This window comes from Protomyctophum parallelum (assembly GCF_964188405.1).
Source record: "Protomyctophum parallelum genome assembly, chromosome: 10".
Taxonomy (NCBI): domain Eukaryota; kingdom Metazoa; phylum Chordata; class Actinopteri; order Myctophiformes; family Myctophidae; genus Protomyctophum; species Protomyctophum parallelum.
In genome coordinates, this window is record NC_139704.1 from 46082139 (window position 1) to 46226317 (window position 144179).

General features: G+C 42.0%; 8 protein-coding genes, 1 long non-coding RNA gene and 2 pseudogenes across 12 annotated transcripts in view; 2 read left to right on the forward strand and 9 right to left on the reverse strand.

Annotated features, from left to right (window-relative positions):
• The window catches only part of LOC310865854 (uncharacterized protein), a gene marked incomplete at both ends in the record, with an annotated part of 9009 nt that extends 8104 nt beyond the window's left edge, over positions 1-905 (reverse strand). Inside the window, one exon of the mRNA XM_083775063.1 lies at positions 1-905. This exon is cut by the window's left edge and continues 745 nt beyond it. Coding sequence (XP_083631189.1) covers positions 1-905 — 905 coding nt within the window.
• A 3978-nt stretch (positions 906-4883) lies between these two features.
• LOC310865855 (uncharacterized protein) lies at positions 4884-12564 on the reverse strand (the record flags this gene model as incomplete). Its single annotated transcript, XM_083775064.1, has 2 exons — positions 4884-6542; positions 10927-12564. 2 exons carry the CDS (start codon positions 12562-12564, stop codon positions 4884-4886), a joined length of 3297 nt encoding a protein of 1098 aa, XP_083631190.1.
• A 6639-nt stretch (positions 12565-19203) lies between these two features.
• Positions 19204-29967, reverse strand: LOC310865856 (uncharacterized protein; the record flags this gene model as incomplete). The annotated part of the gene is given in 5 exon segments (XM_083775065.1): positions 19204-20242; positions 20244-20277; positions 20280-20847; positions 21784-21976; positions 28316-29967. Coding segments are annotated over 5 exon segments (3486 nt in total).
• Positions 29968-35032: 5065 nt separating this feature from the next.
• On the reverse strand, positions 35033-36665 carry LOC310865931 (zinc finger protein RFP-like; annotated as a pseudogene). Its single transcript has one exon. The product of its transcript is annotated as a zinc finger protein RFP-like (transcript).
• Positions 36666-40293: 3628 nt separating this feature from the next.
• On the reverse strand, positions 40294-41932 carry LOC310865857 (zinc finger protein RFP-like; annotated as a pseudogene). The gene has a single exon. The product of its transcript is annotated as a zinc finger protein RFP-like (transcript).
• Positions 41933-46876: 4944 nt separating this feature from the next.
• On the reverse strand, positions 46877-57888 carry LOC310865858 (uncharacterized protein; the record flags this gene model as incomplete). The annotated part of the gene is made up of 2 exons (XM_083775066.1): positions 46877-48535; positions 56251-57888. 2 exons carry the CDS (start codon positions 57886-57888, stop codon positions 46877-46879), a joined length of 3297 nt encoding a protein of 1098 aa, XP_083631192.1.
• On the reverse strand, positions 54572-71252 carry LOC310865932 (lysophosphatidylserine lipase ABHD12-like). Of its 2 annotated transcripts, XM_083775131.1 has the most exons (14): positions 71083-71252; positions 70171-70286; positions 69969-70074; positions 68708-68827; positions 68121-68151; positions 67975-68020; positions 65742-65871; positions 63934-63971; positions 63700-63785; positions 63527-63600; positions 63354-63432; positions 62759-62880; positions 60770-61137; positions 54572-54635 (listed from the first exon to the last, which is right to left on the reverse strand). In XM_083775131.1, the coding sequence occupies exons 1-13, from the start codon at positions 71169-71171 to the stop codon at positions 61116-61118; spliced, it is 1059 nt and encodes a 352-aa protein (XP_083631257.1). In that variant the 5' UTR covers positions 71172-71252; the 3' UTR covers positions 54572-54635; positions 60770-61115. The 2 variants fall into 2 exon arrangements, with proteins under 2 accessions (XP_083631257.1, XP_083631258.1); XM_083775132.1 differs by lacking the exon at positions 70171-70286 and having other exon boundaries at positions 71083-71174.
• A 2254-nt stretch (positions 71253-73506) lies between these two features.
• On the reverse strand, positions 73507-89928 carry mocos (molybdenum cofactor sulfurase; the record flags this gene model as incomplete). Its single annotated transcript, XM_083775387.1, has 15 exons — positions 73507-73959; positions 74718-74822; positions 77214-77355; positions 78793-78883; positions 83032-83156; positions 84702-84789; positions 84910-85072; positions 85246-85632; positions 86339-86451; positions 86584-86787; positions 86928-87004; positions 87144-87797; positions 89169-89235; positions 89630-89719; positions 89817-89928. 15 exons carry the CDS (start codon positions 89926-89928, stop codon positions 73858-73860), a joined length of 2520 nt encoding a protein of 839 aa, XP_083631513.1. The 3' UTR covers positions 73507-73857.
• fignl1 (fidgetin-like 1) overlaps positions 82011-144179 on the reverse strand; it is a 189583-nt gene continuing 127414 nt past the window's right edge. The window contains exon 2 of the mRNA XM_083775388.1: positions 82011-82084. The gene's annotated coding sequence lies outside the window, so the exon portion shown is untranslated. The remainder of the gene's footprint in view (positions 82085-144179) is intronic.
• On the forward strand, positions 92342-96951 carry LOC310866083. The gene is made up of 3 exons (XR_014569877.1): positions 92342-92411; positions 93919-94041; positions 96911-96951. It is a non-coding gene; the product is annotated as an uncharacterized lncRNA (long non-coding RNA).
• LOC310865155 (poly(rC)-binding protein 3) lies at positions 98617-109219 on the forward strand (the record flags this gene model as incomplete). Its single annotated transcript, XM_083774167.1, has 12 exons — positions 98617-98697; positions 99955-99978; positions 100105-100137; positions 100602-100718; positions 100925-101056; positions 101746-101874; positions 102418-102507; positions 104769-104810; positions 105309-105387; positions 107712-107764; positions 108217-108386; positions 108841-109219. The coding sequence occupies exons 1-12, from the start codon at positions 98620-98622 to the stop codon at positions 109217-109219; spliced, it is 1326 nt and encodes a 441-aa protein (XP_083630293.1). The 5' UTR covers positions 98617-98619.

Genomic DNA, 144179 nt, shown 5'->3' on the forward strand with positions numbered 1-144179 from the left:
TGGTCTTCAGTGAGCGAGAGCTGCTTCAGCTCAGAGCTTCTCTTCTTTAACTCAGAGATTTCCTGTTGCAGATCTTTAATGAAGCCTTCAGCCCGTTTCTCTGTTGTTTTCTGCTTCTCTTCAATCCCATCAATGAGCTCAGCCTGGCTTCTCTCAATACAGCTGATCAGAGCAGTGAAGACCTGCACACTGTCTGCTATCTCTCTGTCTGCATCTTTCTTACTGAGATCTACTGAGTGTTGGACCTCCTGAACCTTCAGTTGTCTCTCCTGGATCATCTGCTGAACCTCAGCCTCTGTCTGTCCCAGCTCAGCCTTCTTTCCTTCATATGCCTCTTTCATAAACACAATCTGATGTAACTTGTGGTCTGACTGAGTGCAGAACTGACAAACACAGGTGTGGTCAGTCTTACAGAACAGCTCCAGAGGTTTGTCATGTTTCTTACACATATAGTCTTCCAGGTTCTTCACAGGGTCGATTAGTGTGTGTCGTTTTAATCCTAAGACTCTGTGATGAGGCTCCAGGTGAGTCTCACAGTAGGAGGTCAGACACATCAGGCAGGACTTCACGGCCTTTAGCTTGTTCTCAGTACAGATGTCACAGGAGACGTCATCTGGTTCAGCAGGTTTTGGGGTTGCGGTTGAAGTTTTCTTCAGCTGCTTTGACTTCCTAAACTGATCAGCCATCTCGGAGAAAACTTTATTAACGGAGAACGCTGGTCTCTTGTAGAAGGTTTCTTTGCATAGCGGACACTGACACACATCCTTAGTGTCCCAGTAACGTGTGATGCAGGCGTTGCAGTAGTTGTGTCCACATGGAGTGCTGATCGGATCAGTGAACACATCCAGACAGATAGAACACAGGAACTGCTCTTCAGACAGGAGGCTGCTGCCGGCACACGCCATCTCTACACGCTGGAAATAAAAAGTGAAAGAAATGTAGTTCTTGAATGAAACAGTTCAATGGTTATAATAACTCGATCTGATGTTTCTTTTGGAACAGTTGACAGTCAGGTACATATTTACACATAGGCAGACAGGCACATGCCTGTGTGATGATAGGCATGTGCCTATGATAGTACATTTACTCAAGTACTGTACCTTTCTGTACTTTACTTGAGTATTTCGAATTTCCAATACTTTTAATTCTACTCCACTAAGGATCAAAATATTATACTTTACTTCATTATTTGTAGATTTATCATTACAAAACATACATTAAATACATTAAGCCATATATATATTTCTTCCATTTGAAAATAGATGATCTACTAGCTCACAATAGGTTGCGATGCGACACATTGCGAGTTTGATATCTGCCATTTTCAAAAGATCTTTTTATACATTTGAATACTTGAAATGGGACATTCTGTATAAATGAGTTTTGGTACTTTAAGTATATTCTGATGCCAAAACTTTTGTACTTTTACTCAAGTAAATTTTGTGTTTATGCACTGTCAAATAAGTCTAGGCCTACATCTATTCTAAGGTAGCATATACCTGTATAGACATTATTATCCTGCTCATTACTGTGCGGAAATATACATAAATCTTTGTGTTTTCTTGTATATTCTTGTAAATCAAATCCCCAAAGATTATTAATATTAGATTTACAATTAACAGTTCTATAGTAATTGCATTAAAGTACAAGACTGACAATAATACATTAGTATTCCTGATAAACATTTTCATGCTCCTTAATTTAAAAACAATGTCAAACTGGAAGGCAATAAAATAAAACACACAATCAAGTCTTTGTACTAACAAAGAAAAGATTTCAACAGTCAGATATACAATAGGAGCGACAGTAATCAATGGCTTGATTTGAACTGGCAGGTGAATCTGTAAATTAACCTTCCATAATTATACACCTTTATTGTCTTAAATGAAAACCTTTTAGTGAAGCTGAGGTTTAGTCTAATCTGTGTGATTGACAGGAGAGATTATCAGAGGAGCAGAGTTTATACCACCATATTTAAAATGGTATAAATGAGGTGAAGAACAAACAGTTGCTGTTCCACAGCCTTTCTGACTTGCTCTTGGACGCACACAGGTTGGAGGGTTGCAGGAGGTGGTAGAAGGTGGAGCTTTATGTTTGGGAGACAGGCAGCAGTGGTTTGGTGATCTGGGCTTTGGGAAATGAGTGCAGCTGGCCACTTATATAGCCTCCCACACCTGTGCGTGGCCAGGGAACAACCTGCCATTCAATCAGGCCTGATTGGATTGATAAGCCTCTCCATGAGCCTTTTGACACTGGGACTGAAGAAAGGATACAGTCTCTCAGTGAAGGAGCAGCCAGTGAAAGAGTAGAGGTGAACTCTGGACTCCACATCATAAAAGGAGACCAGACCCTCCTCATAATCCACAAACACTCCCACTTTCTGGAGCTCCTCTCTTACAGGGAGGAGGACAGGAGGGTCAGCAGCAGCCATGCACAACTCAATACAAAGTTTGTATTGAGTTGTGCTTGAACTGTACTGTAATTCTGCAAACTGTTAATAAATACTTCAATCAATCAATCAAGCTATAAGTACAAAGGTCTTCAAAAAAGGCATCAAAATATACTCACAGCCACAGTAGACTACCAGCAAACCCTATAGCTGCAGAATGTCTATTGGATTGTAATTATTAATGCATTGATATTTTGTTATGTGCTTGTGCTATATAATATGTATGTGCTGCACTGCAGCACATACATATTATATGGAATCACTAAGTAAAGCAAAAGTACCTCGAAAGTACGGTAAAATTCCACCTGTTTAAGTTAACATTTGTATGCTCAGTTACATAATTATGTAATATTACGTTGCAGTAGATTATTAGATTATGATCTATTGCACAAAAAAAAGGCCTGTTGTCTTCAATTTACTTTATACAACATTATGTCATCAAGTTGACTCGATGATGAAAAGCAATATGGATGTATTTTTGTTTTTGTAAAGTTGTCAATTTGTGTCAATGTAGGACATTGTTTATTAGGCCTACTGATGCAATAACGTGATTCGTGAAAATCAAGTTATTGCAATAGATTTGAAGGCCTTTTGATAAGGCTCTAGTGAATGAATACATTATTTTCTTTCTTTCTTTTTTGGTAACGAAATGTTACATTTATTAGGACAGGAGATTGTGTCAACTTTTGTAGGCCCATTATATCAATCTAGGCATATTACTGTTAAACATATCTGTGTGTCCTGAACCATGAGAATGAACAGGATAAATTATGTACAACAATTCAACTTATTTCATGTTCAACAGAAGAGAAAAGGTTTTCAGCTGAGAAAGACATTTCTTTATTTACCAGACATGAAGCAGAATGCACAATGTCAAAGAGTGGCCACCAGGGGTCAGATAATACTGTCTATCAGTGCCTAAAGCCCATGGAGGACGTTCCAACATTTACATAACTTTACTGAATATCTAAATCTTGTTCATATCAATACACTATTTTAAAAATTGCTTCCTCAAAAAAACAACTAACAATTGTATGTTTGTTAGGCACAATAAAAATAAAACAATACATGGGGGACTAAATTAATTTCGCTTCTATATGCCACCAAAATGTGGAACGCCCTACCAACAGTCATCAAGACATGCGAATCCCTTGACTCCTTCAAAACTGCACTAAAAAGGGCACCTACGGACGGCTGCAATTCGAAACTGGCCCCCGTAAAATCTGAATCCCCCCCCCCTTTTCCCCCTCACTGTATATGTTTCTTTTCCCCTTTTACCTCCTCTATGATGATTTCCCGTTTTGACTATAGTTGTGTATATTCACACGTCTCTTAATGTTTTGATGAATTGAAAATGGTGGGCCCTATTGTAAACAAGTGTAATGCTTTATGGTGTCGTCCACTCACAGTTAACAGTTTTTGTATTTGGTTGTACTTGAAATGTACTGTAATTCTGCAAACTGTTAAATATTTCAATCAATCAATCAAAATTGTGTACTATGATAGAACTCCATGTGTGATCATTGTTACTGTACATGTGCAGATAAAAAATCACACCTGTGTGAAGTGAGGGGCACTCTTATCATCGTACATCATCCTGACGTAAAATAGACACATATTATGCCCATTTGCTCATACTATGACGTAAAATTCTCCATTCATCGTCAATGGGAATTTAATGTTTGTGTGGACATAATGGACACTAAGCCAATTTGCTCAGACACATATGTAAATTGTCCATTCAATGTCAATGGGAATTTGTGTAGAACGAAAATACCGATTTGCTCAGACACATAGATTCTCAGTTTGTTGTCAATGGGAATTTAATGTTTGTAAATCTACACTAATAGCTGAATATAGGAGGGACTAGCACCCCTAATACTAGGGTAAGCATATCGGCCAACTACAAAATGAGTGAAATTCAATTGGTGCACAGACTGCTATACAATGGCTCATGTATTTTTTCATTTAATCTTTAATTGAAAACACATCCACATAAACAATTATTAACATCAACATCATTACATATTTTTAATTAACAATTCTGTAGTAATTGCTTTAATGTACAAGACTAACAATGAAACATTGCATTTCCTGATTAAGAATTAATTCACATTAATGAAAATATTGGGTTTACCTTAAACTTGAACGCAATCACATGAAACATAAACCAAGTCATTGTACGAAGAAAGGAATATAGATGTCAGACAGAATACAATTTAAACTAAATATTTTGATACTCAAATACTCAATTTAATATTAATCTCTGGCTGTACTTCAGACAATCATGTAAAAATCATGTCTGTTTATGCAGTAGAATATGAACAACTCTTAAATGGCATGATTTGAACCAACAGTTGACTAAAACTGTGAATCAACCGTCCATATACATTTTCTAAATAAAAACTAACCTGTTCATGTTAAACTGAGATTTTTAATCAATTTGACTGACAGGAGAGATGATCAGAGGAGCAGAGTTTGAACCATCATAATTCAAACTGGGACTGAAGAATGGATAGAGTCTCTCAGTGAAGGAGCAGCCAATGAAAGAGTAGAGATGAACTCTGGACTCCACATCATAAAAGGAGACCAGACCCTCCTCATAATCCACAAACACTCCCACTTTCTGGAGCTTCTCTCTTACAGGGAGGAGGACAGTAGGGCCAGCAGCAGCTATGTACTTATTTCCATTCCTCAACACTACAGACCAGTAACCGTTGTTGGGGCTCAGTGCGATTGGTCCCTTCCTGTTGATGGACTCTCTGGCCACTCCTAAATCCCAGTCAGTCTTCCCTTTAACCTGAACCTCATAGTAAAACCTTCCTGAGGAGAAGCTTTGTTTTCCTAAGACACAGGGACATTGAGAGAATCTCTCTTTGTTGTCTGGGAGATTCTTCTCCACGTCTCCATGACTCACTTGTTTTCCATCCTCAGACAGGATGAATTTGCAGTGTGCTGTATCAGGGTCCAGAGTCACATCCACAGCATATTGCTGGACCCTCCTCAGCTCAGCATCACGCAGCTCCTTCTCTATCTCTTGACTGAGTGTCTTCTCCAGCTGAGCTACAGCTGTCTTCACTGTCCCCAGGTGTGGAGACTGATGGACGTTGACCGTTGTCCAGTCCTTGGTGGGTCTCCATCCAGTGTTGATGGAAGTGAAGTTCTGGAGGAGGTGGAGGTGGTCTTCAGTGAGTGAGAGCTGCTTCAGCTCAGAGCTTCTCTTCTTTAACTCAGTGATTTCCTGTTGCAGATCTTTAATGAAGCCTTCAGCCTGTTTCTCTGTTGTTTTCTGCTTCTCTTCAATCCCACCAATGAGCTCAACCTGGCTTCTCTCAATACAGCTGATCAGAGCAGTGAAGACCTGCACACTTCCTGCTATCTCTCTGTCAGCATCTTTCTTACTGAGATCTACTGAGTGTTGGACCTCCTGGACCTTCAGTTGTCTCTCCTGGATCATCTGCTGAACTTCAGCCTCTGTCTGTCCCAGCTCAGCCTTCTTTCCTTCATATGCCTCTTTCATAGACACAATCTGATGTGACTTGTGCTCTAACTGAGTGCAGAACTGACAAACACACGTGTGGTCGGTCTTACAGAACATCTCCAAAGGTCTGTCATGTTTCTTACACATATAGTCCTCCAGGTTCTTCACAGGGTCGATTAGTGTGTGTCGTTTTAATGCTGGGACTGTGCGATGACGCTCCAGGTGAGTCTCACAGTAGGAGGTCAGACACATCAGGCAGGACTTCACGGCCTTGAGCTTGTTCTCAGTACAGACGTCACAGGAGACGTCATCTGGTTCAGCAGGTTCTGGGGTTGTGGTTGAAGTTTCCTTCAGCTGCTTTGACTTCCTGAACTGATCAGCCATCTCAGAGAGGACTTTATTAACAGAGAACGCTGGTCTCTTGTAGAAGGTTTCTTTGCATAGCGGACACTGACACACATCCTTAGTGTCCCAGTAACGTGTGATGCAGGCGTTGCAGTAGTTGTGTCCACATGGAGTGGTGATCGGATCAGTGAACACATCCAGACAGATAGAACACAGGAACTGCTCTTCAGACAGGAGGCTGCTGCTGGAACACGCCATCTCTACACGCTGGAAATAAAAAGTGAAAGAAATGTAGTTCTTGAATGAAACTGTTCAATGGTTATAATAACTGGATCTGATGTTTCTTTTGGAACAGTTGTTGACAGTCAGGTACATATTTACACATAGGCAGACAGGCACATGCCTGTGTGATGATAGGCATGTGCCTATGTTAGTACATTTACTTAACTACATTTACTCAAGTACTGTACCTTGCTGTACTTGAGTATTTCTAATTCTACTCCACTACGGATCAAAATATTATACTTTTACTTTATTATTTGTAGATTTATCATTACAAAACATACATTAAGCATACATTACATGCATTAAGCCCTATATATATTTCGTCCATTTGAAAATAGATGATCTACTAGCTCACAATAGGTTGCGATGCGACACATTGTGAGTTTGTATATCTGCTATTTTCAAAAGATCTTTTTATACATTTGAATACTTGAAATGGGACATTCTGTATAAATGAGTTTTGGTACTTTAGGTATATTTTGATGCCAAAACTTTTGTACTTTTACTCAAGTAAATTTTGTGTTCATGCACTGTCAAATAAGTCTAGGCCTACATCTATTCTAAGGTAGCATATACCTGTATAGACATATTATCCTGCTCATTACTGTGCGGAAATATACATAAAACTTTGTGTTTTCTTGTACATTCTCGTAAATCAAATCCCCAAAGATCATTAATATTAGATTTACAATTAACAGTTCTATAGTAATTGCATTAAAGTACAAGACTGACAATAATACATTAGTATTCCTGATATTTTCCTGAATTTAAAAACAATGTCAAACTGTAAGGCAATACAAATTATAAAACACACAATCAAGTTTGTACCAACAAAGAAATGAAGAAAAGATTTCAACAGTCAGATATAGAATAGGAGCGACAGTAATCAATGGCTTGATTTGAACTGGCAGGTGAATCTGTAAATTAACCTTCCATAATTATACACCTTTATTGTCTTAAATGAAAACCTTTTAGTGAAGCTGAGGTTTAGTCTAATCTGTGTGATTGACAGGAGAGATTATCAGAGGAGCAGAGTTTATACCACCATATTTCAAATGGTGGTATAAATGAGGTGAAGAACAAACAGTTGCTGTTCCTTTCTGACTTACGTTTGCTCTTGGACGCACACAGGTTGGAGGGTTGCAGGAGGTGGTAGAAGGTGGAGCTTTATGTTTGGGAGACAGGCAGCAGTGGTTTGGTGATCTGGGCTTTGGGAAATGAGTGCAGCTAGGCCACTTATATAGCCTCCCACACCTGTGCGTGGCCAGGGAACAACCTGCCATTCAATCAGGCCTGATTGGATTGATGAGCCTCTCCATGAGCCTTTTGACACTGGGACTGAAGAAAGGATACAGTCTCTCAGTGAAGGAGCAGCCAGTGAAAGAGTAGAGATGAACTCTGGACTCCACATCATAAAAGGAGACCAGACCCTCCTCATAATCCACAAACACTCCCACTTTCTGGAGCTCCTCTCTTACAGGGAGGAGGACAGGAGGGTCAGCAGCCATGCACAACTCAATACAAAGTTAGTATTGAGTTGTGCTTGAACTGTAATTCTGCAAACTGTTAATAAATACTTCAATCAATCAATCAAGCTATAAGTACAAAGGTCTTCAAAAAAGGCATCAAAATATACTCACAGACACAGTAGCCTATACCAGCAAACCCTATAGCTGCAGAATGTCTATTGGATTGTAATTATTAATGCATTGATATTTTGTTATGTGCTTGTGCTATATAATATGTATGTGCTGCACTGCAGCACATACATATTATATGGAATCACTAAGTAAAGCAAAATTACCTCGAAAGTACGGTAAAATTCCACCTGTTTAAGTTAACATTTGTACGCTCAGTTACATAATTATGTAATATTACGTTGCAGTAGATTATTACATTATGATCTATTGCACTAAAAAGGCCTGTTGTCTTCAATTTACTTTATACAACATTATGTCATCAAGTTGACTTGATGATGAAAAGCAATATGGATGTATTTTTGTTTTTGTAAAGTTGTCAATTTGTGTCAATGTAGGACATTGTTTATTAGGCCTACTGATGCAATAACGTGATTCGTGAAAATCAAGTTATTGCAATAGATTTGAAGGCCTTTTGATAAGGCTCTAGTGAATGAATACATTATTTTCTTTCTTTCTTTTTTGGTAACGAAATGTTACATTTATTAGGACAGGAGATTGTGTCAACTTTTGTAGGCCCATTATATCAATCTAGGCATATTACTGTTAAACATATCTGTGTGTCCTGAACCATGAGAATGAACAGGAGAAATGATGTACAACAATTCAACTTATTTCATGTTCAACAGAAGAGAAAAGGTTTTCAGCTGAGAAAGACATTTCTTTATTTACCAGACATGAAGCAGAATGCACAATGTCAAAGAGTGGCCACCAGGGGTCAGATAATACTGTCTATCAGTGCCTAAAGCCCATGGAGGACTTTGCAACATTTACATAACTTTACTGAATATCTAAATCTTGTTCATATCAATACACTATTTTAAGAATTGCTTCCTCAAAAACTTCTTCAAACTAACAATTGTATGTTTGTTAGGCACAATAAAAATAAAACAATACATGGGGGACTAAATTAATTTCGCTTCTATATGCCACCAAAATGTGGAACGCCCTACCAACAGTCATCAAGACATGCAAATCCCTTGACTCCTTCAAAACTGCACTAAAAAGAGCACCTACGGACGGCTGCAATTCGAAACTGGCCCCCGTAAAATCTGAATCCCCCCCCCCCTTTTCCCCCTCACTGTATGTTTCTTTTCCCCTTTTACCTCCTCTATGATGATTTCCCGTTTTGACTATATAGTTGTGTATATTCACACGTCTCTTAATGTTTTGATGAATTGAAAATGGTGGGCCCTATTGTAAACAAGTGTAATGCTTTATGGTGTCGTCCACTCACAACTAACAGTTTTTGTATTTGGTTGTACTTGAAATGTACTGTAATTCTGCAAACTGTTAATAAATCAATCAAATTAATCGATCAAAAAACATGGGTCTTTTGGCTACCATTTGGTTCATTCTCAGGGGGTTTTAGGCATTGGTTGCTCCCAGAAACTCCCAAAGTAGAGTAGCCGTTAAGACTGTAAACATCCTATCCTACGTTGTGGGAAAGTATCATATTTATTTGAAGCAATATTACATTGTAGCCTACAAATGCACTGTTACAAGTGAAATACGTATTAAAATGTTTTAAGTGTCTATTTGTACTAGAGACTTTGTCTCTAAATGTTTTTGATGAATTGAACAAGGTGGACCCCAAGTGTAATGCTTTATTGGGTCGTCCACTCACAGTTAACAGTCTTTGCATTGAGTTGTGCTTGAAATGTAGGCCTACTGTAATTCTGCAAACTGTTAATACATATTTCAATCAATCAATATTGTGTACTATGATAGAACTCCATGTGTGATCATTGTTACTGTACATGTGCAGATAAAAATCACACCTGTGTGAAATGAGGGGCTCTCTTATCATCGTACATCATTATGATGTAAAATAGACACTAGGCCTATTTGCTCATACTATGACGGAAAATTCTCCATTCATTGTCAATGGGAATTTAATGTTTGTGTGGACAGACACTAAGCCGATTTGCTCACGTAAAATTGTCCGTTCATTGTCAATGGGAATTAAATGTTATTCTCCTACTTTGTGTAGGACAAAAATAGACACTAAGCCAATTTGCTCAGACACATGATGTAAATTGTCCATTCAATGTTAATGGGAATTTAATGTTTGTAAATCTACACTAATAGCTGAATATAGGAGGGACTAGCGCCCCTCAAAAATACTAGGGTAAGCATATCGGCCAACTACAAAATGAGTGAAATTAAATTGGTGCACAGACTGCATACAAATGTAGGCTACATTATTACAATGGCTCATGTATTTTTTCCTTCTATCTTTAATTGATAACACATCCACATAAATTATCATCATCATTACATATTTTTAATTAACAACAGTACAAGACTGACAATGAAACATTGCATTTCCTGATAAAGAATTAATTCACATTAATGAAAATATTGGGTTTACCTTAAACTTGAACGCAATCACATGAAACATAAACCAAGTCATTGTACGAAGAAAGGAATATAGATGTCTCAGACAGAATACATTTTAAACTAAATATTTTGATACTCAATTTAATATTAATCTCTGGCTGTACTTCAGACAATCATGTAAAATCATGTCCGTTTATGCAGTAGAATATGAACAACTCTTAAATGGCATGATTTGAACCAACAGTTGACTAAAACTGTGAATCAACCGTCCATATACATTTTCTAAAAAACCTGTTCATGTTAAACTGAGATTTTTAATCAGTTTGACTGACCGGAGAGATAATCAGAGGAGCAGAGTTTATACCACAAACATTCAAACTGGGACTGAAGTATGGATAGAGTCTCTCAGTGAAGGAGCAGCCAGTGAAAGAGTAGAGGTGAACTCTGGACTCCACATCATAAAAGGAGACCAGACCCTCCTCATAATCCACAAACACTCCCACTTTCTGGAGCTTCTCTCTTACAGGGAGGACGACATCAGGGTCAGCAGCAGCCCTGTACTCAAATCCATTCCCCAACCATATAGACCAGTAACCGTTTTTGGGGCTCAGTGTGATTGGTCCCTTCCTGTCGATGGACTCTCTGGCCACTCCTAAAAACCACCCCGTCTTCCCTTTAACCTGAACCTCATAGTAAAACCTTCCTGAGGAGAAGCTTGGTTTTCCTAAGACAGAGGCACATGAAGAGAATCTCTCTTTGTTGTCTGGGAGATTCTTCTTCACGTCGCCAAGACTCACTCGTTTTCCATCCTCAGACAGGATGACCCAGGGGTTTGCTGTATCAGGGTCCAGAGTTACATCCACAGCATATTGCTGGATCCTCCTCAGCCCAGCATCATGCAGCTCCTTCTCTATCTCTTCACTGAGTGTCTTCTGCAGCTGAGCCACAGCTGTCTTCACAGTCCCCAGGTGTGGAGACTGATTTATATTGACCTTTGTCCAGTCCTTGGTGGGTCTCCACCCAGTGTTGATGGAACTGAAGTTCTGGAGGAGGTGGAGGTGGTCTTCAGTGAGTGAGAGCTGCTTCAGCTCAGAGCTTCTCTTCTTTAACTCAGTGATTTCCTGTTGCAGATCTTTAATGAAGCCTTCAGCCTGTTTCTCTGTTGTTTTCTGCTTCTCCTCAATCCCATCAATGAGCTCAGCCTGGCTTCTCTCAATGCAGCTGATCAGAGCAGTGAAGACCTGCACACTGCCTGCTATCTCTCTGTCTGCGTCTTTCTGGCTGAGATCTACTGAGTGTTTGACCTCCTGGACCTTCAGTTGTCTCTCCTGGATCATCTGCTGAACTTCAGCCTCTATCTCTGCCAGCTCAGCCTTCTTTCCTTCATATGCCTCTTTCATAGACACAATCTGATGTAACTTGTGGTCTAACTGAGTGCAGAACTGACAAACACACGTGTGGTCGGTCTTACAGAACATCTCCAAAGGTCTGTCATGTTTCTTACACATATAGTCCTCCAGGTTCTTCACAGGGTCGATTAGTGTGTGTCGTTTTAATCCTAAGACTCTGTGATGAGGCTCCAGGTGAGTCTCACAGTAGGAGGTCAGACACATCAGGCAGGACTTCACGGCCTTGAGCTTGTTCTCAGTACAGACGTCACAGGAGACGTCATCTGGTTCAGCAGGTTCTGGGGTTGTGGTTGAAGTTTTCTTCAGCTGCTTTGACTTCCTGAACTGATCAGCCATCTCGGAGAGGACTTTATTAACAGAGAACGCTGGTCTCTTGTAGAAAGTTTCTTTGCATAGCGGACACTGACACACATCCTTAGTGTCCCAGTAACGTGTGATGCAGGCGTTGCAGTAGTTGTGTCCACATGGAGTGGTGATCGGATCAGTGAACACATCCAGACAGATAGAACACAGGAACTGCTCTTCAGACAGGAGGCTGCTGCCGGCACACGCCATCTCTACACGCTGGAAATAAAAAGTGAAAGAAATGTAGTTCTTGAATGAAACAGTTCAATAGTTATAATAACTCGATCTGATGTTTCTTTTGGAACAGTTGACAGTCAGGTACATATTTACACATAGGCAGACAGGCACATGCCTGTGTGATGATAGGCATGTGCCTATGATAGTACATTTACTTAACTACATTTACTCAAGTACTGTACCTTGCTGTACTTTACTTGAGTATTTCCAATTCAATACTTTTAATTCTACTCCACGACACTACTACACTAAGGATCAAAATATTATACTTTTACTTCCTTATTTGTAGATTTATCATTACAAAACATACATTAAGCATACATTAAGCCCTATATATTTTTTTTGTCCATTTGAAAATAGATGATCTACTTGCTCACAATAATTTGCGATGCAACACATTGTGTGTTTGTATATCTGCTATTTTCAAAAGATCTTTTTAAATACTTGAAATTCTGTATAAATGAGTTTTGGTAGGCCTACTTCAAGTAGATTTTGATGCCAATACTTGTGTACAGGACTTTCTACATGGTAGTATTGATACTCTTACAATTTACAATGTAGGCATTTAGCAGACTCTTAATCCAGAGAGATTTACATTAAGCAAGAACAAAAAGCATGGCAATACATCACATATGTAAAACAAATGAATCATACATAAGCTAAGAACGTAACAGTGGATTTATATATGCATGTATAGGCCTACTTTATAGTGCTGTCTTTATGAGTCTACATAAAATGCTATCTTAAGTTACATAAGTTGGGCCTTTGCATATGCCTGTAAATTTGTGCTACGGGCCATGATGGAGTCTGAAGAGGTGGGTTTTCACTTTTCAGACTACGGCGGAAGATTGGAAGAACCCTGCTCTCACGGGCGGGGTTACTCTTTGGTTACATTATTGAAACCTGTGATTTATACTGAGGATATCAAAGAATAGTAGAAGATCATGTATGGATATATACATTCTCTGTCAATTAATGATATTGTAGCTGTCCCAGCAATGGGTATTTTGTAATATTCTATTTTATTGCTTACCTTTCTGAAAATGTATAATATGTGAACATTATATGTATGTTTATTTGGGTACATATTGTATTTGTATGCTGTGTGTGGTGCCCATGGTCTTTCATTACTGTTCATTATGACCTAGAAGGGCATGCAGGAGCAGAGCCCTGTGATTAGAGTGAGGCAGCATTGATTGCACCTGTGTGAGCTGAACTCAGAACAAGCCGAGTCTCAGTGGTGCAAGGAGCTCTTCCCACGTCTAAAAAGAGTGTCCTTAAATAAAGAATATAAGAGAAGATAACATAGCTCTCCTAAAATAATCTGCAGAAGGCGCACACGGTATGTTACATGTTGTTGTTTTCTTTGTTTGTAAACAGCGTTGTAATTCTGTCGTTTAATTGTTTGTGTACATCTCATTGTGTTTGTTTACATATAATACGGACATCATGATTGACTGACAACAAGGACATTCATATTTCATGTTTCATTGTGTTTAAAAGGATATCGTTGTGTTTTGTGTTGCAGTTTTTCACGTTGTCTTGGGGAAATAAACAACCTTGAGATATCAGTTGGAGCGTTTGTTATTCTGCTGGATAGGAGCGGATATATATATATATATATATATATATATATATAAATATATATATATATTGTATTAAGTCATATATAGTTTGTTGTAGGCTACTCACCTGTCTAAGTATTTCTGTGAAAGATCCGTCTGAAGGTGTCAGTGTGGTAGAGAGAGTGCAGTGAGCTGTCTGCCACCCAGCTTCTGTCAGCGCTGTACTTTCAGTTTACATTTACTGAGAAACTTCCTTGTTGCAGTTAAAGGGACACTTCACCCTTTTTGCAAAAATAATATATGTTAATGACGTTTAGCAGATTTAGAACACTTTCCTGGGGGATAGATCCTTTATGTGTGTAATATGTGGTTTTAGGTATTTTAGATTTGAGCAGTGAGCAGATCCACTCTGCTCTCCACTACTTCCCTCTCCCAAATCTCTCCTCATCCTATCCTCGTTAATTTCTATGAAAGTTAGTAAATCAAGACTTGTGTGGTATGACTGTACTGATAGAACTCTGTGTGATCATTGTTACTGTACATGTGCAGATAAAAATCACACCCATGTGAAGTGAGGGGCACTCTTATCATCGTACATCATCATGACATACAATAGACACTATGCCTATTTGCTATGACGTAAAATTCTCCATTCATGTCAATGATGGGAATGTAATGTTTGTGTGGACAAAATAGACACTCTAAAGTGTAGAAATAACAACATGGTCACATAATCGGTTCCATGAGTTGTAAAGTTTTATGAATGGATTAATTAACTCTTAAAGCATTTTCTTGTACAGTCTCGTAAATCAAATCCCCAAAGATCATTAATATTAGATTTGCAATTAACAGTTCTATAGTAATTGCATTAAAGTGCAAGACTGACAATAATACATTAGTATTCCTGATAAACATTATTCATGCTCTTTAATTTAAAAACAATGTCAAACTGGAAGGCAATACAATAAAACACACAATCACACAACAACAAAGAAATGAACAGTATAGAATAGGAGCGACATTAATCAATGGCTTGATTTGAACTGGCAGGTGAATCTGTAAATTAACCTTCCATAATTATACACCTTTATTGTCTTAAATGAAAACCTTTTAGTGAAGCTGAGGTTTAGTCTAATCTGTGTGATTGACAGGAGAGATTATCAGAGGAGCAGAGTTTATACCACCATATTTCAAATGGTGGTATAAATGAGGTGAAGAACAAACAGTTGCTGTTCCACAGCCTTTCTGACTTACGTTTGCTCTTGGACGCACACAGGTTGGAGGGTTGCAGGAGGTGGTAGAAGGTGGAGCTTTATGTTTGGGAGACAGGCAGCAGTGGTTTGGTGATCTGGGCTTTGGGAAATGAGTGCAGCTAGGCCACTTATATAGCCTCCCACACCTGTGCGTGGCCAGGGAACAACCTGCCATTCAATCAGGCCTGATTGGATTGATGAGCCTCTCCATGAGCCTTTTGACACTGGGACTGAAGAAAGGATACAGTCTCTCAGTGAAGGAGCAGCCAGTGAAAGAGTAGAGGTGAACTCTGGACTCCACATCATAAAAGGAGACCAGACCCTCCTCATAATCCACAAACACTCCCACTTTCTGGAGCTCCTCTCTTACAGGGATGAGGACAGGAGGGTCAGCATCAGCCATGCATAACTCAATACAAAGTTTGTATTGAGTTGTGCTTGAACTGTACTGTAATTCTGCAAAGTTCAAAGGTCTTCAAAAAAGGCATCAAAATATACTCACAGCCACTGCAGTAGCCTACCAGCAAACCCTATAGCTGCAGAATGTCTATTGGATTGTAATTATGTGCTTGTGCTATGCAGCACATACCTGTTTAAGTTAACATTTGTGCGCTCAGTTACATAATTATGTAATATTACGTTGCAGTAGATTATTACATTATGATCTATTGCACTAAACAAAGGGCCTGTTGTCTTCAATTTACTTTATACAACATTATGTCATCAAGTTAACTTGATGATGAAAAGCAATATGGATGTATTTTTGTTTTTGTAAAGTTGTCAATTTGTGTCAATGTAGGACATTGTTTATTAGGCCTACTGATGCAATAACGTGATTCGTGAAAATCAAGTTATTGCAATAGATTTGAAGGCCTTTTGATAAGGCTCTAGTGAATGAATACATTATTTTCTTTCTTTTTTTGGTAACGAAAATGTTACATTTATTAGGACAGGAGATTGTGTCAACTTTTGTAGGCCCATTATATCAATCTAGGCATATTACTGTTAAACATATCTGTGTGTCCTGAACCATGAGAATGAACAGGAGAAATGATGTACAACAATTCAACTTATTTCATGTTCAACAGAAGAGAAAAGGTTTTCAGCTGAGAAAGACATTTCTTTATTTACCAGACATGAAGCAGAATGCACAATGTCAAAGAGTGGCCACCAGGGGTCAGATAATACTGTCTATCAGTGCCTAAAGCCCATGGAGGACGTTCCAACGTTTACATAACTTTACTGAATATCTAAATCTTCTTCATATCAATACACTATTTTAAGAATTGCTTCCTCAAAAACTTCTTCAAACTAACAATTGTATGTTTGTTAGGCACAATAAAAATAAAACAATACATGGGGGACTAAATTAATTTCGCTTCTATATGCCACCAAAATGTGGAACGCCCTACCAACAGTCATCAAGACATGCACATTTTGTAAACAAGTGTAATGCTTTATGGTGTCGTCCACTCACAGTTAAAAGTCTTTGTATTGAGTTGTAGGCCTACTTGAAATGTACTGTAATTCTGCAAACTGTTAATAAATCAATCAAATTAATCGATCAAAAAACATGGGTCTTTTGGCTACCATTTGGTTCATTCTCAGGGGGTTTTAGGCATTGATTGCTCCCACAAACTCCCAAAGTAGAGTAGCCGTTAAGACTGTAAACATCCTATCCTACGTCGTGGAAAAGTATAATCATATTTATTTGAAGCAATATTACAGTGTAGCCTACAAATGCACTGTTACAAGTGAAATACGTATTAAAATGTTTTAAGTGTCTATTTGTATACGTCTCTAAATGATGAATGATGAATTGAACAAGGTGGACCCTCTTGTAAACAAGTGTAATGCTTTATTGGGTCGTCCACTCACAGTTAACAGTCTTTGTATTGAGTTGTGCTTGAAATGTACTGCAATTCTGCAAACTGTTAATAAATATTTCTATCAATCAATCAAAATGGTTTACTATGATGTGTGATCATTGTTACTGTACATGTGCAGATAAAAATCACACCTGTGTGAAGTGAGGGGCACTCTTATCATCGTACATCATGACGTAAAATAGACACTATTATGCCTATTTGCTCATACTATGACGTAAAATTCTCCATTCATTGTCAATGGGAATTTAATGTTTGTGTGGACATAATGGACACTAAGGCCCAATCCCAATTCGTTTTTTAACCCTACCCCTCAGCCCTTGCCCCTTCCCCTTGTCCCTACATAATGAGTGTCAAGGGGTAGGGAGATAAATCATCCCCCTAGGAATTGGAACGTCCCTAAATATTGAACGTCCCTTGTAGATATTGATATACAACCTGTTCTCAGAAAATAGCTGATCTGCAAGCTCACTACAGGCCAGTGGTCCCCAAACCTTGATGGCATTTCTGTCTCTAGGACCCCCAATTTATATTGTAATATCAATGTTAATTAACTCTGAGAGTGTACAAACTATCATTTAGCCCATAACCCACTTTGTGTATATTCACACGTCTCTTAATGTTTTGATGAATTGAAAATGGTGGGCCCTATTGTAAACAAGTGTAATGCTTTATGGTGTCGTCCACTCACAGTTAACATTTTTTGTATTTGGTTGTACTTGAAATGTACTGTAATTCTGCAAACTGTTAAATATTTCAATCAATCAAAATTGTGTACTATGATAGAACTCCATGTGTGATCATTGTTACTCTACATGTGCAGATAAAAATCACACCTGTGTGAAGTGAGGGGCACTCTTATCATCGTACATCATCCTGACGTAAAATAGACACATATTATGCCTATTTGCTCATACTATGACGTAAAATTCTCCATTCATTGTCAATGGGAATTTAATGTTTGTGTGGACATTATGGACACTAAGTCAATTTGCTCAGACACATATGTAAATTGTCCATTTAATGTCAATGGGAATTTGTGTAGGACGAAAATACCGATTTGCTCAGACACATAGATTCTCAGTTTGTTGTCAATGGGAATTTAATGTTTGTAAATCTACACTAATAGCTGAATATAGGAGGGACTAGCGCCCCTAAAAATACTAGGGTAAGCATATCGGCCAACTACAAAATGAGTGAAATTCAATTGGTGCACAGACTGCTATACAATATAGGCTACATTATTACAATGGCTCATGCATTTTTTCATTTTTATCTTTAATTGATAACACATCCACATAAACAATTATTAACATCAACATCATTACATATTTTTAATTAACAATTCTGTAGTAATTGCTTTAATGTACAAGACTAACAATGAAACATTGCATTTCCTGATTAAGAATTAATTCACATTAACATTTTGTGGCATCTTTGGTCTCGGGGGGGGGGAGGGGTGGGTGGGATTGTATGTTTTTGTGTTCCTTGCTTTTGCTGTTATGTGTTGTTTTATATGTGTTTTGTTTTCTTTAAGTCATTCGTGTTGTTAACGTGTATTATTGTGATTTGTCTTCAAATAAAAAACTTTGATAACAAAAAAAAAAAAAAAATCACATTAATGAAAATATTGGGTTTACCTTAAACTTGAACGCAATCACATGAAACAAACTAAGTCATTGTACGAAGAAAGGAATATAGATGTCACAGACATACATTTTAAACTAAATATTTACCATATTCATCTCTGGCTGTACTTCAGACAATCATGTAAAAATCATGTCTGTTTATGCAGTAGAATGTGAACAACTCTTAAATGGCATGATTTGAACCAACAGTTGACTAAAACAGTGAATCAACCGTCCATATACATTTTAAAACTAACCTGTTCATGTTAAAGTGAGATTTTTAATCAGTGTGACTGACAGGAGAGATGATCATAGGAGCTGAGTTTTTACCATCATAATTCAAACAGGGATTGAAGTATGGATAGAGTCTCTCAGTGAAGGAGCAGCCACTGAAAGAGTAGAGGTGAACTCTGGACTCCACATCATAAAAGGAGACAAGACCCTCCTCATAATCCACAAACACTCCCACTTTCTGGAGCTTCTCTCTTACAGGGATGAGGACAGCAGAGTCAGCATTAGCCCAGTACTTATTTCCATTCCTCAACAATATAGACCAGTAACCGTTGTTGGGGCTAAGTGTGATTGGTCCCTTCCTGTTGATGGACTCTCTGGCCACTCCTAAAGCCCACGCTGTCTTCCCTTTAACCTGAACCTCATAGTAAAACCTTCCTGAGGAGAAGCTTTGTTTTCCTAAGACACAGGCACATAGAGAGAATCTCTCTTTGTTGTCTGGGAGATCCTTCTCCACTTCTCCATCACTCACTTGTTTTCCATCCTCAGACAGGATGAGGTAGCAGTGTGCTGTATCAGGGTCCAGAGTTACATCCACAGCATATTGCTGGACCCTCCTCAGCTCAGCATCACGCAGCTCCTTCTCTATCTCTTTACTGAGTGTCTTCTCCAGCTGAGCCACAGCTGTCTTCACTGTCCCCAGGTGTGGAGACTGATTTATATTGACCTTTGTCCAGTCCTTGGTGGGTCTCCACCCAGTGTTGATGGATGTGAAGTTCTGGAGGAGGTGGAGGTGGTCTTCAGTGAGTGAAAGCTGCTTCAGCTCAGAGCTTCTCTTCTTTAACTCAGAGATTTCCTGTTGCAGATCTTTAATGAAGCCTTCAGCCTGTTTCTCTGTTGTTTTCTGCTTCTCTTCAATCCCACCAATGAACTCAGCCTGGCTTCTCTCAATACAGCTGATCAGAGCAGTGAAGACCTGCACACTTCCTGCTATCTCTCTCTCTGCATCTTTCTTACTGAGATCTACTGAGTGTTGGACCTCCTGGATCTTCAGTTGTCTCTCCTGGATCATCTGCTGAACCTCAGCCTGTCTGTCCCAGCTCAGCCTTCTTTCCTTCATAGACACAATCTGATGTGACTTGTGCTCTAACTGAGTGCAGAACTGACAAACACAGGTGTGGTCGGTCTTACAGAACATCTCCAAAGGTCTGTCATGTTTCTTACACATATAGTCCTCCAGGTTCTTCACGGGGTCGATTAGTGTGTGTCGTTTTAATGCTGGGACTGTGCGATGACGCTCCAGGTGAGTCTCACAGTAGGAGGTCAGACACATCAGGCAGGACTTCACGGCCTTGAGCTTGTTCTCAGTACAGACGTCACAGGAGACGTCATCTGGTTCAGCAGGTTCTGGGGTTGTGGTTGAAGTTTTCTTCATCTGCTTTGACTTCCTGAACTGATCGGCCATCTCGGAGAGGACTTTATTAACGGAGAACGCTGGTCTCTTGTAGAAGGTTTCTTTGCATAGCGGACACTGACACACATCCTTAGTGTCCCAGTAACGTGTGATGCAGGCGTTGCAGTAGTTGTGTCCACATGGAGTGGTGATCGGATCAGTGAACACATCCAGACAGATAGAACACAGGAACTGCTCTTCAGACAGGAGGCTGCTGCCGGCACACGCCATCTCTACACACTGGAAATAAAAAGTGAAAGAAATGTAGTTATTGAATGAAACAGTTCAATGGTTATAATAACTGGATCTGATGTTTCTTTTGGAACAGTTGTTGACAGTCAGGTACATATTTACACATAGGCAGACAGGCACATGCCTGTGTGATGATAGGCATGTGCCTATGATAGTACATTTACTTAACTACATTTACTCAAGTACTGTACCTTTCTGTACTTTACTTGAGTATTTCCAATTTTCAATACTTTTAATTCTACTCCACTACACTACTACACTAAGGATCAAAATATTATACTTTTACTTGATTATTTTTAGATTTATCATTAAAAAAACATACATTAAGCCCTATATACATTTTGTCCATTTGAAAATAGATGATCTACTTGCTCACAATAGGTTGCGATGCGACACATTGTGAGTTTGTATATCTGCTATTTTCAAAAGATCTTTTTGAATACTTGAAATGGGACATTCTGTATAAATTAGTTTTGGTAGGCCTACTTTAAGTAGATTTTGATGCCAATACTTTTGTACTTTTACTCAAGTAAATGTTGTGTACAGGACTTTCTACATGGTAGTATTGATACTCTTACAATTTACAATGTAGGCATTTAGCAGACACTCTTAATCCAGAGAGATTTACATTAAGCAAGAACAAAAAGCATGGCAATACATCACATATGTAAAAAAAAGTAGTTATCATGAACCATACATAAGCTAAGAACGTAACAGTGGAATATCTATGAAACTATATGCATGTATAGGCCTACTTTATAGTGCTGTCTACATAAAATGCTATGAGTGTACATAAAATGCTATCTTAAATTACATAAATTGGGCCTTTGCATATGCCTGTAAATTTGTGCTACGGGCCATGATGGAGTCTGAAGAGGTGGGTTTTCAGACTACAGCGGCAGATTGGAAGAACCCCGCTCTCACTGGCGGGGTTACTAGTACTACGAATAGATAGAGATATCCACGCTTTGGGGGCGAGCTATCCACGGCTTTGGGGCGAGCCGTCTTCACTTTCCAAAATTCCGGGGCGACCGTACTTCTCTTTTCGCGGGGGCGAATTGGAAAAGAGGCGAGCGTACCCGTTACCAGTACGAATAGTGCCTCAGGCCCATTCTGGCTTTAACACGGGCGGAACTGTTGACAGGTACATTATTGAAACTGAGGATATCAAAGAATAGTATAAGATCATGTATGGATATATACATTCTCTGTCAATGAATGATACATATTGTAGCTGTCCCAACAATGGGTATTTTGTAATATTCTATTTTATTGCTTACCTTTCTGAAAATGTATAATATGTGAACATATGTATGTTTATTTGGGTACATATTGTATTTGCATGCTGATGGATAAATTTAAATAGGATCCATCTTTTAATAATGATAGGTTTGAAAGGACTGTATAATTTAGAAAACATTGTAAATCTATAACTTCAAATAACTCAGCATGATTACCAATTAAATACCGTGCTGTATTTACCTTGAAAATGAGTGAATAGCCCTTTAAATGACCATCACTGTACCAAAAATTGAAACATACCTTAAAAAATGATTTGGAGGCAGGATGAGAGCTCGGAGAGAGCTTAAAGTTTAACAAACGGAGAGAGCTTAAAGTTTAACAATTATTTTAGTCGGTATAAAGTCAATTTACATAGAGAATGTGCTACATGGTTCAGAATATTATTTACATCAATATAATTTAGAATAATCAATTGTTGATTCCAAAAAGAACCCGAAGCTAAACTCCGGAACTGAACTGAACTGAACTGAACTGAACTTCACAGCATTTGTTCCAGGCTAAATACTGTAGATCACGTCAGATTTGTTGATAAAGTTCATTGGCTGGAGATGTTTCATGTCCGCAATGTCAGATGACAAAACCAGTGTTGGCGCTCCCTCATTAGTCCAACGCCTAGATGATGAGGATGGCGCTCATGTCCTCTGTCCCGCACATGGATGCCCATTGAAGCCTGGAGAGCGGCAGCGCCTAGGCAGGCGTTGCCAGGCAACCTGTAGATAACTTCTTTCCCTGCCAAGTTACTAGGCCAAGGTCAAACTAGACTGATAACACAGCAGCTGCATATCAAATTAAAAACAGCGCCTACAGTATTGAAAGTTTTGTGGCTGAAGGCAGACCCCATGGAGACTGAATAAGGAGTCACACGATTTTAAATGGGACAGATGAAAACATATTTTTTTTTTTTTTTTTTTTTTGCGGCTTACGCCTTTTATTGATTTTTTAAGGGACAGATAGTAGGCTGACAGGAAACGGGAGAGAGATGGGGGGATGACATGCGGTAAAGGCCGTGTCGGGTCCGGGAGTCGAACCCGCGGCACACCGCGACTGGATCACCAGTCCGGTGCCCAGACCGTTACGCTACGGCCTGGGCCGATGAAAACATATTTTGACCAATATGAATGACATGACATTATAGATGATAAGGAGAACAACAGGCAGTAGGTTAAGAGTAATATGATGAATAAGGACAATATTAATGATCCGGCCTGGCTCATAGTTCAGAAGAATAGGAGAATATGAGACATTGACCACTGGACATTAGTTTGTAAACACAGATAAGACCCTTTTTATCTATCACATGCTGTGTGTGGTGCCTGGTCCTTTATTGCTGTTCATTATGACCTAGCATGCAGGAGCAGAGCCCTGTGATTAGAGTGAGGCAGCATTGATTGCACCTGTGTGAGCTGAACTCCTAAAATAATCTGCAGAAGGTGCACACGGTATGTTACATGTTGTTTTCTTTGTAAACAGTGTTGTTTAATTGTTTGTGTACATCTCATTGTGTTTGTTTATATATAATACGGACATCATGATTGACTGACAACAAGGACATTCATATTTCATGTTTCATTGTGTTTAAAAGGATATCGTTGTGTTTTGTGTTGCAGTTTTTCACGTTGTCTTGGGGAAATAAACAACACTTCAGGGACACTTCACCCTTTTTGCAAAAATAATATATGTTAATGACGTTTAGCAGATTTAGAACACTTTCCTGGGGGATAGATCCTTTATGTGTGTAATATGTGGTTTTAGGTATTTTAGATTTGAGCAGTGAGCAGATCCACTCCTCTCCCAAATCTCTCCTCATCCATTTCTATGAAAGTTAGTAAATCAAGACTTGTGTGGTATGACTGTACTGATAGAACTCCGTGTGATCATTGTTACTGTACATGTGCAGATAAAAATCACACCTGTGTGAAGTGAGGGGTGCTCTTGATTGATTTGAACTGGCAGGTGAATCAGTAAATTAACCTTCCATATACACCTTTATTGTCTTAAATGAAAACCTTTTAGTGAAGCTGAGGTTTAGTCTAATCTGTGTGATTGACAGGAGAGATTATCAGAGGAGCAGAGTTTATACCACCATATTTCAAATGGTGGTATAAATGAGGTGAAGAACAAACAGTTGCTGTTCCACAGCCTTTCTGACTTACGTTTGCTCTTGGACGCACACAGGTTGGAGGGTTGCAGGAGGTGGTAGAAGGTGGAGGTTTATGTTTGGGAGACAGGCAGCAGTGGTTTGGTGATCTGGGCTTTGGGAAATGAGTGCAGCTAGGCCACTTATATAGCCTCCCACACCTGTGCGTGGCCAGGGAACAACCTGCCATTCAATCAGGCCTGATTGGATTGATGAGCCTCTCCATGAGCCTTTTGACACTGGGACTGAAGAAAGGATACAGTCTCTCAGTGAAGGAGCAGCCAGTGAAAGAGTAGAGGTGAACTCTGGACTCCACATCATAAAAGGAGACCAGACCCTCCTCATAATCCACAAACACTCCCACTTTCTGGAGCTCCTCTCTTACAGGGAGGAGGACAGGAGGGTCAGCATCAGCCATGCACAACTCAATACAAAGTTTGTATTGAGTTATAAGTACAAAGGTCTTCAAAAAAGGCATCAAAATATACTCACAGCTACAGTAGCCTACCAGCAAACCCTATAGCTGCAGAATGTCTATTGGATTGTAATTATTAATCCATTGATATTTTGTTATGTGCTTGTGCTATATAATATGTATGTGCTGCACTGCAGCACATACATACTGTATGGAATCACTATGTAAAGCAAAAGTACCTTGAATGTACGGTCAAATTCCACCTGTTTAAGTTAACATTTGTACGCTCAGTTACATAATTATGTAATATTACGTTGCAGTAGATTATTACATTATGATCTATTGCACTAAAAAGGCCTGTTGTCTGTTGTCTTGTTGTCTTTTTGTTTTTGTAAAGTTGTCAATTTGTGTCAATGTAGGACATCGTTTATTAGGCCTACTGATGCAATAACGTGATTCGTGAAAATCAAGTTATTGCAATAGATTTGAAGGCCTTTTGATAAGGCTCTAGTGAATGAATACATTATTTTCTTTCTTTCTTTTTTGGTCACGAAATGTTACATTTATTAGGACAGGAGATTGTGTCAACTTTTGTAGGCCCATTATATCTAGGCATATTACCGTTAAACATATCTGTGTGTCCTGAACCATGAGAATGAACAGGATAAATTATGTACAACAATTCAACTTATTTCATGTTCAACAGAAGAGAAAAGGTTTTCAGCTGAGAAAGACATTTCTTTATTTACCAGACATGAAGCAGAATGCACAATGTCAAAGAGTGGCCACCAGGGGTCAGATAATACTGTCTATCAGTGCCTAAAGCCCATGGAGGACGTTGCAACATTTACATAACTTTACTGAATATCTAAATCTTGTTCATATCAATACACTATTTTAAGAATTGCTTCCTCAAAAACTTCTTCAAACTAACAATTGTATGTTTGTTAGGCACAATAAAAATAAAACAATACATGGGGGACTAAATTAATTTTGCTTCTATATGCCACCAAAATGTGGAACGCCCTACCAACAGTCATGAAGACATGCACATTTTGTAAACAAGTGTAATGCTTTATGGTGTCGTCCACTCACAGTTAACAGTCTTTGTATTGAGTTGTAGGCCTACTTGAAATGTACTGTAATTCTGCAAACTGTTAATAAATCAATCAAATTAATCGATCAACGGGCCCAGGCCGTAGCGTAACGGTCTGGGCACCGGACTGGTAATCCAGTCGCAGTGTGCCGCGGGTTCGACTCCCGGACCCGACACGGCCTTTACTGCATGTCATCCCCCCATCTCTCTCCCGTTTCCTGTCAGCCTACTGTCTGTCCCTTCAAAAATCAATAAAAGGCGTAAGCAAAAAAATATCTTAAAAAAAAATAATAATAATAATCGATCAAAAAACATGGGTCTTTTGGCTACCATTTGGTTCATTCTCAGGGGGTTTTAGGCATTGATTGCTCCCAGAAACTCCCAAAGTAGAGTAGCCGTTAAGACTGTAAACATCCTATCCTACGTCGTGGAAAAGTATAATCATATTTATTTGAAGCATTATTACATTGTAGCCTACAAATGCACTGTTACAAGTGAAATACGTATTAAAATGTTTTAAGTGTCTATTTGTACGTCTCTAAATGTTTTTGATGAATTGAACAAGGTGGACCCTATTGTAAACAAGTGTAATGCTTTATTGGGTCGTCCACTCACAGTTAACAGTCTTTGTATTGAGTTGTGCTTGAAATGTACTGCAATTCTGCAAACTGTTAATAAATATTTCTATCAATCAATCAAAATTGTTTACTATGATGTGTGATCATTGTTACTGTACATCTGCAGATAAAAATCACACCTGTGTGAAGTGAGGGGCACTCTTATCATCGTACATCATGACGTAAAATAGACACTATTATGCCTATTTGCTCATACTATGACGTAAAATTCTCCATTCATTGTCAATGTTTGTGTGGACATAATGGACACTAAGGCCCAATCCCAATTCGTTTTTTAACCCTACCCCTCAGCCCTTGCCCCTTCCCCTTGTCCCTACATAATGAGTGTCAAGGGGTAGGGAGATAAATCATCCCCCTAGGAATTGGAATGTCCCTAAATATTGAACGTCCCTTGTAGATATTGATATACAACCTGTTCTCAGAAATTAGCTGATCTGCAAGCTCACTACAGGCCAGTGGTCCCCAAACTTTGATGGCATTTCTGTCTCTAGGACCCCCAATTTATATTGTAATATCAATGTTAATTAACTCTGAGAGTGTACAAACTATCATTTAGCCCATAACCCACTTTGTGTATATTCACACGTCTCTTAATTTTTTGATGAATTGAAAATGGTGGGCCCTATTGTAAACAAGTGTAATGCTTTATGGTGTCGTCCACTCACAGTTAACAGTTTTTGTATTTGGTTGTACTTGAAATGTACTGTAATTCTGCATACTGTTAAATATTTCAATCAATCAAAATTGTGTACTATGATAGAACTCCATGTGTGATCATTGTTACTGTACATGAGTAGATAAAAATCACACCTGTGTGAAGTGAGGGGCACTCTTATCATCGTACATCATCCTGACGTAAAATAGACACTATTATGCCTATTTGCTCATACTATGACGTAAAATTCTCCATTCATTGTCAATGGGAATTTAATGTTTGTGTGGACATAATGGACACTAAGCCAATTTGCTCAGACACATATGATGTAAATTGTCCATTCAATGTCAATGGGAATTTGTGTAGGACGAAAATACCGATTTGCTCAGGCACATAGATTCTCAGTTTGTTGTCAATGGGAATTTAATGTTTGTAAATCTACACTAATAGCTGAATATAGGAGGGACTAGCACCCCTAAAAATACTAGGGTAAGCATATCGGCCAACTACAAAATGAGTGAAATTCAATTGGTGCACAGACTGCTATACAATATAGGCTACATTATTACAATGGCTCATGTATTTTTTCATTTTATCTTTAATTGATAACACATCCACATCATTACATATTTTTAATTAACAATTCTGTAGTAATTGCTTTAATGTACAAGACTAACAATGAAACATTGCATTTCCTGATTAAGAATTAATTCACATTAACATTTTGTGGCATCTTTGGTCTTGGGGGGGAGGGGTGGGTGGGATTGTTTGTTTTTGTGTTCCTTGCTTTTGCTGTTATGTGTTGTTTTATTTTCTTTAAGTCATTCATGTTGTTAACGTGTATTATTGTGATTTGTCTTAAAATAAAAAACATTTGATAACAAAAAAAAAGAATTAACTCACATTAATGAAAATATTGGGTTTACCTTAAACTTGAACGCAATCACATGAAACAAACTAAGTCATTGTATGAAGAAAGGAATATAGATGTCACAGACAGAATACATTTTAAACTAAATATTTTTATACTCAAATACTCAATTTATCATATTCATCTCTGGCTGTACTTCAGACAATCATGTAAAAATCATGTCTGTTTATGCAGTAGAATATGAACAACTCTTAAATGGCATGATTTGAACCAACAGTTGACTAAAACGGTGAATCAACCGTCCATATACATTTTAAAACTAACCTGTTAAACTGAGATTTTTAATCAGTGTGACTGACAGGAGAGATGATCAGAGGAGCTGAGTTTTTACCATCATAATTCAAACAGGGACAGAAGTATGGATAGAGTCTCTCAGTGAAGGAGCAGCCACTGAAAGAGTAGAGGTGAACTCTAGACTCCACATCATAAAAGGAGACCAGACCCTCCTCATAATCCACAAACACTCCCACTTTCTGGAGCTTCTCTCTCACAGGGAGGAGGACAGAAGGGTCAGCAACAGCCTCGTACTTATTTCCATTCATCATCAACCCTATAGACCAGTAACCGTTGTTGGGGGTCAGTGTGGTTGGTCCCTTCCTGTTGATGGACTCTCTGGCCACTCCTAAAAACCACGCTGTCTTCCCTTTAACCTGAACCTCATAGTAAAACCTCCCTGAGGAGAAGCTTTGTTTTCCTAAGACAGATAAATAACGGGAGAATCTCTCTTTGTTGTCTGGGAGATCCTTCTCCACGTCTCCATGACTCACTTGTTTTCCATCCTCAGACAGGATGAGGTTGCAGTGTGCTGTATCAGGGTCCAGAGTCACATCCACAGCATATTTCTGGACCCTCCTCAGCTCAGCATCACGCAGCTCCTTCTCTATCTCTTTACTGAGTGTCTTCTCCAGCTGAGCCACAGCTGTCTTCACTGTCCCCAGGTGTGGAGACTGATGGACGTTGACCTTTGTCCAGTCCTTGGTGGGTCTCCACCCAGTGTTGATGGATGTGAAGTTCTGGAGGAGGTGGAGGTGGTCTTCAGTGAGTGAAAGCTGCTTCAGCTCAGAGCTTCTCTTCTTTAACTCAGAGATTTCCTGTTGCAGATCTTTAATGAAGCCTTCAGCCTGTTTCTCTGTTGTTTTCTGCTTCTCTTCAATCCCACCAATGAGCTCAGCCTGGCCTCTCTCAATACAGCTGATCAGAGCAGTGAAGACCTGCACACTTCCTGCTATCTCTCTGTCTGCATCTTTCTTACTGAGATCTACTGAGTGTTGGACCTCCTGGACCTTCAGTTGTCTCTCCTGGATCATCTGCTGAACTTCAGCCTCTGTCTCTCCCAGCTCAGCCTTCTTTCCTTCATATGCCTCTTTCATAGACACAATCTGATGTAACTTGTGGTCTGACTGAGTGCAGAACTGACAAACACACGTGTGGTCGGTCTTACAGAACATCTCCAGAGGTTTGTCATGTTTCTTACACATATAGTCTTCCAGGTTCTTCACAGGGTCGATTAGTGTGTGTCGTTTTAATCCTAAGACTCTGTGATGAGGCTCCAGGTGAGTCTCACAGTAGGAGGTCAGACACATCAGGCAGGACTTCACGGCCTTAAGCTTGTTCTCAGTACAGACGTCACAGGAGACGTCATCTGGTTCAGCAGGTTCTGGGGTTGTGGTTGAAGTTTTCTTCAGCTGCTTTGACTTCCTGAACTGATCAGCCATCTCGGAGAGGACTTTATTAACGGAGAACGCTGGTCTCTTGTAGAAGGTTTCTTTGCATAGTGGACACTGACACACATCCTTAGTGTCCCAGTAACGTGTGATGCAGGCGTTGCAGTAGTTGTGTCCACATGGAGTGCTGATCGGATCAGTGAACACATCCAGACAGATAGAACACAGGAACTGCTCTTCAGACAGGAGGCTGCTGCCGGCACACGCCATCTCTACACACTGGAAATAAAAAGTGAAAGAAATGTAGTTCTTGAATGAAACAGTTCAATGGTTATAATAACTCGATCTGATGTTTCTTTTGGAACAGTTGTTGACAGTCAGGTACATATTTACACATAGGCAGACGGGCACATGCCTGTGTGATGATAGGCATGTGCCTATGATAGTACATTTACTTAACTACATTTACTCAAGTACTGTACCTTTCTGTACTTTACTTGAGTATTTCCAATACTTTAAATTCTACTCCACTACTACACTACGGATCAAAATATTATACTTTTACTTCATTATTTGTAGATTTATCATTACAAAACATACAAAATAGATGATCTACTAGCTCACAATAGGTTGCGATGCGACACATTGTGAGTTTGTATATCTGCTATTTTCAAAAGATCTTTTTATACATTTGAATACTTGAAATGGGACATTCTGTATAAATGAGTTTTGGTACTTAAGTATATTTTGATGCCAAAACATTTGTACTTTTACTCAAGTAAATGTTGTGTTTATGCACTGTCAAATAGGTATAGGCCTACATCTATTCTAAGGTACCATATACCTGTATAGACATTATTATCCTGCTCATTACTGTGCGGAAATATACATAAATCTTCGTGTTTTCTTGTATATTCTCGTAAATCAAATCCCCAAAGATCATTAATATTAGATTTACAATTAACAGTTCTATAGTAATTGCTTTAAAGTACAAGACTGACAATAATACATTAGTATTCCTGATAAACATTATTCATGCTCTTTAATTTAAAAACAATGTCAAACTGGAAGGCAATACAATAAAACACACAATCAAGTCTTTGTACTAACAAAGAAAAGATTTCAACAGTCAGATATAGAATAGGAGCGACAGTAATCAATGACTTGATTTGAACTGGCAGGTGAATCTGTAAATTAACCTTCCATAATTATACACCTTTATTGTCTTAAATGAAAACCTTTTAGTGAAGCTGAGGTTTAGTCTAATCTGTGTGATTGACAGGAGAGATTATCAGAGGAGCAGAGTTTATACCACCATATTTCAAATGGTGGTATAAATGAGGTGAAGAACAAACAGTTGCTGTTCCACAGCCTTTCTGACTTACGTTTGCTCTTGGACGCACACAGGTTGGAGGGTTGCAGGAGGTGGTAGAAGGTGGAGCTTTATGTTTGGGAGACAGGCAGCAGTGGTTTGGTGATCTGGGCTTTGGGAAATGAGTGCAGCTAGGCCACTTATATAGCCTCCCACACCTGTGCGTGGCCAGGGAACAACCTGCCATTCAATCAGGCCTGATTGGATTGATGAGCCTCTCCATGAGCCTTTTGACACTGGGACTGAAGAAAGGATACAGTCTCTCAGTGAAGGAGCAGCCAGTGAAAGAGTAGAGATGAACTCTGGTCTCCACATCATAAAAGGAGACCAGACCCTCCTCATAATCCACAAACACTCCCACTTTCTGGAGCTTCTCTCTTACAGGGAGGAGGACAGGAGGGTCAGCAGCAGCCATGCACAACTCAATACAAAGTTTGTATTGAGTTGTGCTTGAACTGTACTGTAATTCTGCAAACTGTTAATAAATACTTCAATCAATCAATCAAGCTATAAGTACAAAGGTCTTCAAAAAAGGCATCAAAATATACTCACAGCCACAGTAGCCTACCAGCAAACCCTATAGCTGCAGAATGTCTATATTGGATTGTAATTATTAATGCATTGATATTTTGGCACATACATACTGTATGGAATCACTATGTAAAGCAAAAGTAAAATTCCACCTGTTTAAGTTAACATTTGTACGCTCAGTTACATAATTATGTAATATTACGTTGCAGTAGATTATTAGATTATGATCTATTGCACAAAAAAAAAGGCCTGTTGTCTTCAATTTACTTTATACAACATGTCATCAAGTTGACTTGATGATGAAAAGCAATATGGATGTATTTTTGTTTTTGTAAAGTTGTCCATTTGTGTCAATGTAGGACATCGTTTATTAGGCCTACTGATGCATTAACATGATTCGTGAAAATCAAGTTATTGCAATAGATTTGAAGGCCTTTTGATACGGCTCTAGTGAATGAATACATTAATTTCTTTCTTTCTTTTTTGGTAACGAAATGTTACATTTATTAGGACAGGAGATTGTGTCAACTTTTGTAGGCCCATTATATCTAGGCATATTACTGTTAAACATATCTGTGTGTCCTGAACCATGAGAATGAACAGGAGAAATTATGTACAACAATTCAACTTATTTCATGTTCAACAGAAGAGAAAAGGTTTTCAGCTGAGAAAGACATTTCTTTATTTACCAGACATGAAGCAGAATGCACAATGTCAAAGAGTGGCCACCAGGGGTCAGATAATACTGTCTATCAGTGCCTAAAGCCCATGGAGGACGTTCCAACATTTACATAACTTTACTGAATATCTAAATCTTCTTCATATCAATACACTATTTAAAAAATTGCTTCCTCAAAAACTTCTTCAAACTAACAATTGTATGTTTGTTAGGCACAATAAAAATAAAACAATACATGGGGGACTAAATTAATTTCGCTTCTATATGCCACCAAAATGTGGAACGCCCTACCAACAGTCATCAAGACATGAGAATCCCTTGACTCCTTCAAAACTGCACTAAAAAGGGCACCTACGGACGGCTGCAATTCGAAACTGGCCCCCGTAAAATCTGAATTCCCCCCCCCCCCCCTTTTCCCCCTCACTGTATATGTTTCTTTTCCCCTTTTACCTCCTCTATGATGATTTCCCGTTTTGACTATATAGTTGTGTATATTCACACGTCTCTTAATGATTTGATGAATTGAAAATGGTGGGCCCTATTGTAAACAAGTGTAATGCTTTATGGTGTCGTCCACTCACAGTTAACAGTTTTTGTATTTGGTTGTACTTGAAATGTACTGTAATTCTTAAAACTGTTAATAAATCAATCAAATTAATCAATCAAAAAACATGGGTCTTTTTGGCTACCATTTGGTTCATTCTCAGGGGGTTTTAGGCATTGATTGCTCCCAGAAACTCCCAAAGTAGAGTAGCCGTTAAGACTGTAAACATCCTATCCTACGTTGTGGAAAAGTATAATCATATTTATTTGAAGCAATATTACATTGTAGCCTACAAATGCACTGTTACAAGTGAAATATGTATTAAAATGTTTTAAGTGTCTATTTGTACTAGAGACTTTGTCTCTAAATGTTTTGGATGAATTGAACAAGGTGGACCCCAAGTGTAATGCTTTATTGGGTCGTCCACTCACAGTTAACAGTCTTTACAATTTACAATTACAATTTAGGCATTTAGCAGACGCTCTTAATCCAGAGCGATTTACAATAATCAAGAACAAAAGCATGGGAATACATCACAAAAGCATTTATCATAAAACATACGTAAGCTAAGAAAGTAACAGTGGAATATCTATATTATGAGACTATACATATAAACTATATATATATATATATACACTACTATGCTATACATAATGTACTATGGCGTGCTATGACTATATACAATGCAATTATAGTGCCGTCTACATAACATGCTATAAGTCTGTATCAGATGCTATCTAAGTCTACAGAAAATAATGCTATCTAAGGGGGTAGGGTAAGTGCTATGGGCCATGGAGTCTGAAAAGGTGGGTTTTCAGACTACGGCGGAAGATTGGGAGTGATGCTGCAGTTCTGACTGCAATGGGTTTTGGAGCCAGAAGGGAGAAGAATTTGGGACGTGTGGAGCGTTGTCCCGGCGTTTTTAATGAGGGTACTTCCAGCTTCCCTGCGTTGGCTGATCTGAGTGCGCGGGAGGGTTTGTAGGGTTCAATCATACTTGCAAGATATGGGGGAGCCATACCTTTGGTTGCCTTGAATGCCAGCATCAGAGTTTTGTATTCTGTGCAGGCAGCGACCGGGAGCCAGTGGAGGGAGCGGAGCAGGGGGGAGACATGTGAGAATTTTGGCTGGTTGAAGACCAAGCGAGCTGCGGCATTTTGGATCAGCTGGAGAGGCTTAAGTGCACATGCTGGTAGGCCAGTAAGGAGGGAGTTACAATAGTCGAGTTTTGACAAGACTGTTGTCTGGATTAGGAGCTGGGCTGATTCCTGGGTGAGGAATGGTCTAATTCGTCGTATATTATAGAGTGTGAACCTACAGGATCGAGTGACAGCCGTGATGTGAGCTTTGAACGAGAGCTGACTGTCCAGGACAACACCGAGGTTTGTATTGAGTTGTGCTTGAAATGTACTGTAATTCTGCAAACTGTTAATAAATATTTCAATCAATCAATATTGTGTACTATGATAGAACTCCATGTGTGATCATTGTTACTGTACATGTGCAGATAAAAATCACACCTGTGTGAAGTGAGGGGCGCTCTAAGCCAATTTGCTCAGACACGTGATGTAAATTGTCCATTCAATGTTAATGGGAATTTAATGTTCGTAAATCTACACTAATAGCTGAATATAGGAGGGACTAGCGCCCCTCAAAAATACTAGGGTAAGCATATCGGCCAACTACAAAATGAGTGAAATTCAATTGGTGCACAGACTGCTATACAATATAGGCTACATTACAATGGCTCATGTATTTTTTCATTTTATCTTTAATTGATAACACATCCACATAAACAATTATCAACATCATTACATATTTTTAATTAACAATTCTGTAGTAATTGCTTTAATGTACAAGACTAACAATGAAACATTGCATTTCCTGATTAAGAATTAATTCACATTAATGAAAATATTGGGTTTACCTTAAACTTGAACACAATCACATGAAACACAAGTCATTGTACGAAGAAAGGAATATAGATGTCTCACAGACAGAATACATTTTTTAAACTAAATATTTTGATACTCAATTTAATATTAATCTCTGGCTGTACTTCAGACAATCATGTAAAATCATGTCTGTTTATGCAGTAGAATATGAACAACTCTTAAATGGCATGATTTGAACCAACAGTTGACTAAAACTGTGAATCAACCGTCCATATACATTTTAAAACTAACCTGTTCATGTTAAAGTGAGATTTTTAATCAGTGTGACTGACAGGAGAGATGATCAGAGGAGCAGAGTTTTTACCATCATCATGTAGTCCAGTATCGAAGTATGGATAGTCTCTCAGTGAAGGAGCAGCCACTGAAAGAGTAGAGATGAACTCTGGACTCCACATCATAAAAGGAGACCAGACCCTCCTCATAATCCACAAACACTCCCACTTTCTGGATCTTCTCTCTCACAGGGAGGACAGTAGGGTCAGCAGCAGCCCAGTACTTATTTCCATTCCTCAACACTATAGACCAGTAACCGTTGTTGGGGCTCAGTGTGATTGGTCCCTTCCTGTTGATGGACTCTCTGGCCACTCCTAAACCCCACTCAGTCTTCCCTTTAACCTGAACCTCATAGTAAAACCTTCCTGAGGAGAAGCTTTGTTTTCCTAAGACAGAGGCACATGAAGAGAATCTCTCTTTGTTGTCTGGGAGATTCTTCTCCACGTCTCCATCACTCACTTGTTTTCCATCCTCAGACAGGATGAGGTCGCAGTGTGCTGTATCAGGGTCCAGAGTTACATCCACAGCATATTGCTGGACCCTCCTCAGCTCAGCATCACGCAGCTCCTTCTCTATCTCTTTACTGAGTGTCTTCTTCAGCTGAGCCACAGCTGTCTTCACTGTCCCCAGGTGTGGAGACTGATGGACCTTGACCTTTGTCCAGTCCTTGGTGGGTCTCCACCCAGTGTTGATGGATGTGAAGTTCTGGAGGAGGTCTTCAGTGAGTGAGAGTTGCTTCAGCTCAGAGCTTCTCTTCTTTAACTCAGATATTTCCTGTTGCAGATCTTTAATGAAGCCTTCAGCCTGTTTCTCTGTCGTTTTCTGCTTCTCTTCAATCCCACCAATGAGCTCAGCCTGGCTTCTCTCAATACAGCTGATCAGAGCAGTGAAGACCTGCACACTGTCTGCCATCTCTCTGTCTGCATCTTTCTTACTGAGATCTACTGAGTGTTGGACCTCCTGGACCTTCAGTTGTCTCTCCTGGATCATCTGCTGAACTTCAGCCTCTGTCTGTCCCAGCTCAGCCTTCTTTCCTTCATATGCCTCTTTCATAGACACAATCTGATGTAACTTGTGGTCTGACTGAGTGAACTGACAAACACAGGTGTGGTCGGTCTTACAGAACATCTCCAAAGGTCTGTCATGTTTCTGACACATATAGTCCTCCAGGTTCTTCACAGGGTCGATTAGTGTGTGTCGTTTTAATGCTGGGACTGTGCGATGACGCTCCAGGTGAGTCTCACAGTAGGAGGTCAGACACATCAGGCAGGACTTCACGGCCTTGAGCTTGTTCTCAGTACAGACGTCACAGGAGACGTCATCTGGTTCAGCAGGTTCTGGGGTTGTGGTTGAAGTTTTCTTCAGCTGCTTTGACTTCCTGAACTGATCAGCCATCTCGGAGAGGACTTTATTAACGGAGAACGCTGGTCTCTTGTAGAAGGTTTCTTTGCATAGCGGACACTGACACACATCCTTAGTGTCCCAGTAACGTGTGATGCAGGCGTTGCAGTAGTTGTGTCCACATGGAGTTGTGATCGGATCAGTGAACACATCCAGACAGATAGAACACAGGAACTGCTCTTCAGACAGGAGGCTGCTGCCGGCACACGCCATCTCTACACACTGGAAATAAAAAGTGAAAGAAATGTAGTTCTTGAATTAAACGGTTCAATGGTTATAATAACTCGATCTGATGTTTCTTTTGGAACAGTTGTTGACAGTCAGGTACATATTTACACATAGGCAGACAGGCACATGCCTGTGTGATGATAGGCATGTGCCTATGATAGTACATTTACTTAACTACATTTACTCAAGTACTGTACCTTTCTGTACTTTACTTGAGTATTTCCAATACTTTTAATTCTACTCCACTACTACATTACGGATCAAAATATTATACTTTTACTTCGTTATTTTTAGATCTATCATTACAAAACATACATTAAGCATACATTACATGCATTAAGCCCTATATATATTTCGTCCATTTGAAAATAGATGATCTACTAGCTCACAATAGGTTGCGATGCGACGCATTGTGAGTTTGTATATCTGCCATTTTCAAAAGATCTTTTTATACATTTGAATACTTGAAATGGGACATTCTGTATAAATGAGTTTTGGTACATTAGGTATATTTTGATGCCAAAACTTTTGTACTTTTACTAGTAAGTAAATGTTGTGTTTATGCACTGTCAAATAGGTCTAGGCCTACATCTATTCTAAGGTAGCATATACCTGTATAGACATATTATCCTGCTCATTACTGTGCGGAAATATACATAAATCTTCGTGTTTTCTTGTACATTCTCGTAAATCAAATCCCCAAAGATCATTAATATTAGATTTACAATTAACAGTTCTATAGTAATTGCATTAAAGTACAAGACTGACAATACATTAGTATTCCTGATAAACATTATTCATGCTCCTTAATTTAAAAACAATGTCAAACTGGAAGGCAATAAAATAAAACACACAATCAAGTCGTTGTACTATTAACAAAGAAATGAAGAAAAGATTTCAACAGTCAGATATAGAATAGGAGCGACAGTAATCAATGACTTGATTTGAACTGGCAGGTGAATCTGTAAATTAACCTTCCATAATTATACACCTTTATTGTCTTAAATGAAAACCTTTTAGTGAAGCTGAGGTTTAGTCTAATCTGTGTGATTGACAGGAGAGATTATCAGAGGAGCAGAGTTTATACCACCATATTTCAAATGGTGGTATAAATGAGGTGAAGAACAAACAGTTGCTGTTCCACAGCCTTTCTGACTTACGTTTGCTCTTGGACGCACACAGGTTGGAGGGTTGCAGGAGGTGGTAGAAGGTGGCGGTTTATGTTTGGGAGACAGGCAGCAGTGGTTTGGTGATCTGGGCTTTGGGAAATGAGTGCAGCTAGGCCACTTATATAGCCTCCCACACCTGTGCGTGGCCAGGGAACAACCTGCCATTCAATCAGGCCTGATTGGATTGATGAGCCTCTCCATGAGCCTTTTGACACTAGGACTGAAGAAAGGATAGAGTCTCTCAGTGAAGGAGCAGCCAGTGAAAGAGTAGAGATGAACTCTGGACTCCACATCATAAAAGGAGACCAGACCCTCCTCATAATCCACAAACACTCCCACTTTCTGGAGCTCCTCTCTTACAGGGAGGAGGACAGGAGGGTCAAGAAAGCTATAAGTACAATGGTCTTCAAAAAAGGCATCAAAATATACTCACAGCCACAGTAGCCTACCAGCAAACCCTATAGCTGCAGAATGTCTATTGGATTGTAATTATTAATGCATTGATATTTTGTTATGTGCTTGTGCTATATAATATGTATGTGCTGCACTGCAGCACATACATACTGTATGGAATCACTATGTAAAGCAAAAGTACCTCAAAAGTACGGTAAAATTCCACCTGTTTAAGTTAACATTTGTACGCTCAGTTACATAATTATGTAATATTACGTTGCAGTAGATTATTACATTATGATCTATTGCACTAAAAAAAGGCCTGTTGTCTTCAATTTACTTTATACAACATTATGTCATCAAGTTGACTTGATGATGAAAAGCAATATGGATGTATTTTTGTTTTTGTAAAGTTGTCAATTTGTGTCAGTGTAGGACATTGTTTATTAGGCCTACTGATGCAATAACGTGATTCGTGAAAATCAAGTTATTGCAATAGATTTGAAGGCCTTTTGATAAGGCTCTAGTGAATGAATTAATACATTTTCTTTCTTTCTTTTTTGGTAACGAAATGTTACATTTATTAGGACAGGAGATTGTGTCAACTTTTGTAGGCCCATTATATCAATCTAGGCATATTACTGTTAAACATATCTGTGTGTCCTGAACCATGAGGATGAACAGGAGAAATTATGTACAACAATTCAACTTATTTCATGTTCAACAGAAGAGAAAAGGTTTTCAGCTGAGAATAGACATTTCTTTATTTACCAGACATGAAGCAGAATGCACAATGTCAAAGAGTGGCCACCAGGGGTCAGATAATACTGTCTACCAGTGCCTAAAGCCCATGGAGGACGTTCCAACATTTACATAACTTTACTGAATATCTAAATCTTGTTCATATCAATACACTATTTAAAAAATTGCTTCCTCAAAAACTTCTTCAAACTAACAATTGTATGTTTGTTAGGCACAATAAAAATAAAACAATACATGGGGGACTAAATTAATTTTGCTTCTATATGCCACCAAAATGTGGAACGCCCTACCAACAGTCATGAAGACATGCACATTTTGTAAACAAGTGTAATGCTTTATGGTGTCGTCCACACAGTTAAAAGTCTTTGTATTGAGTTGTAGGCCTACTTGAAATGTACTGTAATTCTGCAAACTGTTAATAAATATTTCAATCAATCAAAATGGTTTACTATGATGTGTGATCATTGTTACTGTACATGTGCAGATAAAAATCACACCTGTGTGAAGTGAGGGGCACTCTTATCGTACATCATGACGTAAAATAGCAACAACTACAAAATGAGTGAAATTCAATTGGTGCACAGACTGCTATACAATATAGGCTACATTATTACAATGGCTCATGTATTTTTTCATTTTATCTTTAATTGATAACACATCCACATAAACAATTATTAACATCAACATCATTACATATTTTTAATTAACAATTCTGTAGTAATTGCTTTAATGTACAAGACTAACAATGAAATATTGCATTTCCTGATTAAGAATTAATTCACATTAACATTTTGTGGCATCTTTGGTCTCGGGGGGGAGGGGTGGGTGGGATTGTTTGTTTTTGTGTTCCTTGCTTTTGCTGTTATGTGTTGTTTTATATGTGTTTTGTTTTCTTTAAGTCATTCATGTTGTTAACGTGTATTATTGTGATTTGTCTTAAAATAAAAAACATTTGATAACAAAAAAAAAAGAATTAATTCACATTAATGAAAATATTGGGTTTACCTTAAACTTGAACGCAATCACATGAAACAAACTAAGTCATTGTACGAAGAAAGGAATATAGATGTCACAGACAGAATACATTTTAAACTAAATATTTTGATACTCAATTTATCATATTCATCTCTGGCTGTACTTCAGACAATCATGTAAAAATCATGTCTGTTTATGCAGTAGAATATGAACAACTCTTAAATGGCATGATTTGAACCAACAGTTGACTAAAACGGTGAATCAACCGTCCATATACATTTTAAAACTAACCTGTTCATGTTAAAATGAGATTTTTAATCAGTGTGACTGACAGGAGAGATGATCAGAGGAGCTGAGTTTTTACCATCATAATTCAAACTGGGACTGAAGTATGGACAGAGTCTCTCAGTGAAGGAGCAGCCACTGAAAGAGTAGAGGTGAACTCTGGACTCCACATCATAAAAGGAGACCAGACCCTCCTCATAATCCACAAACACTCCCACTTTCTGGAGCTTCTCTCTTACAAGGAGGAGGACAGCAGGGCCAGCACCAGCCCTGTACTCATTTCCATTCTTCAACTCTATAGACCAGTAACCGTTGTTGGGGCTAAGTGTGAGTGGTCCCTTCCTGTTGATGGACTCTCTGGCCACTCCTAAATCCCACCATGTCTTCCCTTTAACCTGAACCTCAAAGTAAAACCTTCCTGAGGAGAAGCTTTGTTTTCCTAAGACACTGAGACATTGAGAGAATCTCTCTTTGTTGTCTGGGAGATTCTTCTTCACGGCTCCATAACTCACTTGTTTTCCATCCTCAGACAGGATGAGTTTGCAGTGTGCTGTATCAGGGTCCAGAGTTACATCCACAGCATATTGCTGGACCCAGCTCAGCATCATGCAGCTCCTTCTCTATCTCTTGACTGAGTGTCTTCTCCAGCTGAGCCACAGCTGTCTTCACTGTCCCCAGGTGTGGAGACTGATGGACCTTGACCTTTGTCCAGTCCTTGGTGGGTCTCCACCCAGTGTTGATGGATGTGAAGTTCTGGAGGAGGTGGACGTGGTCTTCAGTGAGTGAGAGCTGCTTCAGCTCAGAGATCCTCTTCTTCAACTCAGAGATTTCCTGTTGCAGATCTTTAATGAAGCCTTCAGCCTGTTTCTCTGTTGTTTTCTGCTTCTCTGCAATCCCACAAATGAGCTCAGCCTGGCTTCGCTCAATACAGCTGATCAGAGCAGTGAAGACCTGCACACTGCCTGCCATCTCTCTGTCTGCATCTTTCTTACTGAGATCTACTGAGTGTTGGACCTCCTGGACCTTCAGTTGTCTCTCTTGGATCATCTGCTGAACTTCAGCCTCTGTCTCTCCCAGCTCAGCCTTCTTTCCTTCATATGCCTCTTTCATAGACACAATCTGATGTAACTTGTGCTCTAACTGAGTGCAGAACTGACAAACACATGTGTGGTCGGTCTTACAGAACATCTCCAAAGGTCGGTCATGTTTCTCACACATATAGGCCTCCAGGTTCTTCACGGGGTCGATTAGTGTGTGTCGTTTTAATGCTGGGACTGTGCGATGACGCTCCAGGTGAGTCTCACAGTAGGAGGTCAGACATATCAGGCAGGACTTCACGGCCTTGAGCTTGTTCTCAGTACAGATGTCACAGGAGACGTCATCTGGTTCAGCAGGTTCTGGGGTTGTGGTTTTCTTCAGCTGCTTTGACTTCCTGAACTGATCGGCCATCTCGGAGAGGACTTTATTAACGGAGAACGCTGGTCTCTTGTAGAAGGTTTCTTTGCATAGCGGACACTGACACACATCCTTAGTGTCCCAGTAACCTGTGATGCAGGCGTTGCAGTAGTTGTGTCCACATGGAGTGCTGATTGGATCAGTGAACACATCCAGACAGATAGAACACAGGAACTGCTCTTCAGACAGGAGGCTGCTGCCGGCACACGCCATCTCTACACGCTGGAAATAAAAAGTGAAAGAAATGTAGTTCTTGAATGAAACAGTTCAATGGTTATAATAACTCGATCTGATGTTTCTTTTGGAACAGTTGTTGACAGTCAGGTACATATTTACACATAGGCAGACAGGCACATGCCTGTGTGATGATAGGCATGTGCCTATGATAGTACATTTACTTAACTACATTTACTCAAGTACTGTACCTTTCTGTACTTTACTTGAGTATTTCGAATTTCCAATACTTTTAATTCTACTCTACTACACTACTACACTAAGGATCAAAATATTATACTTTTACTTCATTATTTGTAGATTTATCATTACAAAACATACATTAAGCATACATTAAGCCCTATATATATTTCGTCCATTTGAAAATAGATGATCTACTAGCTCACAATAGGTTGCGATGCAACACATTGTGAGTTTGTATATCTGCTATTTTCAAAAGGTATTTTTATACATTTGAATACTTGAAATGGGACAGTCTGTATAAATGAGTTTTGGTACTTTAAGTATATTTTGATGCCAATACTTTTACTCAAGTAAATGTTGTGTACAAGACTTTCTACATGGTAGTATTGATACTCTTACAATTTACAATGTAGGCATTTAGCAGACGCTCTTAATCCAGAGAGATTTACATTAAGCAAGAACAAAAAGCATGGCAATACATCACATACATAAAAAAAGTAATTCATGAATCATACATAAGCTAAGAACGTAACAGTGGAATATCTATGAAACTATATGCATGTATAGCCTGGCCTACTTTATAGTGCTGTCTTTATGAGTGTACATAAAATGCTATCTTAAATTACATAAGTTGGGCCTTTGCATATGCCTGTAAATGTGTGCTTCGGGCCATGATGGAGTCTGAAGAGGTGGGTTTTCACTTTTCAGACTACGGCGGAAGATTGGAAGAACCCTGCTCTCACGGGCGGGGTTACTCTTTGGTTAGCCTCGATACCCAGGCTTTTATTTCGTCTGCGCGAAAGATGAAAGCCTGGAAAAAGCCGTGGGCTGAACCAGTCTAAAAGTGGGAGTCAACCCTTCCGGGTGGGCGTCGCTCTAAATTATGTGACGTAGCGCTGCACTAGGGGGGAGAGGAGGGGCCGGGGGTGACGGACAGATCGATGAGATCCAATCAGGGTGCGCGCATTTCTGAGGCGCGACCCGCCCCTCTAGACCAGAAATGTCTCTGCTTAGGTCAGGCTACTCTTTGGTTACATTATTGAAACCTGTGATTTATACTGAGGATAATCAAAGAATAGTATAAGATCATGTATGGATATATATACATTCTCTGTCAATTAATGATATTGTAGCTGTCCCAGCAATGGGCATTTTGTAATATTCTATTTTATTGCTTACCTTTCTGAAAATGTATAATATGTGAACATTATATGTATGTTTATTTGGGTACATATTGTATTTGCATGCTGTGTGTGGTGCCTGGTCCTTTATTGCTGTTCATTATGACCTGGAAGGGCATGCAGGAGCAGAGCCCTGTGATTAGACTGAGGCAGCATTGATTGCACCTGTGTGAGCTGAACTCAGAACAAGCTGGGTTTCAGTGGTGCAAGGAGCTCTTCCCACGTCTAAAAAGAGTGTCCTTAAATAAAGAACATAAGAGAAGATAACGTAGCTCTCCTAAAATAATCTGCAGAAGGCGCACACGGTATGTTACATGTTGTTGTTTTCTTTGTTTGTAAACAGTGTTGTAATTCTGTCGTTTAATTGTTTGTGTACATCTCATTGCAGTGTTTGTTTATATATAATACGGACATCATGATTGACTGACAACAAGGACTTTCATATTTCATGTTTCATTGTGTTTAAAAGGATATCGTGTTTTGTGTTGCAGTTTTTCATGTTGTCTTGGGGAAATAAACAACCTTGAGATATCAGTTGGAGCGTTTGTTATTCTGCTGGATAGGAGCGGTTATATATATATATATTGTATTAAGTCATATAGTTTGTTGTAGGCTACTCACCTGTCTAAGTATTTCTGTGAAAGATCCGTCGACTGAAGGTGTGGTAGAGAGAGTGCAGTGAGCTGTCTAACACCCAGCTTCTGTCAGCGCTGTACTTTCAGTTTAGATTTACTGAGAAACTTCCTTGTTGCAGTTAAAGGGACACTTCACCCTTTTTGCAAAAATATTATATGTTACGTTTAGCAGATTTAGAACACTTTCCTGGGGGATAGATCTTTTATGTGTGTAATATGTGGTTTTAGGTATTTTAGATTTGAGCAGTGAGCAGATCCACTCCTTCCCTCTCCCAAATCTCTCCTCATCCTCTCCTCGTTAATTTCTATGAAAGTTAGTAAATCAAGACTTTGACTGTACTATGATAGAACTCCATGTCTGATAATTGTTACTGTAAATGTGCACATAAAAATCACACCCGTGTGAAGTGAGGGGCGCTCTTATCATAGTACATCATCATGACATAAAATAGACACTATGCCCATTTGCTTTTTGCTTTTTTGTCAATGATGGGAATTTATTGTTTGTGTGGACAAAATACACTCTAAAGTGTACATACAAATAACAACATGGACACATAATTGGTTCCAGTTGTAAAGTTTTATGAATGGATTAACTAAGCATTTTCTTGTACATTCTCGTAAATCAAATCCCCAAAGATCATTAATATTAGATTTACAATTAACAGTTCTATAGTAATTGCATTAAAGTGCAAGACTGACAATACATTAGTATTCCTGATAAACATTATTGATGCTCTTTAATTTAAAAACAATGTCAAACTGGAAGGCAATAAAATAAAACACACAATCAAGTCTTTGTACCAACAAAGAAAAGATTTCAACAGTCAGATATACAATAGGAGCGACAGTAATCAATGGCTTGATTTGAACTGGCAGGTGAATCTGTAAATTAACCTTCCATAATTATACACCTTTATTGTCTTAAATGAAAACCTTTTAGTGAAGCTGAGGTTTAGTCTAATCTGTGTGATTGACAGGAGAGATTATCAGAGGAGCAGAGTTTATACCACCATATTTCAAATGGGATAAATGAGGTGAAGAACAAACAGTTGTACAACAATTCAACTTATTTCATGTTCAACAGAAGAGAAAAGGTTTTCAGCTGAGAAAGACATTTCTTTATTTACCAGACATGAAGCAGAATGCACAATGTCAAAGAGTGGCCACCAGGGGTCAGATAATACTGTCTATCAGTGCCTAAAGCCCATGGAGGACGTTCCAACATTTACATAACTTTACTGAATATCTAAATCTTGTTCATATCAATACACTATTTAAAAAATTGCTTCCTCAAAAACTTCTTCAAACTAACAATTGTATGTTTGTTAGGCACAATAAAAATAAAAAAATACATGGGGGACTAAATTAATTTCGCTTCTATATGCCACCAAAATGTGGAACGCCCTACCAACAGTCATCAAGACATGCGAATCCCTTGACTCCTTCAAAACTGCACTAAAAAGGGCACCTACGGACGGCTGCAATTCGAAACTGGCCCCCGTAAAATCTGAATCCCCCCCCCCCCTTTTCCCCCTCACTGTATATGTTTCTTTTCCCCTTTTACCTCCTCTATGATGATTTCCCGTTTTGACTATATAGTTGTGTATATTCACACGTCTCTTAATGTTTTGATGAATTGAAAATGGTGGGCCCTATTGTAAACAAGTGTAATGCATTTTATGGTGTCGTCCACTCACAGTTAACAGTTTTTGTATTTGGTTGTACTTGAAATGTACTGTAATTCTGCAAACTGTTAAATATTTCAATCAAAATTGTGTACTATGATAGAACTCCATGTGTGATCATTGTTACTGTACATGTGCAGATAAAAATCACACCTGTGTGAAGTGAGGGGCACTCTTATCATCGTACATCATCCTGACGTAAAATACACATTATGCCTATTTGCTCATACTATGACGTAAAATTCTCCATTCATCGTCAATGGGAATTTAATGTTTGTGTGGACATAATGGACACTAAGCCAATTTGCTCAGACACATATGATGTAAATTGTCCATTCAATGTCAATGGGAATTTGTGTAGGACGAAAATACCGATTTGCTCAGAGACATAAATTCTCAGTTTGTTGTCAATGGGAATTTAATGTTTGTAAATCTACACTAATAGCTGAATATAGGAGGGACTAGCACCCCTAAAAATACTAGGGTAAGCATATCGGCCAACTACAAAATGAGTGAAATTCAATTGGTGCACAGACTGCTATACAATATAGGCTACATTATTACAATGGCTCATGTATTTTTTCATTTTATCTTTAATTGATAACACATCCACATAAACAATTATCAACATCATTACATATTTTTAATTAACAATTCTGTAGTAATTGCTTTAATGTACAAGACTAACAATGAAACATTGCATTTCCTGATTAAGAATTAATTCACATTAACATTTTGTGGCATCTTTGGTCTCGGGGGGGGGGGGGGGGGGGGGGTGGGTGGGATTGTTTGTTTTTGTGTTCCTTGCTTTTGCTGTTATGTGTTGTTTTATATGTGTTTTGTTTTCTTTAAGTCATTCATGTTAACGTGTATTATTGTGATTTGTCTTAAAATAAAAAACATTTGATAACAAAAAAAAAGAATTAATTCACATTAATGAAAATATTGGGTTTACCTTAAACTTGAACGCAATCACATGAAACAAACTAAGTCATTGTACGAAGAAAGGAATATAGATGTCAGACATACATTTTAAACTAAATATTTTTATACTCAAATACTCAATTTATCATATTCATCTCTGGCTGTACTTCAGACAATCATGTAAAAATCATGTCTGTTTATGCAGTAGAATGTGAACAACTCTTAAATGGCATGATTTGAACCAACAGTTGACTAAAACGGTGAATCAACCGTCCATATACATTTTAAAACTAACCTGTTAAACTGAGATTTTTAATCAGTGTGACTGACAGGAGAGATGATCAGAGGAGCTGAGTTTTTACCACCAACATTCAAACTGGGACTGAAGTATGGATAGAGTCTCTCAGTGAAGGAGCAGCCAGTGAAAGAGTAGAGGTGAACTCTGGACTCCACATCATAAAAGGAGACCAGACCCTCCTCATAATCCACAAACACTCCCACTTTCTGGAGCTTCTCTCTCACAGGGAGGAGGACAGAAGTGCCAGCAGCAGCCTTGTACTTATTTCCATTCATCAACCCTATAGACCAGTAACCGTTGTTGGGGGTCACTGTGGTTTGTCCCTTCCTGTTGATGGACTCTCTGGCCACTCCTAACCACCAGTCAGTCTTCCCTTTAACCTGAACCTCATAGTAAAACCTCCCTGAGGAGAAGCTTTGTTTTCCTAAGACAGAGACACTACGGGAGAATCTCTCTTTGTTGTCTGGGAGATTCTTCTTCACGTCTCCATCACTCACTTGTTTTCCATCCTCAGACAGGATGAGGTCGCAGTGTGCTGTATCAGGGTCCAGAGTTACATCCACAGCATATTGCTGGACCCTCCTCAGCTCAGCATCACGCAGCTCCTTCTCTATCTCTTTACTGAGTGTCTTCTCCAGCTGAGCCACAGCTGTCTTCACTGTCCCCAGGTGTGGAGACTGATTTATATTGACCTTTGTCCAGTCCTTGGTGGGTCTCCACCCAGTGTTGATGGATGTGAAGTTCTGGAGGAGGTGGAGGTGGTCTTCAGTGAGTGAAAGCTGCTTCAGCTCAGAGCTTCTCTTCTTTAACTCAGTGATTTCCTGTTGCAGATCTTTAATGAAGCCTTCAGCCTGTTTCTCTGTTGTTTTCTGCTTCTCTTCAATCCCACCAATGAACTCAGCCTGGCTTCTCTCAATACAGCTGATCAGAGCAGTGAAGATCTGCACACTTCCTGCTATCTCTCTGTCTGCATCTTTCTTACTGAGATCTACTGAGTGTTGGACCTCCTGGACCTTCAGTTGTCTCTCCTGGATCATCTGCTGAACTTCAGCCTCTGTCTGTCCCAGCTCAGCCTTCTTTCCTTCATATGCCTCTTTCATAGACACAATCTGATGTAACTTGTGGTCTGACTGAGTGCAGAACTGACAAACACACGTGTGGTCGGTCTTACAGAACATCTCCAGAGGTCTGTCATGTTTCTTACACATATAGTCTTCCAGGTTCTTCACAGGGTCGATTAGTGTGTGTCGTTTTAATGCTGGGACTGTGCGATGACGCTCCAGGTGAGTCTCACAGTAGGAGGTCAGACACACCAGGCAGGACTTCACGGCCTTGAGCTTGTTCTCAGTACAGACGTCACAGGAGACGTCATCTGGTTCAGCAGGTTCTGGGGTTGTGGTTGAAGTTTTCTTCAGCTGCTTTGACTTCCTGAACTGATCGGCCATCTCGGAGAGGACTTTATTAACGGAGAACGCTGGTTTCTTGTAGAAGGTTTCTTTGCATAGCGGACACTGACACACATCCTTAGTGTCCCAGTAACGTGTGATGCAGGCGTTGCAGTAGTTGTGTCCACATGGAGTGGTGATCGGATCAGTGAACACATCCAGACAGATAGAACACAGGAACTGCTCTTCAGACAGGAGGCTGCTGCCGGCACACGCCATCTCTACACACTGGAAATAAAAAGTGAAAGAAATGTAGTTCTTGAATGAAACGGTTCAATGGTTATAATAACTCGATCTGATGTTTCTTTTGGAACAGTTGTTGACAGTCAGGTACATATTTACACATAGGCAGACAGGCACATGCCTGTGTGATGATAGGCATGTGCCTATGATAGTACATTTACTCAAGTACTGTACCTTGCTGTACTTTACATGAGTATTTCCAATACTTTAAATTCTACTCTACTACTACACTACGGATCAAAATATTATACTTTTACTTCATTATTTGTAGATTTATCATTACAAAACATACATTAAGCATACATTAAGCCCTATATATATTTTGTCCATTTGAAAATAGATCTACTTGCTCACAATAGTTTGCGATGCAACACATTGTGTGTTTGTATATCTGCTATTTTCAAAAGATCTTTTTAAATACTTGAAATTCTCTATACATGAGTTTTGGTAGGCCTACTTTAAGTAGATTTTGATGCCAATACTTTTGTACTTTTATTCAAGTAAATGTTGTGTACAGGACTTTCTACATGGTAGTATTGATACTACAATTTACAATGTAGGCATTTAGCAGACACTCTTAATCCAGAGAGATTTACATTAAGAAAGAACAAAAAGCATGGCAATACATCACATATGTAAAACAAATGAATCATACATAAGCTAATAATGTAACAGTGGAATATCTATGAAACTATATGCATGTATAGCCTGGCCTACTTTATAGTGCTGTCTTTATGAGTCTACATAAAATGCTATCTTAAGTTACATAAATTGGGCCTTTGCATATGCCTGGGTCTGAAGAGGTGGGTTTTCACTTTTCAGACTACGGCGGAAGACTGGAAGAACCCTGCTCTCACAGGCGGGGTTACTCTTTGGTTACATTATTGAAACCTGTGATTTATACTGAGGATAATCAAAGAATAGTATAAGATCATGTATGGATATATATACATTCTCTGTCAATTAACACTACGAAGTCTGAAAAAATTTCACTACTACTCAGTCGGCTGAACGGTCAAGGGGACCGTGTTTTTGGTGCGATTTGATTGGCCACTCTCTCCCCCACACGTCCCTCTCCAGCTGGAGAAGACATTGTTCAAGCCTGCATCCCATTTCCAACGAATTAAATCATAATATGTTTCTTAACACATGTTTTCACTCCTAAAATGTATAAAACTAATAATAGGCCTACATGTGAAAAATATATATTTTAACGTTGCCCGTTAGTACTATATTGCAACATGCCTTTTGTTGTTCTTTTTTTTCCTTCCAAAAGAGCAAAGATCACTTGTCTTTTCTTGTGTGTTATCGATGTAATTAATATATGTGACCCCACGCGATGTACAGACTGCTTGACTAGGCATGTAAACATGACATAATTGTATTAATGTTTAAGTGTAATGATGTTATTGACCGGATTGTCCGTAGTCCTCCAGCCGTTAGCTTACAGTTGCTAATATTATAAGCTAACAACATTACTAAAGCCAATGTATTGCATTAAATGCGGCCTGTCCGCGGTAAATTACTTATACAAGTGAGTCGCGTTATATCTACCTAAATTACCAGCCAAAGTACATTCCAAATAAACAATTATTAGCCACGTTATGTTGTTATATCAGTTTAATTAATAAAAACATCGTTCAGAATACGGCCGTTAGCACTGTGAATTCAACATCCGGTGAGGAGAGGATACGGATCGTGTATGTGTTGTGTATGGAAATCAGCGCATACGGATGTACCGGATGTAAGCCTTGCACACTAAATGCACACTAAATAGCCTTGCTAAATAGCCTTGCACACTAAATAGAAAGCCTGCAGCCTGGTGATACAAAAAATAAACTCCACACGTGAAATGCCACTGCATGTTGAGGAGAAACCCCAGCTCAGCTGCTGTTTATAACATCGAGCAGTTATTGAATTCATGAACATTTACATGCTTCCCTGAGAGGGAGAGAGAGAGAGAGAAAAAGGAAAGTTCCACGGATCTGGTCGCTTGCAGAAAAGTTTACAGATAAAGAAGGAGCTGAACTATTTTGACTGACAAAGAGCTGGCGATATTTAGCCTATATGCCAGAATAGGCTGTGGCTGTGCTGTGAAACAAATTCATCCACAGCAGCAGGCCTACATACGTTCCACGTCGCTTGCAGAAAGAACTGTTCTTTTGACTGACAAAACATTTAGCGGTTCGGGAGGTCTATCTGGTTGGAATTATTCCAAACACTTTTTATTTTGTATCGCGCATCGGCAAGCGTTCTCGCTTCATGGAAAGTAAATGTCGGGTCGAGTCTAACCGAGCATTCAATAATAATAATAATAGTAACAATGATAATCATTGTATTCATATTCCTATTATCTTATCAAAATAATAAACAAATTCCAAGTTAATTAACCATCCAAACGTATATGATTTAATTCGTTGGACATGGAATGCAGGCTTGAACAACAACATCTCCAGCTGTCTGTTTGTGTGCTCTTTTTTTTTCTCCACCTTTTTTCTTTAGATCATAACTCGCTCATTTTTTGCTCATTTAAAAAAATTCAAAATACCATGTAAACTATGGAATTGGGGCTTTCATTTGGTATATAAGGCGCTATATAAGGCGCTCTCTACGAAACGATATCAAGTGAAAAGGAAATGTCGGGGAATCACCATTAACGTCACCATTATCAAGCAGCGCAAACAAAAGACGAGAGGGGGAGAAAGGGTGACGGCGGTCGATTGGGCCGATTATAGTCAGACTGAGTAAGAGATATATGCCTAAAATCATATTTACAAAACGTTTCAAATGGAAAAAAAAACAGAGATGATTTCAATCGAATATTTAGACAAAGTCATGCAAGGGGAACTTTCTCTGGACTCCATGGGCTAAGAAAATAAACGTTGAAATCTCAAATTCGGTCAGAACGGCTGCTCTTAATGATATTGTAGCTGTCCCAGCAATGGGCATTTTGTAATATTCTATTTTATTGCTTACCTTTCTGAAAATGTATAATATGTGAACATTATATGTATGTTTATTTGGGTACATATTGTATTTGCATGCTGTGTGTGGTGCCTGGTCCTTTATTGCTGTTCATTATGACCTGGAAGGGCATGCAGGAGCAGAGCCCTGTGATTAGAGTGAGGCAGCATTGATTGCACCTGTGTGAGCTGAACTCAGTCAGAACAAGCTGGGTTTCAGTGGTTCAAGGAGCTCTTCCCACGTCTAAAAAGAGTGTCCTTAAATAAAGAACATAAGAGAAGATAACGTAGCTCTCCTAAAATAATCTGCAGAAGGCGCACACGGTATGTTACATGTTGTTGTTTTATTTGTTTGTAAACAGTGTTGTAATTCTGTCGTTTAATTGTTTGTGTACATCTCATTGCAGTGTTTGTTTATATATAATACGGACATCATGATTGACTGACAACAAGGACTTTCATATTTCATGTTTCATTGTGTTTAAAAGGATATCGTGTTTTGTGTTGCAGTTTTTCATGTTGTCTTGGGGAAATAAACAACCTTGAGATATCAGTTGGAGCGTTTGTTATTCTGCTGGATAGGAGCGGTTATATATATATTGTATTAAGTCATATAGTTTGTTGTAGGCTACTCACCTGTCTAAGTATTTCTGTGAAAGATCCGTCGACTGAAGGTGTGGTAGAAAGAGTGCAGTGAGCTGTCTGCCACCCAGCTTCTGTCAGTGCTGTACTTTCAGTTTAGATTTACTGAGAAACTTCCTTGTTGCAGTTAAAGGGACACTTCACCCTTTTTGCAAAAATATTATATGTTACGTTTAGCAGATTTAGAACACTTTCCTGGGGGATAGAGCTTTTATGTGTGTAATATGTGGTTTTAGGTATTTTAGATTTGAGCAGTGAGCAGATCCACTCCTTCCCTCTCCCAAATCTCTCCTCATCCTCTCCTCATTAATTTCTATGAAAGTTAGTAAATCAAGACTTTGACTGTACTATGATAGAACTCCATGTCTGATAATTGTTACTGTAAATGTGCACATAAAAATCACACCCGTGTGAAGTGAGGGGCGCTCTTATCATAGTACATCATCATGACATAAAATAGACACTATGCCCATTTGCTTTTTTGTCAATGATGGGAATTTATTGTTTGTGTGGACAAAATACACTCTAAAGTGTACATACAAATAACAACATGGACACATAATTGGTTCCAGTTGTAAAGTTTTATGAATGGATTAACTAAGCATTTTCTTGTACATTCTCGTAAATCAAATCCCCAAAGATCATTAATATTAGATTTACAATTAACAGTTCTATAGTAATTGCATTAAAGTGCAAGACTGACAATACATTAGTATTCCTGATAAACATTATTGATGCTCTTTAATTTAAAAACAATGTCAAACTGGAAGGCAATACAATAAAACACACAATCAAGTCTTTGTACCAACAAAGAAATGAAGAAAAGATTTCAACAGTCAGATATAGAATAGGAGCGACAGTAATCAATGACTTGATTTGAACTGGCAGGTGAATCTGTAAATTAACCTTCCATAATTATACACCTTTATTGTCTTAAATGAAAACCTTTTAGTGAAGCTGAGGTTTAGTCTAATCTGTGTGATTGACAGGAGAGATTATCAGAGGAGCAGAGTTTATACCACCATATTTCAAATGGTGGTATAAATGAGGTGAAGAACAAACAGTTGCTGTTCCACAGCCTTTCTGACTTACGTTTGCTCTTGGACGCACACAGGTTGGAGGGTTGCAGGAGGTGGTAGAAGGTGGAGCTTTATGTTTGGGAGACAGGCAGCAGTGGTTTGGTGATCTGGGCTTTGGGAAATGAGTGCAGCTAGGCCACTTATATAGCCTCCCACACCTGTGCGTGGCCAGGGAACAACCTGCCATTCAATCAGGCCTGATTGGATTGATGAGCCTCTCCATGAGCCTTTTGACACTGGGACTGAAGAAAGGATACAGTCTCTCAGTGAAGGAGCAGCCAGTGAAAGAGTAGAGGTGAACTCTGGACTCCACATCATAAAAGGAGACCAGACCCTCCTCATAATCCACAAACACTCCCACTTTCTGGAGCTCCTCTCTTACAGGGAGGAGGACAGGAGGGTCAGCAGCAGCCATGCACAACTCAATACAAAGTTTGTATTGAGTTGTGCTTGAACTGTACTGTAATTCTGCAAACTGTTAATAAATACTTCAATCAATTACATCAAGTACAAAGGTCTTCAAAAAAGGCATCAAAATATACTCACAGCCACAGTAGCCTACCAGCAAACCCTATAGCTGCAGAATGTCTATTGGATTGTAATTATTAATGCATTGATATTTTGTTATGTGCTTGTGCTATATAATATGTATGTGCTGCACTGCAGCACATAACAATGGAATCACTAAGTAAAGCAAAAGTAAAATTCCACCTGTTTAAGTTAACATTTGTACGTTCAGTTACATAATTAATTAATTATGTAATATTACGTTGCAGTAGATTATTACATTATGATCTATTGCACAAAAAAAAGGCCTGTTGTCTTCAATTTACTTTATACAACATTATGTCATCAAGTTGACTCGATGATGAAAAGCAATATGGATGTATTTTTGTTTTTGTAAAGTTGTCAATTTGTGTCAATGTAGGACATCGTTTATTAGGCCTACTGATGCAATAACGTCATTCGTGAAAATCAAGTTATTGCAATAGATTTGAAGGCCTTTTGATAAGGCTCTAGTGAATGAATACATTATTTTCATTCTTTCTTTTTTGGTAACGAAATGTTACATTTATTAGGACAGGAGATTGTGTCAACCTTTGTAGGCCCATTATATCTAGGCATATTACTGTTAAACATATCTGTGTGTCCTGAACCATGAGAATGAACAGGAGAAATTATGTACAACAATTCAACTTATTTCATGTTCAACAGAAGAGAAAAGGTTTTCAGCTGAGAAAGACATTTCTTTATTTACCAGACATGAAGCAGAATGCACAATGTCAAAGAGTGGCCACCAGGGGTCAGATAATACTGTCTATCAGTGCCTAAAGCCCATGGAGGACGTTCCAACATTTACATAACTTTACTGAATATCTAAATCTTGTTCATATCAATACACTATTTAAAAAATTGCTTCCTCACAAACTTCTTCAAACTAACAATTGTATGTTTGTTAGGCACAATAAAAATAAAACAATACATGGGGGACTAAATTAATTTCGCTTCTATATGCCACCAAAATGTGGAACGCCCTACCAACAGTCATCAAGACATGCAAATCAAGCCACGTCATCCGACTGCCAGGAGTGTGTGTGGCGTCCGGACTACAGTACAGTACAGCGGCGTCTCGAGCTCACCTTTTTACGGAAACTTGATCATCTTGCGAAGTGAAATGAGCCTATATTAGTTGCCAGTGATGGCAGATGGCATCCAGAAAAAAGTACAGCATACAATGTGAAACAATGGATTGGTTTAATTCATTCATTCTCAGTTTTACAAATTCATTAATTATCAGTTTTATAAATAAATGAATTCGTTAATTGGTAAAACTGAGAGTGTGACAGTGTAGGCCCTATTGTAAACAAGTGTAATGCTTTATGGTGTCGTCCACTCACAGTTAACAGTCTTTGCATTGAGTTGTACTTGAAATGTACTGTAATTCTGCAAACTGTAAATAAATCAATCAAAAAACATGGGTCTGAAGTGAAATACGTATTAAAATGTTTTAAGTGTCTATTTGTATGTCTCTAAATGTTTTTGATGAATTGAACAAGGTGGACCCTATTGTAAACAAGTGTAATGCTTTATTGGGTCGTCCACTCACAGTTAACAGTCTTTGTATTGAGTTGTGCTTGAAATGTACTGTAATTCTGCAAACTGTTAAATATTTCAATCAATAAAAATTGTGTACTATGATAGAACTCCATGTGTGATCATTGTTACTGTACATGTGCAGATAAAAATCACACCTGTGTGAAGTGAGGGGCACTCTTATTATCTTACATCATCATGACGTAAAATAGACACTTTTATGCCTATTTGCTCAGACACCATGACGTAAAATTCTCCATACATTGTCAATGGGAATTTAATGTTTGTAAATCTACACTAATAGCTGAATATATATATATATAGCAAAAATACTAGGGTAAGCATATCTTCCAAATCAAAATCAAAACTCAGCCAAACTACAAAATGAGTGAAATTCAATTGGTGCACAGAATGCTATACAATAATATTTTTCCATTCTATCTTTAATTGATAACACATCCACATAAACAATTATTAACATCAACATCATTACATATTTGTAATTAATTCTGTAGTAATTGCTTTAATGTACAAGACTAACAATGAAACATTGCATTTCCTGATTAAGAATTAATTCGCATTAATGAAAATATTGAGTTTACCTTAAACTTGAACGCAATCACATGAAACATAAACCAAGTCATTGTACGAAGAAAGGAATATAGATGTCTCACAGACAGAATAAATGTTACACTAAATAATCATCAATATTTGATACTCAAATACTCAATTTAATATTAATCTCTGGCTGTACTTCAGACAATCATGTACAAAATAAAAATCATGTCTGTTTATGCAGTAGAATATGAACAACTATTAAATGGCATGATTTGAACGAACAGTTGACTAAAACTGAATCAACCTTCCATATACATTTTCTAAAAAACCTGTTCATGTTAAACTGAGATTTTTAATCAGTGTGACTGACAGGAGAGATGATCAGAGGAGCAGAGTTTGTACCACCAGGATTATGTCCAGTACCGAAGTATGGATAGAGTTTCTCGGTGAAGGAGCAGCCAGTGAAAGAGTAGAGATGAACTCTGGACTCCACATCATAAAAGGAGACCAGACCCTCCTCATAATCCACAAACACTCCCACTTTCTGGACCTTCTCTCTTACAGGGAGGAGGACATCAGTGTCAGAACAAGCCTTGTACTTATTTCCATTCCTCAACCATAGAGCCCAGTAACCATTGTTGGGTTTCAGTATGATTTGTCCCTTCCTGTCGATGGACTCTCCGACCACTCCTAAATACCACCCAGTCTTCTCTTTAACCTGAACCTCATAGTAAAACCTTCCTGAGGTGAAGCTTTGTTTTCCTAAGACAGACACATATGAAGAGAATCTCTCTTTGTTGTCAGGGAGATTCTTCATCACATCTCCATCACTCACTTGTTTTCCATCCTCAGACAGGATGAGTCTGCAGTGTGCTGTATCAGGGTCCACAGTTACATCGACAGCATATTGCTGTACCCTCCTCAGCTCAGCATCACACATCATCTTCTCCATCTCTTGACTGAGTGTCTTCTCCAGCTGAGCCACAGCTGTCTTCACTGTCCCCAGGTGTGGAGACTGATTTATATTGACCTTTGTCCAGTCCTTGGTGGGTCTCCATCCAGTGTTGATGGATGTGAAGTTCTGGAGGAGGTGGAGGTGGTCTTCAGTGAGTGAGAGCTGCTTCAGCTCAGAGCTTCTCTTCTTTAACTCAGTGATTTCCTGTTGCAGTTCTTTAATGAAGCCTTCAGCTTCTTTCTCTGTCGTTTTCTGCTTCGCTTCAATCCCATCAATGAGCTCAGCCTGGCTTCTCTCAATGCAGCTGATCAGAGCAGTGAAGACCTGCACACTGCCTGCTATCTCTCTGTCTGCATCTTTGTTACTGAGATCTACTGAGTGTTTGACCTTCTGGACCTTCAGTTGTCTCTCCTGGATCATCTGCTGAACTTCAGACTCTGTCTCTCCGAGCTCCACCTTTTTCCCTTCATATGCCTCTTTCATAGACACAATCTGATGTGACTTGTGCTCTAACTGAGTGCAGAACTGACAAACACAGGTGTGGTCGGTCTTACAGAACATCTCCAAAGGTCTGTCATGTTTCTTACACATATAGTCCTCCAGGTTCTTCACGGGGTCGATTAGTGTGTGTCGTTTTAATGCTTGGACTGTGCGATGACGCTCCAGGTGAGTCTCACAGTAGGAGGTCAGACACATCAGGCAGGACTTCACAGCCTTGAGCTTGTTCTCAGTACAGACGTCACAGGAGACGTCATCTGGTTCAGCAGGTTCTGGGGTTGTGGTTGAAGTTTTCTTCAGCTGCTTTGACTTCCTGAACTGATCAGCCATCTCGGAGAAGACTTTATTAACGGAGAACGCTGGTCTCTTGTAGAAGGTTTCTTTGCATAGCGGACACTGACACACATCCTTAGTGTCCCAGTAACGTGTGATGCAGGCGTTGCAGTAGTTGTGTCCACATGGAGTGGTGATTGGATCAGTGAACACATCCAGACAGATAGAACACAGGAACTGCTCTTCAGACAGGAGGCTGCTGCCGGCACACGCCATCTCTACACGCTGGAAATAAAAAGTGAAAGAAATTTAGTTCTTGAATGAAACTTCTCACAGCTCAATGGTTATAACTCGATCTGATGTTTGTTTTGGAACAGAGAAATGTTGACAGTCAGGTACATAGGCAGACGGGCACATGCCTGTGTGATGCCATCATAGGCATGTGCCTATGATAGTACATTTACTTAACTACATTTACTCAAGTACTGTACCTTGCTGTACTTTACATGAGTATTTCCAATTTTCAATACTTTTAATTCTACTCCACTACATCTCGGATCCAACTTCATTATTTGTAGATTTATCATTACAAAACATACATTAAGCATACATTACATGCATTAAGCCCTATATATATTTTGTCCATTTGAAAATAGATGATCTACTAGCTCACAATAGGTTGCGATGCGACACATTGTGAGTTTGTATATCTGCTATTTTCAAAAGATCTTTTTATACATTTGAATACTTGAAATGGGACATTCCATTCTGTATAAATGAGTTTTGGTACTTTAAGTATATTTTGATGCCAATACTTTTCTACTTTTACTCAAGTAAATGTTGTGTACAGGACTTTCTACATGGTAGTATTGATACTCTTAAAATGTAGGCATTTGGCAGACGCTCTTAATCCAGAGAGATTTACATTAAGCAAGAACAAAAAGCATGGCAATACATCACATACATAAAAAAAAGTAGTTATTATGAATCATACATAAGCTAAGAACCTAACAGTGGGCCCAGGCGGTGGCGTAACCGTCTGGGCACCCGACTGGTAATCCAGTCGCAGTGTGCCGCGGGTTCGACTCCCGAGCCTGACACGGCCTTTACTGCATGTCATCCCCCCCCCCATCTCTCTCCCGTTTCCTGTCAGCCTACTGTCTGTCCCTTCAAAAACCAATAAAAAAGGCGTAAGCCGCAAAATAATATCTAGAACGTAACAGTGGAATATCTATGAAACTATATGCATGTATAGGCCTACTTTATAGTGCCGTCTACATAAAATGCTATCTTAAGTTACATAAATTGGGCCTTTGCATATGCCCGTAAGTTTGTCGCGGCTAGGGTAAGTGCTACGGGCCATGATGGAGTCTGAAGAGGTGGGTTTTCAGACTACAGCGGCAGATTGGAAGAACCCCGCTCTCACGGAAACTTGTGATTCATACTGAGGATATCAACTATAAGATAACTATAACTATAAGATCATGTATGGATACATTCTGTCAATCAATGATATTGTATTAAGTCATATTGTTTGTTGTACTCACCTGTCAGTATTTATGTGAAAGATCCGTCTGAAGGTGTCAGTGTGGTAGAGAGAGTGCAGTGAGCTGTCTGCCACCCAGCTTCTGTCAGCGCTGTACTTTCAGTTTAGATTTACTGAGAAACTTCCTTGTTGCAGTTAAAGGGACACTTCACCCTTTTTGCAAAAATAATATATGTTAATGACGTTTAGCAGATTTAGAACACTTTCCTGGGGGATAGATCCTTTATGTGTGCAATATGTGGTTTTAGGTATTTTAGATTTGAGCAGTGAGCAGATCCACTCCTTCCCTCTCCCAAATCTCTCCTCATCCTCTGCTCGTTAATTTCTATGAAAGTTAGTGAATCAAGACTTGTGGTATGACTGTACTGATAGAACTCCGTGTGATCATTGTTACTGTACATGTGCAGATAAAAATCACACCCATGTGAAGTGAGGGGCACTCTTATCATCGTACATCATCATGACATAAAATAGACACTATGCCTATTTTCTATTACTATGACGTAAAATTCTCCATTCATGTCAATGATGGGAATGTAATGTTTGTGTGGACAAAATAGACACTCTAAAGTGTAGAAATAACAACATGGTCACATAATCGGTTCCAGTTGTAAAGTTTTATGAATGGATTAATTAACTCTAAGCATTTTCTTGTACATTCTCGTAGATCAAATCTCCAAAGATCATTAATATTAGATTTACAATTAACAGTTCTATAGTAATTGCATTAAAGTGCAAGACTGACAATAATACATTAGTATTCCTGATAAACATTATTCATGCTCTTTAATTTAAAAACAATGTCAAACTGTAAGGCAATACAAATTATAAAACACACAATCAAGTTTGTACCAACAAAGAAATGAAGAAAATATTTCAACAGTCAGATATAGAATAGGAGCGACAGTAATCAATGGCTTGATTTGAACTGGCAGGTGAATCTGTAAATTAACCTTCCATAATTATACACCTTTATTGTCTTAAATGAAAACCTTTTAGTGAAGCTGAGGTTTAGTCTAATCTGTGTGATTGACAGGAGAGATTATCAGAGGAGCAGAGTTTATACCACCATATTTCAAATGGTATAAATGAGGTGAAGAACAAACAGTTGTACAACAATTCAACTTATTTCATGTTCTTTATTTATTTATTAGACATTTCTTTATTTACCAGACATGAAGCAGAATGCACAATGTCAAAGAGTGGCCACCAGGGGTCAGATAATACTGTCTATCAGTGCATAAAGCCCATGGAGGACGTTCCAACATTTACATAACTTTACTGAATATCTAAATCTTGTTCTTATACAAAAGAACACTATTTAAAAAAATGCTTCCTCAAAAACTTCTTCAAACTAACAATTGTATGTTTGTTAGGCACAATAAAAATAAAACAATACATGGGGGACTAAATTAATTTCGCTTCTATATGCCACCAAAATGTGGAACGCCCTACCAACAGTCATCAAGACATGCGAATCCCTTGACTCCTTCAAAACTGCACTAAAAAGGGCACCTACGGACGGCTGCAATTCGAAAAACTGGCCCCCTTAAGATCTGAATCCCCCCCCCCTTTTCCCCCTCACTGTATATGTTTCTTTTCCCCTTTTACCTCCTCTATGATGATTTCCCGTTTTGACTATATAGTTGTGTATATTCACACGTCTCTTAATGTTCTGATGAATTGAAAATGGTGGGCCCTATTGTAAACAAGTGTAATGCTTTATGGTGTCGTCCACTCACAGTTAACAGTTTTTGTATTTGGTTGTACTTGAAATGTACTATAATTCTGCAAACTATTAATAAATCAATCAATCAATAAAAATAAAACATGTTACGGTTAGTTATCCAGGATTAAACCGTTGAAAACACAAAGGAAAAGGGAAATGAGTGAATTTAAAGATGATTAATTCAGTGTCCTGCAGTGAAGACGGTGATGTCTTGAAGTATCAATTGTTTTACAATGACTGCATAAACATCCTGTTGAGCAGACAAAAGACATTTTGGTTATTATTTAACTGGTTAAGGGTCTAACAATTCCCTTTATTAGTAGTAGGTAAATGTAAATGATTTAAAGGTCAGAGTTGACGACATGGTAATCTCTCTAGCAAAGCAGAGGTTACATATCTGGGCTGTATCCTGAACAATGAACTGACGGGTGAAGGCATGGCAACAAGGGCCATCAAAAAAGTTAATCTTGGGGAGAATCTCCTCATTTTGTGAACCAGAGGGCTCTCAGGACATTAGCTGGAGCCAGTGTTGTTTTTGGCAGCACGTTTCTATTTTAGTTTTAGTCATAGTCTCTTGAATAGTTTTCACTTAGTTTTAGTCACATTTTAGTCACCTGGAACATATTAGTCTAGTTTTAGTCGACTAAATGTCATAAGATTTTAGTCGACTAAATCTACAGGTGAATTAGTCGACAAAAATGTGTTTGGCGGGCCTTGATGCAGTCGTAATGGCTGATTTTTACACTTGCTGAAAATAGCCGATCTACAAGCTCACAATGCGTCACAGAGCTTGTAGATCTGCTATTTTCAGCATGCAACCAAGTGTAAAATAAGTCTTTTACTTATACTGGATCTCTTGTCCACTAGGCCCTTCCTAACATTTTACTCTAGTTTTTTTTTAATCTGTTGACGAAATTGTCAATTATAAATTTAGTCATAGTTTTAGTCATCATAGATTAGTTTTCATTTAGTTTCCATGTAGTTTTCGTTGGTAAAAAAAAGGTAGTTGACGAACATTCTTCGTCTTGGTTTTAGTCGACGAAAACAACACTGTCTGGAGCTCTTATTCAGCCCATATACCTCCTGGTTCTCTAACATCTCAATGTCACAAAAAAACAAAGCTTCAAATCTCCCAGAACAAACTAATACAGCTTCTTCTATGCCTACAGGGCCCAATGGGGCCCATGACCCAGCTTTGTGCAATGCATTTTGATAGCATAGGATGGCTCCGGGTAGAATACAGTCAAGCAAAATTGAAAATGCAGGGTCTGACATTCTAAAATGTAAATGCAGCTCTGCCCTCTCCATGCCCTCCGTACCCATTCACTTGACTGATTACCTCATAAGGGTGAGCAACTCTCACAGCCACAACACTAGAGGGAGCGTGAATAATGATCTGGTGCCGCCCACATTTAGAACAAATATGGGTCAATTCACCTTCCACAGCAGTGCCCCTCAGGTGTGGAATTCCCTCAAAACAAGCAAATCACTGGCTTTCATTGTCAGCAGGTCAAAAGGAGAGAAGGTTATTTCCCCACCACTTTACCCCCCCCGACCCCCGACCCCCACCCTCCGATGTATTTATTTGTATTCCGACCTGTACATAGTTGTCGTGTTTTTGAGATACCTCGATTGTTGTTGTTCATTATTGTGTTTGTGAATGAATGAATGAATGGGACCCGAATGGAAACAAGACCGCAAGGTCTTTCTTAATCGATGCTACCTTTTTGGACCAATGTGCTTTGACTGTACTGTACCCTGTACTGTTTGCATTTCTTTAATTGTCTAATAAAATAATCAATCAATCAATCAGACCAGCAACTGATTTCCAGATAACTCAACAAAAAGCTGATTAAGAAAGGTTTCCATACTTTATGATGCCAGGCGTCTGAGGGTCTTTATATAATCCATTGTGCTTATAACCATGAGATCCACTGAAGGACACCATCTTGACTCTGTCTGGATTCTGCACACTCAGCGCTATTTGATACAACTGAGAGGGGAGAAACAGTCATGATAAGACTATAGGAGGCCTAAAGGCTCATACATAGTCTGGATTTTCGGTGGTGACGTGACCACCGAACTACAACATGACGTCACTGAGGTGACCACCGAACTACAACATGACGTCACTGAGGTGACCACCGAACTACAACATGACGTCACTGAGGTGACCACCGAACTACAACATGACGTCACTGAGGTGACCACCGAACTACAACATGACGTCACGAGCCGCGGTGAAGAGCAAACCACCGCCACCGCCTCAGCCCCTCAGCTCCGGTGGTCAGCTTACCAACGGAGCGGTGGTCACCTCACCACCGAAAATCCAGACTATGAATAGGCCTTAATACCTGGCTGACAGATGATTTTCTTCCCTTCTCAATAAACACAATTTAGATATTAACACACACACATACAGTATAAGGGAAGACTAATGACAGAAACAGAGTCTAAAATTCTAACCTGTTGAGACATGCGAGTAGGAACTACGGTGTCATCTTCTGAATAAAGGAATAGTATAGAGCTTCTCATTTTCCTCAAACTGTAGAATTTGAAGAAAAAAAAAACATTAGTTTGGGCTAATTGTTCATTGGATTATGATCAATTGTAGTGCATCACTAAGGAAGGATACTTACTTGTCATCACTAGGGAAGACACTGTCGTCTGCGATTGGGTTCAAGAACCCAAAACTTGGTACTTTCTTAAAAAGCTTAAAATGGAAGGAAAATTAAAAGTAAATTAAAGTGAAACATCTAGGTATTATGAATCAGAACATCTAAATGAGGACAGTATAGCTATATAAATATACCCAGCTCATGGGATCAGAGGGATCAGCAGCCTCTTCTCGAATATTTGTGAATGCAGCCTCAAGGATAACTCCATCAACAACCTTGCCTATAATAAAGAGTGAAAACTGTCATACTTTGTCTAACAATGTGATGAAAAAAGAAACATGTACTTGTTATGATTGTAATACTAATTACAATTAATTAATTAATCTATAGGCTTATTCACTCTGCATTTCTTTAATAGCAAAACCTACCTTGCTCTAACAATTTGACTGCAGTGTTGGTAGCCACTCTGCAGAGATCAAGTCAAACACTAGTTACAGCTTAGCCTGACAATGTGACCTTTTTCAATGTCAAAAGGTAGCAGCAGGTTAGACACAGTCATCAACCTTTGACCGTGTGAAGGAAGGAGAGAGAGAGAGAGGGGAGAAAGAGAGACACAGAGAGAGAGAGAGGGGGGAGAAAGAGAGACACAGAGAGAGAGAGAGAGGGGAGAAAGAGAGACACAGAGAGAGAGGGGAGAAAGAGAGACACAGAGAGAGAGAGGGGAGAAAGAGAGACACAGAGAGAGAGAGGGGAGAAAGAGAGACACAGAGAGAGAGGGGAGAAAGAGAGACACAGAGAGAGAGGGGGGAGAAAGAGAGACACAGAGAGTGAGGGGGGAGAAAGAGAGACACAGAGAGAGAGAGGGGAGAAAGAGAGACACAGAGAGAGAGGGGGGAGAAAGAGAGACACAGAGAGAGAGAGGGGAGAAAGAGAGACACAGAGAGAGAGAGGGGAGAAAGAGAGACACAGAGAGAGAGGGGAGAAAGAGAGACACAGAGAGAGAGAGGGGAAAAAGAGAGACACAGAGAGAGAGAGGGGAGAAAGAGAGACACAGAGAGAGAGGGGAGAAAGAGAGACACAGAGAGAGAGAGGGGAGAAAGAGAGACACAGAGAGAGAGGGGAGAAAGAGAGACACAGAGAGAGAGGGGAGAAAGAGAGACACAGAGAGAGAGGGGAGAAAGAGAGACACAGAGAGAGAGGGGAGAAAGAGAGACACAGAGAGAGAGGGGGGAGAAAGAGAGACACAGAGAGAGAGGGGGGAGAAAGAGATACACAGAGAGTGAGGGGGGAGAAAGAGAGACACAGAGAGAGAGAGGGGAGAAAGAGAGACACAGAGAGAGAGAGGGGAGAAAGAGAGACACAGAGAGAGAGAGGGGAGAAAGAGAGACACAGAGAGAGAGAGGGGAGAAAGAGAGACACAGAGAGAGAGAGGAGAAAGAGAGACACAGAGAGAGAGGGGAGAAAGAGAGACACAGAGAGAGAGAGGGGAGAAAGAGAGACACAGAGAGAGAGAGGGGAGAAAGAGAGACACAGAGAGAGAGAGAGAGGGGAGAAAGAGAGACACAGAGAGAGAGGGGAGAAAGAGAGACACAGAGAGAGAGAGGGGAGAAAGAGAGACACAGAGAGAGAGAGGGGAGAAAGAGAGACAGAGAGAGAGAGAGGGGGGAGAAAGAGAGACACAGAGAGAGAGGGGAGAAAGAGAGACACAGAGAGAGAGGGGAGAAAGAGAGACACAGAGAGAGAGAGGGGAGAAAGAGAGACACAGAGAGAGAGAGGGGAGAAAGAGAGACACAGAGAGAGAGGGGAGAAAGAGAGACACAGAGAGAGAGAGGGGAGAAAGAGAGACACAGAGAGAAACAAAGAGAGACCGAGACATACACGCAATACGACTCAGGCCTACTAGACATTATTGATATATTATCAGTATAATATGAAAATGATAATGTGAAAATATGAAAATATGCAGACAGGATTGATTACAAATGCCTTGCTGAAATAGTCCCTGGGGAAGAGATTAACAAAATTCAACTCAACTGCACAATGAAACCAAATGCAAACAAACTAAAATGTATAGTCTAAAAAAAAAAGGCATAAATGCTGTGAACAGACAATGATGAATTTACAGTGATATGGTCCTTTAAGTCACAAGTATGGCTGACAGACCAAACCTGTGCAAAATGTGTTATATCAATATGGCATAGAACTTCACAATTTGAATTCACTGCCTTTTACTTACCCAGTGCCAATTGATTGTCCCCAAATGACTACGAGACTGTCTCCACAACGGGCTTTGACCCACTGGTACAGATAGAGGGCATCAGTGGTCAGACCTGCTTCCGTAGGTCGCCCAGTGGAATCCGCAAACCCTGGAAGATTTGTTGTAACTTCAGCAATACAGAATGGTTGCAACTTGCACGTAGATTCAGTACTTCCCAAACCTTTTCGTGTCAAGGACCCCCAAATCAACATTTATTAGGCCACGGACCTCCATTTGAAAACATATGCCAGTGACCCCGATAAGAGAGGAGTTTTACAGCTCTAGCAGTGATTCTGACACATATTAATTTCATGGACCCCCAGTTCCACTGTCCCCTCCCCTCCCAGTGAGCTGTGGCGTCCCACAAGGAAGCATACTAGGGCCTTTACTGTTCCTAATATTATGTTAACGACATGACTTCAGCTTGTGACTGCAACTTGTTCCTGTTCGCAGATGACTCAGCACTGCTGGTCTCGGACAGGAACAAACTGCAGGTTGAAAAGACCCTCAGCTCTGAACTCGGTAGAATCTGCACCTGGCTCGCTGATAACAAACTATCCTTACACCTGGGAAAAACTGAATCCATCCTCTTCGGATCAAATAGTAATCTCAGCAAGGCAGATGGCTTCTTGGTTAGAGTGGGTGACAATATTATCACACGAAAAGATCAAATTACCTACCTACAGTAGGTTCCATCCTGGAGGCCAATCTTTCCGGTGATAAGATGGCCACCAACGTAATCAAAAAAGTCAATCAAAGAACAAGATTCCTTTACAGGATCTCCTCACTGGTCAGCAAAAACACCTTGAAGACCTTAACAGGAGCCCTCGTACAAGGTTTCTTTGACTATGCATCCACCTCTTGGTACCACAGCACCTCAAAGGCCCTTAAAACAAGGCTCCAGACCTCCCAAAACAAACTGGTCAGGCTCCTACTTGGCCTCACCCCCCGAACCCACCTCACCCCTGCCCACTTTGACAGGCTGGGATGGCTTAGGGTCGACGACAGAGTACAGCATCTTGCAATGGGTCTGGTCCACAAGATTCGATACACCACCAAGATACCCATGTACCTGTCTAAATACTTCCTTAGTGTAAACGAAGTCCACACCCACAACACCAGAGGGAGTACAACAAACCATGTACAACCCAGATTCGGCACAAACAAGGGACTAAATTCTTTTCGCTCCTATGCCACCAAAATGTGGAACGCCCTACCAACAGTCATTAAGACATGTGAATCCCTTGACTCCTTCAAAACCGCTCTCAAAGGGCACCTACGGATGGCTGCAATTCGAAACTGGCCTCTGTAAAATCTGAATCCCCCCACCCCCCCCACCCCATTTTCCCTCACTGTATATTGTATCTTTTCCCTTTTTTGCTTCCCATATGATGAATTTAGCTACATAGAAATGTCTATTTGTATGTCTCTAAATGTTTGTATGTCTTTAAATGTTTTGATGAATTGAACAATGTGGACCCTGTTGTAAACAAGTGTAATGCTTAATTGGGTCGTCCACTCACAGTTGACAGTCTTTGTATTGAGTTTGTGCTTAAAATGTACTGTAAATTCTACAAACTGTTAATAAATATTTCAATCAATCAATCAAACCACACGCATTATGCTACGGACCCCCCGATTTAATGGCATTTCTATCTCTGGTACCCCAATTTATATTGTAAACCCACTGATAATTTAACTCTGAGAGTGTACAAATGCACCCTCAGAGTTACAGACCCATAATGGTCCATTTGGTTCCAAACTATCATTTAGCTGGGGACCCCCTGGAACTCCCTCAAGTACCCCGAGGGATCCCCGGACCCCACTTTGGGAACCACTGACGTAGTTGTATTGGCGACCCATGGGTGTGGTTTGGGACCAGTTGAATCACTTGGGTCAACGTGTAACAGGACACATCACACCGCTGGGACAACGTGGGTCAACAGGACACATCACACCACTGGGACCAACGCTGAAACCACCTTGTCGCGTCTCAACCCTTTGGTGTGGTGTGGTTTGGGCTTTTGACTGATTGTGCTGCACAGGTGCAGCAGTGCTTTTTGGGGTGTTAACTTAAATATAACAATCTGTAGTTACCTACCTCTGTAGTCCAGCACCAACGCGTGATACAGTTACCTACCTCTGTAGTCCAGCACCAACAGTTACCTACCTCTGTAGTCCAGTTACCTACCTCTGTAGTCCAGTTACCTACCTCTGTAGTCCAGCACCAACGCGTGATAACCAAGTGCACTCAGTAGCTGTTGACACATGTTGACACTTAACATTTTGCCGATTATTAAAACAGTGTCTACTAAAAAATCCATTTGAAAATCGATGTGGTTGTCACCTGTCACTCACATTTGCCACTCCAACACGATGAGTAGCTGCCCTGTTTCAATAAAAGGCATGATTCATTAGGAAGAATAAAATAATCTATCTATAAATGATTCTAAAAATGTCTTGTAAATCCTGACAGTTTTCTGAAAAAGCTATGTTTCTGTGTCAGTCGTTCTTCGATTTTTCGAAAATAGCAGACCTACAAGCTGGTAGCACGCCACTCGGTGGCGCGCTATGAGCTTGTAGATCTGCTATTTTTCAATAGCTAAAGCACGACATAATGCTAACACCAACAAGGGTTCCCGCCCAAAATGGGTCATGTGTACGGCTGTAATGCAATTAACTTAAGAACCGTCAGCCCCACCGACTTCAAATTTGACACGCGGGACACAGAGAGACAGATACAGATATCTCCTTATATGGGCATAAAAGGGACTCAGACAGATGGGTGTAACGGGTATTCTGACACTGGTACAACGGGATATAGCCGGTGGGGCATGGATGATGGATCTCCAACTTCCATCGTTCGTTACAGACTCTGTGCTCTACAGCTGGGCACCGGTCTAGTAAATATTAATAATAATAATAATAAGTATTATTCTTCACACCTTGTTCCTCCATTGCCATGCAGATATATGACAACTGGAGATCCATTTCCCAAAGAGTTCTGGTACCATGCCAGGTCCTTCCCTTGTGCCTCTTTCCACTGACCTTCAGGAACAGTGTGCCTTGAAGAATGCAAAACAGACCCACAAGATAAGTTCAAATTGATTCACCAAAAAGTGTTCTTCCTTAGGAAGAGGTTAACGCAAATTTCTAATCCGACAATCATAGCAACTAAATGCATATAGGCCTGTTGGCATGCAGGTCAAGATGATCTGCTATGCAGTTCAAATGAATGGGTAAGGCACTGTTGGAGCTATTCACTATCTTGTATTTCACATTTATTTGTTGGATTTGTTTGGTAGAATTATTGTATGCATTATAATTTCAGTTTATTTGTGTTCCAGTTAAAGGCTTTTATTTTGAAGGTATTGGGCAATTGGGTGTACACAGGTGAATTTATTTAACTGTCATCAGACAGGCACACAGATTTCAGTTTGGCACTGCAGGTGCACAAGTTTTTACCAGGGTGACAGGGTCAAAGCAGTTATTTCCATCATGTTTGCCATACTCGTCTATGAAGGAAAAACAATAAAATATCACCAACCTGCAAGAGCTGTTTGGACATCGACTCATTTATCCCTGCGTAAGATCCACTATACCCGGAGCCTCAGTGGCCCTTTGAGTTTTATTGTTGTTGACAAATAGCCACTACAGGCACTATAATGGTTGTTGGTGCCAAAGTATTTCAGTTTTCAGAATCTACTATCTACTGGGAGTCTTGGACTTAAGTTTAACACAATCAAACTAGGCAAGTTCTTTCCAAACTGCTATTGACCACTTTTCCCGTGTCATTTTTTCTGTTCGTTGCTGACAGGAGTGGAGTGGTGCCTGGTGTGGTCTTCTGCTGCTGTAGCATAGCCCATCTTCCTCAAGGTTAGATCTGTTCAGTTGTTTTAAACCTTTGAAAATCACAGATCAGCTTTTTTCTGACACACTCAACAACCATGCCTCCTTCAAAGTCACAAAAATCACCTATCTTGCCCAACAAGGTGGACGCTCTAGCAAACAAGTGTAATGCTTTATTGGGTCGTCCACTCGCAGTTAACAGTCTTTGCATTGAGTTGTGCTTGAAAGGTACTGTAATTCTGCAAACTGTTAATAAATATTTCAATCAATCAATCAATAAGGATGCAGCAGATTATCCTGACCAGTCTACAGGCCTAAATTCATGAAGTTGCTACCATGTTTTGTTTAAATACTCACCATACACCAACAGAGACGCCTTCCTCTGGCGTGAGGTACATGTTGACAGTGTGGTTAAGGGAGAGTTCAGCAGGTTGGGCGAGGTCGACAAAGAATGGGAGTCGTACTAGAAGGTAGAGGAGGATGTTTGACATTATTTTTAAATCACTTCTTTAAAGATAATAGAGTTCAGTTGAAATGGACAGGAGGACATTTAACTCACTTCCATAAGAATATACAACACGTGGCGTTAAGTCAGGTAATGCGTATTGTATTGCAATAGTGCAAAAGGCACAGCATGCCAATATGCCTCTTTTGAGCCAACGCCTCCACGGGGATCTGAAGTAACCAGAGAGAGAGAGAGATTATGATTGTATTTTTGTTAAGTTTACTTCAGTTAAGTTTTTACTACTGTAAGCCTGAACCGTTCCTAGAGAGAACAGTAGGGGGAGCAAGAGGAGAGGAAGTGAGGCGTGAGAGAGAGATTAAGTTTGTATTTTTGTTAAGTTACTTCAGTGAAGTTTTTACTGTCTACCACCTACAGTAGTACCACTACTATGTAAACGAAGCCTGTACGCCAATAAAGCTCCTTTGAATGAGAGAAAGAGAGAGAGAGAGACTAGAAATAGGAAATACAATAAGGAATACAAACCATTGTGTTAATGTAGGCCTACACTATTTATCAAAAGTATAAAGCTAAACGTCTCCTATATGGATAACTATCTCTGACAGAAAATGCACAATCCTTTCTATAGTTTCACAAGATATTATTATTAGTGTTAATGTAACACAGCTCTGTTTACACCTTTATTTAATTCCTATTTATATCCAATATTTATTTGTAAATACATTGTTTTATTTTGATTGTCTTATGTTCTGCTTTGGCAATGTAAACGTACGTTTGAACTCATGCCAATAAAACTCCTTTGAGTTTGAATTGAAATTGAATTGAGACAGACAGACAGACAGACAGACAGACAGACAGACAGACAGACAGACAGACAGACAGACAGACAGACAGAGACAGACAGACAGACAGACAGGCAGAGAGACAGGCAGAGAGACAGACAGACAGACAGACAGACAGAGGTAGACTTTATCATCAATAAACTTTGCATACAGCTGATATACTCACGGTAACGGTTTCTCCTCTGTTTGAGCTGCGCCCTGCAGGTGGGAAGCAGTCGCGGCCGTACTACTCGCTGTATCGACCCTTTTCCTCATGTTGTCAACTCAGTATATATTCGTGCAACCAAGCAATATTAATTTGAAAGTTAGTCTAGTATAGTAAAACACACAGGCTTGTAAGGCTACAGGGCAGGCTAGCATACAATGCGACCAAAGAGGTTAAAGTACAGTTTGATCAGAGAGAATGAGGATATAAGGGGCGGAACGCAGCCGGTTAAGGTTAAGGTGGCCTCGGGTGCCAGTAGGCAAAATATTATTGTGACTCTAATGACGCGACCTTAAGAACAAAGTGGAACATAAATAAATAAAACTAACCCCACAATGATTTGACTTTTTACTGATAAAGACCAATTTATTGATCTTTTCAGTGTTGGAAAGTAACTTTTACTTAAGTACAATTTTGAGGTATTTGTACTTTACTTGAGTAGGCCTATTTCCAATTTCCAGTAGGCCTACTTTTACTTCTACACCACTACATTTCAGAGCAGCCAAAATTTGCACTTTTACTTTACTACAATTATTTGACATTTTTACTTTTAGTTACTAGTTTAATTTTGATTAGAAAACATACAGTAACCACTTCAACCCTATACATTTTGGCAATTTGAAACCAAATTGCGACTTTTACTATCGGCCTACCCATTAGGCCCACAGGGTTACAATAAGCCTATAGCTCATCATGCAGTCATGGTTTTGAAAGGATCTATAAAACAACATTAGCACATTCATCTCTCACAATAAAACATCTATACACCTATCATTAACACTAACAGCAAAATGGCACATCCCAGAATACCACTGTGGTTAATCAGTGGTTAATCCATGCACCCAACACGAAGTTAAAAATCACACCCGTGTGAAGTGAGTGGTGTAACTCCGTGTGGGGGTCCCCGGAAATTCCCCTTGGCCTGGGGTGAGCCGCCCCACGTCCGAAATGGTAGAGAAATGAGAGTTACCATGTGGGGGTCCCCGGGGAGTCCTCGGGAGGGGGGGGGGGGGTTCCCGGAACATCCAGACCCCCAGGAACGCGCCCAGAGGGGGCCGGGCCGATTCCGGCGAGTCGCCCCATGTCCCAAACGGTTGAGTTTCGGAATGTGTTTAAATGAAGCCGCTCCATTCACATGCACATAGTAATAATAATACATACATTTTATATAGCGCTTTTCAAGGCACCCAAAGTCGCTATAAAATAAAAAAGTTTTATTCGAAAAAGTAAACTAGTTCAAAAGTATTTTTTTAAAACTAGAAACAAAGTAGGCAGACAAGGAGGGGGATTATGTAGGAAAAGCAAGTGTTTTGAGTGTGCAGTACTGTAGATGTCTGAGGTCCTCTTTGTACAGATAAAAGTATTCCACATTGGATAACCTTCTATTGTCTCAGCATTGGCCTCGGGGGCATAGATAAGGTGTATCTACCCAGGTTTCGTCTGTGCTGGTGAGGGGCAGATAAGGTGTATCTACACAGGTTTCGTCTGTGCTGGTGAGGGGCAGATAAGCTGTATCTACACAGGTTTCGTCTGTGCTGGTGAGGGGCAGATAAGGTGTATCTACACAGGTTTCGTCTGTGCTGGTGAGGGGCAGATAAGGTGTATCTACACAGGTTTCGTCTGTGCTGGTGCGGGGCAGATAAGCTGTATCTACACAGGTTTCGTCTGTGCTGGTGAGGGGCAGATAAGCTGTATCTACACAGGTTTCGTCTGTGCTGGTGAGGGGCAGATAAGGTGTATCTACCCAGGTTTCGTCTGTGCTGGTGAGGGGCAGATAAGGTGTATCTACCCAGGTTTCGTCTGTGCTGGTGAGGGGCAGATAAGGTGTATCTACCCAGGTTTCGTCTGTGCTGGTGAGGGGCAGATAAGGTGTATCTACCCAGGTTTCGTCTGTGCTGGTGCGGGGCAGATAAGCTGTATCTACACAGGTTTCGTCTGTGCTGGTGCGGGGCAGATAAGCTGTATCTACACAGGTTTCGTCTGTGCTGGTGCGGGGCAGATAAGCTGTATCTACACAGGTTTCGTCTGTGCTGGTGAGGGGCAGATAAGGTAAGGACCCGTCCCAATGGAAGACTATACTACTGCCTCCACCAGCTGCACCCCATAGACCATGACAATGTTTGTCCGGCATACTGTATGCCAGGGCTGGGACACTTTGACGATGGAGAGGGCCATTATAGTCCCACACTCACTCCAGAAGGCCACACTGCACATTACTGTCGTAGCAAAAAAATATAGCTGATCAAAACGCATCGCACTGCGACACGTTTTGAGCTTAATAGATTAATTAATTCATTTAATTTCATGAATTCTTGCACGCAATGATCACCTACATTAACAATGAATTGCTCTCAGCCAAACTAAACTAATATCCAGTGTCCTCTGTATGTAGCCGGTCAAATAAGCATTACTTGTGAATAAATATGTTCTAAAGTCAAGCAACATATTTAAATAAATAAATAAATGACCTATTGCTATTCACTCCAACGTGTGCAGTGAGTGCACCACCCAGGACAGGTAGAACAAATCCCTTTCCTTCCTAGAGGAAACCATGCACAGTGAAACTCTTCAAGCTAATTTAATGATGCAAATTAGTTAATATACATGTTTTTTCCCCCCCCTGGTGTCATAATTATATTCAGTTCATATTCATGTTCCACACTTAAATTAAAACACATTACAATATTGTAGATTATAAATTATTGACAGAAATGGCCATTTAAACTCAAAATGATCTCACAAAGAAACATCTGGTAGGATTACGGAACCCACAGAGAGGGTGCTGGCTGTGACGGAGTCCTCTTGAAGCTGATGGCTCAGGTACACGCCGAAGGTCACCTAAAAAGAAGAATAATCATCATCATCATCATCATTTTTCTACCGCGGTCGAGATCGTGGATTTCACAATATTACGCCAGACTTCCCGGTCCTTCATTGCCTTCCCCAGTTCCTGCTTACTGATGCCCTGTGTCCCTATAGCGATGACATCAGGGAACGACAGTTTTCTACCTCTGGTCTGCTTTGAGGCAGGACTCCAGAGAAGAAGGGAAGATATAACCTCATTGTCGGCTATAATAATTAGCTATTAATAATAATAATAATAATAATAATAATAATAAACTGGGTTAGCTGATTTCTGTTTCTATACCACCTCATCTACACTGCCAGCGATGCGATGCGAGCGAACGATGAAATCCGTGTTGTTTTTGGCAGCACATTTCTATTTGAGTTTTGGGTGGATGTGGCCACATTAAAACATCATTTTAACACTTTCTGTACACTATTTTGAAAGAAATCTTCCTCCTATAGTATAATCATAATACCTGATGATCATGTTTTAGGGGGGAGAAAAATCACGGCACTCCATCCTTTAAAACACTGGAGTTCCTTTTTCTACATCAGTTTCATCCATTCTATTCACCGGTTATTTGTTATTGTCCCTTAAAGCCCCAGACCGCCATATAGGGACGTAACACTCCATATCAGGACAGTTTCTCCGTGGGAAAGGCTTGCTCGTTGCCTGTGTAGATGAGGCCCATAGATAATCGCTTCACCATAATCCCCTAACCTGGCGCAGCGGCGTTTCATCGACTGACCTTCCCGTTGCGATAAGCAGAGAGAGACAGTAGCGGCTCCTTGGCCTTGACCCCTGTTTCCTGGTCAACGCCGATCATTTGGCACCTTGCACACTGACCAGCAACCTGGAAGTCAAGTCACACACACGACACATTCTGTCTCCATTCAATTCAATCTTCATAACAGTGGGTTTTCAACGCCTTTTCACATCAAGGCCCGTTATTTATTCTGCATTTGAGCCACTCAGCCACGGAACCACCATTTGATGAGATTTAGCCTCGCAAGACCCAAAACGTAGAACATTTTGTTGCCGTTCAATATGATTTTGTCCACAATTCCATGCTGTATTGATTTTGATAGGAGAACAGGCAAACGTTGATGAAAAATTGTGTAGACTTCTTGTAAATCAAGTAGAGCTGGGACTCGATTAAAAAAAAATCAAATTAATCAGAGGCTTTGTAGTTAATTAATCTCGATTAATCACATTTTAATCGCATATCAATATTTAACCCAAGAACAGTGAGAAACCTTTTTTTTTCAAATGTTTTTGGTATCCCAGTGAATAGTGACTACGGGATTCCACTAATTTTCAACATTTTACTGTCATTAATATACCTTAGAGTTGTTGTGTGGATATAATAAGAAAGTCCCCCCCATTCTGTGTTGCCAAGAAACTGGAGGTCTGAAAAAAAAATCTGTAACATTATGAAGTACATCTCAGTGACATCACAAAAATGTACTTCATAATGTTACTGTTTTTTTCAGACCTTCAGTTCTATAGGCAACACAGAATGGGGGGGACTTTTGATTATTTCCAGTGCACACAACAGTGCCTATATAAAGTGTCTTCAGTGTGTATATGAATACTCAAATGTGCTTTACATGGCTGGGCATGAGAAAACAAATAAAAACAACTTTATTATGGGGGAAACAAAAAGGTGCGATTAATTTATCTGTAGTTAATCGCGATAAATTTTTCTGTAGTTAATTAATCTCGATTAACGCGTTAAAGTCCCGGCCCTAAAATCAAGTAATGCAGATGTTTAACAATCATTTTACTCCTGAGAGCGTAAAATTAACCCGAACGGGTCCGAATTTGGTTTCATTTTTACGCTCTCAAGAGTTAAAGATCTATAAGGGTCAAATGGTTACCATTAAAGGCTCATACATAGTCTGGATTTTCGGTGGTGAGGTGACCACCGAACTACAACATGACGTCACTGAGGTGACCACCGAACTACAACATGATGTCACTGAGGTGACCACCGAACTACAACATGACGTCACTGAGGTGACCACCGAACTACAACATGACGTCACTGAGGTGACCACCGAACTACAACATGACGTCACTGAGGTGACCACCGAACTACAACATGACGTCACGAGCCGCGGTGAAGAGCAAACCACCGCCACCGCTCCAGCCCTTCTCTCTGTTTTGACTCACCACCGCTCAACGTTATTTCAGCTCCGGTGGTCAGCTCACCACCGGAGCGGTGGTCACCTCACCACCGAAAATCCAGACTATGAATAGGCCTTTAAGGCCTATTCATAGTCTGGATTTTCGGTGGTGAGTAAAAACAGAGAGAAGGGCTGGAGCGGTGGTGGTGGTTTGCTCTTCACCGCGGCTCGTGACGTCATGTTGTAGTTCGGTGGTCACCTAACCACCGAAAATCCAGACTATGTATGAGCCTTAACTCTCCGTCATTTAGCTGGGGACCACCTGGGAACTCCCCAAGGACCACCGGTGGTCCCCGGACCACTGGTCAGGGGAATTTAGCTTTTGTTTCCTTCTATGAAATAACTTACTTAAATATTAAAAAGGTGCATGGGCATAATAATCTTCGGCTTCAGCCCTTTCCTTTTCGTTCAACTGTATAATTTCTGTGTTTTTGGCAGCAAATTTGTCATAGTATCTTGATGTCATACAATTTTAGTCGACTAAATCTAGAGTTGATTTAGTCGACTAAAATGTGTTTTGACAGGCCTTGATGTCATTGTAATGGCAGATTTTACACTTTGGTTGCATGCTGAAAATAACAGATCTACAAGCTCACAACACGTCGCAGCACGATGCGTTGTGAGATTGTAGATCTGCTATTTTCAGCATGCAACCCAGCATAAAACTGGATCTCTTGTCCACTAGTCCCTCCCTAACATTATAGTCTAGTTTTTATTTGTTGACGAAATTGTCAGTATATTTAGTCTTATAGTTTTAGTCATCATAGATTCGGTTTTATTTAGTTTTAGTCAGTGAAAAAAGGTAGTCGACTAACATTTTTCGTCTTTGTTTTTAGTCGATGAAAACAGCACTGGTCTGTATGTAAAACTGCTGTGATAAACCATGACGGAGACAAATAAAACTAACTGGTTGTAAACCACAGCTTTATAATACACAGCAAAACCCACATCATTAGTTCAACTCTGACAGTGTACAAATATACCAGTTCCTCCTGTACACGACGCCGTCAGCTGAAATTAAGATCGTGCTGTGTTGTGTACCACGTGTCACTCACCAGGAATCGAGTCGTGCCGATAATCAAGTGGGACCAATTATCTTCTTCAAATGGCTCCACTCCGGTAATCACTAAATTAGCCCGGAAACGACTCATAAGGTTCTGCACGTCAAAAGGCTGATGGTCTGCGGAAAGCTCTTGTCTGTTGTTGTAAATGGCACAGAAAAAGAACAGCTCATGTTGCCATGCTCTGATCACAAGGATTCATTCACCATTTTAGTCTTAATTAAGCCCTAACCACACCAGAGGGTCGACATGCAACTCCTTGCAACACGCAACACCTTGCCATTATTCCCAACTAGACCTGTACGTGCCCGTCGCAGTCGGCCACCGGGCCTACTTGGGAACCTAATGATATACGTTGTCATAGCACCCATTTTTAGTGTCAGCCAGTGTCCCACATGGAGATCTGTGTATGTGCCTGTGTGTGTGTGTGTGAAGACTGCAAACTGAAAGTGTACTTGGCAATTTTCGCACAGACGAATTGAAAGCCTGGGTATCGAGGCTACTTGGCAATCAATTCGGCCCACTGGCAGAGCCTGATTGGTTGAGCAACAATTGGCTGAGGCAGAGGCTGGAAATTGCACAGGTGAAAGGAGTTGGCCTCATTAGGCCCACTGGCAGAGCCTGACCAGGTGAAAGGAGTTGGCCTCATTAGGCCCACTGGCAGAGCCTGGCCCAGGTGAAAGGAGTTGGCCTCATTAGGCCCACTGGCAGAGCCTGGCCCAGGTGAAAGGAGTTGGCCTCATTAGGCCCACTGGCAGAGCCTGGCCCAGGTGAAAGGAGTTGGCCTCATTAGGCCCATTGGCAGAGCCTGGCCCAGGTGAAAGGAGTTGGCCTCATTAGGCCCACTGGCAGAGCCTGGCCAGGTGAAAGGAGTTGGCCTCATTAGGCCCATTGGCAGAGCCTGACCAGAGCCTTTTGTGGCTCTGGTCACAGAGCCCCCTGTTGGGGTGTGGAACACGTGTGTCGAATGTGAAGTCAGTGGGTCAAACGGTTCTCGAGTTACGTGCATCACAACGGTACACACACGTACGCACGCACACACACACACACACACACACACACACACACACACACACACACACACACACACACACACACTCACGCATTATATAGTAGATGGCAGTTGCATTGGTGTGGTTTGTTTTGTTGCAGTTGGTGTGGTTTGGGCCTTTAGTGTGTAAGAGCATGCTCATAATCCTCACAAGCGGAACACATACTATACAACAAGGCAGAGATATGGAATAGTTGTGACAATCGCCTAAAAATGTGCAATTCAATCTACAAATTTAAGAAAATGTTTGAAGATAACATACTGTAGTTGATAAATATAAAACACTATTATAAACCATTCATAATTCAGTATCTCCACCATGTGATTTGATCAAATGTCCTCCTTTGCTTTGTTTTGCCTGTTGACGATTTATCGACGTTTTGCAATTGTTTGTTTTGTTAATATTTGTCTTAGTATAAAACAAGATAAAAAAGGGTCAGGCACTATAAGCTGTTGTAATTAACCCTGTACATGTCATGATTTAAGACCTGAAATAAACTATTCATTCATTCAACAATGTACCTGTTGTTCATATGCTTCTGAATGAGCTCCACACTGGCATGGTTGATCATCAGGTATTGAGCTTCATTCACCAAAGAGAGAGCAGCCACGCCTGGAACAAAGATACGGTAATCATAACCTGGACGTGCCCTGCCTGGCACATTCAGTCAGGGACGTGCACACATAGACATCAAAGGGGGCTTCAGCCCCTGCCCCTTTTACCCGTCTGTAAAACAACTGCCCTCTCCAGACCACGAATGCAGGATTTACTACATGGTGAAAGAAATGCACATGCCTCTCCTTTCCATGCCATGCCGGAAGGCAGCATTCAGGAGAATTGCTTTTTTCCTGAAGTCTCCTGAACTTGAACGCAGCATTTTGCGTTGAAAAAGTTTGTTTATAAATCCATGTTGTTACACACCTGCATCTCCACTAGCTAAAGAGTGCTGGGTTGCAGCCCGAAAATAGCTGATCTACAAGCTCTCAACGTGTCGCGCTGCGACACGTTGTGAGCTTGTAGATCTGGTATTTTTGCTATTTTTCTCAAAGTGCCCTCTTACGGGATTTCAGCCCCTCGCCCCCTCTAACTCTCTCTGCACGCCCCTGCATTCAGTAGTGGGCGGGGAAAAAACTACAACATCCTATAATATATCTACAGCCATCTTATGTTTACGTCGCAGGTTGTGATCACCGGATCCCCACTAGTACGACAGGCATGCAGGCAAGCATGCACAAACTAGCAAGCAGGAAAACAAAAATGACCTAGCTAATAAGATAAATTATGTGGTGATGAATTCAACCAAATCTGAATTGTTCGACGAACCAGTGGACCCATGTGGTTGGGTGAAACAAAGTTGAATCCCAGGTTTTGTGTGTGTGTGTGTGTGTGTGTGTGTGTGTGTTAACAGAATACATGAAAATGCAATGCCTCTCCATTCCACATCACACCCGTGTGAACCGAGTGGTGCAACTCCCCTCTCTCTCCCCCCCCCCCCTCCCCTCTCTCTCTCTCTCTCTCTCTCTCTCTCTCTCTCTCTCTCTCATTAGCAGGCAACAGTCTGTCAGCACTGTCTCTCTCTCTCTCTGTTTCTGCATGGCACAACAGCGCCCGTACTGGTACTCATACTGGTGCTCACACATACATAGGTGCATGGGTTAACGTCACATACATAGGTGAACGTCACGGACATTGCTGGTTGTAGGAGTGGTTGCACCACTCAAAAATGACATAAATCCAACTAGGAGGTACAGGTTCAATACCAAATACTAGTTTCTTCTACAGTATGTTCAAACATTTGTCCACCAGAGGGTGCTGAAGACACCAAAACAAACTTGGGCTGAAACAGTACCCGACAGACACCCCGAATGAAAGACTTTGAGACAGGCAGCCCGTGGCACACACAACTATTGCAATGACTCTGGCAGGTGATTGTATATAATATTAGGGGGGATGCAGAAGGGGGAGAATAAGCCAGAATAAAATTGTCAAAGGCAACATAATGGAAGAGAAATAGAAAAAGCAGATTTTACACTTGGATTCTACAAGCTCACAACGTGTAAACTGTGTAAACTCAGCCATTACGACGGCATCAAGACCCGCCAAAATATTTTAGTCGACAAAAATCAACTGTAGATGTAGTCGACTAAAATCGTATGACATTTAGTCGACTAAAACTAGACTAACGCCACGACATTCCAGGTGACTAAGATGATGTGACTAAAACTAAATGAAAACTGTTCGAAAGACTAGGACTAAAACTAAAAGTTGCTGTCAAAAACAACACTGGCCATCTCATCATCATTTTACAAGCTTCAGCACCACCACCAATGGACAGCAACATATCATGCTCTCCTTTTCTTTTCTTTTCTTTTTTACAAGCCAAGGGCATAAAATACCCAGGAGAGCAAAGGAATGCAGCATACAGAGCTGTCACCCGACTCTTCTCGGTCTCCACAGAAGCCATTACCACCACCGATACACTAAAGACAACGTATAGATGCTACAACATTCACCTAGGCCTATTAAATAAAAGATAGAGGTGGTGGTATAGGGAAAGACACAGCTGTGGTGAAATACTGTAAGTAACAAGGTGGTATAGGGAAAGACACAGCTGTGAGATAAGTATAAACAGAGAAGAGCAGATCGAATCCAGGATACAATTAATTAATTAATCAAATACAACCTTTTCGGCATGTATTCGGAGTTGAACATTTACGGCACACTTTTGATTGTTGCATTGTAAAAAAAAAAGAGAAGAGAGAACATCCAAACGGGAAGCACGCACATCTCAAAAATGTTGACGAGGTGCAGGACAAAAATATATACACACAGAAAGAGGGTAGGAAGTCCGCACAGCGTTCTTTAAGCCATTTTGGGTGGGAACCCCTTTTTGGTGTTTTAAGCACTTTAGATCTACAGATCTACAAGCTCATAGCGAGTGCCGCGCTATGAGCATGTAGGTCTGCTATTTTTGAAAAATCGTGAAAATGTGCCTAAATTCTTTTAATTATTACAGAGTGAACATTTTAACTCAAATCTTTGCTTCTGCATGGGGAGGTCCCTGGAACAACATATTTTCAGATGGGGGAGTGGAGGCATATTACATATCATTTTTGGGGTCCTTGACATGAAATATTGAGCACCACTGATACAGAAACATAAGATATTTCAGAAAACTGTCAGGATTTTGAAGACATTTTTTTTAATTTGCTCCCAGTAGTTTATTAGGGAATGTTCAGGAATCAGCGTTATCCACCCCTCCAGGTCTTCATCAGGAACGATGGCCCTAAGGCCATTTGTAGAACCAATAAATATGGAAATATTTAATTGGTAAATATAATCTATTTCCATATTTATTGGTTCTACAAATGGCCTCAGTGCCTTAATATTTTTTCTACTTGACTATGCTCTACAAACTTTGTATGTTAGCTTATATGTCAGTAGATGTGTGTGTGGGGGGGGGGGGTACCCTCATTGCAAAGACAGCTTGTCGACCTGTATATAAAACACGCCTACTTTGTTGTATACTCAACTCAACTCATTGTTGAAAAAAAAACGCTGCGACCCATTGTGAGCTTGTAGATCGGCTATTTTCAGTATGCAACCAACTAGTGTAAAATTACTTGATCTCTTGTCCACCAGTCCCTTCCTAACATTTTAGTCTAGTTTTTATTTGTTGACTAAATTGTCAGTATATTTAGTTTTAGTCATGATAGATTAGTTTTCATTCAGTTTCCATTTAGTTTTCGTCAGTGAAAAAAGGTAGTCGACGAACATTTTTCGTCTTCGTTTTAGCCGAGGAAAATGCTTGCCCTCTTTCCCCCGCAGTATAGCTCTGCTACTGGTGAATATATTATTATTAGTTATGTATTTATTGAATTACCTTCATCCCAGAGGAGTTTTAATCATGGAGGCTCTACTGTAATGCATTGGGGTGGAAACATCACCAAACATCAGTGTATTCATTCAATAAACGTGTTCCCAATTAGATTCCCATTTCGATTACAGCTCTCTCAACAGAACACTAAATGGAAAAACCTGAACTGTACATTTGTATTGCTAGATATTCAGCTGGGGCTCTGGTGGCACAGAGTAATTTAAAATGAATGTAAGACCAGCTGAAATCCGAGGTGTTAATTTAAGTGTAGTGTAGAAATTGACCTATGCAGGTTTGGGATTTTGCTGTGCAGATTGCCAACACAATCTGCGAAAGAATAAGGTCGCGAATACAAGTGGCCGAAATTAGTTTTCTCCCAAGGGTGGCTGGCCCTTAGAGATAGGGTGAAGTTCAGTCACACGAGAGAGACTCGGAGTAGAGCCGCTGCGTCTTCGCCAGGAAAGGAGCCAGCTTAGGTGGTTCGGGGCATCTGGTTAGGATGCCTCTCGGGCGTCTCCCTAGGGAGGTCCTCGAAGCACGAGACCCCGGGGCAGACCAAGGCGCATTTGGAGGAAACGCATCGACTAACTGGCCTTGGAACGTCTCAGGATCCCCCCAGGAGGAAGTTACTAATGTTGCTCTGGAGAGGGAAGTCTGGAGCTCTCTGGTGGAGCTGTTGCCCCCGCGACCCGACTACGGATAAGCGGTTGAAGATGGATGGATGGAAACATTTAACAGTCAATAAGGGGTGCAAAGCTACTGTTGTACACAAACCATACATCAAATGCTCCTATTTCCCAGGTAGACAGTTACCATACATCAAAGACGGTGCTTGGTAAAGAAACAGGAAGGGGACAGAAGGGGTCAAATCGGTTTTACATACCTCTACCAGCGCTGTTTTTCATATCTCGGGTATAATCAGAACATTGTCTTATGAGGCGGCAGGCCTGTCCAAAAAACTCTGAAAGCCATGACGCGGCTTCATCCCCGCAGTCGACAGTCTGCACCCTGGGGAAAAGGAGGATTGTACGTAACGTTTACGGAGGACCCCAGGGAAATCTATTGCTTTTGAAACCTCTTTCTTGGTTCGCAATTCTCTGCTACATCTACCGGTAATCTTAGAAAGAAGGAAGATTTATTTTTTGTTTTGTTTTTTTTTCACTTGTGATTTGCCATTCAGAGGTTTCTGTCAGAAGAGATTAACATTGTTTCTTAACCCTTCTGGACAGTATGTACATGTTGCGTGTGGCCATGACATCACTCACACACACACACACACGTGCACACGCACACGCACACGCACACACACACACACACACACACACACACACACACACACACACACACACACACACACACACACACACACACACACACACACAGTACTTAGTCATTCAATCATTGTCTGTGCCTAATCTTCTCTGTCTCTCCTCCACTCAGACTGACACACCTGCAACAAATTCCCCCAATTGTCCTCTGCTACAGCCCTCTGCTATAAAAGCCAGCCAGCTCAGTGTCAAGGCAGACACAGACACAACACCATGCCAGTTAGATGGTAGCCAGCACATCAGGAGCAATTAGGCTTTCAGAGTCTTGCTCAAGGACACTTTCGACACTAACTCTGGGTTCGAGCTGGCAACCTTGCGGTTACCACTCAGCCATTCTTTGGCCTGGAGATGGCCGGCAGTCACTGTTTTTGTTATAGTTATTAGTTAGTTGGCTTTTTAAGTTAGGGGAGGGGGGGGGGGGAAACTGCTTCGATGTCCCTATAGGGGGTGGCCTGGGCCCCCCCTCATTCTCCTGTTTTGGCTGTTTTTGGAGTTCTACTTTTGGTAAAGTACCTGACATTTAAATGTACTTTGTTTGACACTTTGTTTGTTTGCACCAAGTAATTCAATTACTTCCTGTGGGGGAAAAGTTTTGGTTAATACACGTTAAAACGGCCCAGGCCGTAGCGTAACGGTCTGGGCACCGGACTGGTAATCCAGTCGCAGTGTGCCGCGGGTTCGACTCCCGGACCCGACACGGCCTTTACTGCATGTCATCCCCCCATCTCTCTCCCGTTTCCTGTCAGCCTACTGTCTGTCCCTTAAAAAATCAATAAAAGGCGTAAGCCGCAAAAAAAAAATCTTTAAAATACACGTTAAAACTTGTTCATTCTTCCTTATGTTGCGGTCTCCAATTTGAGCAACTTAATTGTTACTTTTGCATATTTGTTTGAACGGTACAGTATTCAAAAATGTAAAAAATTATAATAATATGCTGCTATATAAATATTTGAAGTTTTTCAGAAAACTTAGGTCAGGATTTAGAAGCGTTTTTAGAATCGTCCTCAGTCCAAAATGGGTGCTGCGTTTGCATTCCATCATTAACATTATCTCCATATATCCAGGCATGTAACAGTTTACATAATTCATGGTTGGGTACATACTACATATTGGCTTTAGGTTAATGATAACGATTATAAAACATTTCTGTCATTTATCTTTTTGTAAAATAAGTTTGATGGTTTCAGATAGTGTGAAAAGTGTGTTCCTTCAAATTCAAACTCACCTGTCCCCACAAACCTTACTTTGACACACCCTTTGGCTTGTGTGCAGTTGAGAGTGGTTTTCCAGGGGAACTGAAATGGTATCCATCCCTACAGATAAGAGGGAAGAAAATCCCTCTTATCAAAGCTCATTTGAGGCAGAAAATGCTTGTGCAGAAGTGCACTGAATATTAATTGACTTGAGATCAAATATTCATAGATCTTTGGTACCTGAGGCCCGTAGAAGCAGTTTCTTTGAGGGCAGGTGGACCTGTGGGTGAATAAGGCACAGGCGTGGCTCCCTCTTCTGACTCAGGAATACACCGTTCCCATTCACCACCATCCAGCCTCTGTCATACAGCAGGCCCAAAGGACCCAGCGGCCACTCGCTGACCTGCAAGAATATAAGCGTGTGTTTGAGGGAGAGAGAAGAGCAAAGGAAAAGAAAGAGGGAGCTAAATGGAGAGATTCAGGTTGTTTTGATGGACACGGTAACAGTCTTAAAACTGTATTCTGATTGAGATTTAGGATTGAGAGAGAGAGGGAGAGAGTGTGTGACGGTCATACCTCGAATGCTCCACATGATTTGACGGGGTATATGTAGATGTTTGTCAGAGTGTACGCCCCTGCTTGTTTGTTTGCATTTGTTGTGAGAGCTCTGTCTCCGTGTAAATTCAACAACGGTTCTGTGGGATTACAGTTCTCTTCCACGTGCTCCGTTTTGCCACTAGTGCCTTGGACTGAGGGGCCGTGACTCGAGGATGTCGCCGCCGTTCTTAGTCTCTCCAGTCTGACGTGGTTGACTTGCACAGGTTTCTCTACAAAGCAGTCGACAACAAAGTTGAGGAAGTTCTGACAGTCTTCAAAGGTCGACATGTAGCCAAAGGACACCCGGACAGATCCTGTCGGTTGGCCGTCCACAATGTCCATGCTGTCCCCACACACATGGCCAGCCTCAAACAGAAACACATGTTATCACAATGTCCACGCTGTCCCAACACACACACACACACACACATGGCCAGCCTCAAACAGAAACACATGTTATCACAATGTCCACGCTGTCCCAACACACACACACACACACACACACACACACACACACACACACACACACACACACACACACACACACACACACACACACACACACACACATGGCCAGCCTCAAACAGAAACACATGTTATCACAATGTCCATGCTGTCCCCACACACACACACACACATGGCCAGCCTCAAACAGAAACACATGTTATCACAATGTCCATGCTGTCCCCACACACACACACACACACACACACATGGCCAGCCTCAAACAGAAACACATGTTATCACAATGTCCATGCTGTCCCCACACACACACACACACATGGCCAGCCTCAAACAGAAACACATGTTATCACAATGTCCATGCTGTCCCCACACACACACACACACACACACACACACACACACACACACACACACACACACACACACACACACACACACACACACACGGCCAGCCTCAAACAGAAACACATGTTATCACAATGTCCATGCTGTCCCCACACACACACACACACACATGGCCAGCCTCAAACAGAAAAACATGTTATACTCTTGGGCAACATTTTGTGATTAGAATACTGTATGTTTTTCTTCCGATTCGCTGCCTCACCTGCAGATTTCTCTTCACTTGGGCATTTGTGGTGCAGAGAAAGATTTGGCAGGCCCCGGTGTTGCAGAAACAACCTGTTCGTATGTGAATGTCGTACAGGCTGGCCAGCTTGTCTACCTGCAGCAAGGAACAGAATAATTGAGCTGTGGCAAAATGCAGCAGCAGCAGCAGCAGCAGCAGTGCATTGAGTAATTACATTGTTTTGAGACAGAAATAAAGCCCCCTCGGGCCCTTCGGCTGTATACGCACCTGAGAGTATCCAATCACTTGTCCATGACAATCCATCAGATTGAAGTTAAGGATCGCACCCTGTGTGCTCGGACTCTCAAACTCGCCGTGGGTGTATATCTGAGCCACCGGCTCCCTGTTGCTATGGCAAAGACACGACAGCAGCATGTACGTGTAGCGCGCCAAGCCAAACGTGTGCATCTGGACGTCGGCCATGCTCCCTGAAGGAGAAGAGGGGGATAATAAGGGAAGGGTCGTTGTTTGTGTATCCTTGATTCAGATTAGTATGACACGTGTGGTAATGTTAACGGCTTTCCTTTGTTCCATTTCAAACCATTACAGTACTGTGTGTCACAAATACCTGTGAGTCTGTTCAGTGCGTCAAAGCCATGATTCAGAGCAATGATGTCCAAGAAAGATATGGTGCCATCCTCAAACCTTTATCAAGGGGAAAAGATGTAGTGTGATATTACAAGAGCAATGAATAAATTATGATCTTATCACATGGCATCTTTTGAATGATTTAATTTCACATGATGTCAGATGTTTTCGATTGTGCGCTGGCATAATATTCCACCTGTCAGAGACGCTCGCCGTCGGCACATAATAATCCTCCCCGGCGAGGTAAGCCGCCGCCGTGCCCCCGCCGAAATAACTCTTCTTCAGCAAGGCTGCGGCGTCGTTCCTCACCAGGAGGGCCCCGAGCCCCGTGGGGAAACCAAACATCTTGTAGAAGGACACGGGGACGAAGTCCGCACGGCACTCCTGGAGGTCCAGAGGGGAGCAGGCCACGTGAGCGGCGGCGTCCAACAGCACCAACCAACGGCCCGGGTGGTCGCACGCCGGGTAGAGGCGTCTGGCCTGCATGCCTCCGACGTGGCTCAGGGGATACTTTCGGCCAGAGAAGTTGCTCTGGGCCGGGTAACAGAACAGGTGTGGAGTCTGGCAGTCCTCCTCCTCCTCCGCACCCAGAGGCTCGGGGTCCTTTGCCCTGCTCTCCACGTCGCCCGCTGGCACCGGGAGGGTCACCACTCCCTGGCCGGACGTCAGCCCTCGGATGCCAACGACGGAGGTGTGGTTGTCGGTGATGTAGCTGAAGAGACTCCCGGCCTCGGTGGCGGTCCGGGGCCTCCAGGGAAAGCTCTCGGCCACTAATTTGAGAGCCGCTGTACAGCCGGAGATGAAAATGACCGAGTATTCCTCAGGGGTGGTGTTGAAATGCTGCAACACCCTGGAAGACGTTGAAGCTTTTTAGCTCATTTTTCTTTCTTCTCAATGTTAACTTCATTATATATGTAGCTGTCCCAGTAATGGGTATGCTTAGCCCTGAAACATGACTGCCATGATGATTATCATGACAGTCATGAAGTAACTGCAACCTGTTTTTGGCGCTCGCTACATTTACAACGTTTCCGTACATATAAACATTTGGAATTAAAATATAAAGTACTCACAATTTGTCCCACGGGTGTTAGTTAGTTGCAGCACCAGCGATTAGAATTGCTGCATCCCGCGTTGTTTAATAAAAAGCATTTTTGTCCGACAGTTGCACACCGGGAGCGCACTCGCCTATTAGTCTGTATTGGCAGGGCGGTCAGCGTACCTATATCGAACACACCGAGTGCCACCCTCCTCCTGACCGATAGGGGCACGTAGTTGAAAGCCAATGGCAAAATAACAGCTCGGATAAAAATGCTTTTTATTAAACAACACGGGATGCAGAAATTCTAATCGCTGGAGCTGCAACTAACTAACTAACACCCGTGGGACAAATTGTGAGTACTTTATATTTGAATTCCGAATGTTTATATATACGGAAACGTTGCCAAAAACAGGGTGCAGTTACTTCATGACTCTCGTATGAATACGAGAGTCATGAACCATGGCTAGGGTATGCTGTAATATTTTATTTAGCTTATTTTTCTGAAAATGCATATGGTAAATTGTATATTTTGTTTTGGGCAACAAACTGTATATTTCGGTATTTGTATGGTAAATGCATGGTGAGATAGTGCCATCTACTGTGCTCTGTATTTGGGGTCTGTTTGTCTGTTTCATGGGCAGGTTGAATTAGGCTCACCTAAGCAGCTAATCACCTCATTTCAATCACCTGTTGGGTTTTGGGCATGTTTGAGCAGAACAAACAGAGCAGAGGTGAAGAGAGGAGCTCTTTCATGTCAGAGAGTCTCCATCCACAAAAGATAAGAAAGAAAATAATATAAAAAAGAACAAGAACTTAACTCCTAAAAGACATTAGGCACATACGGTATGTTCCCAGTTGTTTTGTTTGGTGTCTGTAAAAGTTATATTGCCATTGTATCGTGTATTTGTTTGTGTTTGTGACATGTGGACATTTCATTGTGAGAATACGGACATCATGATTGACTGACAACAAGGACATTCATGTTTCATTGTGTTTAAAAGGATATTGTTTTGTGTTGCAGTTTTTCACGTCGTCGCTTGGGATAAATAAAAAGCCAAAAGGCCCTCGTGATATCATTTGGGACGTTGTCTTATTTCTGCACCAGATGAAGATGGTTTAGGAGCAGTTACAATATAGCTGTGACAATGGAAGCTGCTATAGCCTCTAGTAGTCTTTTACCTGTATCTCACATGTTCCACAGTGTCATGTGTCAGTTTGCTGCTTGGGTTATGGCTATGGGGGTTGCCTGTTGGTTCAAATACAAATACAAAGTCAAGTTTTGGAGACAACAGAATGTTTTGTATAGCTTGATATACAGCTAGAATGACTTCTATAATAATGTTTGTAAAACAGTAAAATATATAGGCTATTTATTGAAAAAAATATATATAGGCCTATTATAAAATAATACGATAGTAATACGGAAATGTATAGCTGCCATGGCAGGGAAACAAATGTCACATTATAGCCTATAATATACTCATCCATTTTTCTTGTTCTGCCATACAGTAGCTCTGTGCCATAGCTCTAATGCCAACGGCAGTACTAAGGCTATGGACCAGAGCTATAGTAATAACAGAGTCATTTGAGGTACAGTATATCCATTGGGTCTCGATTAAGCCCATGCCTACTTTCCTCACCATACACATTGCTGGAAATGTCCATGCAGAAATCTCTCACTAATGACTCTGGATAGAGGGGGGCGGCTGCGTGGTCCAGATAGGTTATTCCTGGTCAAAATAAACAGCATGTCAATGATCATCATCATCACACAGCGACAATAAGCATGATCACTTCCTTATATGTTCCCACATTGTGTTTTACTACCTTTTATCCTTGTGAATTCCTGTTCAATCACGTCTTGTAACTTTTTCGAGTAGCCATAATGAGTCCAGACTTTCTGGAAACTTTCGAAGGTACACAGTTGCTGAAAATCCATGTCCTTGTTGTTGCATTGATCGCAATGAATGAAGCAATAAGAGCCGAAGAAACGAAACGCCCGAAGTATTTGGACGTTTATCGCTTTTAAAGAGACCCGTCTACTCATTTCCATGGACTGACATGGTTATACGTTCATTTACCAAATCGACCCTTTCGCTGTCGGTCGGATCTTCACGAGTTCGTGTCGAAATGATTAACTGCAGTAGTCTGCATTCCTCTGTAAACAAAACAGGAAGCATGAGCTTGTCAGCCATATGCGACAGTTTATGAAACTGCAAATGAAAGTGTAAAAACTACAACAGCTGCGGCTGCGTGGGGTTATATTATTATGCGTTTACCTATAGCCATGGTTCACACACAGCGGGCTCTGGGTTCACATGAGGCTCGTTATTATGACATATGACATTATGTCATGTTTCAGGGCTAGCGGTTTATATTAGTTTACCCGTTTGGAAAAACACGCAGCATACAGACAGCAGGTAGGGAGATCAAGGTCCTCTTCTTCCCCATTCCATGCAACGAGACGGCTGTCAATATGTCAAACATTCACATGTCTGTGCGTGTGTGTGCATGTGTGAGTGTGTGGCCTACACCAGTGGTTCCCAAAGTGCAGGGTCCGACCGGGGTCCTTGAGGGGTTAGGAACCAAATGGACCCTTATGGGTCTGTAACGCTATTTGTACACTATCAGAGTTAAATTAACTTTGATTTTACAATATACATTCATTAAGGGGTCCCAGAGATAGAAATGCCTATTGCACATCAAATGCATTGAAATTAAAATGGTTGAGAATCACTGCTATAGCTGCCGTAAAAATGTTCTCTTATGGGGGTCCCTGGCAAATCTTTTCAAATGGGTCAATTTGGGGGTCCTTGACATGAAAAAGTTTGGGACAACTTCACCACTTTTAAACCTATCTTCATATAATTGGTCCTCACTAATGTTCATGATAAAATTGCCACCATTTTTTCCTACTCAGTCTGTGTCTCATAGGAGGGCTGTGGGCAGTTCAGAAACCAGTCTGTGTCTCATAGGAGGGCTGTGGGCAGTTCAGAAACCAGTCTGTGTCTCATAGGAGGGCTGTGGGCAGTTCAGAAACCAGTCTGTGTCTCATAGGAGGGCTGTGGGCAGTTCAGAAACCAGTCTGTGTCTCATAGGAGGGCTGTGGGCAGTTCAGAAACCAGTCTGTGTCTCATAGGAGGGCTGTGGGCAGTTCAGAAACCAGTCTGTGTCTCATAGGAGGGCTGTGGGCAGTTCAGAAACCAGTATGTGTCTCATAGGAGGGCTGTGGGCAGTTCAGAAACCAGTCTGTGTCTCATAGGAGGGCTGTGGGCAGTTCAGAAACCAGTCTGTGTCTCATAGGAGGGCTGTGGGCAGTTCAGAAACCCTTCTGCCAGTGACATAAATGTTATAGGCCTAGTGTTCCAGTTCCAATTCTATCTTGTTTCATCACTTCCAATTTAAAGGAGCATTCAGTCAGTGATTTGGGAAAAAACCCGGTCCGCCCCGGTAACAAGATGTGCACATGCACGCACTACAGTGGGGTGACACGCGACAGGCCAACAGCAGATTTAACACTTATAGGCTATACCTTTAACCAAAAATACCGTTTACTGCACTGTCTGCACACCCCTGTTTCAGGGAACCCATTTGGGGTCATCCCTATGTTCCTAGGGTTCTATATGTCCCCCACCCCCCTGGGTTTAGGGTTAGGGCTAGGTTTCTTGTTGTAAGATTTTTTTTTTTTTTTTGTTATATTCTGTTTCTCTGTCACAACCTCCCGGCCGTTGTTTTATTCTGTTTCTCTGTCACAACCTCCCGGCCGTTGTTTTCGTTCGTTTCCGACGTTTTTTTGTTGGTTCATTCACTGTGTTTTGTTATGGCTTTCTATCTCCAGATAGCTTATAATTAGCTTCTGTTACCACTCGCTCCGTCCTTCTAACGTCTCTGGTGTTAGCCCCTTACACAACAGCAGCCAATATGGCTTCACGTTGCACTTCAGAGTATGCGTTTTTATGCCGTTCAGACTATAGGTTATAGGCTGCCTCCCATTGGCTTATGATAATAATAAACTTTATTTATATAGCACCTTTCATGTGATAAAATGCAACGCAAAGTGCTTTACAGGGCAGAAGAAGATAAAAACACAAACGTAAAGTAACAATTTAGCAAAAAAAAACATAGTGGCAAAGAGCATAAAACAACAATAAAGCAAAAGTAAAGATCAAAAAACAGCAGTAAAACAGGCAAGGCAGTAAGAGCAAACGTAGTAAAGAGGTGGGTCTTGAGCTGTGCTTTGAATATGGCTAAGGAGGGTGCCTGTCAAAGCTGTAATGGGAGTTTATTCCAGGCTGTTGGCCCATAGAAGCAGAAAGCCGCCTCACTGTGTCTTTTTGTTGCCATCCCTTATAGGCACCTCAAGCAGGCCAGCAGTGGAGGACCTGAGGGGGCGGCCTGGGACATAGGTAGACCGTCGAGGAGGTAAGAGGGTGCAAGACCATTTAGAGCTTCATAGACCAGTAAAATATTTACAATAAAGATTTATTGTAAATTATTAGTACAGTGTACACTGTACAGTACTATATCGTTGCTGTTGGACAGAAACCTGTTCTCCATAATTTGTGTTTGTTTTTTTTCTTTTTGGTTGATCATATCATTTGAGGTTCGGGTGGGCGGGTATACCGTCCTAAAGTCGGCTCTTCGGTGCTACTGAAAATTTCTGACGAGCCGAAATCATTTCGGCACTACAGCGCCGAAACAGCGGTAAAATAGGAGTATGAATCGGCCCTTAGGCTACGATCGCCCAGCACCAGCTACGATGGCTAGGCCGGTATCCAGAGAACTCGCCACTTTACCAACTCGTCGCGATTTAGTGCATTTTAGTTTTACTTCACCTTCATTTAAATTGCATTGAATTGAGAGAGAGAGGATAGTTGTTTAGAGTTAACACTAGAGAAAGTAGGAATACAAAAAGTTTAAACACCAAAGTACCAAAACAATGTCATTCATTAGTAAACAATTCCTGAAATGGTAGGCCTACTTATCATCGGTATTCACATACTCACCTTTTTATCATCATCTAGCTGACCATTTAATTGCACAAAATAATTTGATAACATCTGTGAGTTTGACACACCACACTGATGAAGACAGCATGTTAGCATAACGATGAAGACATTGATGAAGAATTCTCGCCGCGGCGACTTGGTAAACTGGTGCGTTCTTCGGTATTCGCTAGGCCATGCAGTGAGGATGCCCTCAAACCGCTGTTGTTATATGTGTTATATGGCCAACTACACCATATGGGCCACACTATGGGCCACATGAAATAATGGCGCATTTTTTTTCCTACTCGGTCTGTGTCTCATAGGAGGGCTGTGGGCAGTTCAGAAACCGTCTTCCAGTGACATCTTCGATGGGGAATACAAGCTAATAGAAACTTCAGGCTTTCTAGTCCTGAAAAGTTGTAATGCGAAAATGGAAGCCATCGTTCTCACGATAATGAAAATCTAAACATTGCCTAATGATGGAAGACATTTTCTAAACTGCCCACAGCCCTCCTATGAGACACATACTGAGTAGGAAAGAATCGTGCCATTTTATCATGATTATTAGTGAGGACCTATTATATGAAGATAGGTTGAAAAGTGGTGAAGTGGTCCTTTAAGGAAGTGCAGAATCAGACATGATGATGAGCCCCTGGAGGATGTTGCTGCAGACCGTTGACCATTGTGACGGGTGAAAACGGTGGTGTTTGTAGAACCCCTGTTTTTGGCAAATAGATTTGGTGTAGAGTGTAGACTGTAGATGGTGAAAAAAAGGCTGTCCAAGTACAGTTGTAACTCAGGTCTATAGTCTGGAGGGTTTAACAAACGTCGTCTAACTTGGACACTCACTGGTTCCATATACTGTAGGTGATATGATATGATATAGTACTTTATTGTCAGTTAACTTCACACTGAAATTTGTCTTGCGACACAGCAGCCAGGTGTCCTCAGAGAGTCTCCTGTGTCCTCCTGTGTCCTCCTGCGTCCCCCCCCCCTCCTGCGTCCCCCCTCCGTCCTGCATGATGAGGGAAAACACATGGACAAAGAAGATATAGGCAAACAATGTGGGTGAGATTGTCACAATACACACACGCACGCGAGTACACACACACACACACACACACACACACACACACACACACACACACACACACACACACACACACACACACACACTGACACTCGTGCACAGATGCAATGCCAGAAGTAGCACATCTAAAGTACTCAATGGCGGAGTGATATGTTATCTATTGAAATGTACCACTTAAGCATAACTAGCAGTAATACTGGCAATGTGTTGAAGGTGCACTTATTACAGTGTGTAATAATAATACATTTAAAAGTAAGAAAACCCACACCCGCCGCATCCCAAAAAAACAATTCACCCACTTTACAATTGTATATCATTACTGTAAGTTACAGTTACAACAGTTTGTTGTATTCCATGTAGGAACGGCCAGAGCACTTAAGTCTGAGAGAGGTTGCCATGAGGCTCACAGCAGCCATCATTGTCTTCGTGCAATGCAGTGAAAAGTAATTAAATATGCCACTTATGCTTCGCTGATTCATTTCCTTTGCGAGTTTTGAAGCTCAACTGAATGCCCCTTTTCTCTGCAGAAGGCTTGTATTGTATCCACGATGGCCTCATTACCGGGACACAAGGGCTTGGTGTGGGGTGGGGGAAGGGTGGGTGGTGGAGGGAACGGGGGGTCGAAGCGCCCCATGAAGACATTGTACGTAACAAAACTGAACACCTCAAATATGTCACTGCCCTCGCTGGTCCTCAATTAGTCGGGTGTCTATGTGCCACGACTGTCTTGTACAAAAGCACCGACTTCATTCATACACAGGGATTTATTTTTAGAGGAAAAAAATCGGGCATGGTGGAAAAGCAGGAAGCTCTCTGAGAATCTAATGATCAGTGCAGCAGTCAAGCACAGACATTAGTCACAAGGCCACATCAGTTAACAACGCTTCTATTCCCCCCCCCCCCTCCCCCCCAAGCAATGTCTCTGCATTTGTTTTCGGTGTCTGCAAAAGGGTATAGACCTCCCCCGTTTGGCCGTATACTGTCTGCAACAGTAGCATGCCCTCTCTGAGTTGGACAGTGTCCCGCCGGAGATCCACTCTGACATACCCTCAGGCCTCTTCAGCAGGCGGGACTGTCTTCAGTGGAACGCCAATAACACTGACAGGGAGAATTAGGCGAGAGATGTGGGTTCCCTTGCCCTGCATAAGGGCTTATCGTGGGCTAAGCTGAAGGGACTAATAGCAAAGCCAGCCTCACTCCAGCCGGTCTGAGGGCACAGGGAGCCATCTGTCCACTCGCTGCCCAATAACCCACAACAAAGGGGACAAACATATACATAACCTCCACACTGACCGGGCATTCATTGAGGAGATACCACGAGCAGAAGAAGAGCACCCAGCATAATCAAATAGAAGGTCAGTACTTTACACTACTCATTGTTGTCGCATTACAGGCCTTTCAGTCTCACACACAGGCTCTTAACTGCTAAGATTTATTCTTGCAACAATATACTGCAGGCCGGAATACAGTGGAATAGGATTGAGTTTGAGATACTGTAGACATTTACACTTCTGAACTATTTTAAGGTAAAGTATGCAAAAGTAAACCAATCGGCTGATTACACTCTATAGGCTAAAGACTGTATACTGTAGATTTGATTTGAGACAGATTATTTGCCCCATTTGTCTGGTTAACAGTCACATCCTTTTATCTTTAAGACCTAATGTCTTTTGGGTGGAATGCAATGGCCTGATGTTAAAAACGTATAGGCCCCATGTGTAGCTTGATGTGTGTGAGCTCATAAATAAAGCTTAAAGCCGCAATCGGTAACTTTGTCCTATACTGTCCACTGACATGTCATGCAGTACCTCTTGTCAATCAGTAGTGGTCCTATGCCCGACCACAAGATATAATAATGTCTGAATAGAAGAACAGCAAAACCACCTCCAATCACTGCATTAGTTATGTTGAATTAACATACTCCATCGTACAGATCGGTCATGACATGTTATTCACAAAAAGAAAAGTTATTATTATGATAGAATACTATATGTGATATAAAATAAGGTATACATTATAGCCTAGCATTGCATTTATGGAAAAATCATACCGTCTACTACAGTATCTTAAATCCTTTGTTTGCGATTCAGTGGCATTATTGAGGGTGTAATGTAATCCCACGCTGTTATCTTCAAATGATTCAGCATTTGTTCTGATTGTTTGTTTTGTAAAGTGATTAAATATATTGGAACAAAAAGCCCTAACATTAACAAAAATACACTTTCCATATAACCCTCCAAAAACGAAAACTAAAAACCGGTAAAAAGAAAAGCCCCACATGCATCAGATTTTGGTTTAGCGGATAGTCAGTGCGTTGGGAGTTGCGTTACATTGTTTTAATGTCATGTTTTCTTTGTGGTTTTGTTCTAAAGTCTTCCGTGAGCGCTGACATGTTAGAGGTGACAGAAATGGGTCAAAAGGGTGTTAGCGTTAGCTAAATAAATCCTGGCCTATAGGATTAGACAGTGAAGTTGCCGTTTGTTCGATGCACACTGTACAGTAACTATACAATTACACACAGAAATAAGAAGAATATCACAGCATTATTGTGTAGATAAATCTGTTCACCTCTGTCTGTCTGGTGATGTTCACATGGTATTGACTGTACAAGGAGATGGTTTTTCAGTATAAGCCAGCTCTTGTTTCTAGAAATCCAGGTCTTATTTTCCCATTTACAGTATTTTAAGAATATTGTTAAAATGCCATGCACAATTTGCTCACGAAAGCAATTCATTTGGAATACGTCCTGCATTGCACAGATAATGATTCTCATTGTATTAATATCTGATTTAGTGCCTTAAATGCCCATGCTTGTGCCAACCCATTTTAACCTCTTTTCTTAGGTGTGGAATGGCGGCAGAGAACTCATCATTGACTGATTTGTGTGAGTATCTAAGGAGATTCATCAATACAATGCACAGTAACATCCCCAGTGTTAGTTTAACTCTGAGAGTCTACAAATAATTATATTCCTATGGGTCCATTTTAGTTTTATACAGAAGCCTGACCCTTACTGTACTCTATTACTGTACATCTCCATATATGGTTCCAGGTAGCATTGCAATATTTGGCTGGTTCCAAGGGGTCTTAATGCATACATACATCTTTGCACGGTATAACACATTACCTGTGACCCGTATAAAAAAATAACAAAAAATCTTTTAAAACCCTTCATTTGTATGCCTTGTACATTTTTGAGGTAATAAATAACAAGAGATTAAAACACTGCAAACTCCTGATTGGCAAGACAGAATCACCAGTTGTTCTTTTGTACAGATGAAGTAGATATTGTTTCCAGTCAAGCTATGATGCTGCTATGCTGCTATGACAGCGAGCAACATTGAGGGGGTCCATTCTGAAGTGGAAAAATCAAGAAAGGCGAGTCGAATTGAGCCGAGCCAGTGTCAAAGTTGTGGAAAAGCGACTTATTTTGTGGAACATGTTGGATCCAGTTATACTGATCATCCACTGTTAACCACTTAAACCCATATATACACATCATTGGATGGGGTCCCACAGGGTTTTGTACTTGGCCTCCTTCTTTTTTTCCCTCTAGTCTATACCAAATGTCTTTACGAAGAAATAGACAATCTACAAACTTGCAATGCGTCTCAGACGCGGTGCGTTGTGGACTTGTAGAGCTCCCATTGTTGCAGAACGTATGCCTATTATGGCATGCCCAGAAAAGGGGACGCTTAGGGTTCATGCAGTTAAGAATGAATGCCAAGTCCACATCCTGGAATCCCCGGGGATGTCAGGCAGGACCACTGTCCTCTTTAAATGCAATGCTACGGTGGCTGCGACTCCATGTTTGCCGGCATAGAGACATTCCTTCATGGCTGGATCTGCAAACATGATGCATTAGACATGTTGAACAGTGGGACATTGTATCCTCTCAGCGTGAGATTACATGAACCTCCTTGGGGGAGACGGTCGGTCACACAGATGTCACTTGATCTTCAGCCCCCGTAGAGAAACAAAATGGCCCCTGTTTTGTGACTCATCTAATCAACAGCAGTCACACGAGTTGTATTTAGCTAAAAACCAACGGCACAGCTAGCTCCTCCTCACACGGGATAGACTATAAGGCTTATCTTGGCCACGGTCACAGACATGATCACGCATAGTAGAATGCTAGTATTAGCATACAGTGTGTGTCAGAGCCTTTACTGTGAATGAATAAGTAAATGGATTTATTTTGAATACATTCATGTTGACTCAAGCAACTGCATAAGTTTCTACCACATGTCTAGAGTTGGTCAAAGTGAAAGACAAGGGCACATGATGCTGGTTTAATGCTGGAAATCTTGAAATTAGTCATTATAGTTCCCTCATTAATGTGTAAAAATATCCAAAGGAATGCTTTTAGTTTATTTTAATGAATGACTTTAATACTTGGATGACACTGATCATATTCTTCATTTTAGAACGAAAGTTTACCACACAGCCCGAAATATCCTAACATTTTCTTTTACATGCATTCTGGAGGTCTTCACATCCATTACTGTCTTTTTCCACAGAGTTTATTTTTGAAGCTTGGAATACACTGGCCATGTCTGACAAGGAAGAAATGGCTTCGGACGGGGGTCTGAACGTCATGTTGACACTGAGGCTGCTGATGCATGGGAAGGTAAACCAGTCTTTGGTCAAACAACAATTTCAATAACTTTAGTTTAAGGGGTGGTTTAGCCTGCTTGGCTGCCGGTTTTTGTCTCAGACAATAACATGACAGTGTTGAACTATTTATGACAAATGTTGGACAAGTTAAACACTCACTTTGAAAGCTAGCCCTCTGACAGTGAATTTACTCTTGTTTTCTTTGGCTGGTTTCTGAACTGCCCTGGGAAAAAAAACACCTATATTTGAGTGTACTTTGGTGTAAAGTAAGTAGCCTTAAGAAGTGAACCAACAGTTCCCAAGCCTTGTGGCACATACTGTAGGTCAGTGCCAAGCAGGGAGGCATTGCATTGGTCTTTGCCCACCTCAGGGCAGACACTAACACAAGGCCACAGAGCTGGTCTCTGATGTGCTAAGTAACACAAACTGTGCAATAAGACAACCCATCTCAGTTTCTTGTTGTGGGTTCATTGGCTAGGTCAGAAAACATGGCGATTCAATCAATCAACAAGACATTCCGATTTGACCTCCTCCTACTATAATGTCAAGAGGGGACTCGTTAAAAGAATCCCTCCTCGGTATCTCCAGTTTCTCCACCCATTCGAGGGGCAGATAAGAATTGCACAGAAGCTACGTGGAGTATCGTTTTAGATCAGGATCATGAAACAAAGTGGATGAGAACTAGAGGGAAACAGTCTCAGAAGGGGGCATGCAGGCAGGGGACCAGCAGCCAGTTTGGGGCAGAAGGGGGCCTGCAGGCAGGGGACCAGCAGCCAGTTTGGGGCAGAATGGGGCCTGCAGGCAGGGGATCAGCAGCCAGTTTGGGGCAGAAGGGGGCCTGCAGGCAGGGGACCAGCAGCCAGTTTGGGGCAGAATGGGGCCTGCAGGCAGGGGGACCAGCAGCCAGTTTGGGGCAGAATGGGGTCTGCAGGCAGGGGGACCAGCAGCCAGTTTGGGGCAGAATGGGGTCTGCAGGCAGGGGACCAGCAGCCAGTTTGGGGCAGAATGGGGCATGCAGGCAGGGGGACCATGGCAGCCAGTCTCAGAATGGGGCATTTGCCAGAAGCAGCCTGTCCAGAAAAAAGCTTGTTAAAAAGTTTTGGGGACCTCAGATATTAACTTGAAAATTAGTATAATATGTGACCTTAAAGATAATAACTTGTTTTCCCAAAGTTGTTACAGTATATTTTTGGATAATTTATCGTTTATTATTTTAATAATACAATGTATATAGCAATATAACCAATCTTTCTCATCTCCTTGGTAACAGGAAGTGGGCAGCATCATTGGGAAGGTATGTATCTTAATTATACAATCTATACAATCTATCTACGATCTATATGGATTTTGTTTTGTTGTTACACTATGTTTGTACAAGATCTCATAATACTTTATTTTGCAATTTCCTGCGTGATTTCAGAAGGGGGAAACGGTTAAGAAAATGAGAGAGGAGGTGAGTTGGGCACTAACAACTATTTATTGAAGGGAGAGTACAGGGAGCACTCAGGCAATTGAAGACCTTTTTTGTTATTGCAGACTAAACAATTTCGTTATTTCAGCTTAATCATCAAAGTCTCTGATGAAGATATAATATTGAAACCTTAGTCTGCATCTGAAATAAAAAGGCTTCAACTGCCCCTGTGCTTCTTTTTGTCGCTCAGGCGCATATAGCACAACCTGAACAAAGTATGGATTTCCACATGTCATCAAATATTTGCCCATATAGAGTTCCACGCGCATGACATTATTAAACCCTGTCTTGTTTTTATTGAAAATCACGTGTCTTCACACACAGTAGCCTATAGTCACATGAATGCTTCATGAACTCATTGTTTTGCCATGTGAGCCACAGCAAAATGAAGGCGATATTCCTCGTTGTGGCCAACATGTTGTGACAGGTTAAATGTGTATTTACAGAGTGGCGCACGTATCAACATATCAGAAGGTTCCTCCCCGGAGAGGATAGTCACCATTACTGGACCCACCGAAGGACTCTTCAGAGCTTTCGCTATGATCGCAGAAAAGTTTGAGGAGGTACGTTGAAAAAATAAATGGAAAGTCATCTTTAATAATAAGTTAAATGGCATAGGTTGACCAGAGGGTCAAAACACATGAATACATTTATAGTGGATGTGACTCTTGCCAATTTTGCAACCGTATAAATAAAGTCTCGGGGTAAATAAATCAGAAATTTCTCCAGGCCTGAAAATAAAGCATATTTTGTCCTAACTCTCCCCCAGGATATTACTGCAGCGATGATAAACAGCAACGTGACAAGCAAGCCACCTGTGACACTTCGTCTGGTGTTCCCGGGGAGCCAGTGTGGCTCACTGATTGGCAAAGGAGGCTCCAAGATCAAAGAGATTAGAGAGGTAGGAGCATCAGGAGACATTTTATTCATTCGTTTTTTTTATTCCCCTGACCCAAGCAGAGACATTTATTACGGCCACAGTTTGCATTTACTATGAAATCATGCATTTCCCATCAGTCCGTCCGTCCGTCCGTCAGTCAGTCAGTCAGTCAGTGAGTCAGTGAGTCAGTCAAGTCAGTCAGTCAGTCTGCATGCATACTTTCATATAATACGCTACTTTCGGTACTTGTGTATGCTTGTGTCAAATGTCTCCAGGGGGTACAACCAACACCCACCGTAACTACGGTTGTCCCGATCCGATCCGATCACGTGATCTGAAATCGGGGGCCGATCAGTAACGTAACGTACGTCGGATTGGGAACAGTCGGCAACGGAGATAAAAATAAAGAAATACGTGAAATTCCTCTCCCCCTCTGTTTTGTCCGCTCCCTATACGGATCTTTTGTAATCTAATGGCCGAGTACCGTATGTATTGCTCAAAAGCACTTGACGTTTAGAGAGGGGTGAGTGTTGGTTATTGACTCCCCCATCCAGATTGTTCCTGCTTGTTCAGATATGCAGAAGTGCACTTACTTGTGTAACCTTTAGGCCACCACTGCCACTGTCTTTTTTCGGCATGGCCTACTATAGCCTTTCCAGTAGGGGTTAAATGATAATCTTTTCTGCTCTTGCCCTGATGGAACTATGAAGACCACAGGCGCCCAGGTTCAGGTGGCCGGAGACATGCTGCCTGACTCCACTGAGAGGGCTGTGACTATCTCTGGCACTCCGCAGGCCATCACTCAGTGTGTGAGACACATCTGTTCCGTCATGCTGGAGGTAAGTACTTGTGAGAGAGGAAAAGATTTTCATTTTGAAGAGCTTTGTGTAGAGCTATATCATATGTGTCACTTTGATGAAGATGCAGCAGTATACGAGTCACTTTCACTCTCAGCTGCAGGCTTATGGCCCGGGGCCGGACTGTGTCCTTCAAAAAGCTGGCTTTTCTGTAAAATAGAAAAACAGCCACATTGTCAGGTTGACAACCGTGAATTTTTTGAGACTTTTATGTAGGTTGTGAATGGGTCTCATGGGCCCCTACGACCATTACGTTTGTCAAACAATAAAATACCTTGTAAACACTTGGCTCAAGGAAGGGCATTAAAATTGCTACTGGAGTTGCAAGATTTCCCTCTGACAGTCAGGCACACACAATCCTTCAATTCCCTCTGACAGTCAGGCACACGTACACAATCCTTCAATTCCCTCTGACAGTCAGGCACACGTACACAATCCTTCCTTCCTCCTTCTGACAGTCAGGCACACACAATCCTTCCTTCCTCCTGTTACTGTAACCTGTGCTCTGTGTGATTTTATCATTAGTCACCTCCAAAGGGAGCCACCATTCCATATCGTCCCAAGGCCATGCCTGGAGGAAACCATGGCGTATTAGCACAACAGCACGCGGCACCAGTAAGTACCTTGTCTTTGTTACGTGATGATCAGTGATAGAATCCCAGGCCTGATGCACTATTGTACAGCGGTATATATATATATATATATATATATATATATATATATATATATATACACATTAAGCATTATAGTCATTTTGTATAGTGCACATGTGGCGGTTACGTGGATGCAAATATGAATGACTTGCATCAGTGTTGTTTTCGTCGACTAAAACTAAAGACGAAAAATGTTTGTCGACTACCTTTTTTCACTGACTAAAACTAAATAAAAACAAATCTATGATGACTAAGACTAAATATACTGACAATTTCGTCAACAAATAAAAACTAGACTAAAATGTTAGGGAGGGACAAGAGATGCAGTCGTGCTGCGACGTGTTGAGATTGTAGATCTGCTATTTTCAGCATGCAACCAAAGTATAAAATCTGCCATTACAACGACATCAAGGCCTGTCAAAACACATTTTAGTCGACTAAATCAACTGTAGATTTAGTCGACTAAAATCGTATGGCATTTAGTCGACTAAAACTGAACTAACATGCGTGGTGTAACTAATGAATTTATGACAATATCTAGGTGACCCATTTGACAAGATCACAAATTAAAGTCAAACATGTAACCATATATGACCACTAGAGGGACACATCTGTGTAATTATATGGTAATGAATGCTCTGCTGTTAATAACCTAATAGCTGATGTACAGTACAAGCTCAAACTGCTGCACGAATTGTGAGATTGTAGATATGCTATTTCTTTTTCTTTTTTTTACCATATTGACATTTTTGGAACAGTGTTTCAAATTGTTTTGAAGATCTCTGAAATAAATAATAAAATAACACTTGTGTGAAATGAGGGGCGCTCTTATCGTCACATTCCATGCTCAGCCAATCAAATCATCACAAATGTCATAATGACAATAATAATAATTGTAATAATAATAATAATAATAATAATAAATGTAATAATAATAATAATTTATATTATTATTATGTTAGATAAATAAAGAAATACAACATAAATAATGTTAGAAAGTATTTCAGGGAGGCCAGGTTGACAGTGTGATAAAGTGTTCAACATCATTGGACTATATTAATATCATGTTGTTTTGAGATTTTACAGACCAATTCGTCATAATTATGTGAGAACAAAACATATGAGGTGATTCACATTTATCTTATTTTATGGACTACCTTCTCTGTCCGATATGCACCCTATCATGGATTTCTGTACTCAGTCAAAGAGTAGCGAAATAGAATAATTGGATGACCTTCACACTTAATTACGATTCAATGTTTAGAGATAAGAGCCATGTGGACAGCTAACCACATAATACTATATGCACACTCCCCGTAGGTCAAGAAAAAGGCCAATTATAAATCTGCGTCATGGCACTTTCACAGACCACTTTGCAGACTAAATCTACAGATGATTTAGTCGACTAAAATGTATTTTGGCGGGCCTTGATGCCGACTGTTTTTTACACTTTATTTGTATAGCACCTTTCATGACATGAAATGCAGCTCAAAGTGCTTTACAGAGCAATGGAGACAAAAAGAAAAGAAAAGCAAGGCATAAACATTAAAAAACAAGAGCAGTAATGCAATACAGTGAGGACATGAATAACAATTATTTTAAAGATCAATTAAAAGCAAAGGTGTAGAAGTGGGTCTTGAGCTGTGCTTTAAAAAATGTCTACAGAGGCTACAATGTCTACAAATGACTTATATCTACTCCACTAGTCCCCTTCCTAACATTTTAGTCTCGTTTTTATTTGTTGACGAAATTGTCAGTATAGTCTTAGTTTTAGTCATCGTAGCTTAGTTTTCATTTAGCTTTCGTCAATGGAAAAAGGTAGTCGACGTACATTTTTCATCTTAGTTTTAGTCGACAAAAAAAGGGTGTACCAAAAATGCTATATAAATATCACTGTATGTTTGTTGCCCCCCCCCCCCCCCACGCCCACCCAAATTAGGTATAGGTCTCGTGAGTCATGTCACATGACTCATGTGTCACCCTTACTATGGAATGCCCTGACCCTGGAAATCAGGATTCTCGGTTCCTCGTTTTAAATCACTCCTGTCCTGAAGACCCATTTTTATAAAGCTGCTTTTTATCCTTTATCGTTGTTCCTTGTGACCTCTGCACCCCATGAATGACACAGCCCTGGATATATTAGGCAACATGGTAAACATAATTTGACAGTAGAGTAGTGATGACATAATAATATAACCATATCTCTTCTCCTATTTATTCCAGGCCTTTGCGATTCCAGGCCAATATGCCTTCCCGCATCAAGATGTAAGTCTGTTTGTTTCATCACCTACCCCCATATGACCTTTGACCTAACGTTATACTCATGTCCACTCCTTCCAAGCAAGCCACCACTAAGCCCCGTCTACCCAACCCGGCGAAAATGAAACTCTAACAACCTTGATCTACACTATCAACATTACTAACCCACCCTAACAAACAATAGGAGTGTGATTTGTTTACAGTGAATGTGGGGAAAACGACTAGAAGTACACAAGTTTGTCTGTCCCTGGCTTAATGATCGATTATCCCTACAGTTACAGTTACAGTAGGACTGTTAAGGTTAACTGTTGTGAAAACAAGTACAGGAGAGAATCCATCAGAAAACATCAGAAACGGTTTCTTTCCATTCCACCACTGTCTGTGATCGTTGATGTATTTGTTCAACTTCAAGCTCTTTGTATTCTATTCTAATAGATGTTAGACTCCACACTGAAATAATCCAGTCTGATTGGTTAGTTCTAACCTAACCTTCCTACCCTGCAGTTGTCCAAGCTTCACCAGTTGGCCTCTATGCAGCATTTCCCCTTCCCTTCCCTTGGGCAGAACAACCCCACCTTCCCTGGTACGTACCCGCCATAACGGCTCCCTGGGGAAGTCCATCTGTCCCTCTGTCTCTCTTGTCCTCTTTTGTTTCAATCACACCATCAAAAAAACACCCCTTTTTCGCGTCGGACAAGAGTCTAAAAGGCCTATTCATAGTCTGGATTTTCGGTGGTGAGCTGAGCTGATGGAGCTGAAATAACGTTGAGCGGTGGTGAGTAAAAAACAGAGAGAAAGGCTGGAGCGGTGGCGGTGTGGTTTGCTCTTCACCGCGGCTCAGTGACGTCATGTTGTAGTTCGGTGGTCACCTCACCACCGAAGATCCAGACTATGTATGAGCCTTCATTCCATCATCTCTCAGGTTACATTGTCTATATTGGTCTATCCGCGCAGTGGTTCCCTAACTGTGGTGCGTGCACCCCTTGTGGTGCGCGAACACCTTCTATAGGGGGTGCAGGACATGAAATGTCTAATGGTGGTGCTATGGTTTTATTTGAAAAATATTAACAGTAATAATGCAGAATATAGCCTATGCTGCATATATATATACCATATTCAGGTTCATATATGTGCATATATGTGGATAAATAGGAAATATATATCTCTATAAACTATAAAGCATGTGGGGGGTGCGTCAGCTAAGTTGGGAGGTAACAGGGGGTGCACGGCCAAAAAGGTTTTGGAACCGCTGGACTCACTCTATCGGATACTTTTTTAGAGATTCAGTTCAGATAATTATTTATTTCCACTTGCATACGATGAAAATAAATATACGATGGAATTTTTTGTAGTTTTATAAGTAGGTGTCCTAGTCGGTAATTAATTATTTATCTGCCAAATTATTCATGTGAATGGTGTGCTTTTCTTTAATACATTCCTCCAAAGCACTTTATAATGTGTAACATTCGCCCGTTCACACACACCGACGCACAACAGATGCAACCATTCAAGGCACCTATAATTGCTTGCTCAACAGTGTTGCTTTTTGACAGCACATTTTTTGAATAGCTTTCATTTAGTTTTAGTCACATTGTAGTCACCTGGAATGTTTTAGTGTTAGTCTAGTTTTAATCGACTAAAATCGTATGATAGCCTATTTAGTCGACTAAAACTACAGTTGATTTAGTCGACTAAAATGTATTTTGGCTCGCCTTGATGCCGTCGAAATTGTCAGTATATTTACTAGTCTTAGTTTTAGTCATCATAGCTTAGTTTTTATTTAGTTTACATTTAGTTTTCGTCAGTGGAAAAAGGTAGTCGATGTCTTATAGTTTTTAGTCGACAAAATCAGCACTGTTGCTCAATTTAAGGACACTTCTACGCAAAGCCAGACATAATTTACAGTTTCTAAATATTTTCAGATTTGGAATTCTATTTCTAAATTTGCCCCAGTATCCCTCTTTCCAAATCATCATCTCTTTCAACCCCATCCTTGATACCTCCTCTGCATCATCTCTCCTCTAAATCTAACATCTTCATGGCCAAACCAACCGTTCCTGACCGTCCTAGCCTATCCCATATACTCATGTACGTCACCGCCACTAACTGAACTGGAAAACATTACACAGTGGGTAGGAATATAGCGTGGTAACATCATTAAATCTATATGGAAAATATGCAGTTTTCTTATTAAGATAAACACTGTTACGATTAACTGTGGTAATGTTAGAAGGTTTCTACTATAATTATGTATTATGTTTTGTACTTATGTTTACCTGCTATGTTTCCAAACTGCAAACTGCAGACTGCAATGTTTCCAAACTGCATACTGCAGACTGCAATGTTTCCAAACTGCATACTGCAGACTGCAATGTTTCCAAACTGCATACTGCAGACTGCAATGTTTCCAAACTGCATACTGCAGACGGCAATGTTTCCAAACTGCATACTGCAGACTGCAATGTTTCCAAACTGCATACTGCAGACTGCAATGTTTCCAAACTGCATACTGCAGACTGCAATGTTTCCAAACTGCATACTGCAGACTGCAATGTTTCCAAACTGCATACTGCAGACTGCAATGTTTCCAAACTGCAGACTGCAATGTTTCCAAACTGCAGACTGCAGACTGCAATGTTTCCAAACTGCATACTGCAGACTGCAATGTTTCCAAACTGCAGACTGCAATGTTTCCAAACTGCATACTGCAGACTGCAATGTTTCCAAACTGCATACTGCAGACTGCAATGTTTCCAAACTGCAGACTGCAATGTTTCCAAACTGCAGACTGCAATGTTTCCAAACTGCAGACTGCAATGTTTCCAAACTGCAGACTGCAATGTTTCCAAACTGCAGACTGCAATGTTTCCAAATAAATGTTACCATTCCTTCTATTTTGTACTGTAGGTATGGACGCATCGGTCCCCACAACTTCACAAGAGCTCGCAATACCTAACGATGTAAGTGATGTAATTGTGCTACACTAAAATGTATTTCGACGACAATACCATCAATTATATGAAGAACATTATACAGAAGAACACTATATACGTTCCAATAAGTTATACGATAACAATGCATTAAAAGCAGTGCTGCTGAAACCCAGCATTCTGGCTTATCATATCAGACAACCGTATAGTGATAAGGGCTTAGTATGCGACATATACTGTACATCCTGGAATACTACAGTAGCTCTTTCAGAATCATGATAAATGATCATGCTAACGTTGTACCTATTCTTGGTCTCGTTGTACCTATTCTTGGTATTTCGAGAAGAAGGGGGAGGGGGGAGGGGGAAACAATACTCCATTGTTGCTTGCCTGCCGGTCTGACTCTTAGCAGGTTTGGAAACAGCAGAGCTACAGACAGTATGACTTTAGTTTAAATCGTTGGTCTTGTTTTTCCCCCTCAGTTTATCGGCTGCATAATAGGAAGACAAGGCAGCAAGATCAATGAGATCCGGCAGGTCTCTGGAGCTCACATAAAAATCGCCAGCGCCACTGATGGCTCAGCCATGCGCCAAGTCACGATCACCGGCTCGCCGGCCAGCATCAGCGTGGCCCAGTACCTCATCAACGCCAGGTAAGACATTCCAGAGGTTATACTAGACATGGTGCCCCAGCAGTCACACTGCTGAATGTCAGATAAGACAAACCCCAGAAAAACACTGAATATATTCTGCAAGGCAGCGTAGGATTTGTTTTGCTTGAGGTATATATACGGTTCGGATTCGATCCGGTTCACTGCACTCCATTCTTATAGCATGAAGAAAATCCTTTATTTTATTATTTTTGTTTTAACACGTTTAACATTCCTTCTTTGATTCTTATGTTGTTTCCTCTTTCTCTCACCTCCCCTCCTCCCCCTTTGTCTCACCCATTTCTTCCCTGTCTCTCTGTCATTTAATTTTAACGCCTTCACTGGACCCCCTCCTCCACCACCACCACCACCACCTCATGTCACCCTGTCCCCCCCTCCCCCCCCCCCCTCTCTCCATGTCTGCGATCATGCGACCCTGGGTTTGTCTGGCCTGCAGCTTAGAGATGGCTAAATACACCATGCAGGCCGCTGCCGCCGCCAGCAGCCCTGGGGCTGCGGTGGACCTCAACATGGGCTACCCTCACTCCGCTGTCCCCACTGTCTCCACTCCCACCTCTATGGCGGTCGCCATGGCCCAAGCCCAAGCCCAGCTGCCCCCCACTGCCATTAACGTCCACTCTCCCTCCTCCGCCATGCCGACCATGCAAACCTCGCACTACGCCGTCCCCATTTCCAGCCTGCTTGGCATGAAATCCTTCCCTTACCTGGCCGTCCACCCGGCCGCGGCACAAGGTCTAAACCCTTACACCGCCAAAATGGCCGCCGCCGCCGCCGGCATGAAAAAGTCTGACCGGCAGAAGTTTGCTCCTTATTGATAGGCTATGCACTAGTGATGTCATCAGTGTCACTAACACTGAGAGTAAACCAAATGGACCCGTTAGTGGTCCCTCTGATGAACTCTCAGATTTACAAATGGATAAAAAAAAGATCTCTGAAGATTTGACCGTTCAGGCTGGTCCATGGAGTTGTGGTTCTGGTGTCACTCATCAATGTCATAATATGAATATGCCGATAGCAATAATTCATATTTCAAACATATACCAGCTACCGCACAGTACAATCCTTTTAAAGCATTCATTTAACTGACAGTATATAAAAATGGAACCTGCAGCAAGGGTCGACTTACGGATCTATTTTTACTTTCTTAGAAAGTAAAAATGGATTTTGCTGTGCAGGTTCCATCGCTCCACTAACTTACATACTTTACATTAATCAGGGGAAAATGTCACAATCACACTTTTAGGTTAATGAACGTATTGATGGAGGATGATATGAAAAATATCCCTCATCAATTATTGATGAACTGTAACTGGGAGCAGAGCTTCGTGTTACCTCAGTCTCACCTCACAGACATGCATAGCACTTTTGTGTGCATATTCATGGCCGCTTGGACAGGCTTACATGTATTGGGTTTTTTATAAATATGTGATATTATTCTAATGGGTTAAGGTTCTGTGAAAGAGTAGCCTATATGCTCATTAATATATTTTGGCAAAAACAGCAAAAAAAAGAAAGAAAGAAAAACGAAAAACCTAGTTTTGTATCTGTGTAAATAGTTTATATTCCTTTTTTTTTGTTTGACATTTCACATGCTGTTGACAGAGTTGTTTAGTCATGTAGAAATAATCGTGAAGTTTTTTTTATTTAATAGGGATTATTGCGCTTCTTCTTCCTCTGTTTTCTTTCTGTCAAATCTCATCCTTTTCCTTCACTAGGGTCTCCTCAATGGTAACAGGCTTGGGTGTTCTGTAGTAGCCAGTTCTGACGGGATTATCCAAAAGCCCACATTGGATTCTTGTGGATTTGACTCAACTCTATAATCCTATAAAGCGGGACTGGCGCCTCTAACTAACTCATTTTTTTTGTGTTTCACTTTTCTTCATGCTAGCTTTTTTTTGTTTGTTTTTCCAGGGGGGAGGGGGTGTGTGTGTGTGTGGGGGGGGGGGGGGGGTTCTGGAACCTAAATAAGTGAATGTGTTCACCTTTGTTCTGCTCACCAGTGTCTGCCATTGATGGCTGCTGAGCAATTATTGTAACAAATGTATGTTTTATTCATGTGTTTTTTTTCAGCATGCGTTTACCCCCCCCCCCCCCCCCCCCAGTCTGATTGTCAAATACAGAATAAATAGAACTTTTTATACAAATCATTTTCTCATGTTCATTTTCTCCGAAATGTGTTGACGTGGGAACATGTATTTAATTTACACAGACTGCGCTGACTTCCAAACACAAAATACTATTATACTTATTGGATGTGTGCATTATTTGTGCACTGTATGTGCACGATAATACCATACAGTTACACATTTCTGATGTGGGGACTCGGGACACACATTTACCACACTGCAGTTCTTCTGTAATAGTTCATAGGTAATGAGTCTAGGCTATCTTGGTCAAAATAACCTTGCTCTAGAAACAGATTTCTATTTTTAACCATAGTTATCCGCATGCAGGAATTCAGATCCTGTAGGCCTGTTTGTTGAAACACAAAGAGTTGTTTCTGTGACTTTGACATTTTACCCACAGCTGTCTACAGTGAATAGCTGAATAGTGTCATGTATGCCTTTCAGTGTTCCTTCAATCTTATGCTTTGCCATAATAATGGTAATATGGCTGTGTCACTATGGGTGTGGCTTTTTGGGATATGATATACTGTATGCCATGATTTGAAGAATATGTATCCATCCATAATATAAAATGAACATAACAATATAAATTTAAAGAATTGTTCCAGACTTGCGTGGTCCACTGACATATAGAAACATAGGTTTTTCAGAAAACTGAAACATGATTTATAGAAGACATTTTGTAGAATCAGTTCCTAGGTCTAAAATGAACCCATTTTGGGCGGGAACCCCTTTTGGTGTTAGCATTATGTTATGCTTTAGCTATTGAAAAATAGCAGATCTACAAGCTCATAGCACGCCACCGAGTGGCGCGCTACGAGCTTGTGGGTCTGCTATTTTTTTTAAATCGACTGACATAGAAACATAGCTTTTTCAGAAAACTGTCATGATTGTCAAGATAAAGGGCTGTATTTTGCGTGTCTTAAGTACCAGGTCTTATTCCCTAACTTGAGTAAACTAAAGACCTGGAGGCGTGATCAATGCTCTTTGGCCACTCAGAATAGCCAAATGGCATTGATCACGCCTCCAGGTCTAGTTTACTCAAGTTAGGGAATAAGACCTGGTACTTAAGACACGCAAAATACAGCCCTTAGAATCAGTTCCTAGGTCTAAACCGTGTCAGAACAACCAGGCTACTCGCCTGCTGTTTGCATTTTAGGCTACAATCAAAACTATATTGGTGTAAAGGAGCAACTTGGACACTCAGGCATGAAGGAAGCATGAGTTCAAGTCCGTTGCTCTCCCCTTGTTGGACTAGGTTGGTATCCCCTTGTCCCCCATATATGGGGACTAGGTTGGTGGAGGGTGTGTAGAGCCCAGGATCACATTAGATGATTGACACAGGGGTGAAAAATGGGTTACAAAATCGTGGGATAAAAAATATATAAAAAAGAAAACTATATTGCCTCATAGTGCCTTAATGGAATGGTTTGAAAGGTTGACAACTTAATCGTCATTAAACTAATCACTTAAATAGCTTTAAAATATAACAAAGACATGTAATGCCTGGCCCAGGCCGTAGCGTAACGGTCTGGGCACCGGACTGGTGATCCAGTCGCGGTGTTCCGCGGGTTCGACTCCCGGACCCGACACGGCCTTTACCGCATGTCATCCCCCCATCTCTCTCCCGTTTCCTGTCAGCCTACTATCTGTCCCTTAAAAAATCAATAAAAGGCGTAAGCCGCAAAAAAAATATCTTAAAAAAAAAGAAGACATGTAATGCCTACTGAGACCTGCCAACATGTCAATTCATTTCAAGACTTTATTGCCATGTCAACAGAGTTGATTGGAATTTGTTTCAGTGCACTAAAAACATACATACGATACGATACATACACATATTCACATCACATAATCAGACAGAACACGATACAAAAGTACAGACATCATATGAGGGGGACCAATAAATAAGAAGAATGCAAAACGTTACAATTCATGTTGAATAAATAAATAGCAAATTCATCACAGTTCATCGTTTTACAAAGCAGCTTCAGGCTGTAAAGTGTGAGTGAAAAGAGGGTCAGCATTCATGAGGCGAACAGTTAAGTGCTGTTCTTAAAGCGGGAGGTATTGCACTTTAGAGACCGGAGTCTCTTACCTGAGGGCAGGGGGTGCGAAAAGAGAGCAGGCAGGGTGGGAGGGGTCAGTGATCACCTTCTGCATCCTACGCTTGGTGCGTATGGTGTAGATAGAGGAGACGGATGGGAGGTCGAGGCCAATGATTTTTGACGCTGTGCGTACCACCCTTTCCAGCCGTTTCCTCTCTAAGACGGTGGTGTTTCCATACCACACTGAGACTGAGAAGACGAGGACACTCTCCACAGTGGCTCTGTAGAAGTGAACCAACGCCTCCCCAGTCACACCGAACTTCTTTAAGAGGCTTAGGAAGTGAAGCCTCTGGTGGGCTTTACTCAAGATTTTACTAGTGTTAACTTCCCATTTCAGGGAGCAGCGTATAGTGGTGCCAAGGAATTTAAAACTGTCGACCCTTTCGACAGGCTGGTCATCGATAACCAGGGATCGGGGAATAATCCCCTTTTTCCGGAAATCAAAGATAATTTATTTGGTCTTAGCCAGGTTTAGGATAAGGTTATTCGAAGTGCACCAGTCTACGAGGGCTGCCACCTCGGCCCTGTAGGCTGATTCGTCACCATTTTTAATATAGCCAACAGTTGTGTCATCTGCATATTTAAAAAAAGAAACAAATTGAGAATGTGAAATAGAGTCATTGGTATAAAGTGCCAAGAGGAGGGCTGAGAGAACACAGCCCTGGGGGGCCCAGAGGAGGGCTGAGAGAACACAGCCCTGGGGGGCCCAGAGGAGGGCTGAGAGAACAGAGCCCTGGGGGGCCCCAGTGTTAAGAGTCATGGATTGAGAGAGCATGTTGCCAATCTTTACCACTTTGTGTCGCCCAATCTGGGCGACACAGGCCTGCTGCTGTCACTTTATGTATATAATATGACTCTTACAGTTTATGTCATTACAGTATACCGTAGTCCAATAAGTCCATTACACATTTCATATATTGATATCTGCTGTTAAGAAGTATCTTACTTGTTACTGGGACAAGAAACTAACTACTTTGACTACTTTAAATTTGTGGGAACTTGTTTATGGAAAATAATTCCACACACTAATTTACAAGTGTAAAATTGCTATGTAATAATCTTTAGATTGAAGTGGGTTCTGGACAGTGTTGATTTCGTCGACTAATACTATGATGAAAAATGACTACATTTGACTACTGTACCTTCACTGACGAAAATGTAATGGAAACTAAATGGAAACTAAGCTATGATGACTAAAACTATGACTAAATATATTGTCAATTTCGTCAACAGATAAAAACTAGACTAGACATGCATAGGGGTGGCGGTGGCTCAGGGGTAGAGTGGCCGGATGGTAACCGCAAGGTTGCCAGCTCGAACCCTGTGGGCTCCCCCAGACTTAGTGTCCTTGAGCAAGACACTGAACAACCCCTAATTGCTACTGGCGCCTTGCATGGTTTCCGCCGCCATTCGTGTATGAATGTGTGTGTGTGAATGGGTGAATGTAATGCACAATCTATGTAAAGGTGTATGAATGTGTGTGTGAATGGGTGAATGTCATGCACAATCTATGTAAAGCGCTGTTGCTATATAAATGCACCATTTATCATTTAGACTAAAATATTATAGGAAGGGACTAGTGAACAAGAGATCCAGTATAAGACACACATCATTTTACACTTGGTTTCTTGCTGAAAATAGACGATAAGCTCACAACGTTGTGAGCTTATCGTCTATTTTCAGCACTAAAATCAGTCATTACGGCAGCATGAAGGCCCGCCAAAATACATTTTAGTCGACTAAATCAACTGTAGATTTAGTCGACTAAAATCTTATGCTATTTACTCGACTAAAACTAGACTACCACTAACACATTTCAGATAACTAAAATGTGACTAAAACTAAATTAAGTTTTTCTTCAAATAGAAAGACTATGACTAAACTAAAATCAAAATTTGCTGTCAAAATCAACACTTGTTCTGGAGCTTAGAGGAACCCTTCTGACTCACCTAACAGACACATTTGAGTGTGTATACTAGTAGTAGTCTATCAGTATATCTGAATAGTATTAAAATGAGTAACTTACAACTTTGTATTTTTATGAGGCTTTAGGACTATATTTCAAATATCATGCCCCCAAAACGTTTGTTGTATTTTAAATTTTGTGTAACACACAATAAAATACAACTAACTTTTAACATTAGAAAAGGAGTCACTGGAGCAACTCAGACAGTTTTAAGCCCTTGTTTTATTATCACATGACCTGACGAAGAATTTAACTGAAACATCAAAACAGTGTTGCTTTTTTTTTTTACTTTACACTCTGATAATAAAATAAGTGCTTAAACTGTCTTGAGTTTCTCCAGTGCCTCCTTTTCTCCTGTAACCTGTCCTGCCTCTGAGATGCACCAGACTGGCCTGCCATAGGCGAGAGGCCTCTGAGATGCACCAGACTGGCCTGCCATAGGCGAGAGGCCTCTGAGATGCACCAGACTGGCCTGCCATAGGCGAGAGGCCTCTGAGATGCACCAGACTGGCCTGCCATAGGCGAGAGGCCTCTGAGATGCACCAGACTGGCCTGCCATAGGCGAGAGGCCTCTGAGATGCACCAGACTGGCCTGCCATAGGCGAGAGGCCTCTGAGATGCACCAGACTGGCCTGCCATAGGCTAGAGGCCTCTGAGATGCACCAGACTGGCCTGCCATAGGCGAGAGGCCTCTGAGATGCACCAGACAGGCCTGCCATAGGCGAGAGGCCTCTGAGATGCACCAGACTGGCCTGCCATAGGCGAGAGGCCTCTGAGATGCACCAGACTGGCCTGCCATAGGCGAGAGGCCTCTGAGATGCACCAGACTGGCCTGCCATAGGCGAGAGGCCTCTGAGATGCACCAGACTGGCCTGCCATAGGCGAGAGGCCTCTGAGATGCACCAGACTGGCCTGCCATAGGCGAGAGACCTCTGAGATGCACCAGACTGGCCTGCCATAGGCGAGAGGCCTCTGAGATGCACCAGACTGGCCTGCCATAGGCGAGAGGCCTCTGAGATGCACCAGACAGGCCTGCCATAGGCGAGAGGCGCGTTTGGAACTCCCTTCTGCTTAAACTTTTAACATTATTTGTTACAACTCTTGCCCATTTGCAGACCGTGGCCATGTTTCCATCAGGGTTTGGAAGCACTCGTTTTCAGTAAAGCAATGTCCTGCTGCCTCTTGCATTATGTGCTAATTCAAAACAGGTGCGGTACACAGGGAAGTTGAGTGATATCTAACGAGCACTTCCAAACTCCAGCACTTTGGAATCACCTGCAAGCCACCATACGTACTCTCAGAGTTACAGACCTGTAAGGTTCCATCAATTGGTTCTAGTTCTAGTGAACAGAAATAATAAATACATAGTTGGTAACCCAACTGTAGGGACTGCAAACACAGTAAAGAACCTGGGGGCTATCTATGAAACGGCAACAGAATGAGCAGGAAAAAAAATGAACCATGTAAATACAACAAATTGAGCAGAGCACTGCAGGGAGTCGAACCCCATTCCGGTAAACCAGAAGTACCACAACCAGTGCCTTGGTTTTTGTTTTGTTTTACAAGGTCCATTCGTTGAAATGTCAATTTTGCATTTCAACGGTAAAGTAATTTCACAATTTACATTGTAGACAATAATTAATAACGGTATGGCACCAGGCCAAAGCCATGGGGAGAGAGTATGTTTTGCACTGTGTGTGTGTGTGTGTGTGTGTGTGTGTGTGTGTGTGTGTGTGTGTGTGTGTGTGTGTGTGTGTGTGTGTGTGTGTGTGTGTGTGTGTGTGTCCGTTTGTTAACAGCTAATCTCCAGCACCATTAACCCGGTCGATGCCAAATTTTGCACACACACTCCCTGGATGCCAACGATGAACCTCTGCCCCAAATTTTCCAGGACCACCACAGTTTTGTATGCCCTCCGTGACCATGGACTATATAGCCTTTCGCTTTTCCACGATTTCACCTTTTTTTCAAATCCTAAACAATGATGAAGAATCGCGCACTATAGCGTGCCACTTAATGACCTTGACCAGTATAAATTACCTTCAATAAGACTAGTAAATGACCTTGACCAGTATAAATGACCTTCATGAGACTAGTAAATGACCTTGACCAGTATAAATGACCTTCAATAAGACTAGTAAATGACCTTGACCAGTATAAATGACCTTCATGAGACTAGTAAATGACCTTGACCAGTATAAATGACCTTCAGCAGTATAAATGACCGTGACCAGTATATGACTGACCAGTATAAATTACCTTCATGAGACTAGTAAATGATCACCAGTATGCGGTCCGTGACCATGGACTATAGCCTTTCGCTTTTCCTTGATTTTCACCTGAAAAAAATCCTCAACAATGATGAAGAATCGCACACTATAGCACGCCGCTCAATGACCTCTGAGACCATGGACCAATGAACCATGTAAATACAACACATTGAGCAGGGCACTGCAGGGAGTTGAACCCCGTTCCGGTAAACCAGAAGTCCGACACCAGTGCCTTAGTTTTTGTGTTGTTGTTCATTTACAGGTCCAGGTGTGCATACGCATGTGCGCCTGTGCGTGTGTAGGTGCATTTGTGCATGTGTGTGTGCACGCTTCAATGACCACTGTTGGACCTCTGGGAGCCACCCATAATTCACAACGGTCACAGCTGTCACAACTGGTGGCCAACAGTCGTAACCAACACCGCCGCCGACCCACAGGAGAATACCATCGCACAGTGGTATCAGACCAACCACAATCAGCCAGCCCTCAAACCAAACCCTTCGACCTAGAAGAACTCGAAACTGCAATGGGAAAGTTGAAACCCGGAAAAGCAGCAGGGATTGATGACATACTGGCAGAAATTATACAGCACCTGGAACCTAACGCAAAGACCTGGCTCGTGGGGATGCTGAACACATGCATGGCACAGAAAACCATCCCTTCTGTCTGGAGAAAGGCCAAAGTGGTTGCAATCCCCAAACCTGGCAAAGACTCATCATCCCTAAAGAGCTACCGACCCATTTCCCTCCTCTGCATCACCTACAAGTGAGGCTGCTACTCCAACGCCTCATGCCACTCATAGACACCAAGCTGACTAAAGACCAAGCTGGTTTCCGTACCAACCGCTCCTGTGCTGGACAGAGCTCAACCTCACCCAACACATTGAGGATGGGTTTGAGGGTGAACAAATAACTGGAGCAGCAACTGGAGGGCGAAGCAAGCACGCAGGCAGCTTGTGCCTGCCTGCGTGCCTGCCTGCCTTCCTGCCTGCCTTCCTCATGTGGAAGCTGCGTAGTTGAGTTTGTGTGTGTCTTTCTTTTTCTGTCTTTTCTTTCTTAGGACGAACATCAAGGTAGACGCCGTTGGAAGGCTCAACACAAGCCGATGCCCCTAGAGATCCATCCCAAAGCTTCCCTCAGGGAGCCCAGAAAGCCAGCTAGCCAGCAATCCCGCCCAGTCAGCCAACGCAGCCAGCCAGCTCCACCAGTCAGCCAGTGTAGAAAGTCAGGCTGCCAAACCAGCACATCAGCCCTTGCAGTCAACCATTGTAGCCATACCAGCCTTGCTCAGTCAGCTCAGCCAGGCCTCTCTCGAGGCCTGGCTCTCTGTCTGCCTGGCCCGGTCTGCCCCGCCCTGCCTTGCAGCAACAGAACCAGCCTTGCTGGCAAGCCAACCAGCTCAGAATACGAGCTCAGCAAGCCAGCGCAGCTGGCAAGCACGCAGTTAGTCTTAACCAGTTTCAGACCGGCAGGCCAAGGCAGACAGACAGGAAGACCGAGGCGCCTAGGCAGGCAGACAGGCCAGGAAGGCAACAAAGTGCAGGCAGGGGGACTATCCGGCCTAAGGCTGCGCTGCAAGGGTTGGAGCCTGGCTTGCTCCTGCTGATCTGGCTGAGTGGCTGTGGCTGCACAGTAAGGCTGCAGTAACCTAGTCTGGGCTTGTTGCTGCACTGGCTTGCTCAGCTCGCATTCTGAGCTGGCTGGCTTGCCAGAAAGGCTGGTTCTGTTGCTGCAAGGCAGGGCAGGGCAGACCGGGCCAGGCAGACAGAGAGCCAGGCCTCGAGAGAGGCCTGGCTGAGCTGACTGAGCAAGGCTGGTATGGCTGCAATGGCTGACTGCAAGGCTGATATGCTCTGGCTTGGCAGCCTGACTTTCTACACTGGCTGACTGGCGGAGCTAACTGGCTGCGTTGGCTGACTGGGCAGGCTCGCTGGCTAGCTGGCTTGCTGGGCTCCCTGAGGGAAGCTTTGGGATGGATCTCTAGGGGCATCGGTTTGTGTTGAGCCTTCCAACAGCGTCTACCTTGATCTCCGTCCTAAGAAAGAAAGACAGAAAAAGAAAGACACACACAAACCCAACTATGCAGCTTCCACCTGAGGAACCGAGACGCGAAAAAAGAACTGAGCATCACTTGGGATGGTCACAAACTCTCCAACCATACCCACCCCATGTATATTGGAGTTACACTGGACAGAACACTCTTCTTCAAAAAACACCTGGAGAACACAAAAGCCACGGTCAACACCCACAATAACATCCTGTGAAAACTAGTGAACTCCAAGTGGGGCGCAGACCCACAAACAATCCGTGCAACTGCCATGGCCCTGTCTTTCTCTACAGCAGAGTATGTCTGCTCAAGCTGGAGCCGATCACGTCACACCAAATTGGTCGACACAGCCCTGAATGACACCTGTCGCATCATCACGGGATGCGTCAAGACAACACCTGTCCCGTGCCTTTATGCGCTAGCCGGCACCTCACCCCGCACATCAAACGACATCGCTCAAGATGAATGGAGAACACAGGAGATAGACAGTGAAGTTCGGGATGAACGAAGGAAAGTCTGGAATGAAATGATAGAGAACACCTCACACAGACATAGTTTCCTTTCGTGGCTGTTTACATTCGAGGGTCGCCGGTCCTCTCGAACTGAACAGTTTAACGTCATGCCCAGGACGAAAAGATATAGAGAACACCAACATGACAAATAACAGCAGGAAGGCATGGGCCACAATCCACCGTATTGGCAAAGACCACACCACCCATAATTCACAACGGTCACAGCAAACTCTGTTGCATCACAGGTAGGTGATGCAGAGGAGGGAAATGGGTTGGTAGCTCTTCAGGGATAATGGATCTTTGCCAGGTTTAGGGATTGCAACCACTTTGGCCTTTTTCCAGACAGAAGGGATGGTTTTCTGTGCTATGCATGTGTTCAGCATCCCCACAAGCCAGGTCTTTGCGTTAGGTTCCAGGTGCTGTATAATTTCTGCCAGTATGTCATCAATCCCTGCTGCTTTTCCAGGTTTCAACTTTCCCATTGCAGTTTCGAGTTCTTCTAGGTCGAAGGGTTTGGTTTGAGGGCTGGCTGATTGTGGTTGGTCTGATACCACTGTGCGATGGTATTCTATGTGGGTCGGTGGCGGTGTTGGTTACGACTGTTGGCCACCAGTTGTGACCAACACCGCCACCGGCCCACAGGAGAATACCATCGCACAGTGGTATCAGACCAACCACAATCAGCCAGCCCTTAAACCAAACCCTTCGACCTAGAAGAATTTGAAACTGCAATGGGAAAGTTGAAACCCGGAAAAGCAGCAGGGATTGATGACCTACTGGCAGAAATTATACAGCACCTGGGACCCAACGCAAAGACCTGGCTTGTGGGGATGCTGAACACATGCATAGCACAGAAAACCATCCCTTCTGTCTGGAAAAAGGCCAAAGTGGTTGAAATCCCTAAACCTGGCAAAGACCCATTATCCCCAAACCGACCCATGTCCCTCCTCTGCATGGGACCGTACCTATGTTCCCTCAGCCTACCTCCTCCCTCACCCTAACCCTAACCTCCCCCGGGGCAGACACCTAAACCTAACCGCAACCCTCTCCCGACCCGCAGCGCACCTCGGGGCTGAGGGAACATAGGGCTGAGGGAACATAGGTATGACCCCCTCTGGATCACCTGTCCTACAAGCTCTATGAGATGCTGCTACTCCAACGCCTCACTGCCACTCATTAACACCAAGCTGACTAAAGACCAAGCTGGTTTCCGTCCCGGCCGCTCCTGTGCTGGACATAGCTCAATGTCACCCAACACATTGAGGATGGGTTTGAGGGAAAACAAATAACTGGAGCAGCATTCAGAGATCTCTCTGCTGCCTAGGACGCTGTCCAACACCGCACAATGGTCAGGAAAAGCCTCCTCAACTACAGGCTCTTCTATGTCCAGTTAAATGACCAGAGGAGTAAATGGAAAGTCCAAAAGAACGGCCTCCCACAAGGTAGCATGCTCGCCCCCCTCCTTTTCAATATCTACACAAACGACCACCCACTACCCAATGCCCAATGCCAGCGTTTCATCTCCGCCGACGACCTCTGCATTACGACCCAACAAGCAGACTTCCAGAAGATTGAGTCTGTCCTTGAAAGTGCCCTCCAAGAAATGTCAAGCTACTACAATACAACCACCTGAAACCCAACCCATAGAGAACACCTCACACACATAGTTTCCTTTCGTGGCTGTTTACATTCGAGGGTCGCCGGTCCTCTCGAACGGAACAGTTTAACGTCATGCCCAGGACGAAAAGATATAGAGAACACCAACATGACAAATAACAGCAGGAAGGCATGGGCCACAATCCACCGTCTTGGCAAAGACCACACCACCCATAATTCACAACGGTGCCTCTCATAGAGCTTGTAGGTAGCACCTTGCTGGCAAGACGGCAGCCGTGTGCATCTCATCAATTGGTTCTAGTTCTAGTGAACAGAAATAATAAATAAATAGACTTGGTAACCTAACTGTAGGGAGTGCAAACACAGTAAAGAACCTGGGGGTTATCATCTATGAAATTGCAACACAATGAGCAGAAAATAAAAATGAACCATGTAAATACAACAAATTGAGCAGAGCACTGCAGGGAGTCGAACCCCATTCCGGTAAACCAGAAGTACCACAACCAGTGCCTTGGTTTTTGTTTTGTTTTACGAGGTCCATTCGTTGAAATGTAAATTTTGCATTTCAACGGTAAAGTAATTTCACAATTTACATTGTAGACAATAATTAAAAACTGTATGGCACCAGGCCAAAGCCATGGGGAGAGAGTATGTTTTGCACTCTGAGTGTGCGTGTGTGTGTGTCCCCGTCGTTTGTTAACAGCTAATCTCCAGCACCATTAACCCGTTCGATGCCAAATTTTGCACACACACTCCCTGGATGCCACAACGATGAACCTCTGCCCCAAATGTTCCAGGACGGCCTGTATAGCACCACACATTTTTGTTTGCCCTCCGAGACTATGGACTATAGCCTTTCGCTTTTCCGTGATTTTCACCTTTTTTTCAAATCCTCAGAAATCGTGAAAAACAACATACTAGTATGCCCTCCGTGACCATGGACTATAGCCTTTTGCTTTTCCGCGATTTCACCTTTTTTCAAATCCTAAACAATGATGAAGAATCGCGCACTATAGCGTGCCACTTAATGACCTTGACCAATATCAATGACCTTGAGCAGTATAAATGACCTTCATAAGACTAGTAAATTACCTTGACCAGTATAAATAACCTTGACAAGTATAAATGACCGTGACCAGTATAAATGACCTTGACCAGTATAAATGACCTTGACCAGTATAAATGACCTTGACCAGTATAAATGACCGTGACCAGTATAAATTACCTTCATTAGACTAGTAAATGACCTTGACCAGTATAAATGACCTTGACCAGTATAAATAACCTTGACCAGTATAAATGACCTTGACAAGTATAAATAACCTTGACAAGTATAAATGACCTTGACCAGTATAAATGACCTTGACCAGTATAAATGACCTTGACCAGTATAAATGACCGTGACCAGTATAAATGACCTTGACCAGTATAAATGACCGTGACCAGTATAAATTACCTTCATTAGACTAGTAAATGACCTTGACCAGTATAAATGACCTTGACCAGTATAAATGACCTTGACCAGTATGCGGTTCGTGACCATGGACTATAGCCTTTCGCTTTTCCTTGATTTTCAATACAACCACCTGAAACCCAACCCATCAAAAACCCAACTATGCAGCTTCCACCTGAGGAACCGAGACGCGAAAAAAGAACTGAGCGTCACTTGGGATGGTCACAAACTCTCCAACTATACCCACCTCATGTAACTTGAAGTTACACTGGACAGGACACTCCTTCAAAAAACACCTGGAGAACACTGCACGCAGGCACGCAGGCAGCTGATGCCTGCCTGCGTGCGTGCCTGCCTTCCTCATGTGGAAGCTGCATAGTTGAGTTTGTGTGTGTCTTTCTTTTTCTGTTTTTCTTTCTTAGGACGAAGATCAAGGTAGACGCCGTTGGAAGGCTCAACACAAGCCGATGCCCCTAGAGATCCATCCCAAAGCTTCCCTCAGGGAGCCCAGCAAGCCAGCTAGCCAGCAAGCCCGCCCAGTCAGCCAACACAGCCAGCCAGATCCGCCAGTCAGCCAGTGTAGAAAGTCAGGCTGCCAAAACAGCGCACATCAGCCCTTGCAGTCAACCATTGTAGCCATACCAGCCTTGCTCAGTGAGCTCAGCCAGGCCTCTCTCGAGGCCTGGCTCTCTGTCTGCCTGGCCCGGTCTGCCCCGCCCTGCCTTGCAGCAACAGAACCAGCCTTGCTGGCAAGCCAGCCAGCTCAGAATACGAGCTCAGCAAGCCAGCGCAGCTGGCAAGCACGCAGTTAGTCTTAACCAGTTTCAGACCGGCAGGCCAAGGCAGACAGACAGGAAGACCGAGGCGCCTAGGCAGGCAGACAGGCCAGGAAGGCAACAAAGTGCAGGCAGGGGGACTATCCGGCCTAAGGCTGCGCTGCAAGGGTTGGAGCCTGGCCAGCTCCTGCTGATCTCCGCTGAGTGGCTGTGGCTGCACAGTAAGGCTGCAGTAACCTAGTCTGGGCTTGTTGCTGCACTGGCTTGCTCAGCTCGCATTTTGAGCCGGCTGGCTTGCCAGAAAGGCTGGTTCTGTTGCTGCAAGGCAGGGCAGGGCAGACCGGGCCAGGCAGACAGAGAGCCAGGCCTCGAGAGAGGCCTGGCTGAGCTGACTGAGCAAGGCTGGTATGGCTGCAATGGCTGATTGCAAGGCTGATATGCTCTGGCTTGGCAGCATGACTTTCTACACTGGCTGACTGGCGGAGCTAACTGGCTGCGTTGGCTGACTGGGCAGCCTCGCTGGCTAGCTGGCTTGCTGGGCTCCCTGAGGGAAGCTTTGGGATGGATCTCTAGGGGCATCGGTTTGTGTTGAGCCTTCCAACAGCGTCTACCTTGATCTCCGTCCTAAGAAAGAAAGACAGAAAAAGAAAGACACACACAAACCCAACTATGCAGCTTCCACCTGAGGAACCGAGACGCGAAAAAAGAACTGAGCATCACTTGGGATGGTCACAAACTCTCCAACCATACCCACCCCATGTATATTGGAGTTACACTGGACAGAACACTCTTCTTCAAAAAACACCTGGAGAACACAAAAGCCACGGTCAACACCCACAATAACATCCTGTGAAAACTAGTGAACTCCAAGTGGGGCGCAGACCCACAAACAATCCGTGCAACTGCCATGGCCCTGTCTTTCTCTACAGCAGAGTATGTCTGCTCAAGCTGGAGCCGATCACGTCACACCAAATTGGTCGACACAGCCCTGAATGACACCTGTCGCATCATCACGGGATGCGTCAAGACAACACCTGTCCCGTGCCTTTATGCGCTAGCCGGCACCTCACCCCGCACATCAAACGACATCGCTCAAGATGAATGGAGAACACAGGAGATAGACAGTGAAGTTCGGGATGAACGAAGGAAAGTCTGGAATGAAATGATAGAGAACACCTCACACAGACATAGTTTCCTTTCGTGGCTCTTTACATTCGAGGGTCGCCGGTCCTCTCGAACGGAACAGTTTAACGTCATGCCCAGGACGAAAAGATATAGAGAACACCAACATGACAAATAACAGCAGGAAGGCATGGGCCACAATCCACCGTATTGGCAAAGACCACACCACCCATAATTCACAACGGTCACAGCAAACTCTGTTGCATCACAGGTAGGTGATGCAGAGGAGGGAAATGGGTCGGTAGCTCTTCAGGGATAATGGGTCTTTGCCAGGTTTAGGGATTGCAACCACTTTGGCCTTTTCCCAGACAGAAGGGGTGGTTTTCTGTGCTATGCATGTGTTCAGCATCCCCACAAGCCAGGTCTTTGTGTTAGGTCCCAGGTGCTGTATCATTTCTGCCAGTATGTCATCAATCCCTGCTGCTTTTCCGGGTTTCAACTTTCCCATTGCAGTTTCAAGTTCTTCTAGGTCGAAGGGTTTGGTTTCAGGGCTGGCTGATTGTGGTTGGTCTGATACCACTGTGCGATGGTATTCTATGTGGGTCGGTGGCGGTGTTGGTTATGACTGTTGGCCACCAGTTGTGACCAAGACCGCCACCGACCCACAGGAGAATACCATCGCACAGTGGTATCAGACCAACCACAATCAGCCAGCCCTTAAACCAAACCCTTCGACCTAGAAGAATTTGAAACTGCAATGGGAAAGTTGAAACCCGGAAAAGCAGCAGGGATTGATGACCTACTGGCAGAAATGATACAGCACCTGGGACCCAACGCAAAGACCTGGCTTATGGGGATGCTGAACACATGCATAGCACAGAAAACCATCCCTTCTGTCTGGAAAAAGGCCAAAGTGGTTGCAATCCCTAAACCTGGCAAAGACCCATTATCCCCAAAGAGCTACCGACCCATTTCCCTCCTATGCATCACCTACAAGCTCTATGAGAGGCTGCTACTCCAACGCCTCGTTGCCACTCATAGATACCAAGCTGACTAAAGACCAAGCTGGTTTCCTTCCCGGCTGCTCCTGTGCTGGACATAGCTCAACCTCACCCAACACATTGAGGATGGGTTTGAGGGAAAACAAATAACTGGAGCAGCATTCAGAGATCTCTCTGCTGCCTACGACACTCTCCAACACCGCACAATGGTCAGGAAAAGCCTCCTCAACAACAGGCGCTTCTATGTCCAGTTAAATGACAGAAAGAGGAGTAAATGGAAAGCCCAAAAGAACGGCCTCCCACAAGGTAGCGTGCTCGCCCCCCTCCTTTTCAATATCTACACAAACGACCAGCCACTACCCAATGCCAGCGTTTCATCTGCGCCGACGACCTCTGCATTACGACCCAACAAGCAGACTTCCAGAAGATTGAGTCTGTCCTTGAAAGTGCCCTCCAAGAAATGTCAAGCTACTACAATACAACCACCTGAAACCCAACCCATCAAAAACCCAACTATGCAACTTCCACCTGAGGAACTGAGACGCAAAAAAAGAATTGCACATCACAAACTCTCAAACCATACCCACCCCATGTATCTTGGATTTACACTGGACAGGACACTCTTCTTCAAAAAACACCTGGAGAACACAAAAGCCACGGTCAACAACCACAATAACATCCTGTGAAAACTAGTGAACTCCAAGTGGGGCGCAGCCGCAGACCCACAAACAATCCGTGCAACTGCCATGGCCCTGTCTTTCTCTACACCAGAGTATGCCTGCTCAAGCTGGAGCCGATCACGTCACACCAAATTGGTCGACACAGCCCTAAATGAAACCTGTGGCATCATCACAGGATGCATCAAGACAACACCTGTCCCTGTCCCAACACCTGTTTACATTCGAGGGTCGCCGGTCCTCTCGAACGGAACAGTTTAACGTCATGCCCAGGACGAAAAGATATAGAGAACACCAACATGACAAATAACAGCAGGAAGGCATGGGCCACAATCCACCGTCTTGGCAAAGACCACAACACCCATAATTCACAACGGTCACAGCAAACTCTGTTGCATCACAACTGGTGTAGGTATTGGATGGAGCCCGCACACCACAGGTATAAGAAAGACGTGATGCAGAGGAGAGAAATGGGTCGGTAGCTCTTCGGGGATAATGGGTCTTTGCCAGGTTTAGGGATTGCAACCACTTTGGCCTTTTTCCAGACAGAAGGGGTGGTTTTCTGTGCTATGCATGTGTTCAGCATCCCCACAAGCCAGGTCTTTGTGTTAGGTCCCAGGTGCTGTATCATTTCTGCCAGTATGTCATCAATCCCTGCTGCTTTTCCGGGTTTCAACTTTCCCATTGCAGTTTCAAGTTCTTCTAGGTCGAAGGGTTTGGTTTCAGGGCTGGCTGATTGTGGTTGGTCTGATACCACTGTGCGATGGTATTCTATGTGGGTCGGTGGCGGTGTTGGTTATGACTGTTGGCCACCAGTTGTGACCAAGACCGCCACCGACCCACAGGAGAATACCATCGCACAGTGGTATCAGACCAACCACAATCAGCCAGCCCTTAAACCAAACCCTTCGACCTAGAAGAATTTGAAACTGCAATGGGAAAGTTGAAACCCGGAAAAGCAGCAGGGATTGATGACCTACTGGCAGAAATGATACAGCACCTGGGACCCAACGCAAAGACCTGGCTTGTGGGGATGCTGAACACATGCATAGCACAGAAAACCATCCCTTCTGTCTGGAAAAAGGCCAAAGTGGTTGCAATCCCTAAACCTGGCAAAGACCCATTATCCCCAAACCGACCCATGTCCCTCCTCTGCATCACCTGTCCTACAAGCTCTATGAGATGCTGCTACTCCAACGCCTCACTGCCACTCATTAACACCAAGCTGACTAAAGACCAAGCTGGTTTCCGTCCCGGCTGCTCCTGTGCTGGACATAGCTCAATGTCACCCAACACATTGAGGATGGGTTTGAGGGAAAACAAATAACTGGAGCAGCATTCAGAGATCTCTCTGCTGCCTACGACACTCTCCAACACCGCACAATGGTCAGGAAAAGCCTCCTCAACTACAGGTGCTTCTATGTCCAGTTAAATGACAGAAAGAGGAGTAAATGGAAAGCCCAAAAGAACGGCCTCCCACAAGGTAGCGTGCTCGCCCCCCTCCTTTTCAATATCTACACAAACGACCAGCCACTACCCAATGCCAGCGTTTCATCTACGCGGACGACCTCTGCATTACGACCCAACAAGCAGACTTCCAGAAGATTGAGTCTGTCCTTGAAAGTGCCCTCCAAGAAATGTCAAGCTACTACAATACAACCACCTGAAACCCAACCCATAGAGAACACCTCAAACACACATAGTTTCCTTTCGTGGCTGTTTACATTAGAGGGTCGCCGGTCCTCTCAAACGGAACAGTTTAACGTCATGCCCAGGACGAAAAGATATAGAGAACACCAACATGACAAATAACAGCAGGAAGGCATGTGCCACAATCCACCGTCTTGGCAAAGACCACACCACCCATAATTCACAACGGTGCCTCTCATAGAGCTTGTAGGTAGCACCTTGCTGGCAAGACGGCAGCCGTGTGCATCTCATCAATTGGTTCTAGTTCTAGTGAACAGAAATAATAAATAGATAGACTTGGTAACCTAACTGTAGGGAGTGCAAACACAGTAAAGAACCTGGGGGTTATCATCTATGAAATTGCAACACAATGAGCAGAAAATAAAAATGAACCATGTAAATACAACAAATTGAGCAGAGCACTGCAGGGAGTCGAACCCCATTCCGGTAAACCAGAAGTACCACAACCAGTGCCTTGGTTTTTGTTTTGTTTTACGAGGTCCATTCGTTGAAATGTAAATTTTGCATTTCAACGGTAAAGTAATTTCACAATTTACATTGTAGACAATCATTAAAAACTGTATGGCACCAGGCCAAAGCCATGGGGAGAGAGTATGTTTTGCACTCTGAGTGTGTGTGTGTGTGTGTGTGTGTGTGTCCCCGTCGTTTGTTAACAGCTAATCTCCAGCACCATTAACCCGTTCGATGCCAAATTTTGCGCACACACTCCCTGGATGCCAACGATGAACCTCTGCCCCAAATGTTCCAGGACGGCCTGTTTAGCACCACACATTTTTGTTTGCCCTCCGAGACTATGGACTATAGCCTTTCGCTTTTCCGTGATTTTCCCCTTTTTTCAAATCCTCCGAAATCGTGAAAAACAACATACTAGTATGCCCTCCGTGACCATGGACTATAGCCTTTCGCTTTTCCGCGATTTCACCTTTTTTCAAATCCTAAACAATGATGAAGAATCGCGCACTATAGCGTGCCACTTAATCACCTTGACCAATATCAATGACCTTGAGCAGTATAAATGACCTTCATAAGACTAGTAAATTACCTTGACCAGTATAAATAACCTTGACAAGTATAAATGACCTTGACCAGTATAAATGACCGTGACCAGTATAAATTACCTTCATTAGACTAGTAAATGACCTTGACCAGTACAAATGACCTTGACAAGTATAAAAGACCTTGACCAGTATAAATGACCGTGACCAGTATGAATTACCTTCATTAGACTAGTAAATGACCTTGACCAGTATAAATAACCTTGACAAGTATAAATGACCTTGACCAGTATAAATGACCGTGACCAGTATGAATTACCTTCATTAGACTAGTAAATGACCTTGACAAGTATAAATGACCTTGACCAGTATAAATGACCGTGACCAGTATAAATTACCTTCATTAGACTAGTAAATGACCTTGACCAGTATAAATGACCTTGACCAGTATAAATGACCTTGACCAGTATAAATGACCTTGACCAGTATGCGGTTCGTGACCATGGACTATAGCCTTTCGCTTTTCCTTGATTTTCAATACAACCACCTGAAACCCAACCCATCAAAAACCCAACTATGCAGCTTCCACCTGAGGAACCGAGACGCGAAAAAAGAACTGAGCGTCACTTGGGATGGTCACAAACTCTCCAACTATACCCACCCCATGTAACTTGAAGTTACACTGGACAGGACACTCCTTCAAAAAACACCTGGAGAACACTGCACGCAGGCACGCAGGCAGCTGATGCCTGCCTGCGTGCGTGCCTGCCTTCCTCATGTGGAAGCTGCATAGTTGAGTTTGTGTGTGTCTTTCTTTTTCTGTTTTTCTTTCTTAGGACGAAGATCAAGGTAGACGCCGTTGGAAGGCTCAACACAAGCCGATGCCCCTAGAGATCCATCCCAAAGCTTCCCTCAGGGAGCCCAGCAAGCCAGCTAGCCAGCAAGCCCGCCCAGTCAGCCAACACAGCCAGCCAGATCCGCCAGTCAGCCAGTGTAGAAAGTCAGGCTGCCAAAACAGCGCACATCAGCCCTTGCAGTCAACCATTGTAGCCATACCAGCCTTGCTCAGTGAGCTCAGCCAGGCCTCTCTCGAGGCCTGGCTCTCTGTCTGCCTGGCCCGGTCTGCCCCGCCCTGCCTTGCAGCAACAGAACCAGCCTTGCTGGCAAGCCAGCCAGCTCAGAATACGAGCTCAGCAAGCCAGCGCAGCTGGCAAGCACGCAGTTAGTCTTAACCAGTTTCAGACCGGCAGGCCAAGGCAGACAGACAGGAAGACCGAGGCGCCTAGGCAGGCAGACAGGCCAGGAAGGCAACAAAGTGCAGGCAGGGGGACTATCCGGCCTAAGGCTGCGCTGCAAGGGTTGGAGCCTGGCCAGCTCCTGCTGATCTCCGCTGAGTGGCTGTGGCTGCACAGTAAGGCTGCAGTAACCTAGTCTGGGCTTGTTGCTGCACTGGCTTGCTCAGCTCGCATTTTGAGCCGGCTGGCTTGCCAGAAAGGCTGGTTCTGTTGCTGCAAGGCAGGGCAGGGCAGACCGGGCCAGGCAGACAGAGAGCCAGGCCTCGAGAGAGGCCTGGCTGAGCTGACTGAGCAAGGCTGGTATGGCTGCAATGGCTGATTGCAAGGCTGATATGCTCTGGCTTGGCAGCATGACTTTCTACACTGGCTGACTGGCGCAGCTAACTGGCTGCGTTGGCTGACTGGGCAGCCTCGCTGGCTAGCTGGCTTGCTGGGCTCCCTGAGGGAAGCTTTGGGATGGATCTCTAGGGGCATCGGTTTGTGTTGAGCCTTCCAACAGCGTCTACCTTGATCTCCGTCCTAAGAAAGAAAGACAGAAAAAGAAAGACACACACAAACCCAACTATGCAGCTTCCACCTGAGGAACCGAGACGCGAAAAAAGAACTGAGCATCACTTGGGATGGTCACAAACTCTCCAACCATACCCACCCCATGTATATTGGAGTTACACTGGACAGAACACTCTTCTTCAAAAAACACCTGGAGAACACAAAAGCCACGGTCAACACCCACAATAACATCCTGTGAAAACTAGTGAACTCCAAGTGGGGCGCAGACCCACAAACAAGCCGTGCAACTGCCATGGCCCTGTCTTTCTCTACAGCAGAGTATGTCTGCTCAAGCTGGAGCCGATCACGTCACACCAAATTGGTCGACACAGCCCTGAATGACACCTGTCGCATCATCACGGGATGCGTCAAGACAACACCTGTCCCGTGCCTTTATGCGCTAGCCGGCACCTCACCCCGCACATCAAACGACATCGCTCAAGATGAATGGAGAACACAGGAGATAGACAGTGAAGTTCGGGATGAACGAAGGAAAGTCTGGAATGAAATGATAGAGAACACCTCACACAGACATAGTTTCCTTTCGTGGCTCTTTACATTCGAGGGTCGCCGGTCCTCTCGAACGGAACAGTTTAACGTCATGCCCAGGACGAAAAGATATAGAGAACACCAACATGACAAATAACAGCAGGAAGGCATGGGCCACAATCCACCGTATTGGCAAAGACCACACCACCCATAATTCACAACGGTCACAGCAAACTCTGTTGCATCACAGGTAGGTGATGCAGAGGAGGGAAATGGGTCGGTAGCTCTTCGGGGATAATGGGTCTTTGCCAGGTTTAGGGATTGCAACCACTTTGGCCTTTTCCCAGACAGAAGGGGTGGTTTTCTGTGCTATGCATGTGTTCAGCATCCCCACAAGCCAGGTCTTTGTGTTAGGTCCCAGGTGCTGTATCATTTCTGCCAGTATGTGTCATCAATCCCTGCTGCTTTTCCGGGTTTCAACATTCCCATTGCAGTTTCAAGTTCTTCTAGGTCGAAGGGTTTGGTTTCATGGGCTGGCTGATTGTGGTTGGTCTGATACCACTGTGCGATGGTATTCTATGTGGGTCGGTGGCGGTGTTGGTTATGACTGTTGGCCACCAGTTGTGACCAAGACCGCCACCGACCCACAGGAGAATACCATCGCACAGTGGTATCAGACCAACCACAATCAGCCAGCCCTTAAACCAAACCCTTCGACCTAGAAGAATTTGAAACTGCAATGGGAAAGTTGAAACCCGGAAAAGCAGCAGGGATTGATGACCTACTGGCAGAAATGATACAGCACCTGGGACCCAACGCAAAGACCTGGCTTATGGGGATGCTGAACACATGCATAGCACAGAAAACCATCCCTTCTGTCTGGAAAAAGGCCAAAGTGGTTGCAATCCCTAAACCTGGCAAAGACCCATTATCCCCAAAGAGCTACCGACCCATTTCCCTCCTCTGCATCACCTACAAGCTCTATGAGAGGCTGCTACTCCAACGCCTCATTGCCACTCATAGATACCAAGCTGTATCTATCTGACTAAAGACCAAGCTGGTTTCCGTCCCGGCCGCTCCTGTGCTGGACATAGCTCAATGTCACCCAACACATTGAGGATGGGTTTGAGGGAAAACAAATAACTGGAGCAGCATTCAGAGATCTCTCTGCTGCCTACGACACTCTCCAACACCGCACAATGGTCAGGAAAAGCCTCCTCAACTACAGGTGCTTCTATGTCCAGTTAAATGACAGAAAGAGGAGTAAATGGAAAGCCCAAAAGAACGGCCTCCCACAAGGTAGCGTGCTCGCCCCCCTCCTTTTCAATATCTACACAAACGACCAGCTACTACCCAATGCCAGCGTTTCATCTACGCGGACGACCTCTGCATTACGACCCAACAAGCAGACTTCCAGAAGATTGAGTCTGTCCTTGAAAGTGCCCTCCAAGAAATGTCAAGCTACTACAATACAACCACCTGAAACCCAACCCATAGAGAACACCTCAAACACACATAGTTTCCTTTCGTGGCTGTTTACATTAGAGGGTCGCCGGTCCTCTCAAACGGAACAGTTTAACGTCATGCCCAGGACGAAAAGATATAGAGAACACCAACATGACAAATAACAGCAGGAAGGCATGTGCCACAATCCACCGTCTTGGCAAAGACCACACCACCCATAATCCACACGGTCACAGCAAACTCTGTTGCATCACAACTGGTGTAGGTATTGCATGGAGCCCGCACACCACAGGTATAAGAAAGACGTTCTTTATTGAAATACTGACATTTCGATCTATTTGATCTTCATCAGGTCATGTGTACACAAAACACACTTTTATACTAAGGGAGTGCCCCCAATTAACCAATCAAAACACCACATTTTGGTGCCCCTCCCATCACTGCAGGTGTGACACGTCAACCCTGAGTGAGTAGGTGGGGACCCAGACATATTGATGTAAATATAGTCTAACATAACATCAGTAGCATTACTAAGTTATTATGACAGTAATAATTGCTATAGTGTGTGTTCAGTAACAGTGTTAAGTGTTCAGTAACAGGAATATTCCTGTCTCTCCAGCTCTTTAATAAATAGAAAAGGGCTCAGGAGTTGTAGTAGCCACAGGATAATCTAAGCGGTGGATATTGCTCTACATCACATGCAATGTTTTTTAGTTATGGGACTGATACTATGGGAGTGCATGGGACTGAATGGGAGTGAATGGGACTGAATGGGACTGAATGGGAGGGACTGATACTATGGGAGTGAATGGGAGTGAAAGGGAGGTACTGTTACTATGGGACTATGGGAGTGAATGGGAGTTACTGATACTATGGGAGTGAATGGGAGTGAAAGGGAGGTACTGTTACTATGGGACTGATACTATGGGAGTGCATGGGCGTGAATGGGAGTGAATGGGAGGTATTGTTACTATGGGACTGATACTATGGGAGTGAATGGGACTGATACGATGGGAGTGCATGGGACTGAATGGGAGTGAATGGGGTGTACTGTTGCTATGTGACTGAATGAGAGTGAATATAAGTGAATGGGAGTGAATGGGGGAGTGAATGGGACTGAATTGGAGTGAATGGGAGTGAATGAGAGGTACTGTTACTATGGGACTGTCACTCCCATTCAGAGTGAAAGGGAGTGAATGGGAGTGAATGGGAGGTACTGTTACTATGGGACTGTCACTCCCATTCAGAGTGAATGGGACTGAATGGGAGTGAGTGGGAGTGAATGGGAGGTACTGTTACTATTGGACTGTCAGTCCCATAGGAAAAACCATGGTCAATTAAACATAATGGGAATAAAACATTTTGCCTACGTCACTTACTAGTGACGTAGTGACTTAAGTAATTTGGCCTAAATAACGTTTATAATTGCCTAAGTTAAAATGGCATGTTCAGATATTGGCCTAAGTCATTTTATCCTTACATGTTACATGATTGACATACACTTTATTTGTATGTCAATAGTCATATTTTTTCATATTTTTTGGAATTGAAATGATTAAGAAATATAACATTCTACATTTGGCACAGTTTTTTGTGTTTCCTGAAAACCTTGAAAAAATGACTTGGGCAATTAGTTTAATAAGGTGACGATATTAAAAAAAAAAATCAGGTAGGTGACACATTTTCAGCCAATCAGGAGAAAGTAGCCATTTATGAGCTTAATGTTCCAGTTCTAATTTTGTCTGTTAGGCCTACATTACATTTCCACTTTGTTTGTTTAATCTGTATCCTGACTGCGTTCCTGATTGGATAAAATTGCAGTATCAGAGAATGCTTTTTCTGTTTAACAAAAAGCTGGAGAGACCGGGAGACCTCTGTTACTGAACAAACACTATAGCAATGATTACTGTCACAATATAGAGCTATTTAACACTGTTACTGAACACACACTATAGCAATGATTACTGTCACAATATCTATTTAACACTGTTACTGAACACACACTATACTATAGCAATGATTTCTGTCACACTATAGAGCTATTTAACACTGTTACTGAACACACACTCTATAGCAATGATTACTGTCACAATACAGAGCAATTTAATTTAGGTAACCAAATGGACCCCAATAGTAGATCTTTACACTCTCAATAGTTCAATTGTTGTTAAGCATCTGCTTAATTTCCAAAAAACTACACAATTAGAGAATGTAGAAGATTGCTACTTTTGATCCTTTGATTATATAATGCTGATTGTAGCATAGTGGTTAGTGACTGAGCTTTGTTAAGATGAGTGCCCGGCCAATTTCAAAGAATGTTTGTTGCTTCGCGCCAATTTACACAGAATGTTTGTCCTTTTACCTACCAAACAATACTATTTTCACCTCTAGTCGATTATTTATTCAGCATTTGAGCCATGGACCAACATTTGAGGGCATCTAGTCTCTCAGACCCATTTGAGCCACTGACCACCATTGTGAGAGTCTATTAATGTGAAATGGTGGTCCGTGGCTTTAACAGGTTATCACTTTTGGAGTTACTTGTTGTGTTTAGATATGTAAATACTACTCTTTAAAGCCGTGTTTCGGTAGCCGAGCGGGTAGTGTCGACGGTTAGTAACTTTAAGACCCGGGTTCTACTCCCCGTCCAGGACTGAGAGTGTGTTTTCTTTTTACAAAACAAATTCGTTTTTGCATCTAGTGGAGGTCCATTCAGTATCTGAGCCACTGACCACCATTCATTGTGAGTCTATAAATGTAACATGGTGGTCTGTGGCTGAAATACTGAATGAATAATCGACCTCGACTAGTCTAGCAAAAACAATTGTGTTTGTTTTGATAAGAAGGAAAAACACTCTCGGTCATCGACGGGGACGTGAACTCGGGCCCGTTGGTTATAAACCTTCGACGCTAACCATTAGGCCACTGAAACACTGTTTTACATTTTTTGTAGAAACATCATATATAAACATCATAACACGTAACTTCATAAGTGATAGACGTTTGAACACAAAAACAACAACAGCGTTAAGTATTAAATAACATACCTGCTCCGACGAGGGACACGATGCGTGGTGACGTGGCACTTCCAAACAAACACTGACCAAACTCACCTCCACGCATCTCTTCCGTATTTGAGGGTGCCGTCACTTCCTTCCGGTGTGAGGCCACGCCCGCGAGTTTTTAAGTGCGACGTGGAACTTCCTGGAGTAGAACGCGGAAGTGGCTGACGTCACGGTAATACACAACACAAAGCCTGATCTCTAACATTGCAGTGTCCGCGGTGGTCGAGTGGATTAGTCATCTGACTTAAAGTCCTAATCTCGTAATTTTGCCTGTTCAAACCCCGTTGGTAAATTTCTAACAACACGGACTACTTGTTTTTGTGAGGTTTTGGTTAGGGCTAGTTTGACATGCATTAGACTGCGGAAAGTGCGGATCTCCATTTAGTGGCATTTCTATCTCTGGGACCCCCAGCCAGTAGCCTAACGGGGGTCCCCGGACCCCAGCAACTGACAGGTAGGTAGGCCTACTGGGGGTCCCCGGACCCCAGCAACTGACAGGTAGGTTCTGGCTGCAAGGACACAAAGTAGCTCATAACATGTAGGCTATACAGTGGATTTTTATTAAACAAACACTTTAAGGATAGAAAGAGAATAATTCAAGCTTTCAGTACAGCTGCAATGTTGGTGAGTTTGACGTTGTTTAATACAATCAGAGAGGACTTTTCTGTTTGGATGAATGGGCTGTCTATGGGAAGTTGCACCTTGTTAGCACCTTTCCATTAACTTATATGGTAAGATGGCTGTGGTACTTAATTACTCTGCATATGGAGAATTGCTTAAACGCTTGTGCATCATCCTTATTTACGTACTAATAATGTACTTATAAAGTGCCAAAAGTAGAACGTACTCAGCATGTAGAATGTCCCATTTCACAAGTTTTCAAATGTATAAAAACCTTTTGAAAATAGCTGAAATCTGTGTAGCCTACATATTTTGTATTAATAATCAAAAATCTATAAAGTAATTAGTAACTAAAGTATTCAAATAAATGTAGTGGAGTAAAAGTACAATATTTGTCTCTGAGATGTATAGCGGAGTAGAAGTAAAAGTATTGGTTATTGGAAATTACTCAAGTTAAGTACAAATACCTTAAAATTACACTTACAGTACAGAACTTAGGTAACTGTACTTTACTGCATGTCCTTTTCCCACACCATACCAGCAGCGCCAAAATGCTGAGTGTATATAATCAATAGTTAATGGGCTACGGAGCGCGTGGTGAAGGATGACAACACATGGGGGCAGCGGCCAGTGCAGTGTCTGTGATGAGCCCTGGGCAGAGTTGGTTCCCAGCCAGCTGCTGCTAATGCTATATTAATGATTCCCTCTTTTCACCCTGACATGACAGGCCAGGGTGAGAGAGAGAACGAGACGTACAGTACAGTACACGGCCTGCTCCCTCTCACAGAACAGGTTAAGAGCTTAAGAGCTATAGTGACGGCCTGGGCCGTGGCTCAGCGGTCCAGGCACCTTGGCTATTAATCCAGTCTGGCAGTGTGCCGCGGGTTCGACTCCCAATCCCGACGGCCTTTAATTTACCTCCATCTCACTCCCCATTTCCTGTCAGCCTACTGTCTGTCCCTCCATAAAAGAATATAAAATAATGGCGAAAGCCGCAAAAAACAAAACAAAACAAAATAAAGTTTTCTAGTGTCAGGCTAAACATGCCCTCGGTCGTTTCAGTCAAATCATGCGTAGCCTAGAGATGACCAAAGGATTAAACTTGCCACAAGATCTTGAATTGATATGATATGATACCAAAAAAAAAGAATGTATGAATTCCAATCTGGCTTCAGAACATTCCATTCCACCGACACATGCCTCCTCTATTTGAGTGACCACATCAAACTCAAACACGAGGTGGACGCTGGCATGGTCATCATGCTGGACCTCCAAATGTTTGACACCGTAAACCGTGTCTGATCGTACTGATCAATACGTTTAAAGCAATAGTGCACCGAAGTCCTGACGTCACTGTCAGTAGAGGGCGTCAGTCCCCAGGTTCGTGTACTTTTTATTTGCATTGTAATCTCCATAGGGGGATTTTAGATGGCCTCATATAACAACTGTGTTTGAAAAATAAACCGATCACCCCGGCCTTTTCACTCATATGGATATGAAGCATCGACTGAAGGTGGAAATGTACAAATATACCCAAAATAAGCGTTAAAAATGAGTCAAAGACTACATTTCCGGGGAGGTGGGTGGCTGCATCTGCCCGTCGTCGCACAACAGAAACTGAATGTTAATTACATTTATTTTTATTTTATTGATATTTAATGTTTCGTGGTTAGTACGAGTTGAGTCACCACCAGCTGAGCTTACGTCAACGAGGAATCTCAGGAACGCAATGTGTTGACAGCTGGGCGTGACGTACGTATATTAGCAGCGACATTGCCTTCATATGTAGTTTCAAGGCTTTTGCGGCTACATTAATTCCATTTTCTCCAGAAACTGGCGGTATCAAATATGAATGGACATCATTAGCGACGCACAGCCACTCCCCTGACAGAAAGGCCGGGATGGTCAGTTTATTTTTCAAACACAGTTCTTATATGAAGCGACCTAAAATCGCCCCATATGGAGATTTCACTGCAAATAAAAAAAAATACATTAACCTGTGTATTGGCGCCCTCTACTGAAAGTGACGTCAGACTTCGGTGCTCTGTTGGTTTTGATAGCACATCAGTGAGCTGGATGCAATCCTTCCTGGAGGGGAGAGAACAGATGGTGGAGGTGAATGGAATACTCAGTCAGTCACGAGGCAACCCGTGCCCTATATACAAATACAATGAAACTGCTTTCTATAACATGCAAGGAAAGGACTATTGTTTTATACTTGTGTATTGGAATTTAAATGTTCACTGATGGTTTGCTACTTGTCTCTCTCCTGCATGGCTGGTGGCATTTCCCCTTGATTTAGGAAGGGGTCAAGTGCTATGCAGGGGAGGGGTGTTTCCTATGCTTTGAGTTTAATTGTCATTGAGTTTCCAACCCAAGTTATACTTGTTTAATTGTAATGCATCTTAATGTTTAGATTACTTTTATGCAAGGGTTTTTTTATGGAAGTATTTATTTATAAGTATTTATTGAGAAGAAATGTTGCTAATTGTTCTGTGTGCTGTGGTAGGATCCTCTCCTAGGGAGGCTGCAGGGACAGGTGGGTTAGTTGGGTTGTGGGCTTTAATTAAAACGGGTAGCGGTCCTGAGGGAGAGCTACAGGGCCTGGTGTGACCCAGGTTTAACCTGAAGGGAAAGTCAAAGTATGTATTTTGTTGGTCTATTTTTGGCCAGTAGGTATAGTTAGTGAATTATTGTCTTTGCACTGCAGAAAACTGTCTGGACTGGAGGTTGGTGGTGGAGTTTGGGGAGAATAATAACCCTTAACCTAACCTTTCTGACTGTGAATTCTTGGAGCCTTGGCCGTTTGGGCAACTTTACACAGTCAGTCAATCAATCAATCAATCAATCAATCAATCAATCAATCAATCAATCAATCAATCAAAGCCTTGTGTGTGTGTGTGTGTGTGTGTGTGTGTGTGTGTGTGTGTGTGTGTGTGTGTGTGTGTGTGTGTGTGTGTGTGTGTGTGTGTGTGTGTGTGTGTGTGTGTGTGTGTGTGTGTGTGTGTGTGTGTGTGTGTGTGTGTGTGTGTGTGTGTGTGTGTGTGTGTGTGTGTGTGTGTGTGGGTGGTTTTAAGAGGTTAATCTCAGAAACGCCACCATCTAGCGGTCAATCGGGGTCTCAATTCGGATTGAATAAACTAGTCTCCTCGCACATGTGTGACGTAGAGACCACTTTTCTCTTTTTTTTGTCATCATCCTCCTCACAAAAAAGTGCCAATGTAGTGCAGGGACCAGGAGTGTGACTGTGTGTGCGGGGACTGAGGGACACCAGTGTTTGTGTGTGTGTTTGTGTGTGTGTGCAGTGCGGGACACATCATCACTTATTATGTGCACGACATGTGCACGAGACTTCAGCTCCAGCAGCCTGGGATGTCAGTCAGTCAGAGCCAGCTGAGGACGAGCCGTTGTTACCCTCGTCCACTCCACTGTGGCGGTTAAAGTTGGGAGCGACGCGCCGACGATCGTTCCCGGAGCAGTGAGCGTCTGGCCCCGGCTTTAAGAACAAGAACGACCGCTTACTTTGCCTCGCTCTGCGTGTGTGTGTGTGTGTGTGTGTGTGTGTGTGTGTGTGTGTGTGTGTGTGTGTGTGTGTGTGTGTCCACTGACTCCTCCGTCCACACTCCACTCCATCTCCACCTGCGACCACCACACCATTTGTTGCTTTCTTTCGAGGGGGTTTGTGTGTCCGCACTCCGCCAGTGAAGAGCTTACACAGGGACTCCCGAAGCCAGTGGTCAAGAAACGGACAAAGACGGACGCTTGAAGATTCTAGGTAAAAACAATAATTCGCATATATACATTATACATGAGTGCTGTGCTATGTTTTATTAGTGGGATATACACTGTTGACAGGTAATTGTTCGTTTAATAATTCATCTCGGCATGCATCACAAATTATCTTAACTGTTTACAGTTTTCTAGTATCGCGTCAACTTAGTTTAATAACAATAAACTATATTTATAGGCTATATATAGCCAGGGGCAATTGGTGTTCTAGGCAGCCTTTCCTCTCTCTCTCGCTCTCTCTCTCTCTCTCCTAATTATGAAAAAGAATAATCGCCACGCCTCCTATATATGTTTAATTGGAGAGAATGCAGCATATCGCCATATATAAATGAGTTCCGTTTCCGATATGGAAATTGGAAACAAAACTTGGAAATGCATATTTTATGAGGCATGTTGTATATGATGTGCAGACTAGACTGTTGCGCTCTCTCCGCACCTGTAGACTGCATAGCCTATCATAGCAGCTATATTATAATAGACTGCCATTTTATGTAGCCTAATTTAAATTTAAATGTAGGCCTAAACCCAATTAAAAAAACTGTTAATGAAAATATGCCTTATTGTCGATTGAAAAACACATGTGAAATGATGAAAACACACACGTGCTCATGGCTGTTTAGTGTAGTATCCACAATCCACTGTCAAATGAAATCTATACAAGATACAGCTGGCAGCTTCGATATGCTGCCCATCATATACATGATGACACTTTTGTAATAGCCTACAGTATAATATGAGACCTTGAGAGCCACGAGTTGAAAAGTCATTATCATGGATCTAGATTCTTATTGATCATGATTGTATATTTATATTCATGATGACAGAACGGCTTTAGTAGGCCTACTTCCAAGGTCCAAGGCCTATATATGCAACCATTATGGGATGTGAAGAGAGTGTTTTGCACCATGGCATTGTATAATAAGGCTAAAATGGATGGATACTATTCTATGAAACAGCCCTGGAGCAGTCAGTATTCAATGGCAGATGGCTTAAACCATTTTAGACCTTGGAACCATTCTACAAATGTCTTCTAAATCCTGACCGTTTTCTGAAAAACCATGTGTCACATTTTCATGTCAAGGACCCCCAAGATTATAATTATGTAATTGGCCGCCGACCCCCATCTGAAAATATGTTGTTTCAGGGACCCCCCTCGCAGAAGCAAAGATTTGAGTTAAAAAAACGTTGGCTCTGAAAGAATATATATTCAAAGATTTTCACTATATTTTCACAAATTTTCAAAAATAGCAGACTATGAGCTTGTAGATCGGCTATTTTTCAATAGCTAAAAGTGTAACATTACGCTTAAAACACCAAAACTGGTTCCCGCCAAGAATGGCTTAATACTCTTTGGTCTTGCATGCCTGCAGGGCTATCTTAGTGGATTTCTTAATTTCACACCATTTAGCCAAATGGGATCATTTCAGGTTAGGGCCCATTAACTCAATGCTTCTCAGCCCTGTCAAATCCCAAAGCCTGCTAGTGTGTAGCATTACGCCGATTGAACCCGGGGCTGCTGCACTCGCCAGGCCAACTGGCAACCAACCTGTCGTGCCAATAGGGCTGCAGGCAGGCCCGGTTGGCCCAATAGGGCTGCAGGCAGGCCCGGTTGGCAGGGCTGTACGTCGCCCAGGGCAGGCCCGGTTGGCAGGGCTGTACGTTGCCCAGGGCAGGCCCGGTTGGCCCAATAGGGCTGTACGTTGCCCAGGGGCAGGCCCGGTTGGCAGGGCTGTACGTTGCCCAGGGGCAGGCCCGGTTGGCAGGGCTGTACGTTGCCCAGGGGCAGGCCCGGTTGGCAGGGCTGTACGTTGCCCAGGGCAGGCCCGGTTGGCAGGGCTGTACGTTGCCCAGGGCAGGCCCGGTTGCCCTGCAGGGCTGTACGTCGCCCAGGGCAGGCCCGGTTGGCAGGGCTGTACGTTGCCCAGGGCAGGCCCGGTTGCCCTGCAGGGCTGTACGTCGCCCAGGGCAGGCCCGGTTGCCCTGCAGGGCAGGCCTGCTGGGTCTTGGCTTAGCTTAGCCACCTCTGTCTATAAACACTTTCACCATTTCACCTCTCGTGATCCACATCATGTCATCACTTCATATTAGCTCAAAACCTGCCAGGCAGTAATAATGTCAGATGTGGCAACCATGGCAACATGACCATGTGTGTAAATGAACAATATGAACAACTCAAGTATTAGCGACATATTTCCAATCGTAGTATATAGGCCCTATATCCTACTTTGGCATCCACATGAACTAACCACATTTGACATTTCCGTCAAGAGAAGATTGATCTGTATGACATTTCCTTCAATAATGTCTGGAAGCATCGAGCAGTGATGACATCCTGTAAGAGGGCACTTTCAAGACAAAAAAAAATAGCGAAAATAGCAGATCTACAAGCTCTCAACGTGTCGCAGCGCGACACGTTGAGAGCTTGTAGATCTGCTATTTTTTCGGGGCGCAATCCAGCAATCCTTCGCTATAGTGGGGATGCGGTGTGTAACGACATGGGATTTCTAAACAAATTTGTTCAACGCAAAATGCTGCGTTCAAGTTCAGGAGACTTCGGGGAAAAAAGCAATTCTCCTGAATGCTGCCTTTTGTGTCATTTCGCGTCCCTTTCACCGTGTAGTAAATGCTGCATTCGTGGTCTGGAGAGAGCAGTTTGTTTTACAGACGGGTAAAAGGGCAGAGGCTGAAGCCCCCTTTGATGTCTGTGTGTGCACGCCCCCATGGTGGCATAGACATCAAAACAGAAAAGCGCATCAAGCATCATGGCTGCGGTTTTACTCAAATGTTATTAACTATTATATTATGTTCGTGCAATTAACCATATGTTATTACTTTAATGATGTTATTCAAACCTGCTTAAACAGATTACTGTAGCCAATTATACACAGTGTGGAAACTATAGACGGCATAGAATTATAAGTATAAACAACAAACTTAGTCATTCCTTCTTGGCTTGCCTGAGAAACCCTCAATTTCTTTTATACAGTATATTTGACCCTATTTATGGTGGAGTGAACGGTGCACACACAGCCATCAGAGGAGGAGCAGAGGGACCGGGTTACCCAAATTGCTGCGCATTGTGCTATGTATTGAACCCATGCCAGTCCAGTCTTGAATGACAAATGGTACCAAGTTATTATTCAAGGTAAAACTGTGATTTATGTGCTGTGAAACGCTCCAAAACAAAAAAAAGTATTGTGACTTATGATTATGAACCCCTATACTTGCTATGCCAGCTAATGAAAAAGACAATAATTTATAATTCATAAATCAGTGAACTGGTGAGAGCCATTGAGCCATGAACTGTCAGGCATTTTTTGAATCACTGCCTGATTAATCATTTGTGCCGCACCTCGCTGGTCATAGAGTCTGCCGTTCAATAACCTGAGATGTGAACACATCTTTTGACCTCGTGACAGAATGATTTACATCCACGCTGACATTAATGACTGAGCCAACTCCTCTTGCCAAAACAGTGAAGGTATAATATTGAGTTCACTCTTTCTTCTGCATGCAGGGCTGCCTTTGCCCTGCACCTTAAATGTCAGTGAAATCATTGCCATTCCTCTGCCAGGCTACAGTAACGAGCAACAGTACGCTGTGAAATATTCAGACTATAGTAGGGTGCACTGGAACATCATAAAGATGCCACCAAAATCTCTCTCATCTGCAGTGAGATTTGGGGAAATGTGTATGAGAAGGCAGCTTAGTGTAGTAGCTTTTTGCTTTCACACTGCTCAGACATTCTGGCAGTGTAATTCCCATAGCTTAAAAAACAATTATAATTGAAAGTTGACACTATACCTCAAGATGCTTTATAATATCTATAGGTGACAATAGTTATTTACTTAATGCAGAGAGAGAGCAAAAGTACAACATGTACTGAAAGCTATTTTCTTATCCTGCAGTGTAATTGTGCCTGCATAATTCCCAGTGCAGCAAAGGTACACTATATGAAGGCTGACGACAGGCTGACTTTATTGCAAGGAGATGCCAGTCACACTCAGTCACAAGAAGCCACATGCCGTCTCGCTCACTGAAGAATAGTTTATTTTCGTTGACACACCAACACGCCTCGTGTTGGTTCATAATGTTTCGTATTCCGTCAGCTCCTTATCGGCCTT

Coding starts and splice junctions, on each gene's coding strand:
- LOC310865932 (XM_083775131.1), bottom strand. CDS start 71,171: ATGAGGAAAAGGGTCGATACAGCGAGTAGTACGGCCGCGACTGCTTCC. Junction 68,021..68,120: donor ATCGTGTTGGAGTGGCAAAT/GTGAGTGACAGG, acceptor ATGTGTCAACAG/CTACTGAGTGCACTTGGTTA. Junction 63,601..63,699: donor CCTCTGATCCCATGAGCTGG/GTATATTTATAT, acceptor TTCCATTTTAAG/CTTTTTAAGAAAGTACCAAG.